The 144,179-nt window shown below is 41.7% G+C and overlaps 4 protein-coding genes and 2 non-coding genes across 8 annotated transcripts in view; 4 read left to right on the top strand and 2 right to left on the bottom strand.

Annotated features, from left to right (window-relative positions):
* Nucleotides 1-19,887: 19,887 nt before the first annotated feature.
* LOC128691772 (uncharacterized) lies at nucleotides 19,888-78,547 on the bottom strand. 3 transcript variants are annotated; one of them, XM_070100991.1, is made up of 41 exons: nucleotides 78,408-78,547; nucleotides 72,317-72,467; nucleotides 71,702-71,831; nucleotides 70,410-70,563; nucleotides 69,830-69,935; nucleotides 67,094-67,311; nucleotides 64,973-65,105; nucleotides 63,332-63,506; nucleotides 61,876-61,988; nucleotides 60,457-60,655; nucleotides 59,893-60,032; nucleotides 59,631-59,780; nucleotides 58,572-58,706; nucleotides 58,229-58,388; nucleotides 51,068-51,294; nucleotides 49,569-49,758; nucleotides 48,486-48,713; nucleotides 47,478-47,644; nucleotides 43,619-43,746; nucleotides 43,177-43,273; nucleotides 42,676-42,801; nucleotides 41,309-41,420; nucleotides 38,807-38,977; nucleotides 38,517-38,704; nucleotides 36,762-36,954; nucleotides 36,468-36,631; nucleotides 35,954-36,143; nucleotides 35,764-35,876; nucleotides 35,464-35,683; nucleotides 34,762-34,871; nucleotides 33,458-33,572; nucleotides 32,607-32,824; nucleotides 25,841-26,024; nucleotides 25,347-25,519; nucleotides 25,009-25,115; nucleotides 22,727-22,887; nucleotides 21,635-21,756; nucleotides 20,894-21,004; nucleotides 20,610-20,762; nucleotides 20,375-20,536; nucleotides 19,888-20,107 (listed from the first exon to the last, which is right to left on the bottom strand). In XM_070100991.1, exons 2-41 carry the CDS (start codon nucleotides 72,455-72,457, stop codon nucleotides 19,943-19,945), a joined length of 6,249 nt encoding a protein of 2,082 aa, XP_069957092.1. In that variant the 5' UTR covers nucleotides 72,458-72,467; nucleotides 78,408-78,547; the 3' UTR covers nucleotides 19,888-19,942. The 3 variants fall into 3 exon arrangements, with proteins under 3 accessions (XP_069957092.1, XP_069957094.1, XP_069957093.1); XM_070100993.1 differs by having other exon boundaries at nucleotides 21,635-21,741; nucleotides 78,408-78,546; XM_070100992.1 differs by lacking the exon at nucleotides 78,408-78,547 and adding an exon at nucleotides 75,450-75,468.
* A 23,153-nt stretch (nucleotides 78,548-101,700) lies between these two features.
* On the top strand, nucleotides 101,701-116,165 carry LOC128691844 (CLIP domain-containing serine protease B9-like). Its single transcript, XM_070100994.1, has 9 exons — nucleotides 101,701-101,773; nucleotides 102,601-102,738; nucleotides 103,678-103,771; nucleotides 109,514-110,021; nucleotides 111,068-111,207; nucleotides 111,992-112,146; nucleotides 112,966-113,067; nucleotides 115,358-115,506; nucleotides 115,670-116,165. Exons 1-9 carry the CDS (start codon nucleotides 101,704-101,706, stop codon nucleotides 115,832-115,834), a joined length of 1,521 nt encoding a protein of 506 aa, XP_069957095.1. The 5' UTR covers nucleotides 101,701-101,703; the 3' UTR covers nucleotides 115,835-116,165.
* Nucleotides 116,166-123,768: 7,603 nt separating this feature from the next.
* Nucleotides 123,769-144,179, top strand: part of LOC128691842 (uncharacterized) — a 31,318-nt gene continuing 10,907 nt past the window's right edge. The window contains exons 1-4 of the mRNA XM_070100995.1: nucleotides 123,769-123,881; nucleotides 133,424-133,494; nucleotides 143,218-143,339; nucleotides 143,893-143,993. Of these exons, the coding sequence (XP_069957096.1) occupies nucleotides 133,431-133,494; nucleotides 143,218-143,339; nucleotides 143,893-143,993 (287 nt within the window). The 5' untranslated portion in view covers nucleotides 123,769-123,881; nucleotides 133,424-133,430. The remainder of the gene's footprint in view (nucleotides 123,882-133,423; nucleotides 133,495-143,217; nucleotides 143,340-143,892; nucleotides 143,994-144,179) is intronic.
* On the top strand, nucleotides 134,902-136,280 carry LOC138854923 (uncharacterized). The gene has a single exon (XM_070100831.1). It carries the CDS (start codon nucleotides 134,931-134,933, stop codon nucleotides 136,116-136,118), a length of 1,188 nt encoding a protein of 395 aa, XP_069956932.1. The 5' UTR covers nucleotides 134,902-134,930; the 3' UTR covers nucleotides 136,119-136,280.
* LOC128691968 (U6 spliceosomal RNA) lies at nucleotides 138,691-138,797 on the top strand. The gene has a single exon (XR_008407515.1). It is a non-coding gene; the product is annotated as a U6 spliceosomal RNA (small nuclear RNA).
* On the bottom strand, nucleotides 139,540-139,646 carry LOC128691967 (U6 spliceosomal RNA). Its single transcript, XR_008407514.1, has one exon. It is a non-coding gene; the product is annotated as a U6 spliceosomal RNA (small nuclear RNA).

The following is a 144,179-nucleotide window of genomic DNA, read 5'->3' on the forward strand; positions in this document are numbered from 1 at the left end:
AATAGGGTCAGAGGTATGGGGTAGGTTTAAAAAATGTAGTGTTAGTGTTCAGAAGAAGTTTGTGGTTACAGGAGGGAAGAGGAGCGATTGGTGGAATAGTAGTAAGGAAGAAAAAGTTAGCATATGAGAAGTTTTTACAAAGTAGAAGTGATGCAAGGAGGGACGAGTATATGGAGAAAGAGAGGTTAAGAGTGGTGAAGCAATGTAAAAAGAGCAAATGAGAGTGGGTGAGATGTTATCAACAAATTTTGTTGAAAATAAGAAAGTTTTGGAGTGATTAACAAGTTAAGGAAGCCTAGAGAACAAATGGATTTGTCAGTTAAAAATAGGAGGAGAGCTAGAGGTATTGGGAAGATGGAGGGAATATTTTGAGGAATTGTTAAATGTTGATGAAGATAGGGAAGATGTGATTTTGTGTATAGGACAAGGAGGAATAAGATCTTGTAGAGTGAGGAAGAGCCAGTTGTGAGTGTGGGGGAAGTACATGGAGGCAGTAGGTAAGGCAGCTGGGATAAAAATAGGAATGTAGTTTTGTAGTGGTTGGTGCAATTTAATAAATGTATGGAAGAGGGTAAGGTACCTAGGGATTGGGAGAGAGCATGCATAGTTCCTTTGTATGAAGGCAAAGGGGACAAAAGAGTGCAAAAATTATAGGGGGATAAGTCTGTTGAGTATACCTGGTAAAGTGTATGGTAGAGTTATTATTGAAAGAATTAAGACTGAGAATAGGATAGATGAACAAGGAGGCTTTAGGAAAGGTAGGGGGTGTGTGGGCCAGGTGTTTACAGTGAAACATATAAGTGAACAGTATTTATATAAGGCTAAAGAGGTTTTTGTGGCATTTATGGATTTGGAAAAGGCGTATGACAGGGTGGATAGGGGGCAATGTTGCAGGTGTATGGTGTAGGAGGTAGGTTACTGAAAGCAGTGAAGAGTTTTTACGAAGATAGCGAGGCTCAAGTTAGAGTATGTAGGAAAGAAAGATTATTTCCCAGTAAAAGTAGGCCTTAGACAAGGATGTGTGATGTCACCATGGTTGTTTAATATATTTATAGAAGTAAATGCGAGGGTCTTGACAAGAGGCGTGGAGCTAAAAGATAAAGAATCGCACAAAGTGGGAGTTGTCACAGTTGCCGTTTGCTGATGACACTGTACATTTGGGAGATTCTGAAGAGAATTTGCAGAGATTGGTGGATGAATTTGGTAGGGTGTGCAAAAGAAAATTAAAAGTGAATACAGGAAAGTGAGGTTATGAGGATAAAAAGATTAGAGGGAGAGAGTATGGAGGAGGTGAATGTATTCAGATATTTGGGAGTGGACGTGTCAGCAGATGGGTCTATGAAAGACTAGGTGAATCATAGAATTGATGAGGGGAAAAGGGTGAGCGGTGCACTTAGGAGTCTGTGGAGATTAAGAGGGTTATGTATGAGAGTATAGTTTTACCAATGCTCTTATATGGGTGTGAAGCATGGGTGATGAATGTTGCAGCGAGAAGGGTGGAGGCAGTGGAGATGTCATGTCTGAGGGCAATGTGTGGTGTGAATATAATGCAGAGAATTCATAGTTTGGAAGTTAGGAGGAGGTGCGAGATTGCCAAAACTGTTGTCCAGAGGGCTGAGGAAGGGTTGTTGAGGTGGTTCGGACATGTGCAGAGAATGGAGCAAAGCAGAATGACTTCAAGAGTGTCAGTCTGTAGTGGAAGGAAGGCGGGGTAGGGGTCAGCCTAGGAAAGGTTGGACTTCCAGCTGGCATGCGTGAGCGTGTTTGATACTTGACGTGCTGTTGGAGTGTGAGCAAAGTAACATTTATGAAGGGATTCAGGGAAACCGGCAGGCCGGACTCGAGTCCTGGAGATGGGAAGTAGTGCGCCTGCACTCTGGAGGAGGGGTGTTAACATTGCAGTTTAAAAAAAACTGTAGTGTAAAGCACCCTTCTGGCAAGACAGTGATGGTGAAAGCTTTTCTTTTTTGGGCCACCCTGCCTTGGTGGGAATTGGCCAGTGTTAATAAAAAAAAAAAAATTTGAAAATATGTAAAAATCTTAGATCTACTTTTGGAGCACTACGCATTTGAATATAAATCTGTTTGGACAGTTTAAGGGTTAAGCAGAAGTGTGCGATTGCTCGCCGTGTCATCCATGACGCTAAACGCACTTGCTGGCGAGATTGTGTCCACCATCGCCTCTGCTTTCTCTACGAGTGCAGTCTGGAAAAAAGTGAGGAAATTGAGTGGTAAATACTCTCCTGACCCGGCTCCTGTTCTACGGGTCGCCGGTGTTGATGTACCATTATTATAATAAAAAAGAAGCGCTAAACCACAAGGGCTATACAGCGCTGCCTCTTCAAGGGGGGCTCCTTGGCGTGGTGAAGAGGCTCTTGGTCTGAGGAATTAGACCTATCGGTCTTCTTCCTCAGACCGAACCTAATTACCCCCCAATCTCCCCTCCCCTATCCCATCCTCCCCTTTTTCCTTTCCTCCTCCCCCTCCCCACCCCTCCCTTTTGCCCTTCCGGATTTCTCCCACAGGCGCGCTAGTTCCTAGGTGGAGGAAAGGTTACCGGGGTCCATCCCATTCCGTTGAGGTTCTTAGCGGTGGCGTAGTTTGCCGTGGAATCTGGATCGCCTGGGGATGTCCCGATCCCTCTCCGATATCCCGGAGTAGCTTTGGGTGTCTTTCGGGCGACGAGTGTATCTCTGGAAGCCACCTTTCAGATTCCGGGGGTGGTGGCCGAAGGAGGTATGCTTTGTGGCGGATATCCGGCCGCCCTCTCTTTTGTCCACCGAGGTAGCTCGGCAGATGTGAGGTTGCTATCCCGGATTGTTAGTTTACTAGCATGATGGGTAGGGTATGGCACGGGTTACATGCTGCATCTGCGCTACTTGCGGTGCTGAGGTCCTCTTGGGCGCGGAGGGAGATTTCTGGCCCTTTCATTCCTCCTAGGACCTATCCCTCCCCGGTCCCCCCTTTTTTTTTTCTTTTTTTTATTTTTATTTTCTTTTCTTCTTTCTTTTTTTTCTTAAAAACAAAAAGAAAGAAGTAACCTAACCATGGCAGCCCTAGTCCATGAACCTGGTACCCCCGGGCCCCTTCTTGATACCGCACCCAGTTCTGACCCCGCCTCGTCTTTGGACCACTCTTCAGACATTCCTCGTGCCTCTGTACCTATTGCCGGTGCTGTTTCCTCACCCGCTTCAGGTACTGAGGCCTCGACTGACTCCTTCGATTCATCGGACCTTCGCTCTCCTCTGACTATGCTTCCGGCCTCTACGGTGCGGCAATTTTCAAATCGCCGACCCGTTCCACGTCGGACCAATTCTGGTCCCACGCCTAAACGCCAACGACAATTACCTGCTGATGATACTTCTCCACCTTCTCGTTCTTCTCAGAAACGATCGACACGTCCTTCACTACCTTTCCACGCTCAGTTTCAGACTGAACAGTGGACTAAATTCTTCACTTTACGACCAACTTCCTCTACTGCCTATCTTTCTGACCATAGTATTGGCAAGGCACTCCTACGCCATGTTGGTAAAGATATTTCTTTTCATGCTCTTAAGAGCGGTACGCGCATCATTACCATACAGAATGCTACCCAGGCTCATGAGCTCTCTCGTCTTTCCCATATTGATACTGTTCCTGTCACTCTTGAAAAACATCATTCCCTCAATTCTTGTAGTGGTACCGTCATTCTGCCCCATACCATAGTTCAACGAAATTTCCAGACATGTGGCACTGACATTCTAGAACAGCTGGAACTCCAAGATCTCCCAATCCTCAAGGTAGACACTTACGTTCTTCCTGCCCGTGGGCGGAGACGATACCCTAGCAATGTGGCTCGTTTAACTTTTGACAGCCGAGAACTCCCATCCTCAGTTTATATAGCAGGACACCGGTTACAAGTTCGAAAGGTGATCCCTACACCACAACAGTGTAGAAATTGCTGGCGATTTGGCCATCCAGCGAAATATTGCAGATCTATCGCCGAATGCCCAGTCTGTGGTGCCGATGACCATTCTAATACGTCTTGCAATCGATCTCCCTCTTGCCTTAACTGTCATGAGGCTCACCCTTTGTACTCTCGCCGTTGTCAGGTCTATTTAAACGAGCGGGAAATCCGTTACCTCAGAAGGTCTCCCTTATGCCATGGCAGTTTCTCATCTCCGCCTCCAAGGGAGACTCCCACGTGTTTCTTATTCCCGTGTTTCAAAACGTCCCCCCACTTCTGGTATCCCATCTTCTACACCCACCTCTGTGGTTACCTCTCCCATAATCACTCCTGTATCTAATCCTTTTGCTGTCCTCGGCTCAGACGTCCCTACTTCAACGCCTCAGTCTAATCTCGCTTCTTCGAGTTCTCTCTCACAAGCCTCAGTATCGACGAGACCTCGTACGACACCTCCTCCCAATCGTCCCTCTACTTCTCAAAAGTCAAAAAAAGGTCCGGTAACACCTCCTACCCATCTTCCACCTCCTCATTTTACCCTCCCTGTCTCTGTCCCTAGTTCTTCCCCTCTCACTGGCTCAGTTACAAGTGCAGAGGTTCACCCTCCTCCTCGTAATGTACCTTCCTCCCCTGTTCCCTCCCAAGTTTCTTCCTCTTCTGCCACCTCCCAGGTTCCTGCCTCCTCTGTCCCCTGCCACGCTTCTCCAGTTCCCTCCACCCTTTCACCCCCCCCTACCTTGGTACAGTCCAATACAGTTCCAATCTTTACTCATCCTCCCCCTACCATTCCCAATATTGTCTCCCATACGACATCTCTGAATTCCGAAACACTTGAAGCAATCTCTGAATATATTGCAGAGACCAAACCATCAATGGACACTGATCCACCTTCCGCTCTTTCTCTCTCCTCTGCTCCATCTGCGCAACTCCTTTCTTCACAGCGCACCGTTCCTTCGCTGCTTGAACATTTTCCACTGCCTCCGCATGTGGACTTTTCTAACCCTTCTAGTCCGTAGGAACCCTTACCTGCGGATTTCAAGTATCTTTATCATTGCCAATCATGGCCTATTTACAGTGGAATATACACGGCCTCAGGGGTAATCGGGGTGAGCTTCAGATGTTACTCTCCCAGTTTGCCCCTGTTGGTGTTTGCTTACAGGAACCAAAATTACACTCTGCTGTTATTTCTCACATCTCAGGCTATAATTTATTGTATTCTTCAGATCCTTTTCCTGATGGGACCTTCAATGAAAGTGCCCTTCTTCTCCGCACTGATATTCCGTACCATCAGCTATTTGTTCATACTTCGCTGCATTACACAGCAGCCCGTATCCACTTACATAGGTGGTATAAGCTCTGTTCTTTATATCTCTCTCCTTCTCGGGCATTATCTATTCCGGATTTTGCCTTCCTTGTTTCGTCATTACCGCCACCGATTCTGTTACTTGGTGATTTTAATGCCCACCATTTCCTCTGGGGGGGGGGTCTCACTGTGATTCCCGTGGAATTCAGTTAGAGGCTTTTCTTGCCACCCACCCCCTCCATGTTTTAAATACAGGTACTCACACCCATTTTGATCCTCGGACTCATACTCTCTCTTGCATCGATCTCTCAATCTGCTCTTCCTCCGCCGCATTAGACTTCACTTGGTCTGTTCTCCCGGACTTACATGACAGTGATCATTTCCCAATCATTCTTACTTCCCCTTCATATTCGCCACCTCTTCGCACCCCACGCTGGCAATTTAATCGGGCAAATTGGAACCTTTACTCACACCTAACTGTTTTTAAAGAGGTTCCTTCTTCGTCCTCCATCGATGAGCTTTTACACCTCTTCTCGTCCTCCGTTTTCACCGCAGCTTCTCATTCTATACCCCAAACTTCGGGCAGGCATTCTCAGAAATGCGTGCCTTGGTGGTCTCCTGCTTGTGCTCGTGCAGTACGTTTGAAACGCGCTGCATGGGGCAGGTACCGGTACAATAGAACCACAGAGTGACTCCTTGATTTTAAACAGAAGCGTGCGATCGCTCGCCGTGTCATCCGTGACGCTAAATGCACTTGCTGGCGAGATTATGTCTCCACCATCACCTCTGCTTCCTCTATGAGTGCAGTCTGGAAAAAAGTACGAAAACTGAGTGGTAAATATTCTCCTGACCCGGCTCCTGTTCTGCGGGTTGCCGGTGTTGATATAGCAAACCCACTAGATGTTGCCAATGAAATTGGCAATCATCTGGTCCGTATTTCTCAGGGACTCCATCTATGCCCCTCATTTCTTTCCTCAAAGTCTGCCAGAGAGTTAGCACCCTTGGACTTTTCTTCTCTCAGAGAAGAACAGTATAATGTGCCTTTTACACTTCAAGAACTGGAGGCAACACTCTCAGCTTGTCGATCATCGGCAGCTGGGCCCGACGACATTCATATTCGTATGCTACAACATTTACATCAGTCAGCCCTTGCAGTCCTATTACGCCTTTACAATCTTATTTGGTCACAAGGAGTTCTTCCACAGCTGTGGAAATCCGCCATTGTTCTCCCTTTCCGCAAACCAGGCACTACGGGACATGAAACCTCCCACTATCGTCCCATTGCTCTTACCAGTGCAGTTTGCAAAGTAATGGAACGTCTAGTAAATAGACGTTTAGTGTGGTATTTAGAGACACACAACAGTCTCTCCACTCGTCAATATGGCTTTCGTAAGGGACGTTCTACAATAGACCCCTTACTGCGCTTGGATACGTATGTTCGTAATGCCTTTGCGAATAACCACTCGGTTATTGCCATATTTTTTGACCTTGAGAAGGCATATGACACAACTTGGAGGTATAATATTTTAGCCCAAGCCCACTCCTTAGGCCTTCGAGGCAATCTACCATCCTTCCTTAAGAACTTTTTAACTGACAGGCATTTCAGTTTTCGGGTTAATAATGTGCTCTCCCCGGACTTTATCCAAGCTGAAGGTGTCCCCCAGGGATGTGTTCTGAGCACAACACTTTTTCTCCTTGCTATTAATGATTTGGCCTCTAGTCTTCCATCAAATATTTGGTCATCACTATGTTGATGACTTCGCTATTGCCTGTGCAGGCGCTGACTGTCACCTCCTTACAGTTTCTCTCCAACATGCAGTCGACCGTGTTTCCAATTGGGCCACCACACATGGGTTTAAATTTTCCAGCACTAAAACCCACCAAATCACTTTCACTAGACGCTCTGTCATCTCCGATCATCCTTTGTACCTCTATGGCTCCCGTATCCCTGAACGTGATACAGTCAAGTTTCTGGGCCTCCTCTTTGATCGTAGGTTATCCTGGAAACCTCACATTACCTCTCTGAAGGCAACTTGTCACAGCCGGCTGAACCTTCTTAAAACCCTTGCTCATCTTTCGTGGGGAGCTGATCGTCGAACCCTCCTTCACCTACATTCCACCCTTATTTTATCGAAACTTGATTATGGTGACCAGATCTATTCAGCGGCATCTCCTGCTACTCTCTCTAGCCTTAACCCCATTCATCACCAAGGATTACGTTTATGCCTTGGTGCTTTTCGCTCTTCCCCTGTCGAAAGCCTCTATGCAGAAGCGAACGTTCCATCCTTATCCGATCGCCGTGATGCCCATTGCCTGCGCTACTATGTACGCTCTCATGATCTCCGCAATCCTTCCATTTATAGAATGGTCACTGATATTAGTAGACATTCTTTATTTGTTCGCCGCCCCTGCTTACTCCGTCCCTTCTCTCTTCGCCTTCATTCGCTCGTCTTCTCTTCAACTACCACCTTTCTATGTACATGTAGCATCTCACTTTTCCCTAGCCCCCTGGGAAGTTCCAGCTGTTCGAATCTGTTCTTTCTCCCTCCCTTGCTCGAAAGCCCAACTGTCTACGGTCGCTTCCCGCTCTCTTTTTCTTGACCACTTTCACTCTCATTCTCATGCCATTGCTGTGTACACAGATGGCTCTAAGTCTTCTGACGGCGTAGGATTCGCAGCAGTGTTTCCGGACAGCGTCGTACAAGGGCATTTACTATCTTCGGCTAGTATTTTTACTGCTGAATTATATGCCATCCTTACAGCACTTATCCGTATTGCATCTATGCCTGTGTCATCATTTGTGGTTGTCTCAGACTCCCTTAGTGCTTTACAGGCTATACAAAAATTTGATACACCTCACCCCTTAGTCCTCCGTATCCAACTTTGGCTACGCCGCATCTTTACCAAGCATAAAGATATTGTTTTTTGTTGGGTCCCTGGTCATGTTGACGTACAGGGCAATGAACAGGCAGACACTGCTGCGCGGTCAGCAGTACATGACCTACCAGTTTCTTATAGAGGTATTCCATGTACGGACTATTTTGCTGTAATATCTTCCCACCTTCACACCCGTTGGCAACAATGTTGGTCTACTATGCTCGGCAACAAACTTCAGTCTATTAAACCGAGTATAGGTTACTGGCCGTCTTCTTATCACCAGTGTCGAGGTTGGGAGACTACTCTCTCCCATCTTCGCATTGGCCATACTCGTCTTACTCATGGATATCTCATGGAGAGGCGTCTTGCTCCTCTCTGTGAGAATTGCCAAGCTCCATTATCAGTCAGCCACATTCTGTTGGACTGCCCGCTTTATAAACGAGCACGCAGAATTTACCTGTCGTCGTCTTCGCCCCGCTGCTCTCTCTTTACCTTCCCTTCTCGCTGATGGACCCACCTTTCATCCGGACTCTCTCATTGACTTTTTGACAACGACTGACTGACTTCACAAATTCTGATACTTTCAGCCCTTTCTACTTCAATCTCTTGCTACCCTCTACCCCCGTACTATCCCCTGCCCCGCTGTTTTCTGTAACCTGCTGATCATCCCCCCTCCCTTCTGCCATCCAATTCCCTTGCTTCCTTCCCTACCCTGCAGCGCTGTATAGCCCTTGTGGCTTAGCGCTTCTTTTTTTGATTATAATAATAATATACAGCGCTGCGGGGCAGGAAGGAAGCGAGGGTATCAGGTGGCAAAAGGGAGATGGATGAGGACAGCGGGGCAGTGGATGGTGAAAGGGCAGCAAGAGATTGAGGTAGAAAGGGCTGAGGGGAGTGCGAAAGGTATCATCAGAGTTTGTGGAGTAAATCAGTTGTTGTCAAGAAGGCAATGAGAGTCAGGATTAAAGGAGGGTCCATCAGCAAGAAGGGAAGGTAAAGAGAGAGTAGTAAAGCAGAGATGACGACGGAGGTAAATTCTGCGTGCTCGTTGATAGAGGGGGCAGACTAATCGATACTGGAACTTGACACTGCTCACAGAGAGGAACAGGGTGCCTCTCCATGAGATGCCCAGGAGTAAGACTAATGTGGCCAATGCGAAGGCGGGAGAGAGTAGTCTCCCAACCTCAGCACTGATGACAAGACAGCCAGTAACCTATGCTTGGTTTAATAGAATTCAGTTTGTTACCAACGGGTGTGAAGGTGGGTAGCTATTACAGCAAAATAGTCCAGAAATGGAACACCTCTATATGAAAATGGTAGGTCATGTACTGCTGTCCGCGCAGCAGTGTCTGCCTGTTCATTGCCCTGTACGTCAACATGACCAGGGACCCAACAAAAAACAATATCTTTATGCTTGGTAGAGACAGGGGGTGAGGTGTATCAAATTTCTGTAGAGCACTAAGGGAGTCCGAGACAACCACAAATGATGACACAGGCATAGATGCGATACGAATAAGTGCTGCTAGAATGACATACAATTCAGCAGTAAAAATGCTAGCCGAAGATAGTAAATGCCCTCGCACGATGCTGTCCAGAAACACTGCTGCGAATCCGACGCCGTCTGAAGACTTAGATCCATCTATGTACACTGCGATGGCATGAGAATGAGAGTGGGAGTGGTCAAGAAAAAGAGCGGGAAGCCACAGTAGGCAGTTGGGCTTTCGAGCAAGGGAGTGAGAAAGAACAGGCTGGAACTTCCCAGGGGGGTAAGGAAAAGTGAGATGCTACATGAACATATAAAGGTGGTAACTGAAGAGAAGACGAGTGAATGTAGGCGAAGAGAAAAGGGACGGAGCAAACGGGCGGCGAACAAATAAAGAATGTCTACTAATATCAGTGACCATTCTATAAATGGAAGGATTGCGGAGATCGTGAGAGCGTACATAGTAGCAATGGGCATCACAGCGATCAGACAAGGATGGAACATTCGCTTCTGCATAGAGGCTCTCAACAGGGAAAGAGCAAAAAGCACCAAGGCATAAATGTAATCCTTGGTGATGGATGGGGTTAAGGCTAGAGAGAGTAGCAGGAGAGGCCGCTGAATAGATTTGGTTACCATAATCGAGTTTCGATAAAATGAGGGCTGAATGTAGGCGAAGGAGTTCGACGATCTGCTCCCCATGAAAGATGAGCAAGGGTTTTAAGTAGGTTCAGCCAGCTGTGACAAGTTTCCTTCAGAGGTAATGTGAGGTTTCCAGGATAACCTACGGTCAAAGAGAAGGCCTAGAAACCTGACTACCAAGTTCAGGGATACAGGAGCCATAGAGATGATCGGAGATGACAGAGCGTCTAGTGAAAGTAATTTGGCGAGTTTTGGTACTGGAAAATTTAAACCCATGCGTGGTGGCCCAATTGGAAACACAGTCGACCGCATGCTGGAGAGAAACTAATGAGGTGACAGTCAGCGCTTGCACAAGCAATAGCGAAGTCATCTACATAGTGATGACCAAATATTGGATGGAAGAACAGAGGCCAAATCATTTATAGCAAGGAGAAAAAGTGTTGTGCTCAGAACACATCCCTGGGGAACACCTTCAGCTTGGATAAAGTCTGGGGAGAGCATATTAACCCGAACTTGGAAATGTGTCAGTTAAAAGGTTCTTAAGGAAGGATGGTAGATTGCCTCTGAGGCCTAAGGAGTGGGCTTGGGCCAAAATATTATACCTCCAAGTTGTGTCATATGCCCTCTCAAGGTCAAAAAATATGGCAATAACCGAGTGGCTATTCACAAAGGCATTACGAACATACGTATACAAGCATAGTAAGGGGTCTATGGTAGATCGGCCCTTACGTAAGCCATATTGACTAGTGGAGAGACTGTCGTGTGTCTCTAAATACCACATTAAATGTCGATTTACCAGATATTCCATCTCTTTGCAAACTGCACTAGTAAGAGCAATGGGACGATAGTGGGAGGTATGTCCCGTAGTACCCAGCTTGCGCAAAGGTAGATCAATGGCGGATTTCCACAGCTGGGGAAGAACTCTTTGTGACCAAATAAGATTGAAGAGGTGTAAGAGGACTACAAGGGCTGACTGATGTAAATGTTGTAACATCTGAATATGAATGTCATCAGGCCCAGCTGCCGATGATTGCCAAGCTGAGAGCGTTGCCTCCAGTTCCTGAAGTGTAAAAGGCACATTATACTGCTCTTCTCTGCGAGAAGAAAAGTTCAAGGGTACTAACTCTCTGGCAGGCTTTGAGGAAAGAAACGAGGGGCAGAGATGGAGCCCCCAGGAAATACGGACCAGACGAGTGCCAATTTCAATAGCAACATCAAAAGGGTTTGCTACATCAACACCGGTGACCCATAGAACAAGAGCCGGGTCAGGAGAGTATTTACCACTCAATTTCCTCACTTTTTTCCAGACTGCACTCACAGAGGAAGCAGAGGTGATGGTGGAAACAATCTCGCCAGCAAGTGTGTTTAGCGTCACGGACGACACGGTGAGCGATCGCACGCTTCTGCTTAAAATCAAGAAGTCTCTCATTGGTTCTATTGTACTGGTACCTGCCCCATGCAGCGCGTTTCAAATGTACTGCTCGAGCACAAGCAGGAGACCACCAAGGCACGCACTTCTTAGAATGTCTGCCTGAGGTTTGAGGTATAGAATGAGGAGCTGCGGTGAGAACCGACATTGAAAAGAGGTGTAGGAGTTCATCAATGGAGGGTGAAGAAGGAACCTCAATAAAAGCAGTGAGTTGCGAGTAAAGGTCCCAATTTGCTCAATCAAATTGCCAGTGAGGGCTACGGAAAGGTGGTGAATACGAAGGAGAAGTAAGAATGATTGGAAAATGATCGCTGTCATGCAAGTCTGGTAGAACAGACCAGGCGAAGTCTAGTGCAGTGGAGGGAGAGCAGACCGATAGATCGATGCAAGAGAGTATGAGTATGAGGATCAAAATGGGTGGGAGTACCCGTATTTAAAACATGGAGGGGGCGCGAAAAGCCTCCAACTGGATGCCACGTGAGTCACAATGAGACCCCCTCAGAGGAAATGGTGGGCATTAAAATCGCCAAGTAACAGAAGTGGTGGTGGTAAGGATGAAACAAAGGCAAAATCTGGGATAGAAAATGCTCGAGAAGGAGAGATATATAAAGAACATTGTAAACCACTTATTCAAGTGGATACGGGCTGCAGTGTAATGCAGTGAAGTATGGACAAATAGTCGACAGTACGGAATATCATTGCATAGAAGGGCACTTTCATTAAAGGTCCCATCTGAGAAAGGATCCGAAGAATACAATAAATTATAGCCCGAGATAGGTTGGAAAACAGCCGAGTGTAATTTTGGTTCTTGTAAGCAAGCAGCAACAGGGGAAAACCTGGAAAGCAACATCTGAAGCTCACCATGATTGGCAATAAAGAAAATATGGTACCAGGAATCCATAGGGAAGGGCACCTACAGACTAGAGGGGTTAGAAAAGTCAACATGAGGTGGCATCGGAAGACGTGAAGGAATGGAGCATTGCGAAGAATGGAGTTGTGGAGAGGGAAGAGAAGGAACAGGTGGAGGATCAGTGTCCATTGAAGGTTTAGTCTCTGCAATATATTCTGAAATGGCTTCAAGTGTTTCTGAATTCAAAGACATAAGGGGGAGAATAGTACCAAAGTAGAGGGGGGACGAAAGAGTGTAGGGGACTGGAGAAGTAGTGTGGGAGGGGAAAGAAGAGGCAGAAACCTGGGAGGCAGCAGAAGAGGGAGAAACTTGGGAGGGGACGGGGGTGGAAGCCATAGTACGAGGAGGGTGGTGAACCTCCACACTTGTAATAGAGCCAGAGAGAGGGGAAGAACTAGGCACAGACTGGAAAGGCAAAATGCAGAGGTAGAAGGGAAGGAGGGGGCCAAGATTTGAGCAACGGGGATTTTTTGGACTTCTAAGAAGTAGAGGGGCGATTGGTATAAGGTGTCATACGAGGTCTTGTCGATACTGGGGCTTGTGAGGAAGGACGCGAAGATGCGAGAGCAGACTGAGGTGTAGTAGGGACGTCAGAGCCCAGGACAGCAAAAGAATTAGATACCGGAGGGGTAACCACAGAGGAGGCTGCAGAAGATGGGACCCCAGAAGTGGGGGGACGTTTTGAAACACGAGAATAAACACTGGGTAGTCTCCCTTGGAGGCGGAGATGAGAAACTGCCATAGCATAAGGGAGACCTTCTGTCTCTGAGGCAACGAATTTCACGCTCATTTAAGTAGACCTGGCAACGGCGAGAGTATGAAGGGCAATCCTCATGACAATTAAGGCAAGAGGGAGGTCGACTGCAAGACATTAGAATGGTCGTCGGCACCACAGACTGGGCATTCGGCTATAGATCTGCAATGTTTCGCGGGGTGACCAAAAGGCCAGCAATTTCTACACTGTTGCGGTGTAGGGATCACCTTTCGAACTTGTAACCGATGTCCCGCGACAGAGGAAGAGTTCACAGCTGTCAAAAGTTAATTGAGCCACATTGCAAGGGTATCGTCTCCGCCCACGGGCAGGAAGGACGTAAGTGTCTACTTTGAGGATTGGGAGATCCTGGAGTTCCAGCTGTTCAACAATGTCATTGCCACATGTCTGGAAATTCTGTTGGACTATGGTATGGGGCAAAATGACAGTACCACTACAAGAATTGAGGGATTTTTTTCAATTGTGATAGTAGTATCGATATGCGAAAGGAGAGAAAGACTAGATTGGGTAGCATTCTGGACAGTGATGATGCACGTACCACTCTTAAGAGCATGAAATGAAATATCTCTACCAACATGGCGCAGGAGCACTTTGCCAATACTATGGTCTGAAAGATAGGCAGAAGTCTGTCTTAAAGTAAAGAATTTAGTCCATTGTGTGGTCCGAAACCGAGCGTGAAGAGGGAGTGCGTGATGTGTCGGTCTTTTCCAAGTAGAATGGGAAGGTAATGAAGTAACATCAGGAGATTGTTGTTGCCGTTTAGGAGTGGGACAGAGTTGGTCCGACGTGAAACGGGCTGGCGATTCGAAAATTGCCGTACCGTAGAGGGAGAGGCCAGAAGCATAGTCGAAGGAGAGCAGAGGTCAAACAAATCAAAGGAGTCAGTCAAAACCATGGTACCTGAAGCAGGCGAGGAAACATCACCAGCAAGAGGTACAGGGGCATCAGGAGTGTCCGAAGAGTGGTCAAAAAACGAGGCAGGGTCAGAATGGGGTGCGGTATCAAGAAGGGGCCCGGGGGTAGTAGGTTCATGGACTGGGTTCTCCATGGTTAGGTTATTACATTTATTTAAAAAAAAAAAAAAAAAAAAAAAAAAAAAATTAAAACGGGGACCGGGGAGGAATAGTTCCCAGGAGGAATGAAAGGGCCGAAAATCTCCCACCGCACCCAAGAGGACCTGGGATAGGGGGGTAATTAGGTTCGGTCTGAGGAAGGAGACAGACAGGTCTAATTCCAAGAGCCTCTTCACCACGCCAAGGAGCCCCCCCTTGAAGAGGCAGAAAAGAATAAGAGCAGCTAAAAGAGGCCAATATATCTGAAATGCATATGGAGTCACTGGTCAGAGAAATAGCAAACATCGAACTTAAGCTAAAGGAATCTCAGGAAGTACTAAAAGCCATAAATGAAATCGAAAGAAACCCAAAGTATTTCTTTTCTTATGCCAAGAACAACATCCAGTATTGGGCCCCTACTTAAACAAGATGGGTCCTACACAGATGACAGCAAGGAAATGAACGAGCTACTCAAGTCACAATATGACTCAGTTTTTAACAAGCCACTAACCAGACAGTCAAAGATCAAAATGAATTTTTTACGAGAGCCACAAAATTTGGTAAACACAAGCTTACCTGATGTTATCCTGATGCCAAATGACTTCAAACAGGCAATAAATGACATGCCCATGCATTCTGCCCCAGGGTCATACTCGTGGAACTCCATGTTCATCAGAACTGCAAGAAGCCCCTGTCACGAGCTTTTACCATCCTATGGAGAGGGAGCATGGACACGGGTCATCCCACAGTTACTAAAAACAACAGACATAGCCCCACTCCACAAAGGGGGGCAGTACAGCAATAGCAAAGAACTACAGACCGATAGCACTAACATCCCATATCATAAAAATCTTTGAAAGGGTCCTAGGAAGCAAGATTGCCACCCATCTAGATACCCATCAATTACACAACCCATGGCAACACGGGTTTAGAGCAAGTCGCTCCTGTCTGTTCCAACTACTGGATCACTATGACAAGGTCCTAGATGCACTAGAAGACAAAGAATGCAGATGTAATATATACAGACTTTGCAAAAGCCTTCAACAAGTGTGACCATGGAGTAATAGTGCACAAAATGCGTGATAAAGGAATAGGTAGATGGATCTATAATTTTCTCAAACAGAACACAAATAGTAGTCAACAGAGTAAAGTCTGAGGCTGCTACGGTGAAAAAATGTTCCACAAGGATGTCGCCCAAATCTGCACGACTGTCTTACACTGCAAGGCTCCAGGCGGACATCAACCAAATCTTTCAATGGGCTGCAGAAAACAATATGAAGTTAATTGATGAAAAATTTCAATTACTCCGATATGGTAAACATGGGGAAATTAAAACTTCATCAGAGTACAAAAATTCCGGCCACAAAATAGTGAAAAACCAACGTCAAAGACCTGGGAGTGGTCATGTCTGAGGATCTCGCCTTCAAGAACCATAACATTGTATCAGTTGCATCTGCTAGAAAAATGACAGGATGGATAATGAGAACCTTCAAAACTAGGGATGCCAAGCCCATGATGACACTTCAGGTTGCTTGTTCTATCTAGGCTGGAATATTGCTGCACACTAACAGCACCTTTGAAGGCAGGTGAAATTGCTGACCTAGAAAATGTACAGAGAACCTTCACGGCGCGCATAACAGATAAAACACCTCAATTATTGGGAGAGCTTGAAGTTCCTGAACCTGTACTCCATGGAACGCAGGCGGGAGATACACGATTATATACACCTGGAAAATCCTAGGACTAGTACCGAACTTGCACACGAAAATCTCACTATGAAAGCAAAAGACACTGCAACATCCCTCCAATGAAAAGTAGGGGTGTCACTAGCATGTTAAGAGAGAATACAATAAGTGTCAGGGGTCCCAAGACTGTTCAACTGCCTCCCAGCATACATAAGGGGGACTACCAATAGACCCCTGACTGTCTTCAAGCAGGCACTGGACAAGCGCCTAAAGTCGGTACCTGACCAGCCGGGCTGTGGCTCGTACGTTGGATTGCGTGCAGCCAGCAGTAACAGCCCAGTTGATCAGGCTGTGATCCACCAGGAGGCCTGGTCACAGACTGGGCTGTGGGGGCATTGACCCCAGGAACTCTCTCCAGGTATCCACTCATATGCCTTTTCTAGATCTATAAATGCAATGAAAACTTTCCTACCTTTATCTAAATACTGTTCACATAAATGCTTTAATGTAAACATGATCTACCCACTAGACCCTCCTCCCTAATCTGCAAACCTACTCTCTTACCTCTAATTCTTACAATAACAACCCTACTGTACACTTCCTCTTGTCCCTTCCCTTTATATAAAGGATCTATACATGCTCTGCCAATCCCGAAGTACCTTCCCCTCTAATACATTTATTAAAAATACCAACAACTCCAACACTATCCCCTGCTTTTAACATTTCTGTCATGATCCAGTCTGTTCCAGCTGCTTTACCCCCTCTTATTATATATAATGCCTCACACGCCTCCCCCACACTCACATCCTGCTCTTCTTCACTCCTAAAACATGAGATACCTCCCTGGCCAGTGCATGAAATTACCACCTCCCTTTCTTCGATATTTAAAACTTCCTCGAAATATTCCCAATACCTCCAGCTCCCCATCTACTAACTCCCCTACTGTTTTTAATAGAAATCAATCTGTTCCCTAGGATAACTTATTCCAAAAATTTATTATTGTCTGCAAAATTTCTTGACAGTGCCTCTCCCACTATCATGTCTCCTCTTGCACTCGCCACTTCACCTTTTTGTTTTACTCTCCATATACTCTACTCGGAACATTTCTATTTTGTAAAAACCTCTTGGAAGCTACCTCTTAACATACCCTTTACTTCATTTCACTAATCACTCCTTTCCTTCTGCACCCACCCTCCTATAGCCACATTCTAATACAGTGGACCCCCCGCATAACGATCACCTCCGAATGCGACCAATTATGTAAGTGTATTTATGTAAGTGCATTTGTACGTGCATGTTTGGGGGTCTGAAATGGACTAATCTACTTCACAATATTCCTTATGGGAACAAATTCGGTTAGTACTGGCACCTGAACATACTTCTGGAGTGAAAAAATATCGTTAACCGTGGGTCCACTGTATATAGAATTCTTTTGGGTGAATTGGTAGGCAAAGCTCTCACTGCACACACTGAAGGTCTGTGGTTACTGGTGTAGGTTACATCCTGGGCACAACTACCCAAAATGCTCTACATAAGGGGTTTTCTATATACAGGAGGGCCCCACTTATACGGCGGGTTAGGTTCCAGGCTACCGCCGTAAAGTGGAACACCCTTTTTTTCCACTTACAAATGCATACAAACACTAGATAAGTTTACACTAACATATTATGTTAGCAATAGAACCAGGCATCAAAAAACAATAAAAAAGTACAATACACACAGTGCACTCATTACTTACCTTAAAATATTTATAGTCTTAATCTAGGGTGAGACAAGTAGTATTTATTGTAAGAAATCAAGTGTGGTATGTATGGTGTCAGCCAGGCTACCCCACCCACACATACTATTCTATGATATTTAAGCATCCCAGAGCGATAAAATGTATATACAGTTCACTCATTACTTACCTTAAAATATAGGGCGAGATGAGTAGTATTGTAAAATATCAAGTGTGGTATATATGGTAGTCAGCCAGGCTACCATACCAGAGAGAAAGAATGAGTGCATGAGAGAGGACAGGCGCAGAGTTATGTAAACAAACCAGGCGAAGGTAAGTTTTGTAAACAGTGTACACGTCTGGTTTGTGTACAAGTTACATTGTGTACAGGTTGTCTACATTGATACGGTAGAATAAATAAAGAACACTCCCATTCTCGTGTAACATCATTGAGAAGAAATGATGCTCTGAGTGAAGGCAATGGAAGTAAGTCACTGACTTTTTTGGGTTATCCTAGGTTCTCTACACATGTTATGTATTTATGTTATGTATCGTGTTTATTATATAATTTTGAAAAAAAATATCACGGATGGATTAATGAAAATGTGTATATTAACGTAATATACAACATTTAATGATACACCAAGCTCAGACAGCGTAAACAAACTGAACAGGTTGTGGACGATCACTCGGTCAGGCGAAATAGACGGTATTAATACGTGTCCAGTTTTAGTTCATTCATGTACATTTGTAAGAGTTTGTGAAACTTCTACCTTATAATATTTTTATTATTATTATAATAATTAAATCACGAAACAAATACTCTTACACTGTGTACAAGTTAGTACAGAATTATAGCTATAAAGTGAAGGCATACGAAAGGAATATTTTTCTACAGTTATCCCTAGTAACAGGTGACGGGCTAGAGAAAACGTAATTCTTCCGACACTTCTACAAACTGTTTGGTAAACATCTCGTATATATTTATATAAATTTTTATACTGTGGGTGCATGTATCATGTTTGTGTGTTACATAATGTGTTTATGATATTTTTTTCAAAATTATGTAAGAGATTAAGGGAAATGTCTATATTAACGTAATATGCGACATTAATGCGCCCAAGAGATTATTATTATTGCATCAAGAGTAGAGAGACTCTTGGTGATTTTAATGTGTACCTACATGCCAGCACAGTGTGTAAGTTTATTTAGGTACAGGTGTACAATACAAATAAAATAACTTTAAAACACTTGAAATTTTGGAAAGTTTCCAGACATAATAAGGAGATGTGCTCAGGGAGAATGTAAACAAACTCGGTGGGCCGCTGTGACCGTATTAGAAAGACAGGTGGGGGGAGCCATATAGCGAGTTTTGGTCATAATTTGAAATGTCCGTATTAGCGGAACGCCGTAAAGCGGGGCCCTCCTGTAGTAGTGTCATGTCAGCTAGGCCTGTATACCATATACTTATAAGATAATTCAACACTTGCTGTCTCCCATCTAGAGTCATTCACACTGTCCTGCCAGAGGCACACATACAACATTTTAGATATAACTGAACAGCAAATATCCAAAACCCCTCCTTTAGAGTGGCGGCACTGTATTTCCCACCTACAGGACTACGTCAAACTTGACCCTTTCAGGGTTCAGACCCCCAATCTGAAGCTTGTCCACAGGGACAAGAATTTTCAAAATTTGTTTTTTTTCATGAAATGGTAGATTTTTTCTGAAAGTAATAAAACAAAGTACAAAATTTGATGAAAATTTGACAAAATTACGCTGCATTAGCAATATTTACACATCGGCAATTTTGCCCAGACTCCCGTTTTAGGCCATTTACATTCCAGTCAACCAAATACTTAGCCATCTCATTTTATCAACTGAGCACAAGAAATCTCTTGTATTTCAACTACAAAACAGTGATTGGAAATTGGTTATTTCACACAGTTCAAAGTATTCCAATTTCAAAATAGGGTTCAGAATAAACTATGCAGGCATTCCTTGTGCCCTGCAGTGTTGTATGATCCTTGTGGGTTTAGCATAATTATAATTTAGCTATTGGTAAATTAAGTAAGAAAAAATATTTTAAGTTTATTATGCTAGTACATTATTATAAAAACAGTGCCATTGAGGCTAATCTAGTAATCTGAATGGTTGAATACCCTGCACGTGTGCCCTCAGAACTACTATTCCTGGAGGAGACCGGATGGAAACAACAATGAAAGGACCACCAGGGATCTCCACAATGACAAGTGAATAGGCCGCCTTTATTTTGATTTCTTGGAACAGCTTAAAACCCTGCAAAGAAAAAATTAAATTTAGCTAATCTTATTTTGAACCCTAATGAAAAAAATGTCAATCGGCTATTTTAGGTGGTGAATGAGATGGAGGTGAACTAGATTTAAGGGGGATGGGGGGAGAACATTGAGGCATTTGCAGAAAAACATTATACATAGGTGGAAAAAATTTATTTAATATTGATGGCCAGATGTATAACCAATATACTGCATCATACCAACAGAAATTCATAAAAAAAAAATTCTAAAACTTAAAGATTGTGCTTACTTCCGGATGTAGATAAGCATAAACGTGCAGAGCTCCAAGTTCCGAGAGCAGCACCAAGTAATTAGTATGGTCTATGGTCAGAGAAGCTTGGTCCACAACGCTGCATGTTGGTAGGCACTCAAACTCTACAAAATTCTCCATGTCCTTGTCATATTTGAAGACCTGTTGATTTAGCGAAAATTATTAAAATGCCATGCTTATAATTGGGATTAACACAATTTTGTTTAATACATACCAATATGTTAGTAAATTTTCTGTTAGCTTCATGGAGTGGACAATCCTTGGTCTCCACTTGAGCAAGAGTAAAGAAGTCTTCTCCATGGAGTTGGGACTTCAGGAATATTCCAGAGCTTGCATGATCAGCCACATACTCTCCAGTCAGCCGGAACTGTTGGACCATTTAGCCATTTTATCACAAGTTAATATTCCAAAAATGTTCAACCATTTACCTTTTTTTTTTTTAGCAATAAGAACTGGTAATGCTGTAGCCAAGGAGTTTAATAAAGAAACTGAACATACCTTCTTCACAGCACTTTCCCACATATAAAGCTGAGATGGAACAGTGTATGGTTCAAAACTCTTCCTAATGTTCATTTTATTTATTATCAAGAGGAACCAGTTTCCATTTACCTGAAAACATTAATTTTAGGTATAAGTTCATCTATTTTACTAATTTGTGAACCTATTTTTATAAATATTTACAAGACTTTTTAGAATTAAGCTTTAATAGCATTTTTCCAGATTTACATTAGAGGTACAAACCAATTTACATTTAAAATATGAAAGCCTAGTCTAGCTGGTACACTACTGCACATTTTCACTTTCAATATCTTTTGCAGTCACAAAATTAAGCTTTTATGTAAATATTGCCAATATAAAAATGGTTACCAATACACTATACAATTCGGTTAAATCTAGTAATAAAGTAAAACTATTCAAGAACTTTACTGCACAAGTTTAAGTGTCATGATTAATTCTGTAAATTTTTAAAAATTACATCTCCTCAAGGAAGGTTCCTTGATGTTGGCGAGGGGCTCTTGATTTAGGGAATTGGATCTGTGCTCCAGTTCCCCGAATTAAGCCTGAATGCCTTCCACATCCCCCCCCAGGTGCTGTATAATCCTCCGGGTTTAGCGCTTCCCCCTTGATTATAATAATTTAAAAATTACAGGAAGAGCCTCATTTAAGTACCATAGATTTAAGCACAATATTTATAATAAAAGATTTTACATTTAATGTTATATTCACTATTTTACTTACAAGATTTAAATCTAATTTTGATGCACTGTAGTTTGTTTCCTTAGCCCATACAATGACTACTCTCTGCAGTGCCAAGTCGACAAGCAAGGTGTGGATGATATTTCTTTCTGCAATGTTAGAACCTGTGAAGATTAATAGAACTTACCCAACATTAAGTTCATTCAGGTACACGTGCAAATACAGTTACAGGAATTATCATACAAAGCAGCAGCACAAATTACATAGGATAACCTTAAAAAGTCAGTGACTATTTCCATGACTTATTTCCATTCATGGGATATGAAGGCAAACCTTCAAGGTCTGCAGCCTGTACATTTACCACAAATTTAATTAAAATTATATGAAAGTGAAATGTAACAAGTTGCTAAATCCTCTACTTTTCATTACATTAACCTTCAGCATTCTGAACAATCTATTATACCACAACACATTGTGGTATGGTATAATCCCAGTTTTAAGGTTACCCAAAATGTTTTGCGTAATACAGGGCTTCCTATAAAATTTATACAAATCATTCCCCTCAAGGAAGGTTCCTCGATGCTGGTGAGGGGCTCTTGATCTAGGGAATTGGATCTGCTCCAGTTCCCTGAATACTTTCCACATCCCACCCACAGGCGCTGTATAATCCTGTGGGTTTAGCGCTTCCTCCTTGGTTGTAAATATAGACCCCTCAAGGAAGGTTCCTTGATGTTGGTGAGGGGCTCTTGATTTAGGGAATTGGATCTGTGCTCCAGTTCCCCGAATTAAGCCTGAATGCCTTCCACATCCCCCCCCCCAGGCGCTGTATAATCCTCCGGGTTTAGAGCTTCCCCTTGATTATAATAATAATAATATAGTAAATATACAAATCTATCACTCAAATTTTATAATATACTGTACTCCACTTTATAGAAAGTCTTTATAAATACGTACAGGATTTAAACAATCTGAATGTATACATTATTTTTGCCTTCATCCTCACCGTAACAATTCAAATATTTTCAACTCTTTTGTCTAACTAGAACAAATGAAGTACAAATCAGATGGACAGTTAGTATCTTATTGTTTGACATTTAGGTTTTATCCTCCTGTTACAGAACTGGAAAATCTTACCGGCATCAAGTCCAGTTACCGTTACAATATAAGCAAGATTATCATCAACAAACATTCCTGCATCAATCACTACACCAAGATGCAAAGTTGTTGTAAACAGGGTCACTGAAGGGTCAGATGCACTGTCAACAGTCACAGTAGTTGGAATTTCTTCAGTGCACCTGCAAGTCAAAGAAACTAATTAGCAAGTTATTTATAAAGGACAAGTGCAAATAATGTGACATTTTGGCAATGTTTGCCCTAAAGGAGCTTGGTCAAGCTGGTAATGGTTTAAAGCTCCTTGAGAGTGAAATGGAAAAAAAAAAACATGGCAGCAGTACAATGTGATTATTGACAATGTTTTGCCCACACAGTGGGCTTTATCAAGTCAAACAGATCTACCTGCATGAAAGGTACACAAGTACAGTGGACCCTCACCTAACTATATTAATCCGTTCCCGAGAGCTCAACGTTAGGCAAAATTATCGTTAGCCGAATTAATTTTCCCCACAAGAAATAATGGAAATCAAATTAATCCGTTCCTGACACCCAAAAGTATGAAAAAAAAAATTTACCGCATGAAATATTAATTTTAATACACACAAACTGAAGAAGACATGTACAGTTACATGACACTTACCTTTATTGAAGATCTAGTGATGATTGATGGGATGGGAGGAGGAGAGTGTGTGGATGGTGTTAATGTTTAGAAGGGGAATCCCCTTCCATTAGGCTTGAGGTGTCAAGTCCTTTTCCGGGGTTACTTCCCTTCTTTTAATGCTACTAGGACCAGCTCGAGTCACTGGACCTCTGTCGCACAACACATCTGTCCATAGAGCTCTGTACCTCCCAATCCTTTAAGATTTGTCTAAAATGGGTCATAACATTGTCATTGTAATAATCACCAGCACAGCTTGCAATAACTGTGTGAGGGTGATTTTCATCCATAAAGGTTTGCAGTTCAACCCACTTTGCACACATTTCCTTAATCTTTGAAGTAGGCACAATGGATTCCACAACTGGCATAGGAGTCTCAGGGTTAGCCCCAAACCCTTCAAAATCTTTCTTAATTTCCAAACTAATTCTCACCCTTTTTATCACAGGGTTGGCACTAGAAGCTTTCTTGGGGCCCATAGCGACTTATTTTGCAGGTGCAATCACTAAAAATGCTGCGATATGAAATGTTCCAATTGTATGTTTGGATGCGACCGCTGTGGCTGGCTTGTAAACACTGGCACCCATGGGACAAGCGAGGCACGCTCAGGCCACACGTGGACGCGTCTCAAATGGAACGAATCGCATTGGGAGAGTTTTTTAGCGCCAGCCGAGGCAAAATTTGTGTTAAAATGTATTGCTAGGCGGATTTAACGCTATGCGATGCGTTCGTTAGGCGAGGGTCCACTGTATTTATAGGATGCAGTTAGGTGGAGAAGGCTGCCTAGGTTGAATCTGAACCTGCATGTGAATCTTCAGAGTAGTGTTATAGAGGTGAGGACCTTGGGTATTTTTAAAGAGATTGAATAAATATACAAGTAGACCTTCTGTATTGTTCCTCCATTATGTGGGATAACAGTTTATTGGCAAGGGGTTCAGCTATGTTATAGAAGCTGTTTTTTTGGTTGAAGTTTTGATACACTTATCTGTATATCCATGGGGAAGTGGAACAGAATTCTTCCTCCATAAGCCATGCATGTCGTAAGAGGAGCTGGGAGCAAGGAGCTAGTAACCCCTTCTCTTGTATATACGTATTACTAAATTCACAAGGAGAAACTACCGTTTTTCCTTTTGGGCCACCCCACTTTTTAAAGCTAGCGAAGGTCCTAGCCTCTATAACACTACTGAAGATTGTCACATGCAGGTTCAGATCCAACCTAGCCAGCATTCTCCACCTGATGCCCTCCTATAAATATTTGCATACCTTATTGCAGGTAGATCTGTTTGAGACTTCACAGAGCCCACTATGGCAAAATGTTAATAAAGGATCATATACCGCTTGTGTTTATTTTTCTATTGTGTATTTTATACCATTTATTTCCACCGAGAGTGAAATGTTGCATTAGCTGCACTGTCTAATCCTACTAAATAATACAGTAAAAAAGTTAAAATTATCATGCATAGTTACATTGTAAATTTTAATTTCCATGCCATACTATTTTTGGAATATCAAAGACGACTATTTGGTTATTGTACATCAAAATGAAAATTCAACTTTTAACAAGGGATTTTTATAAGACTTAACAAAAAGTCTAAATGACACTTCCATTTGCCTAGCCATTTTCAATACCTTAAAGATCTATTGTTACCTCCTATTTAGCATTATCTGGAGATTCAGGTCAGGGTGAGAGAGGATAAAGACAGCACCAGGCACTTCCGAAGTCAGGGTACTATCTATCGTACCACCAGAATTCACCTGCAATTCCGAGTCAAGGATAAATCCAATAGTAAAATTGATTACTTTTAACAACTTTGCCCCCCAGTTTAGTTACGTGCATTGAGCATCTTCCCTAGGAAAATAATTTGACAAATTAACCAAAACTAACAAACTTCGATAAAACTAATTCGCAATGCATTTTGCTAAGACAAGGATCTGGTAATTAATACAATGTCTTGCCTGTAACGCATTTTACTGTTAACAACACACCTGATAAAATGTGGTCTTTTGAGAGCAGCAGACACAGCGACCAGATGTACTCGTGATGCCAATGTAGTTGAAGGACTCCAGATTGTAGTAGTTTACACCAAACCATAAATGTCCAAATTGTTGCATCTCCTGGGAGCCCACTTTTTCTATATAGGCTAATTCAAATCTTTGTTCTAAAATGAAGAAAGACAGTAAGCAAAAAAAAAATTTAGATCAAAATGCAAATTTAGAGATTCCAGGAAAACTCGTGAGACAGACTTAAAACGAGGTTATCACTCGTGCAATCTCATCCATTTGAGGCCTTTTAATAAATATACTTGGTTGAACACTAAATAAAATGTTAATTGAATCTGAAAAAGTGTTGTGTACATCTGCCTCATGAAAATTGAGAAATTCAAGGGAAAACAGTTTAATGTAGGCAAATCTGATACCAATACACCTTTGAAAGGAAAAGGCAAGAAAATGGTTAAAATTTATAATGTCAAATTTCTTACCCTGAGTAAAGTTTGCTATCTTGATTTTAGCCAGGAGTTGGCGAAGTCTATCTATACGTTCAAACTGCTGATCAATTATCTTTTTCAATGGAGATACGTTGTAAGTCAGTGATGACAAGTCAAAGCCATTAACAGTGCCAAGCACAAAGATGGATTTTCTTGCTCTTACCACATGCTCAAAGGTCTGAAAACAGTCAAGCAGTAGTCACCATTAACTTGCTCAATCAGATAATTTTATTTCTGCATGATACGTTTGTAGAAAGGAGTATAACAATTGGGTGTACATACCAAAAGCCCTTTTATATGCATAGCATTTTGGGCAAATTTAAGACTAACTTAAGATTAACAAGGCAATAACAGTGCAGTAATTGTACTTATGGTCATTAGGTAAGTTACAAAGAAAAGAAAATTGATGCCTATATGGCTGTTTGGTAGAGAAAAATTAGTTTAATTAAACATACGGTGGATACAATGGAATGATTAACATCTGAGAGGATTACAAACATTGAGGGTAGGTATATATTGATTATAATTTTTTAACAAAGTTCATGATATTGAGCAAATGCAGTTTTTACATTATTTATGATGGGCAAGGATAGGTTAAGGAGAGAAGGCATTTTAGCTGTAGTTTTAAAAATGCTAGCCGAGTCAGTGGCTCTGGAGATTTCTGGCAGAGTCCCAGATTTGAGGGTCCTTTTATGTATATAGAGTTTTTGAAAAGATTTAGCCTGACGTGGAATGTCAGATTTTTGTGCCTAGTATTGTGTCCATGGGACCTATTACAACTTTAAGTGCTTCAGGTCGGGATTTATATTCAAATTGATAGTTTTGTAAATGTAGGTAGCACAGTGGTACGAGTGAATGTTTTGTATAGAGTAGGTTTAGAACTTCGAAAAGGTTGGTTTTGTGTGTGTGTGTGTGTGGGGGGGGGGGGGTTGTCCAGCTGTGGATTGTGTGATCATTCACACTGCAGTTTTTTGTTGGGTTATTATTGGCTTTAGGCGATTTATTTTGGAACCCCAGGCACAAATAGCATAGTTGAGATAGGGGTAGATCAGTGAATGGTACTGTGCAAGAGCTGTTTGTGGTACATAGTAACATCTGAGAGGATGCCAATGGTTTTAGATGCTTTTGTTATGGGTGTTGAATTTCAGTTTGTTAAGATGTACACCCAGGAATTTTCCCTTATGTTTAGCAATAATGTTAAGCATAATGTTTAGTTGGACCTCACTTGCTCTACTCCCAAACAATGTCAAGGTTTTATCTATGTTCATTGTAAGTTTATTAAGTCATCTAGGCTGTCAGAGGATCTCACCTTCAAGAACCATAACATTGTATCAATCACATCTGCTAGAAAAATGACAGGATGGATAATGAGAACCTTCAAAACTAGGGATGCCAAGCCCATGATGACACTTCAGGTCGCTTGTTCTATCTAGGCTGGAATATTGCTGCACACTAACAGCACCTTTCAAAGTAGGTGAAATTGCCGACCTAGAAAATGTACAGAGAACCTTCACAGCACGCATAACGGAGATAAAACATCTCAATTACTGGGAGCGCTTGAAGTTCCTGAACCTGTACTCCCTGGAATGCAGGCAGGAGACACACGATTGTATACACCTGGAAAATCCTAGAGGGACAAGTACCGAACTTGCACATGAAAGTCGCTCGCGACGAAAGCAAAACACTCGGCAGGCGATGCAACATCCCCCCAATGAAAAGCAGGGGTGTCACTAACATGTTAAGAGACATTACAGTAAGTGTCAGGAGCCCCAAGACTGTTCAATTGCCTCCCAGCATACATAAGGGGGATTACCAATAGACCCCTGGTTGTCTTCAAGCAGGCAATGGACAACCACCTAGAGTCGGTACCCGACTAGCCGGGCTGTGGCTTGTACGTTGGATTACGTGCAGCAGCAGTAACAGCCTGGTTGATTAGGCTCTGATCCACCAAGAGGCCTGGTCACAGACCGGGCCGCGGGGGCGTTGACCCCTGGTACTCTCTCCAGGTAAACTCCAGCTATTTTGGCTAGCTCTTTATTAACAGTAGTATTGAGCGAGGCTACATTAGGGTGGGAGATGACAGAAGTCATGTTGTCAACAAAGAATAGGCGTAAGTTGTGACACTAGGAAGGTCGTGTATAAAAGGAAAAAGAGGGGGCCAAGAATGCTTCCCTGTGGTACACCAGTGTCAAGGGGTATTGTTGAGGTTGTCTGATAGACTTATTGCCTTCTATTAGCATGACGTACGTGTGTGTGCATGTGTGTGCGCGTGCGTGTGCGTGCGTCCTCTTATACCATAAATGATCAAGCTTGAGTAGGATGCTGCAGTCCACCATCAAGCTTTTTTAAGGTTGATAGAGTCCAAGCAGGTATTAGTTTTTTTTTTTTTCCCCAAGAGCTGTGTAAATTAGGTCTAGCATTTTTATTGCATCATTTGTGCTTTTGTTTTTCCTGAAGCTAAACTGGCAGGGCTTGAGGTTGCTTTGTGATATTATGAAGGATTATAACCTTTCGTGCACAAGCTTCGAAGATTTTGGAAAGTAAAGGAAAGTTTGATATTGGCCTATACCTGTTTACATTTGTTTGGTCATCACCTTTGTGTATTGGTGCAATCCTTGCTATTTTGAATGATGCCAGGAAAGTGTTGGTTTCTAATGATTTGTTAAAGAGTAAGGCAATGATGGGCGAAAGGACTTGAGCCGCTTGTTTGTACAGTAGTGGTGGCACTTGGTTTTAAGTTAGTAATCATGGTTAGTAGGTAGTAGGTTGGTAGACAGCAACCACCCAGGGAAGTACTACCGTCCTGCCAGATGACTGTGAAACAAAAACCTGTAACTGTTTTGCATGATGGTAGGATTGCTGGTTTCTTTTTCTGTCTCATAAACACGCTAGATAACAGGGATATCTTGCTACTCCTACTTACACTTTGGTCACACTTCACAGACACGCACATGCATATATATATATATACATACATCTAGGTTTTTCTCCCCTTTTCTAAATAGCTCTTGTCCTTTTTATTTCTTCTATTGTCCATGGGGAAGTGGAAAAGAATCTTTCCTCCGTAAGCCATGCGTGTCGTATGAGGCGACTAAAATGCCGGGAGCAATGGGCTAGTAACCCCTTCTCCTGTATACATTTACTAAAAAAGAGAAGAAAAACTTTATAAAACTGGGTTGCTTAAATGTGCGTGGATGTAGTGCGGATGACAAGAAGCAGATGATTGCTGATGTTATGAATGAAAAGAAGTTGGATGTCCTGGCTCTAAGCGAAACAAAGCTGAAGGGGGTAGGAGAGTTTCAGTGGGGGGAAATAAATGGGATTAAATCTGGAGTATCTGAGAGAGTTAGAGCAAAGGAAGGGGTAGCAGTAATGTTAAATGATCAGTTATGGAAGGAGAAAAGAGAATATGAATGTGTAAATTCAAGAATTATGTGGATTAAAGTAAAGGTTGGATGCGAGAAGTGGGTCATAATAAGCGTGTATGCACCTGGAGAAGAGAGGAATGCAGAGGAGAGAGAGAGATTTTGGGAGATGTTAAGTGAATGTATAGGAGCCTTTGAACCAAGTGAGAGAGTAATTGTGGTAGGGGACCTGAATGCTAAAGTAGGAGAAACTTTTAGAGAGGGTGTGGTAGGTAAGTTTGGGGTGCCAGGTGTAAATGATAATGGGAGCCCTTTGATTGAACTTTGTGTAGAAAGGGGTTTAGTTATAGGTAATACATATTTTAAGAAAAAGAGGATAAATAAGTATACAAGATATGATGTAGGGCGAAATGACAGTAGTTTGTTGGATTATGTATTGGTAGATAAAAGACTGCTGAGTAGACTTCAGGATGTACATGTTTATAGAGGGGCCACAGATATATCAGATCACTTTCTAGTTGTAGCTACACTGAGAGTAAAAGGTAGATGGGATACAAGGAGAATAGAAGCATCAGGGAAGAGAGAGGTGAAGGTTTATAAACTAAAAGAGGAGGCAGTTAGGGTAAGATATAAACAGCTATTGGAGGATAGATGGGCAAATGAGAGCATAGGCAATGGGGTCGAAGAGGTATGGGGTAGGATTAAAAATGTAGTGTTGGAGTGTTCAGCAGAAGTTTGTGGTTACAGGAAAGTGGGTGCAGGAGGGAAGAGGAGCGATTGGTGGAATGATGATGTAAAGAGAGTAGTAAGGGAGAAAAAGTTAGCATATGAGAAGTTTTTACAAAGTAGAAGTGATGCAAGGAGGGAAGAGTATATGGAGAAAAAGAGAGAGGTTAAGAGTGGTGAAGCAATGTAAAAAGAGCAAATGAGAGAGTGGGTGAGATGTTATCAACAAATTTTGTTGAAAATAAGAAAAAGTTTTGGAGTGAGATTAACAAGTTAAGAAAGCCTAGAGAACAAATGGATTTGTCAGTTAAAAATAGGAGAGGAGAGTTATTAAATGGAGAGTTAGAGGTATTGGGAAGATGGAGGGAATATTTTGAAGAATTGTTAAATGTTGATGAAGATAGGGAAGCTGTGATTTCGTGTATAGGGCAAGGAGGAATAACATCTTGTAGGAGTGAGGAAGAGCCAGTTGTGAGTGTGGGGGAAGTTCGTGAGGCAGTAGGCAAAATGAAAGGGGGTAAGGCAGCCGGGATTGATGGGATAAAGATAGAAATGTTAAAAGCAGGTGGGGATATAGTTTTGGAGTGGTTGGTGCAATTATTTAATAAATGTATGGAAGAGGGTAAGGTACCTAGGGATTGGCAGAGAGCATGCATAGTTCCTTTGTATAAAGGCAAAGGGGATAAAAGAGAGTGCAAAAATTATAGGGGGATAAGTCTGTTGAGTGTACCTGGTAAAGTGTATGGTAGAGTTATAATTGAAAGAATTAAGAGTAAGACGGAGAATAGGATAGCAGATGAACAAGGAGGCTTTAGGAAAGGTAGGGGGTGTGTGGACCAGGTGTTTACAGTGAAACATATAAGTGAACAGTATTTAGATAAGGCTAAAGAGGTCTTTGTGGCATTTATGGATTTGGAAAAGGCGTATGACAGGGTGGATAGGGGGGCAATGTGGCAGATGTTGCAAGTGTATGGTGTAGGAGGTAGGTTACTGAAAGCAGTGAAGAGTTTTTACGAGGATAGTGAGGCTCAAGTTAGAGTATGTAGGAAAGAGGGAAATTTTTTCCCAGTAAAAGTAGGCCTTAGACAAGGATGTGTGATGTCACCGTGGTTGTTTAATATATTTATAGATGGGGTTGTAAGAGAAGTAAATGCGAGGGTCCTGGCAAGAGGCGTGGAGTTAAAAGATAAAGAATCACACAAAGTGGGAGTTGTCACAGCTGCTCTTTGCTGATGACACTGTGCTCTTGGGAGATTCTGAAGAGAAGTTGCAGAGATTGGTGGATGAATTTGGTAGGGTGTGCAAAAGAAGAAAATTAAAGGTGAATACAGGAAAGAGTAAGGTTATGAGGATAACAAAAAGATTAGGTGATGAAAGATTGAATATCAGATTGGAGGGAGAGAGTATGGAGGAGGTGAACGTATTCAGGTATTTGGGAGTGGACGTGTCAGCGGATGGGTCTATGAAAGATGAGGTGAATCATAGAATTGATGAGGGAAAAAGAGTGAGTGGTGCACTTAGGAGTCTGTGGAGACGAAGAACTTTGTCCTTGGAGGCAAAGAGGGGAATGTATGAGAGTATAGTTTTACCAACGCTCTTATATGGGTGTGAAGCGTGGGTGATGAATGTTGCAGCGAGGAGAAGGCTGGAGGCAGTGGAGATGTCATGTCTGAGGGCAATGTGTGGTGTGAATATAATGCAGAGAATTCGTAGTTTGGAAGTTAGGAGGAGGTGCGGGATTACCAAAACTGTTGTCCAGAGGGCTGAGGAAGGGTTGTTGAGGTGGTTCGGACATGTAGAGAGAATGGAGCGAAACAGAATGACTTCAAGAGTGTATCAGTCTGTAGTGGAAGGAAGGCGGGGTAGGGGTCGGCCTAGGAAAGGTTGGAGGGAGGGGGTAAAGGAGGTTTTGTGTGCGAGGGGCTTGGACTTCCAGGAGGCATGCATGAGCGTGTTTGATAGGAGTGAATGGAGACAAATGGTTTTTAATACTTGACGTGCTGTTGGAGTGTGAGCAAAGTAACATTTATGAAGGGATTCAGGGAAACCGGCAGGCCGGACTTGAGTCCTGGAGATGGGAAGTACAGTGCCTGCACTCTGAAGGAGGGGTGTTAATGTTGCAGTTTGGGAACTGTAGTGTGAAGCACCCTTCTGGCAAGACAGTGATGGAGTGAATGATGGTGAAAGTTTTTCTTTTTCGGGCCACCCTGCCTTGGTGGGAGTCGGCCAGTGTGATAATAAAAAAAATAATCATGGTTACCCCAGTGGGCTCTGTTGGTGTAAGATAAGAGGGATGTTGGGAAGTTTCCAGCTAGATAATCATTAGCTCGGGTATTGGTAACTGGAATTTTACTGGAGAGATATGATCCTATATTTGCAAAGTCTCATCTTGTTAGCTGTATCAATAGGCTGGAGTTTCAGTTCATTTGGTTTAGTTGGGACAGTATTGCTAGTTCTGTTCAGACTGTGGTGCCTAGGATCTGAGCATCTTCCAGGTCTTTTAAATCTCTCATTTCAGTGAATATTAGAAAAGTCGCTTCAACCGATTAATTTGGCAAGGACTGACGTATAGAGTTTGATAAATTCTTTAGTTATTAAGCCCCTTCTATACTGATTGCTAGCCATAGCTGTATATACCCTAAACATTTCTTAGTCATACAAATTCTTACCAAAACTCCAGTTATAATAGCATCATGGTCCTTCCTCACTATGCTTGAGTTAAGCTGCACAATGTCTAAGCCATTTAGCCGGGAAGTGTGTACATCCCCCTGAACACTAAGGGTACCAGTTATAATCTTGTGTCCAGATATCTCTTGCAGTATCATGCCATACTTTACCACCAGATCAGACACAAGGACATCATTGATCTGCTCCACTTCCAAATCGCCTAAAAGGAAATAGGGAAAGTGGTCATTGTTGAGCATTATGGAGTAACGCTCCAAACCCAATGTGCAACCGTTTCCTAAACTTCAAAGTTCATAACTTATTTTTGGCCTGGTAAAAGTCAAGCCACTGTAGTTATTTGTGATGTTTAATCTGTGTACTGTACTTCAAGTTACACCAGTGGACACCAGCTGGAAATCACTGCTACTTTAAGTATAAGAAATGGCAACAGATAATAATATTTGGGTGGCAAGACTGAATTAGCCACCTGGCTAATTTCACTAACAATATTATTGCTTGGTTAATTATCTTTAATAATTTAAACTTTAATCCTTTAAAAAGCAACATTTGTACATGGGTAATTACTGATAGAATTTTCTGGCCACAGCCTAGTCATAAATAAGAAATTAAAATATTTATAATTTAATATGGAGCAAGTTTTATTCTTAAATTTCCCATTTAATGGCAGCCAAGCTGGACACAGCTTTGGGCTAAGCTTAGTAGTCCCTGTGTTCTCAATTTATGCTACCTTGGAGGGACTTTGTACTATAATGTAGCTTAAACAGCCCCACAAGTATTCCTATCTACCCCTCACCCTATGCAATACTTGCCAAAATGAAAAATTTCTTTTACCTACCTTCCACTATAATCTCTTCAAATTGCCAAGACCCAAAGAGGGTCTGGTTTTCACCAAGTGTTACCCTATTGGAAAAAACTGAAGCCAGATCCACACCATCTATTAAGCCAGATACCTGTAATATTTACATATTAACAATTAGCATTTCATACATGTAGAATATTATCAACCCTTTCATTCCAGGTATGGTTAATACTAGCCAAACTGCAAGTACAAACAACCATGCCCAGTAAATTAAATTTTAGACCTAGTTTTAAAAAGGTTCACCCTAATACAGCTAAGCTATAGAAATTTTTCAAATGAATTTATGCAATTTTGACAATCATAATAACACTACTGCAAACAAACCACAGTATGGGCTGGGGGGTTAGAACTTGTGGCAAATAAGTTAAAACTCCAGGGCAGCAATTAAGCCACTGGGCCAGTTTGCTACAATAAGATTTGTCCAACTATGCAATTTTAAATTTACAAGATTGGGTCTATGATCCAATAAATTTTATTTTAATTACATTTTCATAAATAACCTTCATAAAGGTTAAACCAGCATGCAAGAATGGCAAGCAAAATGCTTAAGTTTATCAATGTCAAGTTCAAATTCATCGCCCCAAAAATTAGAAGTTAGAAAATGCACATTTGAAGTTTTAATTACATACAGATCTTGGGTACAACGAATGCTTTTTCCATCAGTGTATGCCTTCCTGGTTTGATAAAATATTACCTATAGAAATGTTTACACGATTTCAACAATTTCATTCCACACACGAAGTCAAGTTATGAATTATTTACAGAAAAGTATTCCATATGGTAGAAAGACCACTTTGATTACCCAAAGGTTAGTAATGAGAGAGATCTAAACGGTGCACTTCTTAATTTTGGTCTGTACATCCCCAGAATGCACGCTAGCAGCAGGTAGTTTTACACTACTGAACAGGACAGATACAAGGAAAAAACCCCACCTCCATCCATAAAAGCAAATCCATTTTTTTTTTTTTTTTTTTTTTTTTTTTTTTTTTTTTTAAGCTTCAGCTTGAAGTTATTACAATAGGAACAAATACACAAATATCCCACACACAGAGAAGCTTACAATGATGTTGCAATCCAACAACCATTTACAAGTCATTTACAGAGCAACTTAAATGATCCAAGTCTGACCAAGATGTTGGTTTCTCAACTATGTGTAGGTTGTGTGTATATTGCTCATCAGGGTATTGTGCCTATTTGTTCTTTAACAGGAACAAATATTACAGCTGGAAAAATCTTCAACTTGGTAAAACCAAGAAAAGGATAAAATTGCTGCAACTTACCATAAGGTTTCCCATGATGTTTATGGGGGCAGTAAATTTTACATTACCAACAATTACTCCTGTTGCTGAAATAGGCACCAAATCTTGCAAGTTTATCCCACCCAGGGAGCCTGCAATTGTGGTAATTTGTTATAAGGTGCAAACATCAGTATGCACTCCATATTTAGTCATTTCATTAAAATAAATCTTTTTACCAACATCTTGTACATTAGTCAAATTTAAAAACATCACATATGAGAAAACATGAGGTTTCCAAGCAATTTTAACACTAGTAAACTAGAGTGTAACCTAAAGCCAACCCTTGACCCTGACAGTGTACAAGGCTCCAGGCAATTTTCAAGACTTGAGGGAAAGGGGTGGGGGGAGGGGGGAGGTGGGGGAGGGAGGGGGGGGGTTGTGCCTTGTATGCAGGAAAATCATTTTTTCAACAAATCTGCCATATCCTACCAAGGCAGGTTGACCCAAAAGGGAAAAGGAAAGTTTCCTTTTAAATTTAGTAATGCATACAGTAGAAGGGGTTACTAGCCCCTCCCTCCCAGCATTTTAGTTGCCACTTCCCAATGCAAAATGCATGAAAATACAGTACCTTAAATAACTTAAGGAAATAGTCTTTTCTAAACTAGACATGTGCATCATCCAACAAACTAATCCATTACAAGAAAACTTGTCTAGAACGTAACTCCCCAGTAGTATTAACCTCACCAGAAATGAAGAGGTGCTCAGTGTTGAAACCACGGGTAAAGATTTTGCGACCAGCGATAAAGAAGGTTCCACCGGTGGCAAGGACTGCTCTTGCAGCAACATCAGGCACATTAATGCCATTAACCAACACCTGACTCCCACCAATACCAGACAGTGCTTCAGTCACTTGCAGAACACCTACAATTAGTGGCTTGGTGAAGTTCAAGTTGCACCTTATCACCTACAAAAAACCAAAAGGACAACATGAAGTTTACAGAAATTTAAAATAAATTTACAATTTTGTAGAAAAAAAAAACTTACCGTTTCAGTATTGTCAAGAAGTGACAACCTGAAGAGTTCCTCAATATCTATCCCATCAATGGTCCCAACATGAAGATTGCCAATTTCGACATCACGCAAAAATTCCACTTGACCTGTTGAAAAATTCAAATTTAAGGTTTAACCTAATATTTTTTTTATATTTAAAATAAAAATTCAGTTTAATGCTAACCAGTAATTTCCTGGTGTGAAGACTTCAAGACTAGGGTATCGAGGAAATGCACGATGTCTATATTCAGTGCACCGCCAAGGATTTCTCTACTGGCCGTCGCACTGCCTGCTACTAGTAGCATTCCAACCTCCACAGGCAACTGGAAACTCATGCTCCCATTCTCGTGTTTCCAAATAGCACGTTCATTGGCCTGTGAAAGAAGACTAATTTTGGTTTAAGCTTTTAAACTTTCACAATGGTTGAAGCAGACGAGCGAGGTATGCAGTTTAAGCATATACTGTACTAGGCTTTTAGATTAACTTTAATAATGGAAATGAGGGACTTTTTACCTTCTTTAAAGCTTAAATTTATAGTAACAAGCGTGTTTAGGCACAGATACACAAGTACAATTATCAGTGTAAATTACCGATGATAACCCAAAGTGTCATTTGCCAGAACCATCAACTACCTCTTTTTAACACTAGAAAATTCAGGTATTCATAAGTAATTTCACTAAACTGGATACTCAACACACCTTCAAAACATCACAATCATCTAAAATGCCTCTGGTACTATTAAGTCCACCAAGGAAGGTTACATTCTGTGTGAATGTTACAGTGCCACTCATGTAAGCATCAGCATCAGTCAGCACCAGATCACTCATAGCAATGCCATCTATGATACTGGCAGACACGTCAACTGAAATATTTAATTCTTTAAGTGCAAGGACTACACAGCTATAAAAAAAATTCCAGAGATGAGAGACTGAATTACAGGGTGTTAAAAATTATTACATTCCAAAAAACTTTAAACTAGATATTTCACTTGCCAGCACTTATGCTATTGCTGAAAGTATAATGGCCAAGGATCGTCTGATCTGTCGACTTGGTGAGGATACGAGCAACAAGGTCTGCAACACTGAGGCCATTTATTGTGGCAGGGTCAAAATTTTCCTTTATATCCAGTGGCTGGAGGAAAGTCTTAGTACCTTGAATAGCACCATCATAGTCATAGGTCACCACCTGGAAATAAGTCTTAATTAAAATTTTAAACTACTTTTGTTGAAAGATGCTAAATACCATCTGAATCCAGATATTTACACCCCCTTCCCCCAAAGAAACACTTAGCAATACTTACATACATAGAACCTAGGAAAAAGTCAATCAGGTTTAATAGAAGTTAAACTTTATATTCCCTAAAGGGGGAAAATTTGTATAAACATGGCAGAGAACATTCTCCAGCATAAAGTGGAATTATTGCTATTTAAGAAGGAAATTTCTAGTTTATTCTAACAACTACTCCAAGCTTTCTAAAGCTATTCAACTAATTCAGATTTCTTTTAAAAAACTTGCTAAAAAACGATACGTATCCTACCACTAATAATGAGCAGCACCATGAGCTAATACCTGCTGGTCAAATTTAAGAAAAAAAATTCAGTCAATTTTGTACAGGATTTATTATAAAGAACAAAAATGAGATTTCACACATTATGGAAAGCCTCGTTTCACATGGCTTTTCAGGTAAAAATTCTTTACTGGCCAAAATTAAGAACTGACAGATTTAACAATACTACTACAGAATATATACTGTACACGTATGAAGCACTATACAAAGGAGATTAATCCTAAGGACTGTAGGAATTTAAGCTTTGGAACTATTACAATAAACACAAAGGTACACTATCCACCTTAAGCACTGAATCATGTACTGTACTCTGGTACCTTTCTATGTTCAGTTTATGAAACTATGGAATCAAACTTGCCGTAACTGTTAGGAACTAAAAGTTATCTGCAGAACAGCAAAGAGATTTCCTTAAATTCCAATGTTTTATAATCACAAAGGTGCTAGACTTATGATTGGGTAATGTTCTGACAAGCCTATTGTAAGCTGAAAATGCCTGGGGTATACCTGGAGGGTGCATCAGGAGTCAACGCTACCGTGGCCCAGTCCATGACCAGGCCTTGCTGTTTATCAGGGCCTGGTCAACCAGGCTAAATAACTAGTCACTGAATAAGTCAACAATTACTGTAAACTAAATACCAGTACTGAAAAGTAAATAAATGAATACTCACTTGTGCTTTATAGTAATCTGTTTACATTAAAGTTTTATCACCGATGTCATCATTGCTTAGTTCATCTTAAGTTAATTTTAAGCCAGCCCGTAATGCTATGCATAGTATAAGTGGCTTTGGCATACTACTCTTTTCTGTATTTTTTGTACCTCTGTATGTGTGCACAAATTTTTAAATAAATAAATAAATAAATAAAACAAGTTAGACTTAACTTCATGCTGGGTAATTCAAGTTTCATCTCCAAAGTAATTGCTTTAGCACCATCGCAAATTCAAAATATTTTAAGTCAAATCATTGCAAGTCAAGGAGCACCTGTATACATCTAATAATCTAGTGTATGTTCTTAGTCCAATCTTAACTGCCCACTTCAAAAGTGGTTTCCAATACATTTTGGCCAGGTAATTTAGGAGAACAGTAAAAACCTTTTATACTCAAGTAAATTGCTTTACTTTTTTAAATGCTCTACGGTTTAAACTGAAGACAAAGGACGATAGTTCAGGTAAATAGCTTACATTTGTAAGGTGTGTAGTCCAATCTTTCAGGTTTACTAGACCAAGAGAAGGAGCCTGGTTGAAGTGAACATTCTTCACAGTTATGTGCCCAGTAACTACTTGTGTTACCGAGGAAGACTTCTTGAGGGACCTTTCAGCAAGGTCATTAAGGTTCACTCCATCCACAGTACCAGCATTTAAAGAATAAACTGGAGAGAGAAAAAAAAAAAAAGGATAGAGAATGTAAACTACCACCTTAAAGAATTAGCACATTTAAAATTAACATTACAATAGTTTACTCTAGTTCATACCATCAACAAAGCCTGTGAACTGAAGGTCTCCTTTAATCACAGCTTCCTGGCCAACCAGCACCAGTTGTGAGGCAGCTGATTCAACATCCAAATCATTGATTGTATTCACTATCAAATTGCCAGATAATGTGATGGTTGTTGCTACAACAGTATTATGGAACACAAGATGACCTGAAAATTGAGACAAATTTGTGCACCAATACTTTTAAATAAATTCTGTTAAAATATCAAATTAGTTTCAGGAAAACTGATACTGCCAAATCCTTATCCCACTACACTTAATATTATCAAATTACTATACATAGTATGATCATTATTAGCTAGCTATTTACAGAACTATTTTATTAAATTCAGACTTATTTGCTGCCATCAAATAATTTCCAGCTATCTTAATTTATCATTAACAATATTTGCATTATTCATTGGAGAAATATGTTTAAACTCCATTAGTTAAAAAAGGCTACCTTATCTAATTTGTTCAGTCAAGATAGGGGTTTAATATAACAAGAAAAGTTGCCAAAGTTGGTTATAATCTTACCAGCTGCTGGCAAGTCTTCCTGGCTAGACTGCATTGGTCATACTAGCAATAAGCATCTTAGAGGCTATGGTTGAAAAGCACACATTACTAGACACTTAAGAACTGCGAAACATGTACACTTTTTTTTTTTTTTTGAAGCATTTAAGAGAATAAAATACCCTTCATTGGTGATGCATACATGTAATTTTAACAATCCTGGGTCTGGAAGAAGCATACCAAGTTTTCTCGTACTAATTGCCATGTTCACTAAGTACAGGCATACCTCATTAACCCCTCGACTGTCGCAACCCCAAATCATGCGGTGTCTCCTGGCGTCGCAAAATTAAGAAAATTTCTTGTGAAATTATAGAGAATCCTTTCCCAATTGTAATGACACCACAAGAACAAAATTTGATGGAAAACCCGACGGAATTACGCTCTCACGAAGTTAGCGACCTCGGCGATACTTATGAATCGGCGATTTCACCCACTTTGAACCCTATTATCAGCTAATTCCATTGCTCCAGTCGACCGAACTCATAGCTATTTCTTTAGAACTCCATTTTTTTTTTCTTTCTATCGACCAAGTACAAGAAATTGCCCATTTACAGATTTCAACTACCCAATAATGTGGTCAGAAATTTGCAATTTGGCCAATTTCACAAAAATTAAAATGCATGACAATTTCAAAATAGGGTCCAGAATGAACAATGCAGACATTCCTGGCTCTAAAATAACTGTTCATCAGTCACATCTCCAGGCCCCTCTGATATTACTCTTGCTTTCTATTTTGAATTTTTATTCAACCAAAAAAGAGAAGATTTACCGTTATGCAGATTACTGCAATAGTGTAATTGTATAAACAATGTCAACCCATTCATGACTGCAGATTAGAATGGCTACTTTGACATTTATTGGAAAATGAAGTTTGTTTACTTTTGAACATCGGCAAAAATCAAACATTTCCCCTACTTTGAGCTCCATTTCAAGGTTCTTTTCATAGTAAAACCAATCAAAATCACCTCTATTTCTATATGTTTTCCATTCTATCAAATGAGACCAAGAAACTAGAATACAACCATAATTACTATACGAAAATAGACCAAAAAGTTGGCAATTAACAAAAAAAAAAATTCTCATTATGCACTGCAGGACTTTTTTTTATACGGTGCACACTGACCACACAGACCCATTCTCTCACATGTGGGCCTACCAGCATTCTTCTGCTCGATTTGAAGCCGCTAGAATTTACAAGTATATATATACATCAAAAACAGTGGCTCATGAGACGTATATATACGACCAAAACAGCCAAAGGGTTAACCTGGAAATATGGCACTTTTCAATTATGTATTTGTTTCATGGCTTGTCTTTCTTTTAAAATGGTTTGGCAATTTTTTTTATACTGTTGCATATTTTTAGGCCTAGTGCTATTGCACAAAGATTGTAAACAAGTTTTTAGGCTTTTATATGAATGGTGACAGTCTAGAACCTAACAGCGAGGTATGCCTGTAGATACCTTTTGTGTACTCAACATAACCCTGTGGCCTGGTGGCTAAAGCTCTCGCTTCACACGGCGCGGGTCCGGGTTCAATTCCCGGTGAGGGAAGAAACATTGGGAGTTTCTTTACACCAGTTGTCTATGTTCCCCATTAGTAAAATGGGTACCTAAATGTTAGTCGACTGGTGTGGGTTGCATCCTGGGACAAAACTGACCTAATTTGCCCGAAATACTCAGCATAACACATGACTATGGTAGTACGTATGTCATTTATGTCAGATAGGCCTGTATACCTTGTACATGTACTTTTAGAAATAGATATTATGTAAGGAAAGGAAGAGGAACAAAGGTCTACAGTCACCCTAAGCCACACTTTAGACACTTAACCCAGGATAAGCCAGCTGCTTAAAACCTGCCCCAAGGCAACCTAGTGGTATGAAAGGCAAGTCATGTATGTAGTGACCAAAAGTAATTTTAAGCTTACCAGTGTGAGGGATGGATCTATCCAGCCTCATCAGGTCAGAAGTTATATTCAGACTATTGAGAAGACCATGCATTACCAAATCACCAACAACCCTGATTCTGCCATCAAAAGTCTGCAAAATAAAAATTATTACCCTTCTATTCATGTACTGTATACACATTTTAAGGAAATTTAGGTTAAAAAAAACTGAAAAATTGGTAAAAGGAAATGCTTTAAGCAACAGTGGAATCTTGCAAAATGGCTTAGTTTACTGCCAACAATATCACATTGCATTTTTGACAACAGTTAATATAAACGATTAACAGTTCCTCAAGTTCTATGTTTTCCAACAGGCCTGACATTACATTATACTCTTAGCATCACATCGATACAAATCAACAATATCTCTTGGAGGCAGGGAAGATGTTACACTTAAGAGCAATATGTGCTTTGATTATCATGCAGAGAATTTGCAGCACAGAATTATGAAGTTGGGGGGGGGGGGGGGAGATCACAAAGGAGACTCAAGAGCAGAGATGGTGTTGTCGACACAGTTTGGATGTCCTGCAAGAATGGAGGGGAATATAAAGGAAGGGGGGGGGAAGGACTAGAGGAAGTAGAAGGGGCAAGGACCCAAAATGCACATGAATTTTATGTAAACTACACTATACGTATACTACACAAAGAAAAGGTTGCTAGGGCCATCCTAGGAATGGTTGGGGAGGGAGGGGTATACATGTCCCATAAATAGATTTTTCTCAAAGCCCTGATTATCACCTCTTTACAGAAATTATAGCATTAGAATTATTCATTGAAGCCATACTTAAAATTTTTGGTTATAGACATTCAAATTTTTTAACTTTTGATTCGTATGCAGCAAAGAGGAAGAGTCAATAGCAAGTCTTTAAAGCAATATTAGGAAAGTAATTTTTTATTCCTAAGCAGCATACAGAAGGCCACTTTACCTCATGGCACAGTTTATATGTTAAATATGAATACTGCAATATCTAATTCCACAATCCCAAAACTAAAATTAGTTTGTATTGCGATATAGAAGAGGATTCCCAAATACAGTGGACCCCCGGCTTACGATATTTCATTCCAGAAGTATGTTCAGGTGCCATTACTGAACGAATTTGTTACCATAAGGAATATTGTGAATTAGATTAGTCCATTTCAGACCCCCAAACACACATACAAACGCATTTACATAAATACACTTGCATAATTGGTCGCATTGGGAGCTGATCGTAAAGAGGGGGTCCACTGTATTTGCTACTGTACATGCTTCGTAAACCAAAAAATTACTTAGTGACAACTTGCATCACTAGGTGAAGATCACTTGCATATCCACAAAATTCTTAGGAATATGGGAAAGGGGAACTTACAATTGGCGATTCTACCGTGTGATCCCCATAGAGTTTAACAGCATTTCTGTCAAGTTCGGACACATCTATTCCATCCACAGTGTTGGACATTATCATTTCCAGGTCACCTTCAACATGAACTGGTCCCTGCAACAGTTCAGTAATGAAGTTATGCATTTTTTTTTACAAAATCAACATGTAGCTTAAGACTTGGGCAACACTTGGGTATCTAGTGTGGAGACTTCAACTAGTGGCTTTATTAATGCAACACAATACTGGAGATGATAGAAGCCAAATTTGTTTTGGGTTATTAGTCAATCTTGAAAATGAGGAGTTCAGTGCATCAGTCTTATCTGAACATCTTCCAAGGCCGAGGGACTACTAGTCTCTGCATCCTCTATTGCACTCTTAAAATCAAAAAAAGCTCCACAAAAATACTCAGTGTTGCACACAAGTTTTTCCACCTAACTTACGCTATTCAGAAAATTTTCCATTTGCATCCAAAAAAATAAAGCTACAAACCTTGAATGTGTAGATTCCAGTTATGTATTGTTGCCCTGATGCATGAAGGTAGTCTGATATTTGGTTCCCATTAATACTTCTGCCAGTCACTGGACCGCTGGGGAAGAAAACATTGACATTTAGGATAAGCTATATTGCAATTACAGCTACTGAATGATTTAGAAGCTTTAACTTTAACCCTTAAACTGTCCAAACAGATTTACGTTCACATGTATAGTGCTCCAAAAGTAGATCTACGCTTTTTTTTTTTACGCATTTTCAAATAAAAAAACGTAGATCAAATTTTTTTTTTTTTTTTTTTTACAAGTTTCAAATTTTGAAAGAAAAATGTTTTTTACATACTTTCAAATGTTGAAAAAACGTAGATCTACGTTTGGACAGTTGAAGGGTTAAACTAATATACTACAAGGATTAACAGCACTTGTCCCAAAATACTAGGTACCGGAATTCTGCTTGACGAATATTAGTGCCAACATAGATGGTCTGATCAGTCGAATATCTCCAGTACTGGTCTTCAATTCCATCCAGTGCTAGACCATTAATATTTGTGGCAAAGATGTCCCCTGAACACTGAAAATAGTCATTACACAGTCACTGAAGTACCAAGTACAGTAAGTACATCCCAATCACCTTTCACTATAAACATTACATACTCTAAATGATCAAAACTGCCTGTAATTATCTAAAAGCATTTCAAGTATTCCCACCAACAGCATGGATTTTCAGTATTTTAGTGGATAGAGGGTCAAAGATTTTAAGGAGGGCAAAGGGCCACGAGTGTGGCCCCTATATTAAGAGTACCAAGTGTAAGAATTAGCACCTTTAGACCTAAAGTTAGTTACCCTTTAAGAATGCTATAAAAAATGAGTTGGGATGGGAGGGACACATTCACCTACTGGTCAGTGAATTTACTATGCAATTGAGCTATGGGTATCAGGAGTTAAATGCTGGAATATTAAAGACGGCCATATATAAATGCTCCATTCCTAGGTCAGCAAACTTTTCCCCTCCCTTTCCTTAACTACCAATGGTTCAAGAAATCTGATTAATGAAAAAAATGACTGGCTCCATTTAGCCAGCAATCTTAAGAGTTCCCAGTAGTAGACAGCCACACCCCCTTCCCCCACACGATCAATGGCAGACATACATTTTTTGGGGGGCCCTGAAGATTGAACTTACGGGAGCCCCATTTACGGTCCGTGACCAGAACCCCGCAGCCTGGTTACAGACAGGGTCACAGGGGTGCTGAACCCCGAAACTCTCCAGATATACTCCAGGTATTTTGCAAATTAAATGCAGCTCTAAATCTACCTGTACTGACATTATATAATCTTAATTATTTCTTCAAATACACTACATGTACAAGGTATACAGGCCTAGCTGATATCAAAGACACTACTGTACATCTTGTGGTACACATTTCCCTCATTCTTTGGCAAACATTTACTTAAAGGTAGAACATACAAAGTCAATGGGAAACCACAAACAAACATTTTTAAACATTTCTCTTAATGGGTGTCTACAGACATTCCCAAGGAAACAAATATTCAATGAGCCTATTTTAAATTAAATCCATACAAGTAAAATTGACAATGTTTGATTTGATGAAGTACCAGTACCTAAATTTTTTATAGGGAGAGGAAATAAGATTTAAGAATGAATTCAGAATGACTAGCAAAATAACAGGGTTAGTTTTCAATAAATGTTTAGCAGTAAGTCGATGCTAAAGGGAAATTGGCCAGATTTTTTTTTTTTTTTTTTATGAAGGGGGGGTGTACATCATATGGCATTTGTGGAAATCAGATTTTCAGTGAACATTTGGCATGATTGAAATAGAAATAATAATTGGATACAGAATATCATTCAAGTCCCATCCCTTTACACTAAATCCAATGTTTAAGATCAATGAATATACAGAGGACCCCCATATTCGCAGGTGAAAGGTTACGAGAACCTGCCACGGATAGAAGCAAACCCTACATACAAGTCATGCATACCTATTATAAAATTTAACTGATAAATTAAGCACAATAAGTGGAGAATTATCACTTTCACTGATGGGGAAACTTCACTGCTTCTATTAGTCTATGAAGAACTTCCACTATCACTGCTTTTGTACTTTGATGCCATTATTGAGCAAAATTAAGGGTTATTTTTTTTTTTAAGGTCATGGTGAACTGCAGATATGGGGGTCCTAATGTAGAGAATAAAGATGAGAAATCAAGCGTTAAGTGACCAAGCATATAATTCAGAGGGCTGGTGAAGAGAGGGGGGGGGGGTGTAGAAAAGACGGAAAGGAAAAGACTGGTGTATAAATCTATGGTGGAAGGTAGAAGTTGGGGGGGGGGGGTGGGAAGGGACTGTTCCAGGAATGGTTGAAAGGAGGTATGAAGGTAGAGTTTTAGGGGCTTGAGTATCCAGCAGTCTTGGGCAAGATTGTTGGAGAGAAGTACAGAGAAGTGGGTTTTAATGAATGCACTGCTGGAGAGTGAGCAGGGTAACTTATGAAGGGATTAAAGTAAATCAGTTAGCCAGACTAGTCTGGAGTGGGGATACCACAGTCTGAGGGTAATTAACGGGTGTCTGCACACTTTTGGAAGTAACCGAGTGAATGTTTTATTCTTCGTTACCCTGTCTTGGCAGGAGATAAAAAATTATCCTTTCTCTAGGCACTAGCCAGTCACTGGGACCTCTTTCTCTTTCTTTCAACACACCGGCCGTATCCCACCGAGACGGGGTGGCCCAAAAGGGAAAACTAAAGTTTCTTGTACATTTAGTAATATATACAGAAGGGGTTACTAGCCTCTTGCTCCCAGCATTTTAGGTGCCTCTTACAACACGTATGGCTTATGGAGGAAGAGTTCTGTTCCACTTCCCAATGGAGGTAAGGAAATAAACAAGAACAAGAAAGACAATAGAAGAAAATCCAGAGGGGTGTGTATATATATGCTTGTACATGCATGTGTAGTGTGACTTAAGTGTAAGAAGTAGCAAGACGTACCTGAAATCTTGCAGGTTTAAAAAAAAAAAAAAAAAAAAAAAACACCCAGACACCAGCAATCCTACCATCGTGTAAAAATTACAGGCTTCCGTTTCACACTCTTGGCAGGACGGTAGTACCTCCCTGGGTGGTTGCCATCTACCAACCTACTACCTGAAGAATTGAGACACTTATGCAACACATGGGAATCTTTATTGAAGAAACATTTCACCACACAGTAGCTTAATCAGTCCAATACAAAGTAGAAATGGGTAAGGAGAGTAGAAGTTTGAGGTAATCAGTCCCTCAACTTGGAATCGATGTGTTCAGTCCATCACTTGTAGGAAGTGCAGCACAGGGCCAGAGAGGTGGCTTATATACTGTGGTGAGACGAGTTGAAGCAGGAGGCGGCGGGATCACAGTGGGACCTGCCACTAGCGTAAGTAGGTCGTCGTCTGTAGGTTGGGCAAGCGTTGAAGTTTTTGTACCAAGATCCCATGATGTTGCAGTGTCTGACAGATGTGATGAATGGTTTTGAAAACTGAAAAGTTGAAGAATTGAGACACTTATGCAACACATGGGAATCTTTATTGAAGAAACGTTTCGCCACACAGTGGCTTCATCAGTCCAATACAAAGTAGAAATGGGTACAAAAACTTTAACGCTTGCCCAACCTATGGACGACGACCTACTTACACTAGTGGCAGGTCCCACTGTGATCCAGCCTCCTGCTTCAACTCATCTCACCGCAGTATATAAGCCACCTCTCTGGCCCTGTGCTGCACTTCCTACAAGAGTGATGGACTGAACACATCGATTCCAAGTTGAGGGACTGATTACCTCAAACTTCTACTCTCCTTACCCATTTCTACTTTGTATTGGACTGATGAAGCCACTGTGGCAAAACGTTTCTTCAATAAAGATTCCCACGTGTTGCACAAGTGTCTCAATTCTTCAACTTGTCGGTTTTCAAAACCATTCATCACAACCTACTACCTAAATACTGGGACCTCTGTAATTAGAAAAATTAAATTCTGTACGTGATTATGTACGAGCAATGGCGAGTGTCGAATAATTAAAGATTTCTTCTTTTTGGGTCACCCTGCCTTGGTGGGAAACTGCTAAACACACAAAAAGAAAAAAAAAAAAAGTTATTCAATTTAAATTTTTTACATCTTTGTAAAAGTTGCATTAAATTTAAGGCATCCAATAATACAGTGTACTGGCAAGGTACAAAAGAAAATTACTAACATATCCACTACCAGCAACAATTTAGGAAAAGGGAATTGACAATTTTACACAAAATTGCTGTTATACTTACCAATAGTGGAGCATTTATGTGAACCTCTTCATCAATAGTTACGTTAACAAGGGTACTAACATCTGTATGAAGCAACGAAGGGTCTATACCATTTACTGTACCTCCCTCTTCCATCACTACACCGTCCAAGCTGGTAACCTTCACATCAGCCAGGAAAGTCACATCACCTGCAATTATAGTCTCCTGATTAGCATATTTCTGGTGGTACTCATTTTATTGTTCAATTAGCAACCCATTTTCATTCACCAGTTATATTCATTGTCACTTTACTAGTGTGGCAATAGTACAGCATCTATACTCTTACTTCACTAATGTGACAAAAACACCGAGTAAAGATAAAATTGCAATAAACCACTTAAAGTTTATTAGTAGCCATTTAGACTAGTACACTGAAACATTACATCTTCAAACTGCACGTTAATAAGGTATTCCAGCTACAGTATTTTTATAAGTATTTAACAGTAACTAGTTAGAGGGGAGGAAATTCGCCATTTGAAGAGACATCCCAAACTGTTGTATGTACACACCTGTGGCAAGATAGTGGTAGTCTGAAGGATGGTTATTTTTTTTTTTTTTTTTTTTTTTTTTTTTTTGATCACCCTACCTCTGTGGGAGATAGCCGGTTAAAAAAAAATTGGCTAACAATTTGGAGGAACAGTGAATGGAAGTGGAAAAAGCTGAGAATATTACAGTCCCTTTAAGGTTACCATTATGAAAAGGCAGTGAACCACAAAAAACACAGATTAAAGAATATAGTCTAAACAGGTTTATAAAATGGAGAAAAAAATAAAAATGGCAGTTTCAGACAAACCTTAAAACTTGAATTAAAGTCCAACAGTAGCCTTGCAGCATACGATGCTCCTGCACTTACTCCTAGCTACATTTTCCAATAAAGTTTTCATTTTGCAAAAGCATAAAAGAAATGTGTTAGTACAGAACTAAAGACCAGAAACACTGAAAGCAAACATCCAGACTAAGCTCTTTTAAAGATTAATTTAAAAAACTTACCACTAATAGTCTGTACAGAGTCCACTAGTACCACATCTTCACTCAGGTCCAGTCCATTTATATTATTACACCTGATAGCATCTGTTACTGCTGCATTAGTAAAGTAGTAATTTGCTGGTATTAGGTCAGGGGAATCGAGATCCAAAATGTAATCCCAGATAATGCCATTTACGTTGCTGGCCCAAAGATCTCCATTCACAGTCAAGCTGGACATATACATCACAGGACCTGGGGGGAAAAAATTTGTCGAGTCAAAATGAGATTTGGCACATCCGAGTACATCAAGCTCAGCTTCCCTCTCCTCAATGCACACAGTGGTGCAACAAACTAGAAAAACAAATGCTAATGTGTACAAGTACGTATACCTGTAAGTATGCAACGAGGTTGTCAGTCGGGGATTAATCTGAAGTGGTGCCATTAGAACTTTTTATAAACATGTCAACATACCTCATCCACCATGAGGCCTGGTCACAGACCGGGCCGCGGGGGCGTCGACCCCCGGAACTCTCTTCAGGCAATGCCTAGCCAATTTGTGTGCCATAACTAATTTATTGCATTTCCACGTTTAATGTATGGATCAAACCATACGAGCAAAGAGGGAGCGAGTAAGATTATAGTGTGATGTAGGGTAACAGTGTAGTGTGGTGTAGGTAACCATTAAAGGCTCCCTTCCCTCTTGGGATACCTAAATTCTTCAAAAATTTACCAATATTTTTTATACCCAATGTGCTAACACTATTCTTTAGCATGTCAAAAAGAAAACCCTCTGAACACTTAATGCCACTTTTACACTTCCTGCAGTGCAGGAGATGCAGGAAAGTTTACACCTGTGAACCCAGTGCATAGTGTAAATTGTTCATTGGAGTTTCAAATCTTTTAAAGGTTACACAGTAGATATGAAATCATACTTTAAATTTTAATACTCTAATGTAATTATAATTATGATCTGCTCCATTTAAAAATTTTGTAATGCTACTGTACCATGGAAAATTAAGTAATTTAAAGTGAAACCTTAATTCTTTTGATGATAAACTTCAGAGGATGCATCCACCTTACCTTAATATTTTTCTGTAGTCAACTAACCTTGCAAAGTAAAGTTGCCAGTAGTTTTAACAACTTGAGCATCTAGTTCTCTCAAATTGACACCATTGATTGTAAGTGCATCAACATTACCATCCACTTGTAAGGATGCTACAGTATACATCCCAGCAAGTGTCTGCTGTATTTCAACATCTGTGTACACTACCCTGCTGCTTAGGCTGGTCAAGTTAACCTGAAAAAAATATGTTAGGTAATTCATGCCTCACTCCATGGGGAAGTGGAGAACTCTCTTCCATAAGCCACGAGTGTCTTAACAGACTAAAATGCCAGGAGCAAGGGGGCTAGTAATCCCTTCTCCAGTATAAATTACTAAATTTAAAAACTTTTTGGGTCATCCTGCCTCTGTGGGAGATGGTTAAGAAAAAAAAATTATGCATTGGTATTAACTGTGATAAACAAGTAAAGCTGGGATGGGGGACTTTTAAACACCAGCCATATCCCAACAAGGCAGGGTGACCCAAAAAGTTTATCCTTTTAACTTAAGTGATCAATTATGCTGAATAATTCCTTCAACCTGTATTGGTCCTGTCCTTTTCTATCATTCATCCCTAATATATCACTAATTATAATAGAGTTGCTAAATACCTCCATTTTAAAAACCAAAGAGGCATGCCCTGCTTATACAGGTTAGGTTAGGTTCTGGGATACTGCTATAAAGTGAAAGCAGCCCCCCCCCCCATCCCCAACTTTCAAGAGCATATAAAAATCTGACATGTTTACACTATCATTAAGTGAGCAATAGAGCTAGGCCTAAAAGATACATGGACAGTACACACATTGCTTCCCTTAAAATATTTTTGTCTTAGCTTATTGGAAACAGTCTAAAGGAAGAATGGGTACAACTGAAAGCCCTTTGTATTAGTGAAGTGCTGTGAAGTGGGGCCCTCCTGTATTTTTAAATTTTTTTATCATAATTTATAGTTTTAAGGCTGCCAGAAATGCTTTGCATAATAAAGGGGCTTTCTATAGTTCGTGTGAATCGGCCTAGCTGTATAATGTACTACTCCCCAGATCACGTGGCCTGGTGGCTAAAGCTCTCGCTTCACACGGCGAGGGTCTGCGTTCGATTCCCAGTGTGGGTAGAAATACTGGGACTTTCTTTACACCGATTGGCTATGTTCACCCATCAGTAAAACGTGTACTGTACCTAGGAGTTCGTCGACTGGTGTGGGTCGCATCCTGGAACAATGACCAAATTTGCCCAAAATGCTATGCATAACGAGCGGCTTTCTATATAGTAGTACGTCACTTATGTCAGCTAAGGTCTGTATACCACGTACATGTACTTTTAGTAAATAAAGATGCGTGTATTTGTATTATGGAAATAGTTTCTTTGAAGGGTTACATAGTATTGAAGGACCGACAGGTAACTAAACTCAAAGGGGAAGGTATCCCAGTTGTTAGAGCGCCCACACTGACGAAGCATCTCCTAGTGTATGGAGTACTCGTTTTATTTACACTAAGGCAACAAGAATACTCACATCGTTCATAAAATCGGTATTCAGGTGTCCACGAATCACCACATCATCAAACCTCTTGTGATCATTGAAAGTTACAGTTGCTCCCTTGGTAACCATTGTTTTGACATCTATTCCATTTATGTACATTGAATTATTGCCTTCTCTAGGAGTAATGTCACCAGAGGTTATGGCAATGTACTTATGATCACCAGTCACAAACTGCTCACCGATACTCAACCGCATGTATTCTGCAAGTTGCAAAGTACAGGTGACTTAATGGAATAACTGACAATTTTTTTTATTAAATACCAAGGCTTAGTAAAAATAAAGTCTGGTCAATTATTATTATTATAATCAAAAAGAAGCGCTAAGCCACAAGGGCTATACAGCGCTGCAGGGTAGGGAAGGAAGCAAGGGAATTGGATGGCAGAAGGGAGGGGGGATGATCAGCAGGTTACAGAAAACAGCGGGGCAGGGGATAGTACGGGGGTAGAGGGTAGCAAGAGATACAAGTAGAAAGGGCTGAAAGTATCAGAATTTGTGAAGTCAGTCAGTTGTTGTCAAAAAGTCAATGAGAGAGTCCGGATGAAAGGTGGGTCCATCAGCGAGAAGGGAAGGTAAAGAGAGAGCAGCGGGGCGAAGACGACGACAGAGGTAAATTCTGCGTGCTCGTTGATAAAGTGGGCAGTCCAACAGAATGTGGCTGACTGATAATGGAGCTTGGCAATTCTCACAGAGAGGAGCAAGACGCCTCTCCATGAGATATCCATGAGTAAGACGAGTATGGCCAATGCGAAGACGGGAGAGAGTAGTCTCCCAACCTCGACACTGGTGATAAGAAGACGGCCAGTAACCTATACTCGGTTTAATAGACTGAAGTTTGTTGCCGAGCATAGTAGACCAACATTGTTGCCAACGGGTGTGAAGGTGGGAAGATATTACAGCAAAATAGTCCGTACATGGAATACCTCTATAAGAAACTGGTAGGTCATGTACTGCTGACCGCGCAGCAGTGTCTGCCTGTTCATTGCCCTGTACGTCAACATGACCAGGGACCCAACAAAAAACAATATCTTTATGCTTAGTAAAGATGCGGCGTAGCCAAAGTTGGATACGGAGGACTAAGGGGTGAGGCGTATCAAATTTTTGTATAGCCTGTAAAGCACTAAGGGAGTCTGAGACAACCACAAATGATGACACAGGCATAGATGCAATACGGATAAGTGCTGTAAGGATGGCATATAATTCAGCAGTAAAAATACTAGCTGAAGATAGTAAATGCCCTTGTACGACGCTGTCCGGAAACACTGCTGCGAATCCTACGCCATCAGAAGACTTAGAGCCATCTGTGTACACAGCAATGGCATGAGAATGAGAGTGAAAGTGGTCAAGAAAAAGAGAGCAGGAAGCGACCGTAGACAGTTGGGCTTTCGAGCAAGGGAGGGAGAAAGAACAGACTCGAACAGCTGGAACTTCCCAGGGGGGTAGGGAAAAGTGAGATGCTACATGTACATAGAAAGGTGGTAGTTGAAGAGAAGACAAGAGCGAATGAAGGCGAAGAGAGAAGGGACGGAGTAAGCAGGGGCGGCGAACAAATAAAGAATGTCTACTAATATCAGTGACCATTCTATAAATGGAAGGATTGCGGAGATCATGAGAGCGTACATAGTAGCGCAGGCAATGGGCATCACGGCGATCGGATAAGGATGGAACGTTCGCTTCTGCATAGAGGCTTTCGACAGGGGAAGAGCGAAAAGCACCAAGGCATAAACGTAATCCTTGGTGATGAATGGGGTAAAGGCTAGAGAGAGTAGCAGGAGATGCCGCTGAATAGATCTGGTCACCATAATCAAGTTTCGATAAAATAAGGGTGGAATGTAGGTGAAGGAGGGTTCGACGATCAGCTCCCCACGAAAGATGAGCAAGGGTTTTAAGAAGGTTCAGCCGGCTGTGACAAGTTGCCTTCAGAGAGGTAATGTGAGGTTTCCAGGATAACCTACGATCAAAGAGGAGGCCCAGAAACTTGACTATCACGTTCAGGGATACGTGAGCCATAGAGGTACAAAGGATGATCAGAGATGACAGAGCGTCTAGTGAAAGTGATTTGGTGGGTTTTAGTGCTGGAAAATTTAAACCCATGTGTGGTGGCCCAATTGGAAACACGGTCGACTGCATGCTGGAGAGAAACTGTAAGGAGGTGACAGTCAGCGCCTGCACAGGCAATAGCGAAGTCATCAACATAGAGTGATGACCAAATATTTGATGGAAGACTAGAGGCCAAATCATTAATAGCAAGGAGAAAAAGTGTTGTGCTCAGAACACATCCCTGGGGGACACCTTCAGCTTGGACAAAGTCCGGGGAGAGCACATTATTAACCCGAACACGGAAATGCCTGTCAGTTAAAAAGTTCTTAAGGAAGGATGGTAGATTGCCTCGAAGGCCTAAGGAGTGGGCTTGGGCTAAAATATTATACCTCCAAGTTGTGTCATATGCCTTCTCAAGGTCAAAAAATATGGCAATAACTGAGTGGTTATTCGCAAAGGCATTACGAACATACGTATCCAAGCGCAGTAAGGGGTCTATGGTAGAACGTCCCTTACGAAAGCCATATTGACGAGTGGAGAGACTGTTGTGTGTCTCTAAATACCACACTAAACGTCTATTTACTAGACGTTCCATTACTTTGCAAACTGCACTGGTAAGAGCAATGGGACGATAGTGGGAGGTTTCATGTCCCGTAGTGCCTGGTTTGCGGAAAGGGAGAACAATGGCGGATTTCCACAGCTGTGGAAGAACTCCTTGTGACCAAATAAGATTGTAAAGGCGTAATAGGACTGCAAGGGCTGACTGATGTAAATGTTGTAGCATACGAATATGAATGTCGTCGGGCCCAGCTGCCGATGATCGACAAGCTGAGAGTGTTGCCTCCAGTTCTTGAAGTGTAAAAGGCACATTATACTGTTCTTCTCTGAGAGAAGAAAAGTCCAAGGGTGCTAACTCTCTGGCAGACTTTGAGGAAAGAAATGAGGGGCTTAGATGGAGTCCCTGAGAAATACGGACCAGATGATTGCCAATTTCATTGGCAACATCTAGTGGGTTTGCTATATCAACACCGGCAACCCGCAGAACAGGAGCCGGGTCAGGAGAATATTTACCACTCAGTTTTCGTACTTTTTTCCAGACTGCACTCAGAGGAAGCAGAGGTGATGGTGGAGACAATCTCGCCAGCAAGTGCGTTTAGCGTCACGGATAACACGGCGAGCGATCGCACGCTTCTGTTTAAAATCAAGGAGTCGCTCTGTGGTTCTATTGTACCGGTACCTGCCCCATGCAGCGCGCTTCAAACGTACTGCACGAGCACAAGCAGGAGACCACCAAGGCACGCATTTCTGAGAATGCCTGCCCGAAGTTTGGGGTATAGAATGAGAAGCTGCGGTGAAAACGGAGGACGAGAAGAGGTGTAAAAGCTCATCGATGGAGGACGAAGAAGGAACCTCTTTAAAAACAGTCAGGTGTGAGTAAAGGTTCCAATTTGCCCGATTAAATTGCCAGCGTGGGGTGCGAAGAGGTGGCGAATATGAAGGGGAAGTAAGAATGATTGGGAAATGATCACTGTCATGTAAGTCCGGGAGAACAGACCAAGTAAAGTCCAATGCGGCGGAGGAAGAGCAAACTGAGAGATCGATGCAAGAGAGAGTATGAGTCCGAGGATCAAAATGGGTGTGAGTACCTGTATTTAAAACATGGAGGGGGTGGGTGGCAAGAAAAGCCTCTAACTGAATTCCACGGGAATCACAGTGAGACCCTCCCCAGAGGAAATGGTGGGCATTAAAATCACCAAGTAACAGAATCGGTGGCGGTAATGACGAAACAAGGAAGGCAAAATCCGGAATAGATAATGCCCGAGAAGGAGAGAGATATAAAGAACAGAGCGTATACCACCTATGTAAGTGGATACGGGCTGCTGTGTAATGCAGCGAAGTATGAATAAATAGCTGATGGTACGGAATATCAGTGCGGAGAAGAAGGGCACTTTCATTAAAGGTCCCATCAGGAAAAGGATCTGAAGAATACAATAAATTATAGCCTGAGATGTGAGAAATAACAGCAGAGTGTAATTTTGGTTCCTGTAAGCAAACACCAACAGGGGCAAACTGGGAGAGTAACATCTGAAGCTCACCCCGATTACCCCTGAGGCCGCGTATATTCCACTGTAAAAAGGCCATGATTGGCAATGATAAAGATACTTGAAATCCGCAGGTAAGGGTTTCTACGGACTAGAAGGGTTAGAAAAGTCCACATGCGGAGGCAGTGGAAAATGTTCAAGCAGCGAAGGAACGGTGCGCTGTGAAGAAAGGAGTTGCGCAGATGGAGCAGAGGAGAGAGAAAGAGCGGAAGGTGGATCAGTGTCCATTGATGGTTTGGTCTCTGCAATATATTCAGAGATTGCTTCAAGTGTTTCGGAATTCAGAGATGTCGTATGGGAGACAATATTGGGAATGGTAGGGGGAGGATGAGTAAAGATTGGAACTGTATTGGACTGTACCAAGGTAGGGGGGGGCGAAAGGGTGGAGGGAACTGGAGAAGCGTGGCAGGGGACAGAAGAGACAGGAACCTGGGAGGTGGCAGAAGAGGAAGAAACTTGGGAGGGAACAGGGGAGGAAGGTACATTACGAGGAGGAGGGTGAACCTCTGCACTTGTAACTGAGCCAGTGAGAGGGGAAGAACTAGGGACAGAGACAGGGAGGGTAAAATGAGGAGGTGGAAGATGGGTAGGAGGTGTTACCGGACCTTTTTTTGACTTTTGAGAAGTAGAGGGACGATTGGGAAGAGGTGTCGTACGAGGTCTCGTCGATACTGAGGCTTGTAAGAGAGAACTCGAAGAAGCGAGATTAGACTGAGGCGTTGAAGTAGGGACGTCTGAGCCGAGGACAGCAAAAGGATTAGATACAGGAGTGATTATGGGAGAGGTAACCACAGAGGTGGGTGTAGAAGATGGGATACCAGAAGTGGGGGGACGTTTTGAAACACGGGAATAAGAAACACGTGGGAGTCTCCCTTGGAGGCGGAGATGAGAAACTGCCATGGCATAAGGGAGACCTTCTGTCTCTTTGAGGTAACGGATTTCCCGCTCGTTTAAATAGACCTGACAACGGCGAGAGTACGAAGGGTGAGCCTCATGACAGTTAAGGCAAGAGGGAGATCGATTGCAAGACGTATTAGAATGGTCATCGGCACCACAGACTGGGCATTCGGCGATAGATCTGCAATATTTCGCTGGATGGCCAAATCGCCAGCAATTTCTACACTGTTGTGGTGTAGGGATCACCTTTCGAACTTGTAACCGATGTCCTGCTATATAAACGGAGGATGGGAGTTCTCGGCTGTCAAAAGTTAAACGAGCCACATTGCTAGGGTATCGTCTCCGCCCACGGGCAGGAAGAACGTAAGTGTCTACCTTGAGGATTGGGAGATCTTGGAGTTCCAGCTGTTCTAGAATGTCGGTGCCACATGTCTGGAAATTTTGTTGAACTATGGTATGGGGCAGAATAACGGTACCACTACAAGAATTGAGGGAATGATGTTTTTCAAGGGTGACAGGAACAGTATCTATATGGGAAAGACGAGAGAGCTCACGAGCCTGGGTAGCATTCTGTACGGTAATGATGCGCGTACCGCTCTTAAGAGCATGAAAAGAAATATCTTTACCAACATGGCGTAGGAGTGCCTTGCCAATACTATGGTCAGAAAGATAGGCAGTAGAGGAAGTTGGTCGTAAAGTGAAGAATTTAGTCCACTGTTCAGTCTGAAACTGAGCGTGGAAAGGTAGTGAAGGACGTGTCGATCGTTTCTGAGAAGAACGAGAAGGTGAAGGTGGAGAAGTATCATCAGCAGGTAATTGTCGTTGACGTTTAGGCGTGGGACCAGAGTTGGTCCGACGTGGAATGGGTCGGCGATTTGAAAATTGCCGCACCGTAGAGGGAGAGGCCGGAAGCATAGTCAGAGGAGAGCGAAGGTCTGATAAATCGAAGGAGTCAGTCGAGGCCTCAGTACCTGAAGCGGGTGAGGAAACAGCACCGGCAATAGGTACAGAGGCATGAGGAATGTCTGAAGAGTGGTCCAAAGACGAGGCGGGGTCAGAACGGGGTGCGGTATCAAGAAGGGGCCCGGGGGTACCAGGTTCATGGACTAGGGCTGCCATGGTTAGGTTACTTCTTTCTTTTTGTTTTTAAGAAAAAAAAAGAAAGAAAATAAAAATAAAAAAAAGAAAAAAAAAGGGGGGACCGGGGAGGGATAGTTCCTAGGAGGAATGAAAGGGCCAGAAATCTCCCTCCGCGCCCAAGAGGACTCGACACCGCTAGTAGCGCAGATGCAGCATGGAACTCGTGCCATACCCTACCCTTCATGCCAGTAAACCAGCAATCTGGGATAGCAACCTCACATCTGCCGAGCTACCTCGGTGGACAAAAGAGAGGGCGGCCGGATATCCGCCACAAAGCATACCTCCTTCAGCCACCACCCCCGGAATCCGAAAGGTGGCTTCCAGAGATACACCCGTCGCCCAAAAGACACCCAAAGCTACTCCGGGATACCGGAGAGGGATCGGGACATCCCTAGGCAATCCAGATTCCACGGCAAACTACGCCACCGCCAAGAAACCTCAACGGAATGGGATGGACCCCGGTGTCCTTTCCCCTACCTAGGAACTAGCGCACCTGTGGGAGAAATCACGAAGGCTAAAAAGAGGAAGGGCAAAAGGGAGGGGTGAGGAGGAGGAGGAGGAATGGAAAAAGGGGAGGATGGGGAGGATGGGATAGGGGAGGGGAGAATGGGGGGTAATTAGGTTCGGTCTGAGGAGGAAGACCGACAGGGCTAATTCCTCAGACCAAGAGCCTCTTCACCACGCCAAGGAGCCCCCCTTCAAGAGGAAGTCTGGTCAAGGTTTCCCAAAAAGCTGTACTTAACTATGGGCTTTCAACATGCACTCAAGTATCACCTATTTCTGTATAAACATGTTGAAATAAACTTATTTTGCTTGTCACCCATGACTCAGAATAAGCAAATTAGTTATTTTACACTAACTTTTAGCAACTAAAATTTTTTTTAGCAACAGACTAATCTTTTAGAGATGAGGGGGGGCCATAAGAAAATTATATAATTTTATGCACAATGCTACACACCATCTGTACGAATGCCATTAATAGTGCCAGCATAACCATCACCGCGAGTAACAAAGGAGTCTGTCATTAACGAAGACATGACAAAGCTGAAGTCTATTGTCTGGTCGATGCCATTTACCAAGAACACCTCATCAAAGTCTGTCAGTGAGATACCATTAACCTGCAAAGAAGGAAAGTTTAAAGGTCTATTTGCTAATTTTTAGCAACCAGTTAGTGCTATTTATAGGGCATTGACAAACTACTTTTCTTTAAAGGAACAATAGTTGCTCATTAGAAATTTAAAAAAAAAAAAAAAAAAAAAAAAAAAAACTTGATGCTTTAATATCAATACCAGGTTCCTCACCTTCCAAATCTGTAGCATATCTATTGTCATAGTGTCACTGGTTAGAGTGGAACCTGTGATGGGGCCAACAATAGTCTGATCACCAGAGTGATACAAAACCTTCTCTGTATCTGTAGCCATTTCTTGTACTGACGACTGTTGAAAAAAAAAATTGAAACTTCAAATACAGACTTTCTTCACTCGGTGATGTACTCTTCACAGACAACTGGCTCTGACCAGTATGCATACCTAAATGTAAATTTGAGCAGATTTCTTCTATTCTGCTTATTACAATTTACTGTACAGTACACTGCTGTATAAACATTTAAAAATATACCAGAAGTGTTATATGGCACAAAGGTGCCATTAAAACTATCAAATATGGTAGACAAACCCACTACCATTATAGTATGCTCCTCACTTAGCAATGAATTTGTTTACCAATGTGGCCTTAGGAACTGAACTTGGTCATTAAGTGAAGAGAGGCTATGTACTTAAAACTAGACATTTGCAATAGTTAGTGCACGAACTATTTTAAATCTGAATTTAACAATGGTATGCAGTACCAACAAGTTTATAAGTAACGTGCAACAGGGCAGGGCGAGACATACGGCAAATCTCCTTACACCTGTTGCTACTGTTCACCTAGCAGTAAATAGGTACCTGGGTGTTAGTAGACTGCTGTGGGTTGCATCCTAGCCAGTGGTCAATGCTACAACATGCGAGAGGCTAACTCCTTCAAATGACCCAATTGCTCTCCGTGAAAACCAGTGAAGTTAACCGAGAAATTGGTACCAATGAACAGTGTCACAAGGCACAAACAAAACTGTCGCAAGGCAATGAAGATGCCAAATGGCACCACGTGAAGGTCAAGTTAAGTATCTTTATTCAGAATGTTATTCCTACACAGACTTTCAGTCTACTGAAGCCTACTGTTCAGGAAAATGTTTTGGAATGACAATACCTAACTGTTATAGACATGTTACTTATGAACTTGTCAGTATTGTACACCACTGTCACATTCAGATTTAAAATAGTTTGTATACTAATATATAGTACATTACAAAATCAGAGGCCTACCTCCAAATTTTTTATTTTTGACAATAGTTGTACCAAAGTTCCACGAATGGGAACAATATTGCCTGTTGGCTTTATGTTAACTTTGTCGTGGAATACTGTAGTGCCTATCACATTGAGTCCCTTGCTGAAGGTCACAAAGCCAGACCAAGTCTGAAATAGGCAAGAAATAAATCTTTTTTTTTTAACCGAAATGGAAACCATAAACTTATTTTTAAAGAATTCATGCACAGCTACACAATCATGAAAGTTAAAATTTACCAACCTGTGCACCACCAAGTGTCATTAAAGAACCAATAGCAGTCAGGTTAGCAAGTAGAGTGACATCAGTGTGTCTGCTTTCCAAGAGTTCATCTGCTTCGTCCAAACAGTGCAAGAGGTCATCAGTAGTAGTTTCAGATTCCGCTAAGAAAAAATAACTATTCAGAACAGGTCTAATAGCCAGGACATCTGATACACCTAGAGCACCATAACTTTAAAATTGTCCCTTTGTACAGTTACCATTTTTCCTCATTTTAAATATAATAGTTATCCATTAAGAAAAAAAAAATCAGTCTGAAGTATTGCATACTTTTAAAATTATACTGTTTATTTAGCTACCTCTTTTGTACACAAAAGAACTAACAATCTGTATTACTTTAGGAGTCTAAGCATAAAGATTAGTTTACCTGAAATGCACCGAATGCCAGCGGCTCTTTGGGCCTAAAAATATTTTATTACATGTAAAGTATACTATCTGTATACTTCAGAAAAGAAATAAAGTATTTACATCAGAATGTACATTTAGAAGTCTTAATTGTAAATAAAATTAGAATTTACTGAATCTTACCAAGGTCCACATGCTGGAAGGCGAGGATCCTGGATTGCAGTTTAAAACTTCTATCTATACCAACACAGATGTAAGATATTATATAGTCACTCTCCAGCTGCATTCCTTGCATGTCTTTAATTGCAGTGCAGTTTGTGTCAGTGAAAAATGTTGGGAAGTAATGACCAGTCATGTCATCTGTGTAGAAGGTAATCTTGCCCTGTTAAGATTATACATAATGCACATTACTGAAAAACAATGCTCAGTTGCAATATTTGACCTCAACTCTCCTAGTTTACACAGCTATACAATACTAAGCTTTTCCTAAATTCAAGGAACAAGTCCTCATTTATTCATCTACTTTCAATGCACTAACTATATCCCACCGAGGCAGTGTGGCCCAAAATGAAAAACTTAAGTTTCTCCTTTTAAATTTAGTAATTCACAGAAGGGGTTACTAGCTCCCTTGCTCCCAGTATTTTAGCCACCTCTTATGACAGGCATGGCTTATGGAGGAAGAATTCTATTCCAATTCCCTGTGGAGATGAGAGGAAATGAACCAGAACTAGTAAGAAAATAGAAAACTCAGGGGGGGGGGGGGGTGTATACATATGCCTGTGCAATAAGATCACAGTAAACAGGTGATTTCAGAATATGCAAAACAACCACTGTGAAAGAATAGAGAAATTCCAAGTGCTTTCGTGACTACTTACATTTTACTACTTACATTTTACATTTACTTAGAATTTTAAAATTTATTATTTGTCCAATGTATTATTAAATTCTTCCCAAATTCTATTAATTATAAATTTATATATATATATAAAAAAAAAAAACAGCAATCCTACCATCATGTAACAATTACAGGCTTCTGTTTTATACTCGCTTGGCAGGACACTAGTACCTCCCTGGGCAATTGGTCTATCAACCTACTACCTACTTTTTATTCATTTTTACCTATTCTGAATGCTGGGAGCACAATTTTTTTTTATTTTATCAAGGAATTTTGCAGGTTACATTAAAAAGAAATGTTATATTTAAAAGAGGATAAAGTATTACTAATATTGGATCAAGCAAATTAGTCAAATGACTTGAGTGGGAGGAATGAGTTATTAAAAACAGTTGAAATTAAGATCACTAGTTTCAAGGTACATCCCTTGAAGGGCTGGGTAGTAAGTAAATCTTCGTAGGTTATTATTTAGCAGTGACTAACTTCCTGATTTTCATCACAGTGATACCCTTGTACTGTTTCCTAGATGCTGGTGAGGGGTTCCTGGTCTAAGAAATTACCAAACTTTCCATTCCTTTCAAACCCAATTTCCTCACAAATGCGATATGCCTGCTACAGGTTTAGTACTCCCCCACCAGCAATAATAATCAAGAGCATAAAGCAATGTTTTCTCCAATACTTAAAAAAAAAATCAATGTGGATCAACATACCCCTTGGGCAATAAATATCAAATTTTCCAGGTTATCAAATGTCAGGACACCAACTGAACAGCAAGCACCAAAGCCTTTGAACTTCATTCTCTGCCACTCCCTCAGCTGGCGATCTGCAACGTTGAAACTTGTGTAAGGCAGTGTTTACTACGACAAACGTTCTTTACTTTGACAGTTCCTGCTTTAACATTGGCCCTCTCCCACCAAAGCAGGGTGAAGTTTCTTAATTTTACGTTCAAAAATTCATATGGGAGTTACTAGCCCCCTTTGCTTCTGGAAAATACTGTACCATCCAAAATCAATTTAAAAAAAAAAAAAAAAAAAAAAAAAAAAAAAAAAAAAAAAAACAAGTAGAGCTCATGCTAAGACTAGCATCGGATTTTTAACTAAAAATTACCCTTGTCACTAGGTCATTAATGTTAGAATTTACATTACAATTTCAGTATTACATTAAGAAAAGTCTTTGCACGAGGACACTCGAGAGCCTACTTCCAAACTTTGTTATCCAAGCACAGTACATTGTGATACTGAAATGCAAAACAGAATTGCCTTCCCCCATACCATAATGAAAAACTATTCCCAAAGGCCTGAATACTCAAACTACAAGATGTCAAAAATAGTGCCAGGACAAGTGAAAGTTTAGGGGAAACTATCACTACCTCTGCAGTTCAATTAGGCCAGCAAGTTGCTAACAGTGATAACATTTTTGTTCCAGACTATGGAACAATTTCTCCAGGCTGAGGGACTGATCATTTCAAAACAGTCTTCAAAGGTGATGGACTGATTACACCATCTTCACTTCTCTACAGCTCCTGCCAACTTTTCTGTACTCTACTGAAGACGCCTACTGTGTAGGCGTAATGTTTCAGAACAAAGATGCCTAACTGTTGCATGCGTCTTACCAGCTCCAGGATGGCTTGTCTAAAATTAAGAACAAGGCCTAGCAAAACTAGATGGAGCACCAGAAACTAGCAGCTTTTGGGTAGTAGCAGGTAAGGAACTGGCAGAAACACTAGATGTGGCCACCAGAGTTTACTAGTGGTCAGTGTTACCAGCAGGTCAATACCACTAAAGTAGGGATCAAACCACCAACACTACAATTAGTGGGAGCACCGAGAATTTCTTCCATAATTTCCATCTTAAGCCAAATATTTAATACACAAAAATCCCTACAACCTAAGCTGCCAAAGGGAAATAGGTGCTGAAGCTTGTCTGAAATTCTCTGCATAACCATGGGCTTTCTGCATGCAGTCTAGTGTAACCCATTTGTGTATAAACATGTTAAAACAGACCTACTTTTCTGACCAGTCACTAATCAAGCCACTGCAGTAAAAACCCAGAATTGCCAGAAGTCTGAAAATTTTTTATTATAGCAAGTTTAAGAACTAATTTAGCCAAGAATTAAGCTTTGGCCAAATATTATAAAGATTATCTAGTGTAAATTAAACTGACTCACTTGACCATCTATATATCTTAGGAACAGAACTGCCACTGATGGTCAGGATATAATTCTTTTCATCATGTTTGTCAATAAAGTGATGAACCTTCATGGCATCACCGTCAGGAAGTGCTTGAACCAAGCTTATAAAGTCCATCTCTGTGTCCAGCTGATACACTTCAAATCCTGCCTCCTGGAGAAAATTTCATTTCAATTAATTTTACAGCTTGGTTAAGTACTTAGAATTTAAATTAAAATTTTGGAGTTTTAAAGTTGCTGAATTTTGGAGGGTTTAATCCTATGATAGCTATACTTTTGAATCAGTGCCTAAATAAACTTGGCAAATCAATGAACGAATATAATTTCATTTAGTCAAGCTAGTCTATACTAACATAATATAGTGATGAATTCAACACTTGTGCAACACTTGTGCAACACTTTGGCATCTTCCTTCTGGAAACTGCATTGTGAGTGTTTTGCCAACCAGTGGCTTACTCGGTAGGAAAAGTTCCTTCAATAACTATTCCCAAAGCATTACACGAGCATCTTAATTCATCATCCTGTCTGTTCTCAACCATTTATCTAGTCTTAATATAGTATACTTGTTAAAGCAACACAGCATCAACAAATAAAATATTCTATTCTCTTTTATTCATTATCAACTTAAATTTATACAGTGGAACCTCAAAAATCGAACTGCTCCCAACAACAAATTATTTAAGTGTATTTTTGTAAGTAATTTTATAAGTATTTTTAAGGTCTGAAATGGACTAATCTAATTTACATTATTCCTGATGGGAATAAATTCATTCGGTAAAGGCACTTGAGCAGACTTCTGGACCGAAGAAAGTTAGATATTTGAGGTTCCACTGTATGTTGTTATTTCCTTATTAATCTTAAGTTTGCCCAAAATGCTCTGCATATACAGGGGATTTCAGCATGTACATCCAAATGTCACTCCTTTGTATAACCACTATTATGCCAAAATAAGAAAGAATTATGGAGGCTGGTAGTCACCAAGCCAAATTAAAAAAATTTACTTTAGCATTTTAATACAAGTGGATATGACTTGCCATATTACCGAATATTCATAGGGAAGAGCTGAATATTAGAGATCATGCAGTATTCGGGAAACTGAAAGCAATCAGATTTGATCCAAGGAATATGAAGTCAGCCCCCCATTTTCTTTGATCTGGGATCTTTTACCATCATGGCATTTCCCTTTAAAAGCATCTTACCATGTAACATTCTTATTGAAATTTATATGCAAATTTAGAAGATTGTGAATTTAAGGCACTTGATTAATGTGTGGCCCCCCTGCCCCCCTACGAGATGGTATAAATAGGGGTTTGATCAGAATCATCCTTCTATAATAAAAACTAAATAAGCTAGGAAATGCACAAGCTATTAGTTCTTGACATTATAAAAAGTATGGCCTAGAGCAACAAGAATGAATTTTACCGACATGAGTGTATAGTGTCAACTTCACATTTATAAGGCTAGTTCCAGTCTGAAAAAGTTAATTTTTTCTAACACATACCAATTAAATTACCCCATTCATTTTATGCAAGCAGTGAAAGCTAGTAAATGTTACCAATATTCCCTCAATCTTAATTTACACTAAAATAGTTTAAACTCAAGAATAGAATTTTTACGTACAGGAGACTCCAAGCCAAACACCAAGTAATAAGAGGTTTCACCATGTTTGAAACCAGTGATGTCTTGGACACCCCGCACCCTGAACTTGATGTCATCACGACGGTCAAAGTAGTTGTCTATCAAGACATACAACCTGAAGAGAGCTTTCATTTAATACTAGTGGAAAAAAAAAAGGCACTAGGTTAAATCTACCTAATGCAAAATAATGCATCACATGAAGGTTTAAATTCTCCTCAGGAAAGAATGTGCCATACTGGACTACTTTCAAAACATTGCAGCTTAGTATCCACTGCAAGTATGGTGTAGTTTTAAGTGTGCATTTTCAAAGTGTGTGGTGAATAAGGGTGCCTATTCTTCAGGCCCTAACACATTGGCAGTTTCTCACAGACAGGGTGATCCAAAGAAATAAACTTCATCATTCACTCAGTCACTGTCTTGTAGAGGCATGCCTACACTACAAGATGAACACCACTCCTTCCTTCATAGTGCAGGCACTGTACTTCCCAGCTCTAGGACAAGTCTGGCTAACTGGTTTATCAAGATATGATTTTGTTTGGAATTTTTAACCCCGGAGGGTTAGCCACCCAGGATAACCCAAAAAAAGTCAGTGCATCATTGAGGATTGTCCATTTCCATTGGGGTCTTCAATCTTGCCCCCAGGATCCAACCCACACCAGTAACACCCACGTATGTACCAGCTAGGTGAACAGGACAACAGGCATAGGGAAACTCATCCAACCTCTCCACCCTGCCAGGAATCGAACCCGGGCCCTCAGCATGTGAAGCGAGAGCTTTGCCAGCCAGCCAGCCAGGCCTCCCATCCCCCCCCACCCCAGCTTCCCTAATTCCCTTCATAAGTGTTACTTTGCTCACTCCAACTGCACATCAAATCAAAAACCACCGTCTCCACTCTCTTATACCCAACATGCTTGCTAAAAGTCCAGGTTCAGGAGATCCAATTAACACTAATACCACACGTGTCTTAAAAGAGGTAACCAACATGCTGGAAACGAGGTTAGTAACCCCTCCTGTATACATTACTAAATGTAAAAAGAAACTTTTGGGCCACCCTGCCTCAGTGGGATACGGCCAGTTTGAAATACATACATAAATATGCAGTGGATCCTCGGTTATCGGCCGTAATCCATTCCAGAAGGTCTGCCTAAATAACCAAAAACCAAAATATTTCCCATAAGAATTAACAGGAATATAATTAATCCATTCCAGACACCCAAAAATGCGTTTTTGGGTGCATTTTGTGTATGCAAAATAGTTGGTGTATGGAAGACAAGGAGGGGTTACCTCCTGTCTTTTACTGCCACTAGGACCAGCTTGAGAGGCACTGCACCCCTGGGGAGCGGGCGCACGCACACGCATGCACACGTGTACACACCACTGTCCACTCCCTGCCTGCCTTGAATGCTATTATGTTTCTCACTTTTTACCAAAGCAACTTTACTAGGCACTTTCTTTAGGCTCATGGTTGCTTATTTCACAGTTGCCCTCAATCAATAACCACAAAAAACAATGGATTATAGTGAAATGTTTGGATGAATGCATGGAGGCTTCCTCCCTCACCCAGAGACACAGCCAGACTGATTCACGAATGCGGCGGATGGATGCGTCCAATACAGCTGATAACAGAATTTCGGCCAAAAAAGCGGGCAAAAACCGAATTGGCCGATATCTGGAATGGCCGATAACCAAGGGTCCACTGTATATACAGTCTATACTCTGAAGGAGGGGCACTACTGTAGCAGTTTTATAACTAGTGTAAGTCCACTTCTGGCAAGAGTGATGGAGTGAAGGACTAATTTTTTCTTTTTCAAGCCACCTTGGTGGGAGATGGCCAATGTGTTAATAAAATAAAAAAAAATATATACGAGGATAGGGACAAAGTATACCTAGCAACCAAGTTTTACAAGTTACCAAACCTATTAAGGTCTGTATAAATAAAATATTTGTACTGTAATTTTAGACTTTACAGCTTAAAAAATTTAAGTTTGGGCAGAATGTTTAACAAGAATTTGCAAGTTTTGGCTAAAGCCAGAATTCTAATTTAAAAGTAAATATTTCTAGAGAATGCCTCAAAGCCTTGAAAATTCAAAAACCTATTCTTACCCGGCTTCAATATTAGGCGAAACGCTGGCTCGTTCACCTATAACCAGGTAAACTTTGCCACTGGCCTCAAACATATGTACTGCACTCAGCATCCCCAGGATGGTTATCTCCTGAGTGACAAGCCAGCGTCCAGTCTTCAAACTAGTGCACACTATAGTAACTACACTGCTTGAGGCAGAACCAAAGGCCATCCATAACAAATCTAGATGTACTGCAGCCTAAAAGCAAAAATATTGAGAAATTAGTAGTCAGTCCATGCTTAAGATTTTAAGTATGAATTTGCACAAGTGTAAAACTAACTAACCTCCTGATATTTTATTAGTTTTAGTGAAAAGTTGAGTGCCCTCTTTCCCCACCAAATTCTCCAGTGTATTAATTTCTAATCTACCATGATTAATTTGTTGGGGATTAAAACAATTTTACTAAAACCTAGTGACCTAGTCAATGAAAAGCTCCACAATGTCTATATAGGAAGGGCGTAGAATTATCAAAAAGAAGCTCTAAACGCACTAGGATTATTAGTGCTGGAAGGGTTTAGGAGTACCAATCTGCTTAAAAGGAAAGGGTAGGGGGCTCTGACTAAACTTTTTCAGGGGAGGGGGGGGGGGAATGACAGCCAAGGAGGACCAAGCTTCAACCCCCATAATACAGTCACCATCTAGTCATCCCAGTAATGAAACCTTACTATTCAGTTATCCTTGTAGGTTAAGTATACATAATTTACTACATTAGAAGGAACGAAACCTGCACCATAAAGTATTTTAATACATTCCTATATAATTACTTTTAAAACGGTTTAGAAAGACCAATCCTGCCATCACAAGATTCTCAGATTTGCCATAAAAATAGCAGTTTGACTAACAAATGAAAAGGGCACCTAAAGGGGTGGCTATCTGGTTGGAAGGAGGAGCTAATTTTGTTTAAGCAATGTTATTACTATTTTTTATCTGGGGTTGAAGCCATTCAGGCTTTCCTTCCCCCCCCCCCTCTCCTTGGTGCCACCCTTAAGCAAATGCTAGCACAAAGTTTATATAGATCGCACACATTCAAAACTACCAAATTTGTCATACAGAACCACATCTATAAGGAGATAGGCTAAAGCACTTTTCTGAAAAACCTCAAATTAGTTTGCAAGTTCTTAGGCACTGTCCTAGACTGGAGACCTGGAGAGAGTTCCGGGGGTCAACGCCCCCGCGGCCCGGTCTGTGACCAGGCCTCCTGGTGGATCAGAGCCTGATCAACCAGGCTGTTGCTGCTGGCTGCACGCAAACCAACATACGAGCCACAGCCCGGCTGATCAGGAACTGACTTTAGGTGCTTGTCCAGTGCCAGCTTGAAGACTGCCAGGGGTCTGTTGGTAATCCCCCTTATGTGTGCTGGGAGGCAGTTGAACAGTCTCGAGCCCCTGACACTTATTGTATGGTCTCTTAACGTGCTAGTGACACCCCTGCTTTTCATTGGGGGGATGGTGCATCGTCTGCCAAGTCTTTTGCTTTCATAGCGAGTGATTTTCGTGTGCAAGTTCGGTACTAGTCCCTCTAGGATTTTCCAGGTGTGTATAATCATGTATCTCTCCCTCCTGCGTTCCAGGGAATACAGGTTTAGGAACCTCAAGCGCTCCCAGTAATTGAGGTGTTTTATCTCCGTTATGCGCGCCGTGAAAGTTCTCTGTACATTTTCTAGGTCGGCAATTTCACCTGCCTTGAAAGGTGCTGTTAGTGTGCAGCAATATTCCAGCCTAGATAGAACAAGTGACCTGAAGAGTGTCATCATGGGCTTGGCCTCCCTAGTTTTGAAGGTTCTCATTATCCATCCTGTCATTTTTCTAGCAGATGAGATTGATACAATGTTATGGTCCTTGAAGGTGAGATCCTCCGACATGATCACTCCCAGGTCTTTGACGTTGGTGTTTCGCTCTATTTTGTGGCCAGAATTTGTTTTGTACTCTGATGAAGATTTAATTTCCTCATGTTTACCATATCTGAGTAATTGAAATTTCTCATCGTTGAACTTCATATTGTTTTCTGCAGCCCATTGAAAGATTTGGTTGATGCCCGCCTGGAGCCTTGCAGTGTCTGCAATGGAAGACACTCGTGCAGATTCGGGTGTCATCTGCAAAGGAAGACACGGTGCTGTGGCTGACATCCTTGTCTATGTCGGATATGAGGATGAGGAACAAGATGGGAGTGAGTACTGTGCCTTGTGGAACAGAGCTTTTCACCGTAGCTGCCTCGGACTTTACTCTGTTGACTACTCTGTTCTGTTAGTGAGGAAATTATAGATCCATCGACCGACTTTTCCTGTTATTCCTTTAGCACGCATTTTGTGCGCTATTACGCCGTGGTCACACTTGTCGAAGGCTTTTGCAAAGTCTGTATATATTACATCTGCATTCTTTTTGTCTTCTAGTGCATTTAGGACCTTGTCGTAGTGATCCAATAGTTGAGACAGACAGGAGCGACCTGTTCTAAACCCATGTTGCCCTGGGTTGTGTAACTGATGGGTTTCTAGATGGGTGGTGATCTTGCTTCTTAGGACCCTTCCAAAGATTTATGATATGGGATGTTAGTGCTATTGGTCTGTAGTTCTTTGCTGTTGCTTTACTGCCCCCTTTGTGGAGTGGGGCTATGTGTTGTTTTTAGTAACTGTGGGACGACCCCCGTGTCCATGCTCCCTCTCCATAGGATGGAAAAGGCTCGTAACAACCTTCTACGAACATCAAAGAATAAAACTTACTACAATTTTATCAATGTTGTCATAGCTGTGACCAAGCTGGAATCTTGCAAAGCTCTTTAGTTTGTAGTCTGGCTGGGTCAGCTCCAAGATAGACTGCCATCCATCCCTGTCGAGAAAATTTCAACATTAAATTTTATCCCAGGTGTAATGTGCCGTTTAACCTATGAAATTCTTTAGCATCTGCCATGACCCAAAATTAATTCCTTTGATGAGAGAGCAAGTTCAATCAGTTTGAACAATATATGAAAATTCTTTAGAGGCAAAGTTATGGCTGGATGACTTCCTACTCATTTATAGTCATTCAGATTTTCCCAAAATGCCTTGCCTTGCTGGCAACCCATATGAAAAAAAAACACTAATACAAATCCTATGCAAATAGGAATCTAGGCTCCTATCACCATTATCAATAGGCATTTACAGTCAAGATATGAAGATATAAATTACCAGCACTGAGTTAACACCAGTTAGACATAAGTTGCATTACCTCAAAAAGACATTGCTTAGAAAATATTCTGCAAGTTTCATAGGGAAATAGTACAGTTTCCCCCAACTCCATCAGAGACCATAAAAAACTACTTACCATTTATTACTCAAAACCCAGAAATATTGTTCATGAGCTTTTAGGAAGTGATGTCCACTAACACCCTCCAGGGATGAAGCATTAAATTCATTGGGGTCGTAGAAGTTGAAGGAATATAACAGAGCATTGGTAACCTCCATTGAAGTGTAGAGGTCTGAAAAATGAATCTGTATTAGCGATCAATATTAATATTTATGTAGCTGAATTACCTTGAGTGTGTTTGGGGGGGGGGCCAATGCCCCCAGTCTGGTTCGTGACCATGCCTCACTGTGGCTCAAGGCCTGATCAATCAGGCTGTTACTGCTAGCAATACAACATGAACCACAGCCTGGCCATTTGTAGAATTTACAGAGCACTTTGACCATGTAGGTTACCCAGTGCTTATGCCAATGTAGCTAATAAACCACACAAAAATACATATTGAAACACTCGCACAAATGTTATACCAAGCTACAATAACCAGCATCAATTAAAAGCCTTGAGAGGACAGCTTACACTTCCTTTCAACACAAGCCAGTCACCAGCACATGGGGGTCTCCCTGAACTAAAAATATAACCCTGTCAAACAAATTTTGTGATGGTTTTAGGCAAAAAATTCTCAGTTATGATAGTGAAGCTTGCAAAGTTAGGTGTATTTCCATCCACAAATGACAAGGTAGTTTGAACATTAAGCACCAATAGTATAAGAAAGTCCTCAATGACACTGACTGGCAATTTATGACCAGATGTTTGGCAAGGTGGGGGAGGAACAAGGACAAGTAAGGATGGAATACAAGGATGGGGGGGGGGGGGAGAGTGGTTAGTAAATTTAAGTGACCTTCCTTTTTTAAAATGCAATGACTTTCTTGGGTTATCTTGGCTGGCCATCCCCCGGGTTAAAAATCCCAAATTTTATCTAGTATTGGGGAAGGAAAGCTGGAGGGGGTGGGTGGAGGGCAGAGAAAATGCACTGTGGCCATGGAGTTACGTACTGGCACAATTACGTACCATGAAGTAAAAACGGAAGGTGAAAAGGTTTGGTTTGCCCATTAAATTAGTTTATTTGAAAGGGAGGGTAGGTTTAGTCCATAAAATGAAGACTTGCCAGAGTAAATGAACTTTGAAGGGTGCTCTGAAATTCTGAAATTTCTCTAGTATACCACTTTTTAATCAAAGTCTTAACTCAGTTTTAGGCTAACTAAAATTTTAGCAATGTACTGGAATAATAAAAGGTAAAATCTTAAAAATGCTGCACAAGTTGGACAGCTTATTAACCGTTCCTGGAAATAAAAAATTCACATGCTGCTCCATACCTCTCTTGAACTTGCGAGTTTTTGCAGTAAAGGCTTTTTCAAAGTACAAGTCTGCTAGATCTTCAAGGGTCTTCATGAAGTCATCAAGATCAGCTAGAGTATTAAATTCACGATCAGATACAGCATCCATCTATGGTGGGAAAAGTTAGAAATTTAGAATTACAGTTACTTTGCCATTTTAACTTTTAAGTTTGTAGAAAAAGATTTTACAAGGACTATAGTGGAGAAGAGTCACTGACTTGAGTTATCCTATGTAATCTACACGTTACTATTATGGGAGAGCGCTAAACCCATAGGATTATACAGTGCATGTGGGGGGGGAAAGGTATTCAGGCTTAATTCAGGGAACTGGAGCACAGATCCAATTCCCTAGATCAAGAGCCTCTCACCAGCAGCATGGAACCTCCCTTGAGGGGTACACACATTATGATAATTTATGTGACTGTACCTGAACCTAAATAAACTAAGGCAACAAGTTTTAATAAAAATGTCCTGGGTCTAGCATAAAATTTTTTTTTTTTTTTTTTTCTCTCTCTCTCCAAGCTATAAATATCCATGCATTCACTAAAGGGACCCCATTTTTATTCAAGCCACTCATAATGAACATTAACTCACCAGGTCTTGTATGGAGGGTAACTCAGACATGGCCATGTGCCAGTCTGCATCAGTGATTGATGTCTCAGTCAGTGAGACTGTATACAGCAAAAAAAGCCCCAGAATGGTGACTATGCCTTCCCAGCCTTTTATCCTGCCCATCTTGCCACTGCTGTACAAAAAAGGGAACAAAGTATGAAAAGAACAGACATCTTAATAGCAAGTTAGGGGTACATAACGCTTATTAACTAGAACCCATAATACAGGTTAATGACACCCAGGGACTAGCTGGGAGGGATTATTAAAATGGACCTCAATGGAAGTCACTAACTTTTTTTTTGGGTTATAAGTTTCTCTACACATGTCCAAATAATAATAAATATACTGCTGTGTATGATAATCTATAACTATTTGTATATACCTGAAAAAATTTACTTGCCATTACACAATTTCAAAATTTACCACTGCCCACAGGATGGGCAAGAGGTGAATAAAGATATTAAACTAAACGACAAATTAATCCACCGAGTGCAAGAGCAATAACTTGGGTACTATTTTAAGTACGGTGGGCAAGGAGGCCGCTTATGAATGCATGGCGTACAAGACTGGGTGAAGGGGTACCACAAAGACTAGCAATTATTTATGCTAAAAGTGGGGAGAGGGTTAAGATTCTAATGCCATACGGGTCATACAGCACCTGTGGTAACAGGAGTTCGTTTAACATCTTTATTATGCACCCCGTAACCATCCTGTGGACTGTAGTCAAAAGATTAGAGGTATATAATGTGTCCAGGGACTGGACTGCAGACAAAGGGGAATGGGGAGAGTTAATTTTGATCCTGGGAACGGGAGCTCTCTGGATTAAAGCCTTTCACCAACAAGCACCTTCCAACATCCCCAAACTGCAAGAGATTATATTTCCAAAGCACCAAACCCATGGGAATCATACATGGTGAATGGGAATTCATTATGTTGTAGCCATGTCATGGGAAAAGTAAGGAAAGTTAATTTGATCAAGGAACATCCCTGGAAGATCCCCTAGGTATCAAGGAACCTCCCCAAAAAAAGAACCTAAAGCACTGAGGAACCTCCTTGATGGGTTAACCCCCCTACAGCATCAGGAGTCTCTAGGAACTAACCCCCTTGCAGCAACAAAACTCCCCAAGGGCAAAACCCCAGCAGCATTAAGGAACCACCCTGAGGAACCTTTTGTGGGGTATTAAGGAACCCTTCCAGCATAAAGGAAATCTTCCTGAGGAGCTAAACCCTCCTCCTTGCAACCCCTGCAGCATCAGGGAACCACTTGGTGGTTCCCTGATGCCGCAGGGTCGAGGAACTTCCTACTGGCTAAGCCTCCCCTTTCTCACCGGCATCAAAGGAACTTACTCAAGGACATCCCTCGGTAATTATGGAATCCCGGTCTCTGTTGGACACTACCAATACCGATTCCTATGGATGTCTATTAGGGTGGCTTTATCATGAACCTTTTCTACATTGTGCAATTTAGGAAAACCTAATGATATCCTACGAAACAACCAGATTAGAATTTCTGGTAGTTCAGGACTACTCTTGAAGCAGTTTGTAACCTGTACAGGTTTACTCCACCAGCAGTAGATTTAGAGCTGGCGCACCTTTCAGTCGATTAGTCAGGTTCGCTCTACAAGTTTACACCATTTGATGCAGGACGATATGGGGGCTGGAGTAACGTGTTTAATACTATTTATTATTTATTTAATGTCTTTGCAAATACACAATGTACTACACATGAGATTTTATATTTACAATAATGGGTTGCAATGCAAAGAGCCTATTATGCCTAGGCATTATGGGCCAACTTAACATTATTGGCTTACAGACTACGTAACACTAAGAATTAAGTCATAGTTGTACAGCAGAATATTAATTATATCAGTTGTACAGTAGATTATTAATTGTAAGTGAATCTAATTTCCACAAGACAAAAGATATATTCATATATTCAAAAACTACTTTTTGTGAAAATGATTAAATTATATTCCAGTCAACAATGGATACAAGGTTCAAAGTGATTGTTGAAATTATGATGTGGGAGTACCTAGGGTGATTAAGTAGCTTTTAAGAAGAGAAACTGATTTTCAGACCTGGTTACTTTAGCATCTTCTGGTAATGAGTTCCACATTTTGGGGCCCTTTATGTGCATAAAGTTTTTTTTACACAGTGTGATATGGACACGAGGTATATCAAAGAGATCTGTGTCTTGTGTTGTGGTCATGTGTCCTGTTTAGGTTGGCGAGGAAAAGTTCGAGTGGAGGGTTTATCTTTGCGTGTATTGTTCTGTGTATGTAGTAGGCACATAAGTATGGATGTTCTTAATGGTGAGCAGATTCAGACTTTCGAAAATTGGTGGAGTATGCTGGCAGGAGTGGGAATTTTTTATTCTGATTGCTGCCTTTTGCTGGGTTATTAGAGTCTTCGGTAATTGAATATTGTTGATTTCCATGCACAAATTCCATAGGCGAGATAAGGGTAAACGAGTGAATGGTACAGTGCCAGGAGAGCTGATTTATATCAAGTCTTCCAGTTTTTGACACAAAATTTGCAGCATTATCAGACAACTATGTCTGGTAGCCCAAAATTACAAGGAAAGGATTTCCTTGAAACAGTCACTACATTAAGTTCCTACTGTATACAAATAGTGAAAAGCCTATCTTTATACACTCTTCCCTACACACAAACACACCCCTTGTGGACCAAAATCATATTACCCTCACAGACTGTCAAAGAAATCAATTACAATAGGAAAGTCATAAGATTACATGTCACTTTACCAGTAACTTGTCCCTGGACACCATTATGTACCTCTAATCTTTTGACTATTGCCCAAAAGGATAGGTATGGGGGTGCATAACAGTTAAACTAACAGGATTAAACAAGCTATCAGCATCTATATACAAACCTCTAAATATATATTTATCCTTGTAAACTTCCATTAGCACTCAAAAAAAAGTTTAGCGCTCGGTTTGATTGCACAATGGATTTTATCAAATGAAAAGCTCAAGGTGCCTAAAAATGCAAATGTGATTTTTCCATTATGGATGAAAAAAAAAAAACGATACCTACAATGTTCAAACTCTTGGCTCTTTGAATTTATAGATACAAATATAAAAACACTTACACTTCATCTACAACTGGTGAAGTATGTCAGTTGCAGGTAGGAAAAATTATTCACATGCTGCAGAATTAATTGGCAAAGTCACGCTGATGCACACCAACTTGCACAGATCTATGGAAACAAGTCTCCTAGTTTTTTCTGGGTTAGTCTAGGTAATTTCAATTGTACCTGTGTGTACCCGTGACAAACTTACTGAAGCATCATGGTAAGGTATGTGCAGCACTAGCAAATTCAAGTCAGTTGACAGTATGACCCAGTTTCTTTTTCCTCTCAAGCCAGTGGAAGGCTTCAGTCAGATGACCAAAAGCTCCAGCAATGGATTATCCTATGACTAGGACCTGCGTCAGGAAACACCTAGTTTCCTGACAAACCTAAACTCTATACTACGTACTTTATACCTGGGTGTTGGGGGGGGGGGTTTCAACGCCCATGGCCCTAATCCACCTCGTGGTGGATTAGGGCCTGATCAACCAGGCTGTTACTGCTGGCCGCACTCTTACAGACAAGAACCACAGCCCGGCTGGTCAGGTACCAACTTTAGATGTCCATCCAGTGCCTCGAAGGCGGGGGTCTATTATGTATGCTGGGAGACAGTTGAACATTCTTGGGCCCCTGACAATTGTGTTCTCTGTATTCATAGAGCCCCTACTTTTTATAGGGGGAGAAGGATGTTGCATTGGTTGCAAATCTGATAGCATAGTTAAATGCCATCTCCAGAAGACAGTTTCTCCAGAAACTAATTATCACGAGGATTCATTATTGATGAACCCTTCAGCATGCCACACGAGTGGTTCGAGAATCTCGAGTTTAATTCTTTGACAGGAAAGCAAGACATGAGCGTACAAATAAGAAGTCTCTCTCCTGCTCAGCAGACGGAGGATCAAATCTCCAACACCTCTTGCGCTGAATGACCCATATGGGTTAATCGCTCAACAAAGTAAATGTGCAGAATTCACGAGTAGTCATTATCTGACGGAGTTCATGGTTGATCAAGCCCTGATCCACCATGAGGCCTGGTCACGGACCGGGCTGCAGGGGCGTTGACCCCCATACTCTCTCCAGGTAAACTTCAGGTAAATCAAGTGGCTTACGTAAATTACATGACAAGAGCCGTCACACTTCATGGACATCAATGCCAGCCGCTTCACACACATGAACAGTCTTGCCCAATAAGCTGACAAATTTTTCACAGCAGAAGCCAGCAGCTAGAGTCAAGGGAGACTGAAGGTAGCCAGAACATTAAATTCCATTGAGGGGAGGGGGAACGCTAATCCCGAATGGGTAGTAAAGCGCCTGGGAGAATGGAAGGCCTTTCAAATTATTCAAGGAATTGGAGTAGAGGTCCAAAAAGTGGTGGCCAGACAGTGACTTACAGTTCATTCTGATCACGATCGACATTAATGAGACTGTATAAAGCTATTATTTTTTTTGTTACCCTATGTGCAAATGACCCCTCAAGGGAGGTTCCTTGACTGTTGAGGGGCTCTATCTAGGGAATTGGATCTGTGCTCCAGTTCCCTGAATACCTTCCATTCCTCCACCCCCCAACAGACGCTGTATAATCCCTACGAGTTTAGCGCTCCATGATTATGTACATATGGACCCTTCCTGGTGTTTAGTAGGCTTCCGGAAATTGTTGGTATGCTAAATTTGATATCAAAATGCTGCTTGTGCTAGGTTAGGCAAGATTTGTCAGAAAACACAAGTGTTTCCTGACGCTGATGACCCACAGCAGGCGGGAGAGATACATGATTACATACACCTGGAAAATCCTAGAGGGACTAGTACCGAACTTGCACACGAAAATCACTCGCTACGAAAGCAAAAGACTTGGCAGACGATGCACCATCCCCCCAATGAAAAGCAGGGGTGTCACTAGCACGTTAAGAGACCATACAATAAGTGTCAGGGGCCCGAGACTGTTCAACTGCCTCCCAGCATACGTAAGGGGGATTACCAACAGACCCCTGGCAGTCTTCAAGCTGGCACTGGACAAGCACCTAAAGTCGGTATCTGACCAGCCGGGCTGTGGCTCGTACGTTGGTTTGCGTGCAGCCAGCAGTAACAGCCTGGTTGATCAGACTGATCCACCAGGCGGCCTGGTCACAGACCGGGCCGCGGGGGCGTTGACCCCCGGAACACTCAGGTAAACTCTAGGTAAACAGCTGGAGCTTTCGGTCATCTGACCGAGGCCTTCCACTGGCTTACCCCTCCACCCCTTACAAAAAAAAGTATAATTATAACCATTTAATCTTAAAGTTTGTGCTGAGAGGACTACTTCGTGCCTGATTGCTAAGCACCCACAGTATGTGAAAGAGTATGCATTATCAAAAATAAGTGCGAAACCGAATGATAATGCAGGTTATGGAGTTATGTTGCGAAGACGTTTTAGTCGACTAAGCACTATTAATTCACACACGAGACATAGGCATCTATGGGGGTTTGAGAGAGGTCCTAACGAGAAAAGTGATGTAATCATGCGAATAGCCACCCGAGTAAGGTTAGGACAGTTAGGTCCTGAGAAATTAGATACAAATGTATGCAATACCGAGCAATGATGTATAAGTTAGGACAGTTAGGCGATTGCACTGTGAGAATAAGAGTAATGTTGCTAGAATTATCAACAATTGTTAAGTAAAAGAACACATGCTCAACTAATGTTCTCCTGTGGCAAAGTTTCGCTCTCCTGAAGAGCGAAACGTGGCCCCCATAAAATGTCTTAATAGTTGAACGAGCATCTTTTTACCTAACAATAAGTCAGTAGATCTCGACAGTGTTGCTCCGTTAAAGTTCTTACATGAACATCTAATACAAGCAGAGACAAGTTGAATAACTAATGATTATCATCACCAGAGAGGCTTATTGGGGCCTGGAGGAAATTAATGGGGGGCTGAAGCCCCCCTTGGCACCACCAAACCCAACATACCACCACATTAACACTCAAAAACCGGCCCAACATACCTCCTCAGACAGGGAGAAGCTCCAGACTGACCACTTGACTGACACTACACCAGAAATAAGTCTAGTTATGCCTACCACCCTTGACACGCCATCACAACTGCCTGTACTTGTCATCGGTTCTTAAATAGCTAGTTCATGCTTAACGTGCTAAGAACAATAAGATAAATGTCAATAATTGTCGTAGTAGATAATTCAAGGCTATATACACAGAGGTGTATGTCTCTCAGTGTATATACACTTAGAGTTTAGGAGGTTAGAGTGTTTTTGACAAGTGGTGTACAGGTGACATTGCAGCCTCAATGACCCTTGTATTGTTCGCATCGCTATTGTGCCGTGCGGACAGGCTGCGCAGTGGCTCCTGATACAACGGGTTTACTGCGCAGTTTTCCTGTTTTGTGCATACAACATGGCGGATCGCATTGGACGCCGGGTGAGCACTGTTTGCGTGGAATTGGTGCGTGGCACGCTTACAGGAACAACCATGCACGTGTTACTGCATGCCATCATCAGTGAGGTATATGGAATACCGACCGAAGAATTATATGGAGTAGCAGTCAATGGTGTGTCGAGAATTTTCATCAAGTTTAAAGACGCAGGATTCTATACAAGCATAGTCAACAAATATCAAGAGAAGAGGCTGGCAGTGAACACTATGGTGGAAGTCTGCTTACATGATGTGTCCAGCTATGTGACGTGGGTGAAAGTACGAAACGTGCCTTTTGAGGCGACGGAGCATGATGTGACGGCGGTGTTTAGCAGCTATGGGAAAATCCACTCAGCAGTGATGGGGGTGTGGCAAAATGGACCTTATGAGGGGCTACCTGAAGGATCATTTACGCTGAAAATGACGTTGAGGCAGTCAATTCCATCATACGCATTTATGGAGGTCTTCCGAACGCAGGTCTACGTGTACTACTCAGGGCAGCGGAAGACTTGCAGATTATGTGGTTCTTTTGAACATATGGCGGCCCAATGCTATAAAAAAGCTGGACGGAGGGAACAGGAACCAGTGATCTTACATCAGAGGAATGCTCTGGAGGTGTCGGAGGAAGGAGTAAGGCCAAACAAGATTCCTTGCCGATGGAGTGACGAAGTGGACAGGGCTGAGGCGACTATGGAAGAAAGTGTAACACTATCAGTTGATAAGGGACAGACGACATCGACGTCTGATGAGGAGGGTACGGGCCAACAGGATGGCTTGCTGGAGGAAGTACTTAGTTCCTTTTTGCATGACGTTGAAGAGGGACAGGTGGATGAAGGGTGTAACCTGGTGCAGGCAACTGTGCAGCAAGATCAGGAGGTTAGGAATACTGTGTGCACTAATGTTAATGTGCACAACGTTGTGGCAGAGGTCCATAGGGCAGAAAAGACAGGTGACGAGGTGTGTGGGGAGGGGAGTTCTCGTAAGAGAACTGCAGGAACGTCTGAGATGGACGATGTTCTTACTCCAGGACAAAGAACAGGAGTAAAATCTTGGAGAAAGGATGTATGTCATAAGGGGAAAGAGGGAAGGGGTAATGTAGGGTTTAATGGTTCTAGGGATAATGAAGGGATAGGGGGGGGTAAATAAGCAAGCTGTCAAGAAAGATGCCATACAGCAGGACGGTATAGGAGGGTGTGTGCTAAGAAGAAAGGGTAAACCACCACTTTTAAAATAATTCACGATAGTAACTGTAAATGTAAATGGATTGAAGAATGAAGTGAAACGAGTATGGATGGAATGGTTTTTGAGGAGATATAATGTGGATGTATGCTTTATACAAGAACATAATTATAAGATAGGCTGTGCTTTGGCATTAAAGGGTTATAAATTGTATGTAAGTGGGTCTGTTAGGTTAAAAGGGGGAGTGGCAGTGGATGTGAAGGAAAATAGTCCCTTACGTATTATAAAGTGGGAAGAAGGGGGGGGGGAGGGTAGTGAGGGTGGATGGTGAGTGGGGAGCATCTAGAGTATGTTTCATTGGGGTTTATATGCCAGCAGAGAATATAATCAAAGTAAAAGAGGATTTTGTGAGAGACGTTTTAGTGTATTTTTTAAGGGGTTTACCTCTAGTAACTGTAATTGGGGGGGACTGGAACTGTTATAAGGGGGGGGGACGTGGAGCCAAGGGGGGCGGGTTGTGTATTACGGTCGTTACGCAATGTTTTACAGGATGCAGGGGTGAGGGACGTGGAGGGGAGTGGGGCTTGGAGAGTGGATTACACTTTTGTTAGGAGAAATTATTCAGCGAGGTTAGATAGGGTTTATATAACGGAGGCAGTTAGGGTAGGAGGGGTAAAAACAGTGGACGTAGGGTTTTCGGATCATAGGGCAGTTTTGGTAGAACTGGATTGGGAGGGAGTGGTAAAGGTATATTCAAGTTTCTGGAAGTTAAATGCGAGGTTGGTGAGGAGTGAGGTGGTGAACGCAGAGTTTAGAGACTGGTGGGGACAATTGTGGAGGGCAAGGGATGGGGTAGGGAGTATTTTGGATTGGTGGGAAAATAGGGCTAAACCTGGTATCGCGGGGTTTTATAAATATAAAGGAGGGGAGGAGGCGAGGTGGAGGTACGGTTTACAGAATTATTTGGAACAGCAGCTCAATGAGTGTTACGCAAGAGATGAGGAGAAGTCTTTTGAAGAAATATCAGGGCTAAGAGGGAGACTAAGGGACATGCATAATGAAAGATTTGATGAATTTTTTTTTTTATATTTTATTTATAACATACAATACATTAACAAAAGCATACAATATGAGAGCATCGACAGACAATATAAAATTCATCAATTTCTATACACTGCAATATGCAGTAATATGTCATGCAGCTGGTAGGTGAATACTGCCATATACATAATTCATAACTACAAAATATAACTATTAAAGTAATACAAAATAAAGAATCCTCTGACTCCTTCCCAACTGCTAATTTCAATATCCACACACAATAATTACATACCGCAAAAATGCAAGCAGTATAACCCCCCCCCCCCCCTATTTACCCCAGCTCACCAAAATGTACAGCATTTCACCGTTGTTTATGTAACTTATAAACTAACCATACTAAATTAAACTTAAGAACATATTAAATTGAAAACAATAACAACTCTACAGTAGTGAAAACGCCAGCTGCTGTCCTAATATTATTTATATATACATATGTATATATATACATTAGAAACTGACTTAGTTTACAATGGGAGTCAAATCCTTACTTTATTGCTGTCCCATGCAGCATTCTCAGACTTCTACTTTTATACGCTACTACGATAGCCTTCAGCAGAAGGCATTAATTAACAATATTAAATAACTATTAAGAATGCATGAACTCAGCACTCCCATGCACACCCCAATTACACACAATCATTCTCTTGCACTTGTCACTCACCCACGCACATGCACACCAAACCAACATCTTTCGTTTGGCAAGCCCGTTTGGTACCCCCCCCCCCCCGTTTTTTTATCTAATGCTTTACACAACAATCTAAACCCACTTCCCCCCCCCCTCACAACTCTAGCAACTCCCCAACAGTTATGGACCTGTAACCCCTCCCATCTCCTCCCATAAATTCCCCGATTCCTATTCATTGTCCTACAAAAAATCCTCGCTAAAACTCGTTTCCTCGTCTCCCCATTATCCACCCCTCTCATTCCCCACGATATGTACACGAAATCCACCACGATATAAGCTACTCCCCGTGCCACATTCTCCCCCACCCCCCCTATATCAAGACTCAGCGCTCTCAACACTGACACCCCAGTTCCTCCTAATTTGATGAATTAAGGGTAAGGGCAGGTATGGATGCCGTGCTATGGGGAGATAAACCGTCGGGTAGTGTGTTAAGAAGTTTTCGCATTAGACAACAGGAGTCCACTATAATACTTTTAGAGGTTAGTGACGATTTGGAAGGTTATACTAAGGGGCAAATGTTGGTGACAACTGAGGGGATAAGTAATTATGCGGACTATTGGTTTAAAAGGAAATGGGAAAAAGGTAATTTGGAGATAGTTAGTTAATAAAGAAAGAGGAGGGGTGAAGGTCTTGGGGAAAGGTGGGGAGGACAGAGGGGGATTGGAGGGAATAATAAGTATGGAAGAAGTGAAAGAGGCAGTGTTCAATTTAAGTAAGGGAAAAGCACCGGGAATTGATGGGCTTTCCAATGATTTTTACAGAGTGCATTGGGAAACCATAAATGTTTGTTTGGTTCAGATATTGAATTGTATGCTGAAGGAAGGGAAATTGGGAACGTCACAGAGGACGGGTGTGGTCGTGCTTGTAAAGAAAAAAAGCGAGGGGAGAACACTGAGCACGTACAGGGCCATATCTTTAATGTGTACGGATTATAAGATTTTTGCGAAGATTTTAGGGAACAGGATGAAGAAGGTAATAGGTGGTATGGTGCACAAGGGTCAGTTGGGAATTCCGGGTCGTAGTATGAGGGATGGACATAGTCGTATTAGGGAATTTTTGCAGGGTTGTAAGGGAGGTGGAATTTTGGGCATTGATTGGGAGAATGCTTATGACGGTGTGAATAGAGAGTACATGGTTGACACTTTAAGGCTTATGGGTTTTGGGGAGGGAATAGTAAAATGGGTGAAGACCTTGTATGCAGAAGCTACGATTCAGGTGCAAATTAATGGTAGGTTGGGTAGCGTGTTGAAAATGGAGAAAGGTTTGAGACAAGGGTGTCCTATGTCTCAAATTCTGTTTGCATGTATGCAACACCCGTTTTATGGAATGGTTGAGGAAGCAACAACGTTACAGGAGGAGGGGTCGGGGATCACAGAGGTAGTTGGTTATGTAGATGACACAACAATACTGATCAATGATGTCGAAGGTTTGCGAAAGGTGGAGAGAGTAATGAGGTTTTTTGGAGAGGCGTCAGGCATGCGTGTCAACAGGGCTAAATCGAAATTATTAGAGATAGGAGATTGGGTGGGGGGTAGAATGGGGGTGGAGTTTGGATGGGATGTGACTGAACAGCTGAAAATTTGTGGGATTATCTATATGGCAGATGAGCAAGAGGCTAGACGGAGGAATTCAGAATTGGTGGGAGAGAAAGTTGTACAACGGATTAGGAACCTAAGAGCGAAGGATGTTACTCTAATGCAAAAGGCAATAATAATAAATTCATTGGTTTATAGTAAAGTGTGGAACGTGGCAGTGGTGTATCCTTTACGGGAACAGGAGATAAAGGAGATACAGAGAAGGGTGCTTCGTTATATATGGGGTTTTGGACGAGCATGGCTAAGTAAAGAGGTGGTTATGACGAATGTGCGCCGAGGGGGAGTAGGGCTTTTGATGCTAGGGCAGAGGGTCAAGGCAATGTATGTTAAACAAAAGTACGTAAGGGAGGGGGGGGGGGTAAAAGGGGTGAGGGTTGGGAGGGTAATGAGGGATGTACGACGTTGGGGGGGAGGAAAGGACTTGATGGAATGTGAGAATATGCTAAGGGTTATGTTAGTAATAGGTGAGGTAAACAAGCTCAAGGTGGGAAGGTTAGTAGAGATGAGTAGGAAACCAGAAGTGATGCAAGGGGTGGCGGTATACCCTTTGTATGATTGGGGTACGATTTGGCATGTTTTCCAGAAACTTAGATTAATGCCTAGGGTAAGGGAGTTAGTTTATAGGTTTGTAATGGGGATTTTAGCGTCAAAGCAGGCTTTGTGTGTGATGGGTTTGGTAAAGGAAGCGAAATGCGAACATTGTGAGGAATCGGAAACAGCTTTTCATGCCGTATATTTTTGTAGGGAGTTGGGGCAAGTACGGGTGTGGCTGGCTAGAGTCTTCAAGTTAATGGGTGGGGGCAATGTAGAGATCCTGCGTGCCCTAACTTTAGAGGTAAGGGGGGTGTCTGAGGTTGTAAAGAGAGCCATTCTGTACATTGTGACAGATTTCTTGTTTTATTCCTGGGGCTTGAAGGAAAAAGGCGGGGGGATTAGGGTAAGGGCTATTGCGGCAGGAATTTATCGCACGGTATGCAGAAATAAACTCATTTATGGTAACAGGTGGACAACTGCGTTCCCGGAGGCATATAGAAATATAACGGTAAGGGGACTCAGTAATTTGGCTACTTAAGTACTAAGGGACCATTTTCCTTTTCTAGAGCGAGTTATGACCATAATGAAGGATATGTAAATGTGGTAGGATTGTCATGATAGTTGTATGGGAGGGATGACATGTTAGATGTGGTGTAATTGTAGAGTTTTCTTGTGTGTGAATGTTTTAGTTTAACCATGTGTTGAAAGACAAGAGGTCATTGATGAACATAGTTTTAATAAGTTAAATGATCTTTGTCAGTGAGACAACTACAAGAAGGAACACTCAAAGCATTGTTAACACACTGATAATAATGGGCTATGTAACATGAGTGTGTATCTTTGTTATTTTAATAGTGTGTTTAGTTTCTCTGTGGTAAGGTGTGGAAATGGCTATTTTGTCACCTTTATTATATTGTAATTTTTGAGCTGTTTAGTATTATGTCTTTGTGTATAAAGTTTAATATACAATACTAATGAGTGTGCAACGAATTGGATTATATGAGAATGTCTTTGTATATAAAGTTTCATATATGTAAATAAGTGTGACATTCTTAGGATAATATTACCTTTTGTGTTATAAGATACTGGCTGGATTTTATGGATATAATAAACCCACCTGTATGTTCAGGTGTGGGCTGTTTTTAGTTACATGTATGTTGTGTGTGCTGGTTGGGCACTTTGGAGGGGGAATTAAGCATTTACAGTTGAACGTGTTTTTCTTATGTATAAGTTTAGTGCTGGGATAAGGAATGTGAAGTTGTTTGTTTTTATTATTTAATGGATTATGTTTCTTTGTTTATGTAACCTAAATATAGCACAAATGTATGATGTGTATTGTGTTTTTTAAATAAAAAAAAAAAAAAAAAAAAAAAAAAAAAAGACCCTTGTGTAGTCAAAAGGCTTTAAACCCCATCAACCAACCAACCAGTGAATAATTCTTTAAATACTTAGCTCCAGCTCCTGTCCCAACCATCTTGCTTATGGGGGATTTCAACCTAAGGCAGCGCTGTATAGTCCTTGTGGCTTAGCGCTTCTTTTTGATTATAATAATCAACCTAAGGCACCTAAAAATGGAGGAATGTAGCAAATAATGCTGTAGTATAGTGGCGTCGTAAGGGAGGGGGGCGGGGCGCCCCGGGTGACACCATTTAGGGGGTGACACCATAGAGCCTCTAAAGGTCACACTAATGCCCAAAATAGTGCTACAGCAACATAAGAGAAGAATCTTTCGTTACTATATAGCCTCGTATATGATTACACAGTACAAATAGGCCTATATAGGTAAAATTATTGATTTGATGTGATAGATGATTTTGCAGGATTGAAAGTAAGGAAATGTAAGATCAGATTCACTGAGATGTTACCTGTACTCAAGGTCAAATGTAAGATCAGATTCACTGAGATGTTACCTGCACTCAAGGTCAAATGTAAGATCAGATTCACTGAGATGTTACCTGTACTCAAGGTCAAATGTAAGATCAGATTCACTGAGATGTTACCTGCACTCAAGGTCAAATGTAAGATCAGATTCACTGAGATGTTACCTGTACTCAAGGTCAAATGTAAGATCAGATTCACTGAGATGTTACCTGTACTCAAGGTCAAATGTAAGATCAGATTCACTGAGATGTTACCTGTACTCAAGGTCAAATGTAAGATCAGATTCACTGAGATGTTACCTGTACTCAAGGTCAAATGTAAGATCAGATTCACTGAGATGTTACCTGTACTCAAGGTCAAATGTAAGATCAGATTCACTGAGATGTTACCTGTACTCAAGGTCAAACGTAAGATCAGATTCACTGAGATGTTACCTGTACTCAAGGTCAAATGTAAGATCAGATTCACTGAGATGTTACCTGTACTCAAGGTCAAATGTAAGATCAGATTCACTGAGATGTTACCTGTACTCAAGGTCAAATGTAAGATCAGATTCACTGAGATGTTACCTGTACTCAAGGTCAAATGTAAGATCAGATTCACTGAGATGTTACCTGTACTCAAGGTCAGATCAGAACTAGTGTTTCTCTGATATTGCAATGTTTTTCTTTATTTTTCAAGGTTTTTTTTTTTTTTTCATTGTCGAAGATGAATAAATGTAGGATCCGTTGCTGTACTCAAAGTGGTATTTGAGTTTATGTATCCTCAATAATAATAATAATAATAATAATAATAATAATAATAATAATAATATCTTTACTACCAGTACATGTACAAGGTATACAGGTCTAGCTGACATCAGTGACATACTACTATATAGAAAGCCACTTGTTATGCTCAGTATGTCGGGCAAATTAGGTCAGTGTCCCCAGGATGCGACCCACACCAGTCCACTAACACCCAGGATGCGACCCACACCAGTCCACTAACACCCAGGATGTGACCCACACCAGTCCACTAACACCCAGGATGCGACCCACACCAGTCCACTAACACCCAGGATGCCACCCACACCAGTCCACTAACACCCAGGATGCGACCCACACCAGTCCACTAACACCCAGGATGCGACCCACACCAGTCCACTAACACCCAGGATGCGACCCACACCAGTCCACTAACACCCAGGATGCGACCCACACCAGTTCACTAACACCCAGGATGCGACCCACACCAGTCCACTAACACCCAGGATGCCACCCACACCAGTCCTCTAACACCCAGGTACCCATTTTACTGATGGGGAACATAGACAACAGGTGGAAAGAAACACGTCCAATGTTTCTACTCTGGCTGGGAATCGAACCCAGACCCTCGCCGTATTACTACGATTATATATTTTATCATTAATAACGTTGAGAAGTATTCTCCTGTTCGGTTTATGGCATTTAAACGTTCCCTTGGACTTCATGGGTGTGGCACCAAAGATGCCGCCCTGGGGGACACCAACCCTAGCAGCGGCACTACTGTAGCAGAGATAACCTCAGGAGGCTGCTCAGATGAATACTCACACACACACACACACACACACACACACACACACACACACACACACACACACACACACACACACACACACACACACACACACACACACACACACACACACCAGCTTTTAAATCTCTGCACCAAATTCACCGTAAACCAGCAAATAATAGAGCCTACAAGAGTGAGGTCTGTGTACCTAGCAGTGAGTACCAAGGTGTTAGCCGACTGGTGTGGGTCGCATCATGGGAGAGAGAGGATTAAGGGACTAATGGATATAAGAGAAGCTGGTGATATTATGACATTATTTAGGATTATCCTGGGTTGCTAACCCTCCGAGTTTTAGTTAACATTTCTTCTTCCTAATCACCACTTGTTACTACCCTTCAAGGACTCGTAGCCTAAGAACCCGGAGTTACCTTTTTCTTGCTCGGATCAAACCTGATTACCTCCCATTCCCCCAGGCGCTGTATGTATCCGACGGGTTTAGTTCTCCACAAATATAGCAATAGTACAAATCTGAGTTAGTCTAGGGCAGCCCGGGATTTCCCGTTCATAATAGACCCCGTGGGAAGTCCCTTCTCCTGCAGCACCTCCAGTATCGTCTCTACGTTTTGTATCATATAAACTCATTTCGGGCTCTGTTGAACAAAAAAATATGGACCGGATGTCTTCAATTTTTTGTTCATTTATTTTTTATGTAGTTTATTGATTAGTACTGTGGAAAATTCTGAATTTAGAAAAAATCAGAATTTTCAAAATTCAGAATTTTCCACAAGTACTATAATGAGGGAAGAATTACTTACGTATCAATGTTTAGTACAGAAATCTCTGAAATCTCTGGCCATTTTTTTTCAGGTTGATGAGGCTTTTTTTTGGGGCAGCTAATGTGTTTATAAAAGATTACTATCAATCCACAGATTTGTAAATTACTTAGCTGCCTTTTTACTCATATGAATAGGAATGTATATATATATATATATATATATAATTTTTATCACACTGGCCGATTCCCACCAAGGCAGGGTGGCCCGAAAAAGAAAAACTTTCACCATCATTCACTCCATCACTGTCTTGCCAGAAGGGTGCTTTACACTACAGTTTTTAAACTGCAACATTAACACCCCTCCTTCAGAGTGCAGGCACTGTACTTCCCATCTCCAGGACTCAAGTCCGGCTTGCCGGTTTCCCTGGACCCCTTCATAAATGTTACTCTGCTCACACTCCAACAGCACGTCAAGTATTAAAAACCATTTGACTCCATTCACTCCTATCAAACACGCTCACACATGCCTGCTGGAAGTCCAAGCCCCTCGCACACAAAACCTCCTTTACCCCCTCCCTCCAACCTTTCCTAGGCCGGCCCCTACCCCGCCTTCCTTCCACTACAGACTGATACACTCTTGAAGTCACTCTGTTTCGCTCCATTCTCTCTACATGTCCGAACCACCTCAACAACCCTTCCTCAGCCCTCTGGACAACAGTTTTGGTAATCCCGCACCTCCTCCTAACTTCCAAACTACGAATTCTCTGCATTATATTCACACTACACATTGCCCTCAGACATGACATCTCCACTGCCTCCAGCCTTCTCCTCGCTGCAACATTCATCACCCATGCTTCACACCCTCCAAGGACAAAGTTCTTTGTCTCCACAGACCCCTAAGTGCACCACTCACCCTTTTCCCCTCATCAATTCTATGATTCACCTCATCTTTCATAGACCCATCCGCTGACACGTCCACTCCCAAATATCTGAATACATTCACCTCCTCCATACTCTCTCCCTCCAATCTGATATCCAATCTTTCATCACCTAATCTTTTTGTTATCCTCATAACCTTACTCTTTCCTGTATTCACTTTTAATTTTCTTCTTTTGCACACCCTACCAAATTCATCCACCAATCTCTGCAACTTCTCTTCAGAATCTCCCAAGAGCACAGTGTCATCAGCAAAGAGCAACTGTGACAACTCCCACTTTATGTGTGATTCTTTATCTTTTAACTCCACGTCTCTTGCCAAGACCCTCGCATTTACTTCTCTTACAACCCCATCTATAAATATATTAAACAACCACGGTGACATCACACATCCTTGTCTAAGGCCTACTTTTACTGGGAAATAATTTCCCTCTTTCCTACATACTCTAACTTGAGCCTCACTATCCTCATAAAAACTCTTCACTGCTTTCAGTAACCTACCTCCTACACCATACACCTGCAACATCTGCCACATTGCCCCCCTATCCACCCTGTCATACGCCTTTTCCAAATCCATAAATGCCACAAAGACCTCTTTAGCCTTATCTAAATACTGTTCACTTATATGTTTCGCTGTAAACACCTGGTCCACACCCCCCCTACCTTTCCTAAAGCCTCCTTGTTCATCTGCTATCATATTCTCCATCTTACTCTTAATTCTTTCAATAATAACTCTACCATACACTTTACCAGGTATACTCAGCAGACTTATCCCCCTATAATTTTTGCACTCTTTTTTGTCCCCTTTGCCTTTATACAAAGGAACTATGCATGCTTTCTGCCAATCCCTAGGTACCTTACCCTCATATATATATATATATATATATATATATATATATATATATATATATATATATATATATATATATATATATATATATATATATATATATATATATATATATGTTATGTCTAGATTAATATTATTATTACGTTCCTAGAGAAGCGCTAAAACTGTAGGGGTTAGAGCCCTTGGAGAACGGAAGGCCTTCAGACTCGAGTCAAGGAATTGGAGAACAAGTCCGATTCCTCGTATCAAGACCCCCATCATGTGACCAATAACAATGACCCTCACGAGGTTCTGCCCAGAGGATTGGTAAGGTGGGGAAGGAAGAATGATGGGAAAGAATGGAAATATGGGAAAGGGTTGGGATGGTGGAGGAAGAGGGAAGGTAAGTGGCCTGTCCACTTTGGGTAAGTTGTGCAGGTGTATTGCAGGTGTCCATGTCGATGTGTGAGGATTACTGAAATCAGCGGTGAGCAGCTGACGAGACGAGTATGGTTGTACTGCAGGAGGTAGGCAGGAGACGGCAGGAAGGGCCGAGATGGCAGCTAAATTAGGGTCACGAGGGTGACATGTTTGGAAAACTAGCAAGCGTGAATTAATCAGGTCAAGGTAGGCTGTGCCGTTCACTAAGTAATTTTAGAGATTACATAAGTCACAATGAATATGGAAGATAGTTGTGAAAGATTGTGAGTAAAGACCCGAAACTATACAGATTCAGCATGCCCTTGAGAACTGGTTCAGTGGTCACACACTAGGCAACATACCCTCATTTTCCTACGTTTAATTCAATACGTTGTCCCATACCTCTCTCAACGCTTTTAATAATTTAAGAACATAAGAATGGAGTAGGCCTAAGAATATAAAAAATGCAGTATGCCTACTGATTCATGCCACAGCGTCTCATTTTAGGATAAGCTAATTAGCTGACACAGGGCTAGGTAGGATAAATAAGCTTATAAAAGAACATATTTAACCACAAACAAGAACGAAAATAGGCTGCACCATGGCACACGGTTATGGTAGGAAAATTTCTCAGTTCACTCGATATACTAACAGAACAGTGAACTGTAGATATGCAGATATAAACCCATATGTACACCTGTTAACCCTTTTGTGGCCTAGTTCCTAGACCTTTTGTGTATCCATATGCTCTTGCGCTACCCTCCACAGGATGGATATGGGGTGCACAATAAACTAGCCACTTCGGTGGCAAAATCTAAATCTAATCTTGCGGTAAAGTCTCACAATAGACTGCTCCAGGACACACAAACATACTGTCAAAATCTTCCAGTTCAACACTTCCTGTCCTGTGGTGAAACTCTCTCACAGTCTGACCTTGGCTACTCCATACCAACAGTTGGACTTCATCCACTAACATTGCTGGCAATACTGAAGGAAACTTACGTTTGCAGAGCTTAAATTGACACAATATTTCAATAGTCAAGGTCTTTATCAAGTCATAGAGTGTATATTGCATGTATATGTATAATGCACGCACATGCAAGTCGCACGCATATGTATAATGATAGGAGAAAAAGAGGTGAGGTGAGTGAAATGTTGGAGTGTGATTAATCATGGGTGTGAGGAGTACTACATGGAGGTATACTGTGGAGTACTGCAAGAGGTACACTGTATTGTAGGAGGCACACTGGAGTACTACAGGAGGTACATGGAGTACTACAGGAGGTACACTGGAGTACTACAGGAGGTACACTAGAGTACTACAGGAGACACACTGGAGTACTACAGGAGGCACATGGAGTACTACAGGAGGCACACTGGAGTACTACAGGAGGTAAAAGGACCCCAATGGAAATAAGTCACTCTGACTTTTTTGGGTTATCCTAGGTTCTCTACACATATGCTGCTATGTATGATAATTCTATGTAACTGTATTTGTGTATACCTGAATAAATTTACTTACTTACTTACTTACACTGGAGTACTATAGGAGGTATTCTCTGGAGTACTACAGAAATTACACTCTGGAGTATCGCAGGAGGTACACTATAGAATACTACAGGAGGTACACTGTAGAATACTACAAGAGGTACACTGTAGAATACTACAGGAGGTACCATGTAGAATACTACAGGAGGTACACTAGAGTACTGCAGTACTCCACAGAGTACCTCCTGCAATACTCCACACAGACCCATGATTAATCATACGCCAGCGATTTCACTGCAGAAAACTGGAAAAGTCGTGGTAAGCTTCTCACCAACGTGCGGATTATCTGTGTATTCTGCCTCTTTATATAGTAACTTACTCAAGGAAGAGTTGGGCACTACCTAAGCCTACTGGTCTATCCCGTAAAAGAAATATAATTTATAAAAAGTTATATTTTTAGCGTTTCCACGCCACTTACAGAGTAACAGTCTGTTCGTCAAATAACTCTTTAAACATCTGTTATATTAATAAAAATAGGTTTTAGACCCTATTTATAAAGAACAGATGCTTTGCTATGATACAGTGGCTATTTCTAACTGTATGTACCATTACTGATAATGACTGGAACACTAAAACACCTATAAAACCTTGTTATATGTTTGTTAGGTGGCAGTGGTGGTTGGTGGTTTATTAGTCAGGAAACAGGAAAAGTTTCAGAACGGGTTTTAGTCAGAAAATAACCCATAACTGCCTAAGCATCCGCTAACTTACCCCAGCTAGTAATTTACATCCTTTAAAAAGAAAAAAGAAAGAGGGTTACCACCTAGTAGTGTATCCTGAAATGATGTTCTCAGAGGCATACCCTCAAGGGAGGTTCCTTGACACTGGTGAGGGGCTCTTGATCTTGGAAACTGGATCTGTGTTCCGGTTCCTTGAATATATTCCATGCTCCCCCACAAGCGCTGTATAATCATACGGGTTTAACGCTTCCCTGTGATAATAATAATAATAATAATAATAATAATAATAATAATAATCCTCAGAGGTACCAAACCTTCCTAGATTTTTGCTCTGACTCGTTTGGAAATCCCTCACCTCCACTACCCCTTCCTTGCACATTATCTTCCTGACTCTATTATACTGACAATTATTTTTCTTTTCAACTTGACTAGCTGCCCATAATCATCTCCCACATTCAGATGATCACAAAATCACCCCAGTGAAACCTATCGGTGTGTACAAGCGCTGTATGATATATAATGTGTAGTTTTAAAAGGATTTAGAAATATCATGGTCGGCATCCGAGGGTTAAGTCAGCCAGACTCCGTTAACACATCAGTTGACTCTAAGACACAGGTGAGATATAGTGTAGTCTCTCCTTCCACACTTTTTAACCCTTTTTTTGTTATTTGTGTCCTCTGGGTCCTTGATGGTTGTGAGGGGGCTCTTGATCCTGGGATTAAATGTGATTTATCTTTCCTTGGCTCGACCTTAGTTGCCTTCCATTCTTTCTCAGTTGCTGTGTAGCCCCGCGGGTTTGGCGCTCACCCCTGGAAAATAGTAATGGGAAATTCTGGCATTATATTTCTAATCTCTCGCTAATTCCAAGTTCACATTGAGAAAGTTTTACGAAAGTTTGAAAGCCAAATGATATATGCCAGTGTTAATACGAAGTGTTTTTTTCCGGTTCAGTGTTTAATGAATATATTTTTTTTCGTGTTCAGTGCAGCGAATATTTTTAAAAGTGTTTACCATAAAAATTCTCGAAAATCTGACCTATTTAGTGATTCATATTCCGAATTTCCAGTTGAATACATTGATGACCCATTACAAATAAATCATTTCGGATGTGAAGATTATGTAGTGACAACCGAAAAAAAATAATGGTGCACCATGTCTATTTAAAACTATTTATTTCATTAACCCCCCCTAAGGGGGGTCTTAGCCCATGAAACTGATTTTTTGGATCAAACCTGATTTCCTTCCATTCCCATAGCGCTGTGTGACCCTTACGGATTTAGCGTTTACCAGTAATATACAAATGATAATGCTAGTAGGGATTACATTGATGTCCTTGGGAATTTATATGCATAACCCCCTCAAGGAAGGTTCCTTGATGTTGGTGAGGGGCTCTTGATTTAGGGAATTGGATCTGTGCTCCAGTTCCCCGAATTAAGCCTGAATGCCTTCCACATCCCCCCCCCCTGGGCGCTGTATAATCCTCCGGGTTTAGCGCTTCCCCCTTGATTATAATAATAATAATACATGCATAACCTGTTAGACAAGTAATGCAAGAATTTCATACTTTTCACTCGACAACTGCAGCTCAGTATGACCCTTGTGGGTTTAGCGTTTAGTTTGGATTATAATTGACTGACAACTATTCCAAGCTATGGTAGAAAAACGTTGGTTTTGCTGTGAAGTCTGTAATTACGATGTTTTGCTCATGACGACTTAATCTAGTGTCGACAAGTCACGGGCGAAACCTTGCAATAAAGATGCGACTGAAATTACAAGGTCAATAATTGACGCCATTGTTTATCCAGGAACATGTATGAGACTGAAGGAATTTTTGCAAAATACTAATTATATCCTAATCTCGTAAGCCAAGCCATCATTACAAACTCAAACTTAGTACAGATAGTTAGGTACCTTTATTCTGGAACGTTTCGCATGCACAGTAGACTTCTTCAGTCGAGTACAGAGGCGGCAACAGAAGCAGTAAATATGTCAAGTCTGTGTAATCAGTACCTGCAAGATGTAGTTTTGAGGTGGTCAGTCCCTCTGCAAGATGTTTTGAGGTGGTCAGTCCCTCTGAAAGATGTTGTTTTGAGGTGGCCAGTCCCTCTGAAAGATGTTGTTTTGAGGTGGTCAGTCCCTCTGAAAGATGTTGTTTTGAGGTGGTCAGTCCCTCTGAAAGATGTTGTTTTGAGGTGCTCAGTCCCTCTGAAAGATGTTGTTTTGAGGTGGTCAGTCCCTCTGAAAGATGTTGTTTTGAGGTGGTCAGTCCCTCTGGACGATGTTGTTTTGAGGTGGTCAGTCCCTCTGCAAGATGTTTTGAGGTGGTCAGTCCCTCTGCAAGATGTTTTGAGGTGGTCAGTCCCTCTGAAAGATGTTGTTTTGAGGTGGTCAGTCCCTCTGAAAGATGTTGTTTTGAGGTGCTTAGTCCCTCTGAAAGATGTTGTTTTGAGGTGGTCAGTCCCTCTGAAAGATGTTGTTTTGAGGTGGTCAGTCCCTCTGGACGATGTTGTTTTGAGGTGGTCAGTCCCTCTGCAAGATGTAGTTTTGAGGTGGTCAGTCCCTCTGAAAGATGTTGTTTTGAGGTGGTCAGTCCCTCTGGACGATGTTGTTTTGAGGTGGTCAGTCCCTCTGAAAGATGTTGTTTTGAGGTGGTCAGTCCCTCTGGACGATGTAGTTTTGAGGTGGTCAGTCCCTCTGCAAGATGTAGTTTTGAGGTGGTCAGTCCCTCTGAAAGATGTTGTTTTGAGGTGGTCAGTCCCTCTGGACGATGTTGTTTTGAGGTGGTCAGTCCCTCTGCAAGATGTAGTTTTGAGGTGGTCAGTCCCTCTGAAAGATGTTGTTTTGAGGTGGTCAGTCCCTCTGGACGATGTTGTTTTGAGGTGGTCAGTCCCTCTGCAAGATGTAGTTTTGAGGTGGTCAGTCCCTCTGGACGATGTTGTTTTGAGGTGGTCAGTCCCTCTGAAAGATGTTGTTTTGAGGTGGTCAGTCCCTCTGAAAGATGTTGTTTTGAGGTGGTCAGTCCCTCTGCAAGATGTAGTTTTGAGGTGGTCAGTCCCTCTGCAAGATGTAGTTTTGAGGTGGTCAGTCCCTCTGCAAGATGTAGTTTTGAGGTGGTCAGTCCCTCTGCAAGATGTAGTTTTGAGGTGGTCAGTCCCTCTGCAAGATGTAGTTTTGAGGTGGTCAGTCCCTCTGCAAGATGTAGTTTTGAGGTGGTCAGTCCCTCTGCAAGATGTAGTTTTGAGGTGGTCAGTCCCTCTGCAAGATGTAGTTTTGAGGTGGTCAGTCCCTCTGCAAGATGTAGTTTTGAGGTGGTCAGTCCCTCTGGACGATGTTGTTTTGAGGTGGTCAGTCCCTCTGAAAGATGTTGTTTTGAGGTGGTCAGTCCCTCTGAAAGATGTTGTTTTGAGGTGGTCAGTCCCTCTGCAAGATGTAGTTTTGAGGTGGTCAGTCCCTCTGCAAGATGTAGTTTTGAGGTGGTCAGTCCCTCTGCAAGATGTAGTTTTGAGGTGGTCAGTCCCTCTGCAAGATGTAGTTTTGAGGTGGTCAGTCCCTCTGCAAGATGTAGTTTTGAGGTGGTCAGTCCCTCTGCAAGATGTAGTTTTGAGGTGGTCAGTCCCTCTGAAAGATGTTGTTTTGAGGTGGTCAGTCCCTCTGAAAGATGTTGTTTTGAGGTGGTCAGTCCCTCTGAAAGATGTTGTTTTGAGGTGGCCAGTCCCTCTGAAAGATGTTGTTTTGAGGTGGTCAGTCCCTCTGAAAGATGTTGTTTTGAGGTGCTTAGTCCCTCTGAAAGATGTTGTTTTGAGGTGGTCAGTCCCTCTGAAAGATGTTGTTTTGAGGTGGTCAGTCCCTCTGAAAGATGTTGTTTTGAGGTGCTTAGTCCCTCTGAAAGATGTTGTTTTGAGGTGCTTAGTCCCTCTGAAAGATGTTGTTTTGAGGTGGCCAGTCCCTCTGAAAGATGTTGTTTTGAGGTGGTCAGTCCCTCTGAAAGATGTTGTTTTGAGGTGCTTAGTCCCTCTGAAAGATGTTGTTTTGAGGTGCTTAGTCCCTCTGAAAGATGTTGTTTTGAGGTGGTCAGTCCCTCTGAAAGATGTTGTTTTGAGGTGGTCAGTCCCTCTGAAAGATGTTGTTTTGAGGTGCTTAGTCCCTCTGAAAGATGTTGTTTTGAGGTGGTCAGTCCCTCTGAAAGATGTTGTTTTGAGGTGGTCAGTCCCTCTGGACGATGTTGTTTTGAGGTGGTCAGTCCCTCTGAAAGATGTTGTTTTGAGGTGGCCAGTCCCTCTGAAAGATGTTGTTTTGAGGTGGCCAGTCCCTCTGAAAGATGTTGTTTTGAGGTGGTCAGTCCCTCTGAAAGATGTTGTTTTGAGGTGCTTAGTCCCTCTGAAAGATGTTGTTTTGAGGTGGTCAGCCCCTCTGAAAGATGTTGTTTTGAGGTGGCCAGTCCCTCTGAAAGATGTTGTTTTGAGGTGGTCAGTCCCTCTGAAAGATGTTGTTTTGAGGTGGTCAGTCCCTCTGCAAGATGTAGTTTTGAGGTGGTCAGTCCCTCTGAAAGATGTTGTTTTGAGGTGCTTAGTCCCTCTGAAAGATGTTGTTTTGAGGTGGTCAGTCCCTCTGCAAGATGTAGTTTTGAGGTGGTCAGTCCCTCTGAAAGATGTTGTTTTGAGGTGCTTAGTCCCTCTGAAAGATGTTGTTTTGAGGTGGTCAGCCCCTCTGAAAGATGTTGTTTTGAGGTGGCCAGTCCCTCTGAAAGATGTTGTTTTGAGGTGGTCAGTCCCTCTGAAAGATGTTGTTTTGAGGTGGTCAGCCCCTCTGAAAGATGTTGTTTTGAGGTGGTCAGTCCCTCTGAAAGATGTTGTTTTGAGGTGGCCAGTCCCTCTGAAAGATGTTGTTTTGAGGTGGTCAGCCCCTCTGAAAGATGTTGTTTTGAGGTGGCCAGTCCCTCTGAAAGATGTTGTTTTGAGGTGGTCAGTCCCTCTGAAAGATGTTGTTTTGAGGTGCTTAGTCCCTCTGAAAGATGTTGTTTTGAGGTGGTCAGTCCCTCTGAAAGATGTTGTTTTGAGGTGGTCAGTCCCTCTGGACGATGTTGTTTTGAGGTGGTCAGTCCCTCTGCAAGATGTTTTGAGGTGGTCAGTCCCTCTGCAAGATGTTTTGAGGTGGTCAGTCCCTCTGAAAGATGTTGTTTTGAGGTGGTCAGTCCCTCTGCAAGATGTTTTGAGGTGGTCAGTCCCTCTGCAAGATGTTTTGAGGTGGTCAGTCCCTCTGAAAGATGTTGTTTTGAGGTGGTCAGTCCCTCTGGACGATGTTGTTTTGAGGTGGTCAGTCCCTCTGCAAGATGTTTTGAGGTGGTCAGTCCCTCTGCAAGATGTTTTGAGGTGGTCAGTCCCTCTGAAAGATGTTGTTTTGAGGTGGTCAGTCCCTCTGAAAGATGTTGTTTTGAGGTGGTCAGTCCCTCTGGACGATGTTGTTTTGAGGTGGTCAGTCCCTCTGCAAGATGTTTTGAGGTGGTCAGTCCCTCTGCAAGATGTTTTGAGGTGGTCAGTCCCTCTGGAAGATGTTGTTTTGAGGTGGTCAGTCCCTCTGGACGATGTTGTTTTGAGGTGGTCAGTCCCTCTGAAAGATGTTTTGAGGTGGTCAGTCCCTCTGCAAGATGTTTTGAGGTGGTCAGTCCCTCTGGACGATGTTGTTTTGAGGTGGTCAGTCCCTCTGCAAGATGTTTTGAGGTGGTCAGTCCCTCTGGACGATGTTGTTTTGAGGTGGTCAGTCCCTCTGCAAGATGTTTTGAGGTGGTCAGTCCCTCTGGACGATGTTGTTTTGAGGTGGTCAGTCCCTCTGGACGATGTTGTTTTGAGGTGGTCAGTCCCTCTGGACGATGTTGTTTTGAGGTGGTCAGTCCCTCTGGACGATGTTGTTTTGAGGTGGTCAGTCCCTCTGGACGATGTTGTTTTGAGGTGGTCAGTCCCTCTGGACGATGTTGTTTTGAGGTGGTCAGTCCCTCTGAAAGATGTTGTTTTGAGGTGGTCAGTCCTTCTGGACGATGTTGTTTTGAGGTGGTCAGTCCCTCAGCCTGGAGAAGAGTTTTACCACATAGTCTAGAACACAATACTTGTCAGTATTGTATATCATTATCATATTCACAAATAATACAGAACAACAACAACTAAACTAATGTTAAGGAGTTTGGTTGGCTAAAGGGGTTTAAAGACTATCGACTAAACTAGGGTTATTAAGGCTGCATGGTAATCTTTTCACCACCAATGGACAATATTTTAATGGCAGATATAGGCATAGTGGCATTAAAGTTAACTAAGATTATATAAACTGAGATGTGTATCCCTTTGCGTGTACATGTCTTGATCCTCTCGGTATACATATAAGAAAATATATGCAAACTTTGTTGAGAAAATATATGTGAAATGGAAAATTCAGTGTGTTTTACAAGGGAAGATATTTCAAATGGTACAAAATTAAATAACAAATATCTAAAATGAAAAACACTGAAACAACCAAAGAGGAAGTAAAGAAATTGATTATTGATACTAACAACAACAATAATAAAAATGGAGCTGACGGGATACAATGGGTTATAATTTTGGCCAATAGGTAACTCTTCTAGTATACCACTTTTAAAAAAAAATAGGGATATAGTCCTACTAATTAATTAACCTGTTCTAAACTTGCTAGGCAACACCTCCGCTGTGCTCTAAATTGTGTCTATCAGAGCTTGAGGCTGGTAATTCTGGGCTTTCCTAGTTCTAGCTGTGATGGTAGATAATATATGTTCTTATTTGGGCTTTTGATACATAATTTTTTTGCAGTGGTCTTGATGGCACACATGACAATTACAGGCCCATAAAAATGTACATTACTGTATACAGATTTAATCCGGAATAGCCCAGTAAAGTCACTGTGACAGTTCCATTGGGGTCTCTTATGAGGTAATTCCAATACATTTAAGCAGGAAACTGCTTTATCTCACGACGTTTCACTCACAGTGGGGCGTTATCAAGTGCTTGATAAATCCCCACTATGAGTGAAACGTATCACAGAATGGGTGAGGCTCGAATCCATGGCAAGTGAGTCATGTGTTAAACGTAATATAAAGAGTTTTTTCCCCCTGTTTAACTCTAGCCTCGATGTTTATGCTACTGTTAATGTTAAGTTGATTCAGGTACAGGTACACATAAACACAGTTACATACATAGTATTACATACACATAGCAGCATATGTGTAGATTACCTAGAATGACCCAAAAAAGACTTATTTCATGTACGGAGTCCAGTCCCTGGACCCATTATGTACCTCTGTAATCTTTTGACTACCGCCCACAGGATGGGTATGGGGTGCATAATAAACATATTAAACTAAACCTAGCTCCGGATAAGAACACGTACACACCATCCTCTCCGGGTAAGAACACATACACACCATCCTTTCCGGGTAAGAACACGTACACACCATCTCTGGGTAAGAACACGTACACACCATCCTCTCCGGGTAAGAACACATACACACCATCCTTTCCGGGTAAGAACACGTACACACCATCTCTGGATAAGAACACGTACACACCATCCTCTCCGGGTAAGAACACATACACACCATCCTTTCCGGGTAAGAACACGTACACACCATCTCTGGGTAAGAACACGTACACACCATCCTCTCCGGGTAAGAACACATACACACCATCCTTTCCGGGTAAGAACACGTACACACCATCTCTGGGTAAGAACACGTACACACCCTCCTCTGGTCGTCCTAGCTCCAGGACTTGAGAACCACCAACTGTGTTTGTTCGTGCTAGTACTTCCTGTTTTTATCTGTGTTTTGTCTTTGGTGTTTTTAAGCATATTTGCTTGTATCTGTTATTGCCAGGAGCCCTGAGTTTGGAAATACTGAGGCTGAAAACGCTAAAGAAAGACCATGTTGGCTGAGAAGAGACATAATGACCACGTACGTAACAATCGTCAGTAAATAAGACAAACGCCTCCTGAGGCGGGTCCGTTATACGATTAGATTTTGCCACCGAAGTGGCTAGTTTATTGTGCACCCCATATCCATCCTGTGGACGGTAGCGCGAGAGCATATGGATACACAAAAGGCCTAGGAACTAGGCCCCAAAGGGTTAACAGGAATACATATGGATTTATATCTACATATCTATAGTTCACTTATCTGTTACAAGCAAATTTAGGAAATTTGCTTAGTATATCTGGTATCTTATTTTCATTAATAAGATATCTTGACATGTCACATAGGTTATTATATTGTCTGTCTCTGTATTCCTCAATAAGTGGACAATTAAGCACATAGTGTTCAAGAGAGTGACCATATGCCTGATCTCATAATTTACATTTATACGATGACCCGCTGGTGGAGATTTTGGTTCTGGAAAAAAACCCGGCTGGGACATGTACCTGCGAATCATTCAAGTTCAATGAGATTTTAGATACTAGGTTTTTAGCTGGCTTGCTATTCCAACCCTTAAAAAAAAATTATATTAAATATGTATGTGGTGGCGTAGCTATGGCGAGGGAGTAGCATGAAGCTAGTGGTGTCTATTCCCACACATTAGTGATTATCTAATACACGTAGTTATAATTATAACTATAATCTTTCAAGGGGGTGGACCAGTAAGCCAGTAGAAGGCCTCGGTCAGATGACCAAAAGCTCCAGTTTTGGGTTATCATACGACTAAGACCTGCGTCAGGAAACACTTGTCCCGTTTTTTGACAAATCCTACCTCACCCAACCTAACACGGGTGATGTATGGAGCACCTGATTGCCGGTACCAACAAATAACAGAAATATTAACAGGAAGCAACAATAACCTTGTGCAAGGCGAATAACAGACTTCATGTGAATCGACATATTCTAGTCGTGAATCAGAATAATGTCTGATTATTATTATTACACTTAAGGCTGAAGAGCAAAGCCCGTAGGGGCCATACAGCGACTGGGGTAATGAGAAACAATCAGGTTTGATTCAGGGAAAGGAAAGATAGCTTAAATTCTTTGAATCAAGGACCCTTCACCGACATCAAGGTGCCTGAGAAATAAGTGTTTTTAGCCTACGAATAAATAAAGCTTAACGAGAAATGCTTATTTTTAAGTCAGAGCTTATTTTGATATCAATGTTTATTCTAAAATCAATTGTTTTTTTCTGCAGGAACAATGGTGGTGGCGTTAGGCATGGGAATGCTGCTGCTCCTGGTCCATTCATGGCATACAATATCAGGACAAAGTATTATTATAATTGTTATTTCGTTATTATTATTGCTGTTATTATTGTTGGGATAAAGTGAGATACTTTATTGCAGCAAAACTACTACAGATGACTATAATTTAATCTCGAGTGCTTTCGTGGTCTCTTGATCACATTCTCAAGGAACAGCATTCATAATTCCTTAAGAATGTTGTTAAGGGATCACGAAAGCGCTTGGAATTTGGGTACCACCGATTAGTTAAATTGCATGGCATTGGAATATCTGGAATCCGTATTTTTTAGATGAATTTAGTCATGGGAAAGCGCTGAGTCCATAGGGGTCATACAGCGCCTGGGAAATGAAAAGTACATAAACTGGTTTGACCCAAGGAAAATATGGATTGCTCCAATTCTGGTCAGAAAATAATGCATTCTGAATCAAAACAATATGCATGTTTTAGTTTTGTATTGAAACATTAACACTTCAGGGAAACTCACATGCATAAAGAAATACAATGTGAGGAGAGACTATGTTTCTGTCTCACTTTGCGCTCTTCAGATCTGAGGCTTACTTAACAGACTGAAGATCGAGCCTTCACCAGTTCTTGCACCGACAGACCTACACGAGTTTAGCGCTAATAATAATAATTCAACAAACAGAAATCCAAATATAGTCCTTTTTTTTACGTTATATTTATGTTTTCGTGTGGATCATCGTTATATGATAACCCGCAGCTGGTGCTTTCAGTCATCTGACCGAGGCTTTCCACTGGCATACCCCTCCACCCCTTTAAAAACTATGATCACAACCATTTATGTATGTAACATATGTTCAGAAGTGATTTTAACCTACATTCCATTTACAGGTAATGTGTCGCATTCGCCCAAGACTGAGGACTTGGTGTTGTTCGACTTATTGGGTGGAAAGGATACCATCTCTCTTAGAGTAGGTGTCCGTACCAGCACCACGCCCAGTGTCTGCTTCCTGCCTCGTGATACTGCAGGTATGCAGGATATATACAGAGAGATGTATGTATTTCAGGGATTAAAATGATCTCTCAGTGGATATGCATAAAAACTACTCCGAATAAATATGTGTACATAGGCCAAGTAATACACACCTCTCCCTGTTTATATCTAAGCTATCATTACATTGATGGTGTACAGTACCGACCAGCTTATAAGATACTTGTGGAACACCTGTTAAATTTATTTATGTAGTCATAGATATATTGGAGAACATGGAAGAACCGGAGTGATAATTTTGAGGTGCCCAGTCTCTCAGCTTCGATTAAAGGTCATTCTCGTAAGGACCCCAGTGGAAATAAGTCACTTTGTCGAACTTTTTTTGGGGTTATCCCAGGTTCTCTACACATATGCTGTTATGTATGATAACCTTTGTAACTGTATTTGTGTATACCTGAATGAATTTACCAGCCTTAATAACACTGAGACTAAGGGAACTCTACTTCTTAAAATTGCCACCACTTCTTACACTATCCGGTATAATTAATCTCGGTATTGGATTGAAAAAGTCACTGGTTGGCGGAACGTCTTTATAAATAAAGATATCCAAGTGCTGATCATATACACCTTTTGGTGTGTACACTATATACATCTCTTGGTGTGTATAGTGTACACTAAACGACACACCCTTAGGTGTATATAACTGTTTATGTACACGAGTAATGCACTCCACGGTTTATATACTTTGAGTAAGACATCTCTTGATGCATATACCCTATAAAGAAAAAAATGAGAGGCAATTATATACTGTAAGAACTATATATCTCAGGGGAAAATATGACCAAGTTCCCTGACGCAGGTGTTAATTAAGTCATGTGACCGAGGGTCTTCCACTGGCTTGCTGATGTGTCATGCAAAATAATTTGATATCATTTCCAAAGTTGCTTTTAATATATTGTACGATGTTTATTCTACAGGGTCGTGTAAGCTTCTGAGTCAATGTCCGATGTATCAACATTTAGTAGCGGACATCAAAGGCAACCTTGAGTTTTTCAGGTCTCGTATCTGTAGGTAAGTTTGTTCAAATTACGTTTATTCAATGAATGGTGTTTACAGAGGTCGTGCCTCAGCTCTTGGTCCTGCCTCTTAAACTGCAATCGACTAGGCTTCTTGGGCCCTAAAATGCCTTGTCTGTATGGATTTTGCGTCGAGTACTTCCGGCTCATTCCTCTTGCGTGCCACTCTGAGGATGTAGAAGTAGCTTATTCCATCCCTGTTACTGATGGCTAGGATGAGAGAGACGACTCTTAGGATGGTGTCTTGAGTGCTGATTGCTAGAATGGTCTGTCTTGAGCCGAGAGGTCGTGGCTAGGATGATCCGTCTTGGGAGGTGTAGGAGCTTGTCTTGAGAAATGAGGGCTAGAACGATTTGTTGTGAGAGACGGTGAGTAGTTCCCCAGATGCTTGCCCAAGGTCACAACCCCCACTCTGCCGTAGCTACCGTAAACTGACACGTATCCCCGCTCTGTGATGTAGATATCTTCATAAAACATCCAGTTCTCTTGTACATGGCATAGAGCATTCTGGGAGATGATAATTCCCAAGTAATAATAACTATAACTCTGCTCAAACTAAAACTTGGAAGTTGTGGTAGTTGCAGAAACCTCAATGGAATACTTGACAATACGTATTCTTATTGCCCTACTGAAGTCTCCTAGCTCAGACTGACACATTTTAACGCTACGTATATAACTCATCCTATGTGATTTAATATAACAGGGGAAACGGCTAATTTTTTCCACTATCAGTACATCCACACTTACTACTGTGCAATCTACATCTACAGGACCTTAAACTCCAATATCAACCTTGACCTAAAACGCTTTCTTGATAGTTGTGACAGAACCCACAGGCATAACACCAGACACAAACATCTCTACGACATTCCCCGTGTCCGACTAAACCTTTACAAAAATTCAATGTATGTCAAAGGCCCTAAAATCTGGAACACCCTACCTGAGAACTCTAGAACTGCAGACACATTCATCACCTTCAAAACTACCATTAGAAAACATCTTATCTCCCTGATACACCCTGTCAACTAAATACACGAATACCACCTGGTGGTTCACACTTACACTCACTCACCCATTTGACCATAAACAGAAATATTAATCTCAATCTTAAAATAATGAATCCTATGATACTCCAATACTGAAACTATGTACTGTGCCAAAACAAAAGCATTCACATTGCTAAACTCACAAACTAGTATTTAGTCACTTAGACATAATACCAACTTACCTCATAATTTGTAATATTTAAAAATAAAGAATTAAACTAAGTCTGCCCGAAATGCCTAGCCATGCTAGGTGTTCTAGTGGTACACTCTGTAATCATTATTTAACTACATGTAAACCACACAACAACCAAATTCTGTAAATTCAACATTGTAATCTTTATAGAGAATAAACTTTGAATTGAATTGAATTGAATTGAATAAAAAATTAGGTAGCAGCACATTGCCAGAGTATTATATTCTGCGAACTAAAAAAACTCCATGGCCCACTCCCTCACCACGTATCCCACACACCTTGTATGGCCAGTTGATTCAATATTGAGTCCAGGATGTTTGTGTGGTGCCCAGGACATTGTGTAAAATAAGTTGAGCAGGTTGGCATGCTAATTGGATTTAGCTTGTCACTTCTTCCCTACTGGTCAAGGATGCTGTAATTCCTAAAATAGGGATTAAAGTAGACTCATTGTATATATACTCAGAAATTACTATATACCTCTCGGTGTATGAAAAAGGATATATACCCCAAGAGGTGTATGCGTTACTCAGTGTATGTGTAGTACACAGGGAGTTTGTTCCACTCACCTACAACTCTTAAATTTGTCTAGTTTGAATCTGTTGCTTCGTGTCCTGTCTACTTTGAATCTGTTGCTTCGTGTCCTGTCTAGTTTGAATCTGTTGCTTCGTGTCCTGTCTACTTTGAATCTGTTGCTTCGTGTCCTGTCTACTTTGAATCTGTTGCTTCGTGTCCTGTCTAGTTCGAATCTGTTGCTTCGTGTCCTGTCTACTTTGAATCTGTTGCTTCGTGTCCTGTCTAGTTCGAATCTGTTGCTTCGTGTCCTGTCTACTTTGAATCTGTTGCTTCGTGTCCTGTCTAGTTTGAATCTGTTGCTTCGTGTCCTGTCTACTTTGAATCTGTTGCTTCGTGTCCTGTCTACTTTGAATCTGTTACTTCGTGTCCTGTCTACTTTGAATCTGTTGCTTCGTGTCCTGTCTACTTTGAATCTGTTGCTTCGTGTCCTGTCTACTTTGAATCTGTTGTTTCGTGTCCTGTCTAGATTGAATCTGCTGCTTCGTGTCCTGTCTATTTTGAATCTGTTGCTTCGTGTTCTGTCTACTTTGAATCTGTTGCCTCATGTCCTGTCTAGTTTGAATCTGTTGCTTCGTGTCCTGTCTACTTTGAATCTGTTGCTTCATGTCCTGTCTACTTTGAATCTGTTGCTTCGTGTCCTGTCTACTTTGAATCTGTTGCTTCGTGTCCTGTCTAGTTTGAATCTGTTGCTTCGTGTCCTGTCGACTTTGAATCTGTTGCTTCGTGTCCTGTCTAGTTCGAATCTGTTGCTTCGTGTCCTGTCTACTTTGAATCTGTTGCTTCGTGTCCTGTCTACTTTGAATCTGTTGCTTCGTGTCCTGTCTACTTTGAAACTGTTGCTTCGTGTCCTGTTTAGTTTGAATCTGTTACTTCGTGTCCTGTGTACTTTGAATCTGTTGCTTCGTGTCCTGCCTACTTTGAATCTGTTGCTTCGTGTCCTGCCTACTTTGAATCTGTTGCTTCGTGTCCTGCCTACTTTGAATCTGTTGCTTCGTGTCCTGTCTACTTTGAATCTGTTGCTTCGTGTCCTGTCTACTTTGAATCTGTTGCTTCGTGTCCTGTCTAGTTTGAATCTGTTGCTTCGTGTCCTGTCTACTTTGAATCTGTTGCTTCGTGTCCTGCCTAGTTTGAATCTGTTGCTTCGTGTCCTGCCTACTTTGAATCTGTTGCTTCGTGTCCTGTCTAGTTTGAATCTGTTGCTTCGTGTCCTGCCTAGTTTGAATCAGTTGCTTCGTGTCCTACCTACTTTGAATCTGTTGCTTCGTGTCTTGTCTACTTTGAATCTGTTGCTTCGTGTCCTGCCTACTTTGAATCTGTTGCTTCGTGTCCTGTCTACCTTGAATCTGTTGCTTCGTGTCCTGTCTACTTTGAATCTGTTGCTTCGTGTCCTGTCTACTTTGAATCTGTTGCTTCGTGTTCTGTCTAGATTGAATCTGTTGCTTCGTGTCCTGTCTACTTTGAATCTGTTGCTTCGTGTCCTGTCTAGTTTGAATCTGTTGCTTCGTGTCCTGTCTACTTTGAATCTGTTGCTTCGTGTCCTGCCTAGTTTGAATCTGTTGCTTCGTGTCCTGTCTACTTTGAATCTGTTGCTTCGTGTCCTGCCTACTTTGAATCTGTTGCTTCGTGTCCTGCCTACTTTGAATCTGTTGCTTCGTGTCCTGCCTACTTTGAATCTGTTGCTTCGTGTCCTGTCTACTTTGAATCTGTTGCTTCGTGTCCTGTCTACTTTGAATCTGTTGCTTCGTGTCCTGTCTACTTTGAATCTGTTGCTTCGTGTCCTGTCTACTTTGAATCTGTTGCTTCGTGTCCTGCCTAGTTTGAATCTGTTGCTTCGTGTCCTGCCTACTTTGAATCTGTTGCTTCGTGTCCTGTCTAGTTTGAATCTGTTGCTTCGTGTCCTGCCTAGTTTGAATCAGTTGCTTCGTGTCCTACCTACTTTGAATCTGTTGCTTCGTGTCTTGTCTACTTTGAATCTGTTTCTTCGTGTCCTGCCTACTTTGAATCTGTTGCTTCGTGTCCTGTCTACCTTGAATCTGTTGCTTCGTGTCCTGTCTACTTTGAATCTGTTGCTTCGTGTCCTGTCTACTTTGAATCTGTTGCTTCGTGTTCTGTCTAGATTGAATCTGTTGCTTCGTGTCCTGTCTACTTTGAATCTGTTGCTTCGTGTCCTGTCTAGTTTGAATCTGTTGCTTCGTGTCCTGTCTACTTTGAATCTGTTGCTTCGTGTCCTGTCTACTTTGAATCTGTTGCTTCGTGTCCTGCCTACTTTGAATCTGTTGCTTCGTGTCCTGCCTACTTTGAATCTGTTGCTTCGTGTCCTGCATACTTTGAATCTGTTGTTTCGTGCCCTGTCTAGTTTGAATCTGTTGCTTTGTGTCCTGCCTAGTTTGAATCTGTTGCTTCGTGTCCTGCCTACTTTGAATCTGTTGCTTCGTGTCCTGTCTAGACTGAATCTGTTGCTTCGTGTCCTGTCTAGACTGAATCTGTTGCTTCGTGTCCTGTCTAGACTGAATCTGTTGCTTCGTGTCCTGCCTAATTTGAATTTGTTGCTTCGTGTCCTGCCTACTTTGAATCTGTTGCTTCGTGTCCTGCCTAGTTTGAATCTGTTGCTTCGTGTCCTGTCTAGTTCGAATCTGTTGCTACGTGTCCTGTCTACTTTGAAACTGTTGCTCCGTGTCCTGTCTAGTTTGAATCTGTTGCTTCGTGTCCTGTCTACTTTGAATCTGTTGCTTCGTGTCCTATCTAGTTTGAATCTGTTGCTTCGTGTCCTGTCTACTTTGAATCTGTTGTTTCGTGTCCTGTCTACTTTGAATCTGTTGCTTCGTGTCCTGTCTACTTTGAATCTGTTGCTTCGTGTTCTGTCTACTTTGAATCTGTTGCTTCGTGTCCTGTCTAGTTTGAATCTGTTGCTTCATGTCCTGTCTAGTTTGAATCTGTTGTTTCGTGTCCTGTCTACTTTGAATCTGTTGCTTCGTGTCCTGTCTAGTTTGAATCTGTTGCTTCGTGTCCTGTCTAGTTTGAATCTGTTGCTTCATGTCCTGTCTAGTTTGAATCTGTTGCTTCGTGTCCTGTCTACTTTGAATCTGTTGCTTCGTGTCCTGTCTAGTTTGAATCTGTTGCTTCGTGTCCTGTCTACTTTGAATCTGTTGCTTCGTGTCCTGTCTACTTTGAATCTGTTGCTTCGTGTCCTGTCTACTTTGAATCTGTTGCTTCGTGTCCTGTCTAGTTTGAATCTGTTGCTTCGTGTCCTGCCTACTTTGAATCTGTTGCTTCGTGTCCTGTCTACTTTGAATCTGTTGCTTCGTGTTCTGTCTACTTTGAATCTGTTGCTTCGTGTTCTGTCTAAGTTAGATAAGTTCAATACATTATTTACATCTTCTTCATTTGCTCCCGTCTTCCTTACATTCAGCAAAAGCTAAGTCTACCCAGATAATTCTTTTAAACTTTTGAAGAAAATCGTAAAAGCAAGAGTTCTGAAGATTTCTTTACCGTAATTAACTCTAATACACATATTAATCATTTAAAATGTATAGAAATAACTTGCCAAACAAGTGTTCGGCCCAGGAGAAACCGGCCTAAAAATCAGCACACAAGTGCGGTGTTTCCCGTAATTTTAAGTGACGTTTGTTTCACGACTCACGAGTCAGGCATAAAAATAATTCTCAGACTTGTGAGATGTGACTCAGTTAACTTTCACACTATGATATAATGGCAAATCCTTATGGAGACAACTTTTCACTTGGAGACCAAGCTTTTTCAAGTCTGTGATAGAATTAAGAAAGCTTGATCCTCAAGCGACACTTTTTTTTTTCAATAAAGGTCCCCATTGTGCTATACTGTTTTTATCATGACTCACGAAAACGTAATAACACGATTGAAAACAAATCAACTTGTCGATTTTACAAGCTCTTTCCCATTTTTCCAGAATGACAGCAGAGAACGTTTTTCTTTGCTGTCCACTGACTCCCTCCAGCCCACAAACAGGGATGGGAACGGTTCTTCGACCTTCAAATATTCGGCCTCAAGCTGGTGAGAGCTTGCAACCACACTCAACTCCAAGACCCAGTGCACACAGGCAAGAAACTGGTACCTTAGCTACTCAACATTTCCCGAGTGAGTCAACTGGAGCCTCGGTTCAACGGCCTCCAGTCCACACACTACAGCCTAGCATTACCATTCCGGTAGTACGGCCACCATCTTCCTTTCCTGTACCAGACATCTCGAGTAGTTCAATTCAACATTCACCACTGTTGCCTTCACTGATCGTAGGTGGTGCAGAACCCGACCGTAGGATTTCTGCGGATGCTGGAGAACCAGCCGTTGGCGGCCAAGCTCCTGACGGACAGCAGGGACCTGGTCAAACACCTGGCACGGACATAATTCCTCCAGAGAGTGAATGTGGCTCCGTAGCTGTCGTTCCTACTTCAACAAATGTAAGCACGAAACTATTTGCTATGGTTGAAGGGGAATCAAAGACCAAGGTAACCCATGTTTAATTTTTCTTCAGCCGATGCCGTAACAATAGATCCCTCAAACGGAAGTATAAATGATACAAGCAAGATGATGCATAGGATTGAAGCTACTCGTTCAGTCCTGTAGGATAAGTTACTTGTCATTCCTGTAGGATAAGTTACTCTACAATCCTGTAGGATAAGTTACTTTTCATTCTTGTAGGATAAGTTACTCTTCAATCCTGTGGGATGTTACTCTTCAGTCCTGTAGGATAAGTTACTCTTTAATCCTGTAGGATAAGGTACTCTTCAGTCCTGTAAGATAAGCCACTCTTCATTCCTGTAGGATGTTACTCTTCAGTCCTATAGGATAAGTTCCTCGTCAGTCCTATGCTATAAAATTTAAGTTACTCTTCAGTCCTGCGCTATAAGATTAATTAACCGCTATCACGTCTCAGTACCCAACATTATTTAATCTATAACTTGTTTTCCCTTTTAGAAGTGGGTCTTGATATTGGTGAAGGGCTCATAATCCAAGGTATTGAAGCTTCCTACATTTCCTTCCTGATTATAACCCCCCCCCCTGATTTTTCAGGGGTTGTGTCCCCACTACCTCTTTAATATTTACCCCATAATTCTTTTATTCATGGGGAAGCGCTAAACCTGTCTCGGTGTCATATAACACCTGGGAGAATGGGAGGTTTATCAGATTCGATCCGAGGAAGGTGAAGCTAATCAATTTCTTGGATCAAAAGCGCGTCGACATTAAGGCATCTCCCCCTTTAAAGGTCACAGGGCCGACAGGCCTAAAAACATTAAAATTACTATTATTATCATCATGGAAGAGTACTGAACCCGTAGGGTTCATATAGCTGGAAAGTGGGAGGTAATGAGGTAGAATATAGCAGAAAAGGAAGGTAAGTTTCATCAAGAACCCTTAAGCAGCGTCAAAGCACCTACTTTGAAGGGTTAAATGTACTGTAAACTGAGTAACATTAACCCACTTCTTCCCCTTCCCCTCCCAACAGCCTGCAGCATGGCCATGGATTGCAAGTCTGGGACGAAAAGTAGGCTCCCAGTTTGATTCCGTATGTGGCGGGGCTTTGATAACCCGGAGACACGTGTTGGCTGCTGCTCACTGCATTCTTGATCCCAGATCCTCTGTACCGTGAGTGTATCCACATGTTATAGGTGTATGGTCGAGCCCAGACTACCTGTACCGCGAGTCTCCTGTCAGAATCGATGTACCGTGAGTATATACTTCCTAGAATTGTACCTTGAGGATGTACGTCCTAGAATCGTGGTAGAATGAGTATATATGCCCGAATCCCTGTACCGTGAGTATGTACTTGCCCAAATCTCTATACAGTAATTATATCTACTTGTTGGTAAAAAGATACATGCAGCAAAAGGAGACCTTTATTAGTACGAATATTGAATTAGGTAGGACCGAGGACACTTTTCAGAGGGGTTCCTTATTGAAAGTCGTTAAAGTACTTAATAAATACATATCAATGTGGATATGCATGAATCTTTTCACCATTTGTCGGCTACGCCACTATCTACAAGTTCCAGTTGTGAATATGATAATTGTATACAATACCGACAAGTTGGTAAATAAGACACTGCAGCAGTATCCGAAACGCTTCGCCTACACAGTAGGCTTCATAACTATGTCTTCGAGGGTGATGGACTGATTACATCGTCATTACATCTCTACTGGTTCTGTTTCCTCTATTTGACTGAGGAAGCCTACCGTGTAGGCGAAACGTTGGTCTACTGCAGGCCAAACTCATGTTCACTCATGTACCAGTCGAAAGTTCTCATTTTCACACATCTCCTTTATTCCACCACTTTTGCTCTCTGTATATAAGAATCCTACAGTATAAATAATATAACTACAATTGTTATATCATGTTAACTAGTCTCTCAAACATTAAATATTTGTCCAGGACACACATCCGGCTCGGAGCTTACAACAGGTCCAACGACACAGAGGCTCCCAGAGACTTCACGATCGCTCAGTACGTCGATGCTGGTTTCAACAACACAACTTTTGAGAATGACCTTGCCATCATCACCCTATCTGAGGATGTAACGTTTACTGGTAAGCAAATCTATAATTGTTCCAAACCATACCACGGGCAGGGTTAGAACCCGCGATCAGAGTCATACAACTCCAGACCGACGCGTTAGCCACTGGGCCAGCTACCCACGATAAAATTCGTCCAACTAGGTCATTACGATTTCGTGAGTCATAATTGTTCCCCCCTCATGTTATAGGGGCAGACATGACTCACGAAATCGTAATAAGGTGATTGCAAACAAATCACGGAACGGGTGAGGATTGAACCTATTACACGTACTTCTCATAGGTTCAATCCCTACCCGTTCCTTGGTTAGATGCAGACAAGGTGTGACTAATGTTTTGAGTGAAAAGTCCAAAACCACGTCATGGGAGCAGAAGTAAAAGGTTGAAATATAGAGAAAACTTATTACTCTTTTTTTCTATATTCATATTAATATGCACTTCTTATTGATAAATGTTCAGGATACTAACATTTCAGCATTATTTTGTGATTTTAAACAATTCCCTGATGAGCTGTTAACAAAGTACTTACGAAGTAACTCCATATAACTCGTACTAATGTCTATTAATTTACTATGGAAATCCCATAGGTATCAGACGAAGTATAATATTCTGACAAGATTGTCACTTGTGCAATATTACAAATTTTCACGAGGATGTCCTCCTCTTACCAAGAGTTTTATCAATACAATTAATTGATAAATAGATCGATAAATCCCCTAATTAAAGTTTCCTGATGTTGCAAATATGTCAGTGTAATAATTATCATTTTTCTCTGAAAACAGAACAGTAATTCTGCATTCACTTCCCCGTTTTCACTACTTTAATAACTTACAGAGCACATCAAGCCTGTTTGTCTGCCATTAAGGTTCGAATACGATGGATTCCGTTACCAGGATTTGGACCTAGTAGGCTTGGGACCAGTCATCACAACAGGAGGTAATTATCATTAATACAATTATTATTATAATGGTAGAATGACCCACAATATATTATGCTTGAGTGATACTTCTAGTAAGATTATAAATACATATATTAATTGCTAATTTTGTAATTTTTATTGATAATTTTTATAGGCTACCTTATACTAAGATATGTTCTGACTAGTGAATTTTATTTGAAAATAAGGTATCAGCTGTGAGTTTTATTAATATTATAATGTTAATATTATGAAGAGTAAATAAATTATAGAATCATCTATAGTTTTTCATTGTTCTTCGGTGTTATGTGATCTAGAATTATTATTATTAGGATGACATTCACGGGGAAACGATAAACTAATGGTTACCATGTATAGGAGTGTAGATGGTTCATTACCTTTGTAACCTGCCATGATTGTGACCAGATCTACCTGGAGTTCATTACCTTTGTAACCTGCCATGATTGTGACCAGATCTACCTGGAGTTCATTACCTTTGTAACCTGCCATGATTGTGACCAGATCTACCTGGAGTTCATTACCTTTGTAACCTGCCATGATTGTGACCAGATCTACCTGGAGTTCATTACCTTTGTAACTTGTCATGATTGTGACCAGATCTACCTGGAGTTCATTACCTTTGTAACTTGCAATGATTGTGACCAGATCTACCTGGAGTTCATTACCTTTGTAACTTGCCTTGATTGTGACCAGATCTACCTGGAGTTCATTACCTTTGTAACCTGCCATGATTGTGACCAGATCTACCTGGAGTTCATTACCTTTGTAACTTGTCATGATTGTGACCAGATCTACCTGGAGTTCATTACCTTTGTAACTTGCAATGATTGTGACCAGATCTACCTGGAGTTCATTACCTTTGTAACTTGTCATGATTGTGACCAGATCTACCTGGAGTTCATTACCTTTGTAACTTGTCATGATTGTGACCAGATCTACCTGGAGTTCATTACCTTTGTAACTTGCCTTGATTGTGACCAGATCTACCTGGAGTTCATTACCTTTGTAACTTGCCTTGATTGTGACCAGATCTACCTGGAGTTCATTACCTTTGTAACCTGCCATGATTGTGACCAGATCTACCTGGAGTTCATTATCTTTGTAACATGTCATGATTGTGACCAGATCTACCTGGAGTTCATTACCTTTGTAACTTGTCATGATTGTGACCAGATCTACCTGGAGTTCATTACCTTTGTAACTTGCCATGATTGTGACCAGATCTACCTGGAATTCATTACCTTTGTAACTTGCCATGATTGTGACCAGATCTACCTGGAGTTCATTACCTTTGTAACTTGCCATGATTGTGACCAGATCTACCTGAAGTTCATTACCTTTGTAACTTGCTATGATTGTGACCAGATCTAGCTGGAATTCATTACCTTTGTAACCTGTCATGATTGTGACCAGATCTACCTGGAGTTCATTACCTTTGTAACTTGCCATGATTGTGACCAGATCTACATGGAGTTCATTACCTATGTAACCTCTCATGATTGTGACCAGATCTACATGGAGTTCATTACCTTTGTAACTTGCCATGATTGTGACCAGATCTACCTGGAGTTCATTACCTTTGTAACCTGTCATTACTGTGACCAGATCTACATGGAGCTCATTACCTTTGTAACCTGTCATTACTGTGACCAGATCTACCTGGAGTTCATTACCTTTGTAACCTGTCATTACTGTGACCAGATCTACCTGGAGTTCATTACCTTTGTAACCTGTCATTACTGTGACCAGATCTACCTGGAGTTCATTACCTTTGTAACCTGTCATTACTGTGACCAGATCTACCTGGAGTTCATTACCTTTGTAACCTGTCATTACTGTGACCAGATCTACATGGAGCTCATTACATTTATAACTTTTCATGATTGTGACCAGATCTACCTGTAGTTCATCGCCTTTGTAACTAGTTCAGCTATCATAACACTGAGGCCCTGTCCCTGGACCCATTATGTACCTCTGTAATCTTTTGACTACCGCCCACACCATGGGTATGAGGTGCATAATAAACATATTAAACTAAATATGAACTCGTGCAAATGAGTAAGCCTACTATTATAGTACACTTAATTGAATGTGTTCATGTGGTTCCAAGCTGTTAGAATCATAGAAGTGGAAGAATGGAACGTAGTCAAATTCGATCCAAGGAAGAGGGTAACTCCAATTCCTTGAATCAAAAACATTTACCCGACATCTGGGAGCCCCCTTGTAGACTCCTAATTTTCTGTGTATACATTCCTGAAGATTAAATATTTATTTTTCATTTATTTTTAGAGGGAAGACTTCGGCAAATAACACAGCAGAATATCAAACTTCCCATAGTTGGTCTTGATACCTGCCGCAGGACCTACAAGACTTTCAGGTCTCTGGTGTTTAGTCACAAACACATATGTGCTGCTGGAGGCACCAGAGATTCCTGTGTGGTTAGTAATTTCCAGGAGTCTTGACTTATATTTCAGTCTGCTAGACAGTACGTTGCTTGAAACAGAACTGTATATAATAGTACTGCAATTTTTTTTTCAATTCCTGACTTTTTTGAAACACTGAATATACGAAAAATTAAGATTTGTCTTTGTTTTATTCCAGACTGACAAAGGAGCTCCAGTATTTTTTCATGATGAAGATACCACACAGAAGTTCTTCGTGGTGGCTTTAGTATCATATGGTTATGGATGTTCACAGCCAGATAAGCCAGGAATGTTCACTCGTGTAGGGGCTTACTTGGAATGGATAAGTCAGAATATTAAATGATGTCTCCGTCTGCAGCATAAGATGAGAAATAGACATGAGTGTCGCTACATGTAGGCTTTGTTGACGACGTTTCGCCCAAGCAGGAGCTTTACGTCACAAAGGTACTGCGTGGGCGAAACGTTAGTAAAGGTTATATCTAACCACATTTCCTTTCCTTGGATTGAGTCCACCTCCCATTCCCAAGGCACTTAATGGCCCCTACGGGTTCAAGCGCTCCCGTATATATTATAAATTGTAAATGCATTTATGTGTATTTCTCATTTACTCATTTTAAACCATTCCCAACCATTCGCAGGGATTTTATATTTTAAAAATAAATTTTAAATGTAAATCTTGTTTAAATATTTTGTTTTTAGTCTTTTAATTGATCCCAGACGCTCAGTCCAAGAATATTTTAATGTCTTCAAGGATTTAAGTAAACTCAAGTGTATATATATCGAGATATATATCTTGGTATATATATCTAAAGTAATTTTTGTTTTGGAAATATAAACACAAATGCAGTATAATGTGATCCTTTATTGACTACGTTTCGCCCACACAGTGGGCTTTTTCAAGTCACAAACAGAACTACCTGGGGTGTTGTTAAAGATTCGCCGGTATTTTCCCGGCCCGGGCCCTTCCAAGTGGTGGCCCGGCACTGGCTCCCTGTCTAGGGAGTGTCTGAGACCTAAGTCTCCCATGGGAGGAGGCACAAGTACCCCCCTCATCTTGTAAGGTACAAACTCGGGCTCTGGCACCAACCATGCCCTAGAAGGGCAATGCATGGTGTCGATCGTGCTAGCGCTGTGCTCTCCTGTGTGGAGTGTCGTGTGTTGGTGTTCATTTTCATTCATGTTGATTCGCAGGTCCTTCTGGCCCAGGTCTTCTCCAGATGGTGACCCGGCAGTGGCCCCCCCTCGTGGGGGGTGACGATAATCATCTTTCTTCTTTCTTGGCCCTCCGGTTGGAGGATGTCGTCTTCTTCTATCTTGCGCTGACTCCCCCAAAGAGAAGCGCAGTCGGGCAGAGGCAGCAGTTACAGGGTTGATTGGAGCCACACCCCAGCTTTAGCGGACAGCAAAGTGCTGGGTGAATGGTCATGGATAGTCGTGCTAGACGAGGGTACCGTCTTCAAGGTCCCTATTCTGAAGCATCCTGAATTTCCTCTTTGAGGTGTACTTGACTTCCACAAGGTGTTGGGTGTTGGCAGTGAGTAGTCTGGTCATGTCTGCAGTGGTGTATGTAGCAGTTTGGTCATAGGTATACTTGACTGTTCCGTCCTGGAGGTGATGATGGATTTCTGAAGACAGCATTGTGTTCTTATACTCCTTGGTTGTGTAGAAGTATACACCCTTCAGATATCGGACCCGTTGTGGTGCAGCAGTGTCAGTGACAGTGGCACCGTGAGGTGCATCCGCAGTGTCTTGTGTTTTTGCTTTCTTGGCTGGTGGCTGAACTGGTGAAGGCGAGATTTCCGACTGGTCAGTTGCTCTAGCAGTGGATGAAAGCGGTAGTGGACTCTCATTGGTGGGTTTTGCCGACGTCTCTGAGGTCTCTGATTGGTCCATCTCTGTGTCTAGTGGAGGTTGTGACAGCGGTGGAGCAGCGGTGATGCTGGTAATATTTGTAGTAGATTTTAGGATCTCAGTGGAAGGTGGTGATGCAGGGAATGTGAGGCCAGGCATATTATTTAGTTTGAAAAGTTCATTGATGGTGGTGTTGAAGGAACCAGGCTCAGCTGCATTCTGTACATGAGCATACATAATGCAACAAAGAATCTTGGTGGAGTCGGCAGTAGGTGCTGGCAGGGAAGTGGTGGGAGCAGCTTGCGTGGCATGTAGTATCTTGGTAGTGTCTGCTTGAAGCTTGGCGATAGCAGAATATGTGGTTGCTTGTGGGTTGGGTTTCTTTTGTTGTTGTTGTTTCTTGAGTATGTCTCTTCTGGTAGGGCACCTGGCAGCAAGAGTATGGTGGTCATTCTTGCAGTTCAAGCATTTAGGTGGTGAAGCAGTAGTGCAATTCTTGAAGTCATGACCCTCACGGCCACAGGTGGAGCAGAACTTCTTGTCCTTGGTAGGACAATCATTTGTGGTGTGTAAGTATGAGTAACAATTATAGCACTGTGAGATATGTTGGAATTTCTCTGCTTCGATGAAGGCTGGGTTGATGTGGAAGTAGTGAATAGCCAGGCCCTCAGCGAGAGCTCTGGCTGCCATGTTGACGTCACTGAAGGTGACCTTCAGCATGGATGAAGCATTGGGTATTTTAGTAATGAAGTCCACCTTGGCCCAAGGGTTCTTTGCTTCGATAGATGACTTGATTTCTTCAGTGGCCTGTACAGTGATAAGGTTGTCGAGTCGCTTGAGGAACACAGTTCTCCTGGCCCTCAGTGCTGGGGAAGCCAAGACAAGAAATCCCTGGTCTCGTAGAGTGGTAGTAGCAGTGGTGGTAAGTAGTTTCTCAGCCTCTGTGTCGTCTGTACAGACGACAACAAAGGCCTCTTTGAGCGATAAAATCGCATTACATTTGACTTGCAGCCTGCCACTAACGACAGCTGCAAGTGCTAGTTTGGACGACTCATTGGTTGAGCCACTCGCTGGTTTGATCTTTACTCTGTTAGAGTAATGCATCGTGAGTAAGCAGTGTGGAGTGGAAGGAACGCGAGTATTTATAGTCCGGTTCAGAATGCTGAGGTCAGGTGAAGAATGGTATTTTATACCATTTATTTCCAATTTTTGTTTTAATATTCGTCAGTCGAGTCCTGACACGGGTAATCTAGCGACGACCCGTAATCTTAACTGGTAGGTTAGGTAAGGTATGTCAGGAAATAGGACAAGTGTTTCCTGACGTGGGTCTCAATCATATGACCCGCCACTTCTGGTCATCTGACCGAAGTTTTCCATATGATGACCCACCACTTCTGGTCATCTGACCGAAGTTTTCCATATGATGACCCACCACTTCTGGTCATCTGACCGAAGCCTTCCACTAGCTTTCCGATCCGATCTAAACCGACTGTTATTATATTATTCATCAGAGACAGGACAAGTGTTTTCTGACACGGGTCTTACTCATATAAATGACCGAGGGTCTGAAACTCATGCAGGTTGCATTGAAAATTGGGTTGGGCAAATGTTTTGTTAGTGGGGTGGATTGTAAAGGACCTGCCTAGTATGGGCCAACAGGCCTGCTGCAGTGTTCCTCCTTTCTTCCCCTCAAGGAAGGTTCCTTGATGTTTGTGAGGGGCTCTTGATTTAGGGAATTGGATCTGTGCTCCAGTTCCCCGAATTAAGCCTGAATGCCTTCCACATCCCCCCCCCAGGCGCTGTATAATCCTCCGGGTTTAGCGCTTCCCCTTGATTATAATTATAATAAATCCTCCTTTCTTATGTCCACAATACATACACGAAGATAACTAGACCTTAAGTATAATCAGCATTCTTGTAAAGTGATAGATAAGATCCTAGGGATTTGGATGTTAGACCATAGGTAATGCTATCATCACAAAGCGACAGCTTAATTAAAGTCAGGTAATCATTTCCTAGCCATCTTAACAGTTTTGTGGATCTGATTAGCTTGTGCTACTGGGTCAGTTGCCGTGTTCCTTCCTTAAGTGAATGTGACCTGACCTGACTAGGTTGGGTGCATTGGCTTAAGCCGGTAGGAGACTTGGACTTGCCTCGCATGGGCCAGTAGGCCTGCTGCAGTGTTCCTTCTTTCTTATGTTCTTATAGCAAAATAATGAAAAGCAGAAGGAATACGCACCCACCTATAATGGGTGGGTATGGGACAAGGGATACGCTCCCACCTATAATGGGTGGGTATGGGACAAGGGATACGCTCCCACCTATAATGGGTGGGGGGGGAGACGAGATACCCCCCTTCAGTGGATGGATGTGGGATTAGAGATATACACAAACCTATAGTTGATGGGTGTGGGGGAAGGGATACACATCCACCTACAATGAATGGGTGTGGGAGAAGGGATAAACACCCACCTACAATGGATGGGTGTGGGAGAAGGGATACACATCCACCTACAATGGATGGGTGTGGGAGAAGGGATACACACCCACCTACAATGGATGGGTGTGGGAGAAGGGATACACACCCACCTACAATGGATGGGTGTGGGAGAAGGGATACACATCCACCTACAATGAATGGGTGTGGGAGAAGGGATAAACACCCACCTACAATGGATGGGTGTGGGAGAATGGATACACATCCACCTACAATGGATGGGTGTGGGAGAAGGGATACACACCCACCTACAATGGATGGGTGTGGGAGAAGGGATACACACCCACCTACAATGGATGGGTGTGGGAGAAGGGATACACACCCACCTACAATGGATGGGTGTGGGAGAAGGGATACACATCCACCTACAATGGATGGGTGTGGGAGAAGGGATACACACCCACCTACAATGGATGGGTGTGGGAGAAGGGATACACACCCACCTACAATGGATGGGTGTGGGAGAAGGGATACACACCCACCTACAATGGATGGGTGTGGGAGAAGGGATACACACCCACCTACATTGGATGGGTGTGGAGGGATACACCCGCCTACAACGGGCGGATGTGTAACAAGGCATACACATCGCCTATAAGAGGAGGGTGTAAAGGGATACAACAGGAGAGAACTGAATTTTTTTTTTTTTGGTAACGCACACTGCATGTAATATAATTAAATATTTGATGTAAAGAACAGACATCTACCGCTTCCCAACACCAACACTGCAACACACCAAACACACTCTCCAACACAAACACTTAACACACCAAACACACTCTCCAACACAAACACTTCAATACACCAAACACTCTCCAACACAAACACTTAACACACCAAACACACTCTCCAACACAAACACTTCAACACACCAAACACTCTCCAACACAAACACTGCAACACACCAAACACACTCTCCAACACAAACACTTAACACACCAAACACACTCTCCAACACAAACACTTCAACACACCAAACACACTCTCCAACACAAACACTTAACACACCAAACACACTCTCCAACACAAACACTTCAACACACCAAACACTCTCCAACACAAACACTTCAACACACCAAACACTCTCCAACACAAACACTACACACCAAACACTCTCCAACACAAACACTTCTACACACCAAACACTCTCCAACACAAACACTTCTACACACCAAACACTCTCCAACACAAACACTTCTACACACCAAACACTCTCCAACACAAACACTTCTACACACCAAACACTCTCCAACACAAACACTTCAACACACCAAACACACTCTCCAACACAAACACTTCAACACACCAAACACTCTCCAACACAAACACTTCTACACACCAAACACTCTCCAACACAAACACTTCTACACACCAAACACTCTCCAACACAAACACTTCTACACACCAAACACTCTCCAACACAAACACTTCTACACACCAAACACTCTCCAACACAAACACTTCTACACACCAAACACTCTCCAACACAAACACTTCTACACACCAAACACTCTCCAACACAAACACTTCTACACACCAAACACTCTCCAACACAACACTTCAACACACCAAACACTCTCCAACACAACACTTCTACACACCAAACACTCTCCAACACAAACACTTCAACACACCAAACACACTCTCCAACACATACACTTCAACACACCAAACACTCTCCAACACAAACACTTCTACACACCAAATACTCTCCAACACAAACACTTCAACACACCAAACACACTCCAACACAAACACTTCAACACACCAAACACACTCTCCAACACAAACACTTCAACACACCAAACACTCTCCAACACAAACACTTCAACACACCAAACACACTCTCCAACACAAGCACTTCAACACACCAAACACTCTCCAACACAAACACTTCAACACACCAAACACACTCTCCAACACAAACACTTCAACACACCAAACACACTCTCCAACACAAACACTTCAACACACCAAACACTCTCCAACACAAACACTTCAACACACCAAACACACTCTCCAACACAAACACTTCAACACACCAAACACACTCTCCAACACAAACACTTCAACACACCAAACACTCTCCAACACAAACACTTCAACACACCAAACACACTCTCCAACACAAACACTTCAACACACCAAACGCACTCTCCAACACAAACACTTTAACACACCAAACACACTCTCCAACACAAACACTTCAACACACCAAACACTCTCCAACACAAACACTTCTACACACCAAACACTCTCCAACACAAACACTTCTACACACCAAACACTCTCCAACACAAACACTTCTACACACCAAACACTCTCCAACACAAACACTTCAACACACCAAACACACTCTCCAACACAACACTTCAACACACCAAACACTCTCCAACACAAACACTTCAACACACCAAACGCACTCTCCAACACATACACTTCAACACACCAAACACTCTCCAACACAAACACTTCTACACACCAAACACTCTCCAACACAAACACTTCAACACACCAAACACACTCCAACACAACACTTCTACACACCAAACACTCTCCAACACATACACTTCAACACACCAAACACTCTCCAACACAAACACTTCTACACACCAAACACTCTCCAACACAAACACTTCAACACACCAAACACACTCCAACACAAACACTTTAACACACCAAACACACTTTCCAACACAAACACTTCAACACACCAAACACACTCTCCAACACAAACACTTCAACACACCAAACACTCTCCAACACAAACACTTCAACACACCAAACACTCTCCAACACAAACACTTCAACACACCAAACACTCTCCAACACAAACACTTCAACACACCAAACACACTCTCCAACACAAACACTTCAACACACCAAACACACTCTCCAACACAAACACTTCAACACACCAAACACACTCTCCAACACAAACACTTCAACACACCAAACACTCTCCAACACAAACATCTAGCTCCAGTATACACTAATAATACCTTACAGAGATATCTTGCCAAATATTGTTCCATCTTCCTACGATAACATGATATTATCTGCTGTGTAATCACTGGACCGACCTTAGGGTCACCCTGGAGGTGTTACCTAGGCAGTTGTTGTGGGCGTGGGGAAGTGTGGGTGTGGATAAGTGTGGGTGTGGATAAGCGTGGGTGTGGATAAGTGGGTGTGGATAAGTGTGGGTGTGAATCAGTGGGTGCGGATAAGTGTGGGTATGGATAAGTGGGTGTGGATAAGTGGGTGTGGGTAAGTGTGGGTGTGGATAAGTGTGGGTGTGAATCAGTGGGTGCGGATAAGTGTGGGTGTGGATAAGTGTGGGTGTGAATAAGTGGGTGTGGATAAGTGTGGGTGTGGATAAGTGTGGGTGTGGATAAGTGGGTGTGGATAAGTGGGTGTGGGTAAGTGTGGGTGTGGATAAGTGTGGGTGTGGATAAGTGGGTGTGGATAAGTGTGGGTGTGGATAAGTGTGGGTGTGGATAAGTGGGTGTGGATAAGTGGGTGTGGGTAAGTGTGGGTGTGGATAAGTGTGGGTGTGGATAAGTGGGTGTGGATAAGTGTGGGTGTGGATAAGTGTGGGTGTGGATAAGTGGGTGTGGGTGTGCATAAGTGGGTGTGGATAAGTGTGGGTGTGGATAAGTGTGGGCGTGGATAAGGGTGTGGATAAGTGTGGCTGTGGATAAGTGGGTGTGAATAAGTGGGTGTGGATAAATGTGGGTGTGAGCAGATAAGAGTTTCAGCTGGGGTATTCTTTGAGGGAGGTGGAGAAGGGTGGGTCATTTGGTCAATGTTGACTTACGCTGTTGTGGAAGAGAGGAGGGGGGGGGATGGAGGTAGTGGGTGTGGAGGTGCTGGTGGTTGCAGACAATTGTGGTAGTGTGGGAGGAGGTAGTAATGGGATAGGAGGGGGGGGGGAAACATGGGTGGGGACTAAGAAATAACAAGACTGTGAGAGGACTTTACCATCAGTGAGTTATAGTAGGTGGTGGTGACCAGGTCTCTACACTTAAGACAACTCGACCAGGTGAGTGAAGACAGAAGGTGCATTGATCCCCACAATATAAGGGTAGAAGGTGTATTAATCTCATCAATGTGAAGGTAATAAGGTCATTGATAGCATCGATGTGAAGGTAGAAGATAGATTACAAATTTGATTTCGTGTATCAGAAATCTTTCATAGGAAGATAGGCTGAGAGCATTTCTGAATTTTCGCTCTGGAAAGACGTAAAATTAGGAGAGATATGAATAAATTGGGCAAATAGAAAACAGGAATAAATAAAGAGGATGTGAAAAACGTATCCTGATACCATCAATATGGTTGAAAGACGTCCAAATCTTGCGATCGTGGTTACTGCAAATGATGTTTGTCTCCAATATACGTACTTGTATCCTTTCATCCTGTGTGTGTCATATTTTAGGATACCGTATCATGTAGTGATCCTTTTGTTTTGTTAATGGTGTGTGAAAACCCAAGCTCGGGTATACCAGTGGATGCTTGACCTGAGATGGGTCAACTTACTAAAACCAGGTATACCAGTGGATGCTAAACCTGAGTTGGATCAACTTACTAAAACCAGGTATACCAGTGGATGCTAAATCTGAGTTGGATCAACTTACTAAAACCAGGTATACCAGTGGATGCTAAACCTGAGTTGGATCAACTTACTAAAACCAGGTATACCAGTGGATGCTAAACCTAAGTTGGATCAACTTACTAAAACCAGGTATACCAGTGGATGCTAAACCTGAGTTGGATCAACTTACTAAAACCAGGTATACCAGTGGATGCTAAACCTGAGTTGGATCAACTTACTAAAACCAGGTATACCAGTGGATGCTAAACCTAAGTTGGATCAACTTACTAAAACCAGGTATTACCTGGAGTTTACCTGGAGAGAGTTCCGGGGGTCAACGCCCCCGCGGCCCGGTCTGAGACCAGGCCTCCTTTTTTTTATTTTTTTTTTATTTTTTTTTTTATTTTTTTTAAATTTGGTCACTCAAAACTTTATTGAAATTACTGTCAAGAGGCAAAACAAATAGTGTGGCATAAACCAGGAGTATGAATAAGGGGACAGACAGAGCTTTTGTCATGTCCTGCTGCAATCATAAGCTAGGAGCTTTGCTAGCTCAGAATTGAACTAAGTATACCAGTGGATGCTAAACCTGAGCTGGATCAACTTACTAAAACCAGGTATACCAGTGGATGCTAAACCTGAGTTGGATCAACTTACTAAAACCAGTGTCACGAGGCACTTGCCTACTATGTTATGTACCCCTTTGGAATGACAAATTTTGGCAAAATATTCCATTAATGCATAAATACAAATCGAAAACGCGTAGTATATTTGGACAAATTTGATTAATAGGTTTAAATCCTACCTACTACTCGAGGATCCCTAAAACTGCATGTAACCTTTAAACCATCAGCCAAGGTTTCTTTAAGATCTAAAATATGGATTTAAAGTATCCTCGGGATAATAGTGCTCCATTTTTATTTTTGAACTAGGCTTGTAATATAATTTTATTACCAAAATTAGATTCTACTGCATTGTGCTGCTCTGTCATTCACATTATATTTTACAAGGTCACACAAGATGCTTAACATAGAAAAAAACTTTAATTATATTCTTTCCTGCGCTTACAATGTTTAATAAAAAAATAGCAAATTCCTTAAGTTAAAAAAAATAATCTAATTAAGCCCATTGACTGTGGCCTAAGTTTTCTAGACTTCAAAACACCGACTCATTACTTATCTTAGTTTACGTCCATTCTATTAGCTAGCAGTAATTCACGACTCATCAGTGTAAAGTAATTGTAACTACGCAGAGTATGTACAGTGAGAGGTGTACATCACTGTGTACATACTGTGAGAGTTGATTATAATCCCTATTTTAGGGATTAAAGTATTCTTTGAGGGTGGTGAACAGGTGACATGCAACCTTAATGATCCTCCTGGCTTAACACTTTTTCCAGTGCTATGAACTCCGTCCAGTGGATTTACAAAGCCATCCTCAGAGATGGCAATTCTTAAGTGATAGTAACTCCATCTGTGCCAGAAGTAAACCTATAGAAGCTGCTCTTGTTATTGAAACTGTAATGAAATACTTGACTATATCCTCCCCTCAAGGGAGGTTCCTTGATGCTAGTGAGAGGCTCTTGATCTAGGGAATTGGATCTGTGCTCCAGTTCCCTGAATCGAGTCTGAATACCTTCCATTCCCCCCCCCCACATGCGCTGTATAATCCTACGGGTTTACCGCCCTCCCATGATTATAATAATTATTGACTATATCCTCATTTTTCGATTGAAGTCCTACCTGGAGTTCATTACCTTTGTAACTAGTTCAACTATCATAACTTTGGGGCCCAGTCCCTGGACCCATTATGTACATCTGTAATCCTTTGACTATCGCCCGCAGGATAGGTATGGGGTGCATAAAATAGTTATTAAACTAACTAACTTTTGAAGTCTCCCAGCTGAGATTGACTCATTTTAACACTATGAGCCCCGTCCTTTGTGATGGAATATAACAGGGAAACAGATTTCTGTTCAAACTGTGTAACTATCATATATTGTAGAATAGGGTAGCAGTGCACTGCTGATGTATCCAGTTTTGCTAAATAAACAAAGCTTCATCCTTCTATGCTAGCCCGTCTCTTCTTCCATCCACACCATGAGTCAATACTGCGCCCAGATGACCATTACCGGTCCAAACACCCCATCCTAAGACCAGCGCTGCATGCTAACCTGTCCACACCCCCACTATGCAAGCCAACATTACACCCACTGTGCACTACACCCACCCACATTACACCCACTATGCATTACACACACCCACACTACACCCACATACCTACAATGCTCTACCCACACACTACACCCACTCCCAAAAGACATTACACCCACCTACAATGCACTACACTCACCCACCCTTTCTTAAATGCACTGCACACCCATACTACACCCACACACCCATGACTGATCCACTTCCTGTCCTTAAGATCATTGCTGATCCATTTCCATTTCGGAAATACCATTCTTCGTACATTTCTGATTCGCGAGCATCATTCTTGATTAATTTCTGGGAAAGCACCGATTTGGTAAGAGTTGTGGATGAATGGAACAAACTCCCAGGTAGATTCATTGAGGTGAGAACTTTGGGTAACTTTAAATATAGTTTGGACGGATGAATGAGTTGGTGTGGGTGGGTGGAGTTGAACCTGCCTAGCATGGGACAGTAGGCCCGTGCTAAGCAGGTTATATATTACCTAGGGTAGACATTATCTAGGCAGGTATACATTACCGACAAGTGGATGTGTAAGACGTGCAACTGTTGGGTATCTTTCTTCTCGAAACTTTTCGCCTGCTCGGCAGGCTTTTTTAATCGAATAGAGATAAATACTGAAGACAGCAGAAACAGTGGATAGATAAAGATGACGTGATCACTTCGTTAGTCCTGAAGTATTTATGAGGTTGTCAGTCCATCAGCCTCAAGGTGTTCAGAGTGAAGCGGTAGCATGAGGATGGTGTTTTTTACTGTGGCAAGAAACAAGTTTATGAATTTGGAGATAGTATCATATAAGGCGGGGCCCACTAGTATAAGTAAGAATATTTGAATTGAGGAACACTGCATCAGGCTTACTGATCCATATCTAAATTCATCACCTATATTCTTTACCCGGGATAAAAGTCCCCATTCTTATTCTTCAACTTCGATCAAGAAGTTGAAGAGTCTGAGGGAATGACCTCCTCTCCACTACTTCTGCTGTCTACAGTATTTGCTACATCTGTATTCGACTGAAAAAGTCTGCAGAACAGGCTTGTGTTACTAGCCAACTGTGTTGTTCCTTCATTAAGTGTGTGTGTTAGTTAGTTACCATTTTGTCCTAGGCACATGTCCATTAGACACTAGGCCTGTTTCATGTATGTGTATGTGTGTGTGCGTGCGTGTGTGTGTGTGCGTGTGTGTGTGTGTGTGTGTGTGTGTGTGTGTGTGTGTGTGTGTGTGTGTGTGTGTGTGTGTGTGTGTGTGTATAAATGAGAGAAGATAGTCATAGGATGAGGGAAGGAGAGAAGAAGGGTAGGGAGGGCAGTGGGCAGCAGGCCCGGCAAGGTGAGAGACTAAGAGACAGAGGGGTAAGTGACCAGCTAGCCAGGTTCAGTAACAAGCCCTGACAATCAACCTGGTTAACCTTCTAGGTTGAGACGAACTCGCTTTTTCTCACAATCCTCCCACATGTGTACTCTCCTGTTTCTTGAGTAAGACATGTGCAGTAGTTGGGTATCTCTTGTTGAAACGTTTCGCCTACACAGTAGTCTTCAGTCAAATACAGAGGCAGCAGGTGTAGTAGTGAGATAATAATACAATCAGTTCATCAACCTTGAAGAAATAGTATTTTCAGCATAAACTATTTGTTTATGAAGGAGTCAAGCCATTGCTCCCGGCCTGGTATCTTAACTACGAGTAATCTACTGATGACTGGTCTCCATAGTTCAGTCATATTTACTTTTCAAACGATACACAGACTAGGCTACTACCGCCATTTTTTTTATTCGATCCAGTATTTTTGGGAGTGACAAAAGTATTTCCTCACGTTCCTGTTGCTCATTTTACGGACACGAGTGATGGTATATGATATGTAAATGCAGAATAAGTTACAATACCGTGACTGAAACAGTTCACTAGCCCCAAATAAAACCAGACTGGTTTATCTGGGGCTAGTGAACTGTTTACATCACATTAGTGATGTTAAACCATTTAGTGATGTGAACCATTTACATCACATTAATACTGGTTTAACCATGTGATGTAAATGGTATAGAAAACCAACAAGTTGAAATCTTTATTGTGGAAACGTTTCACTAACAAGTGGCTTCCTCAGTCCGGTACAAAGATGAATGGTGGAAGATGAGAGGGAGTGTTACGTAGTCAGTCCCCCCAGTCTTCAGCCTATGTGTTCAGACCATCAGTCTTGAGAAGCGTACAGCATATGGTAGGCAGGTATTATGTTTGTCAGGAAACAGAAGTGTTTCCTGACGCGGCTCTTAAGTTACATGATGACCCATAGCTGGAGCTTTTGGTTATCTGACCAAGGCCTTCCGCTGGCTTACCGGTCCACCTCTTTAAAAAATCAAGGTTATGATTATAACCATTCAGGTTATAATAAGTTCTGTGTTGCTATGTTACAGCATATGCCCGAAGTGGCTTATATACTGTAGACCAGTACTGCAAAACCAGTACCACAGTCTTCTCAGGCTGATGCTAGAAAGCTCCCAAAACTTTTATCTAGATTTTGGATGGCTCACAGTGGGCACAAGCCACACTACTAAGTCAGACTGAGTGGACTTTGTTTAGCATTTTTTTTTCAAGACCACCTTGTCTTCTTTCTTATAATCCTCTACACCTGGCAAAGTATTTTCTTTTATGAAATACGATATAGCTGGAAGGCACGATGCTAGGTTCATTAGTGGCACCAGTTTGTGAGCCCTCAAATATCTGATAACAAGTTCAGAATACAGCAATAGGCTACATACAATCTAGCTGCTCCAGGCTCAAAGTAGAAAAGATGGCTGCAGCTAAGAGCCAGGGTGGCTGGCACCAGAGAGATATCATCCACCTCTCAGCTGTGAGTATGCTTCACTCTGGAGACTTCCTTGTAATAGTTCCGATCTCTACAACTGGCGCATGTCTCGACCAGCAGTGATTCTGTGTTCTGCTGTTCCTACTCACACTGATATATAAGTGTGCTTACAACGTGGTGATAGTGACTAATGTGGTCTGCAAGGTCTGAACTGTGTATTTCAAAAACAATGATATCAAGAAAAGCCTTGCCACAGGCCAGTACTTGTGTGAGTGAGATTCGATCCCTTTTGCTTTGCAGCCCAGAAAATCCTCCGAGTCACTCCTCGATGAGATTATATCACTGGAGTTTACCTGGAGAGAGTTCCGGGGATCAACGCCCCCGCGGCCCGGTCTGTGATCAGGCCTCCTGGTGGATCAAAGCCTGATCAACCAGGCTGTTACTGCTGGCTACACGCAAACCAACGTACGAGCCACAGCCCGGCTGGTCAGGTGCTTGTCCAGTGCCAGCTTGAAGACTGCCAGGGGTCTATTGGTAATCCCCCTTATGTGTGCTGGGAGGCAGTTGAACAGTCTCGGGCCCCTGACACTTGTTGTATGGTCTCTTAACGTGCTAGTGACACCCCTGCTTTTCACTGGGGGCATGTTGCATCGTCTGCCAAGTCTCTTGCTTTCATAGTGAGTGATTTTCCTGTGCAAGTTTGGTACTAGTCCCTCTAGGATTTTCCAGGTGTATATAATCATGTATCTCTCCCGCCTGCGTTCCAGGGAATACAGGTTGAGGAACCTCAAGCGCTCCCAGTAATTGAGGTGTTTTATCTCCGTTATGCGCGCCGTGAAAGTTCTCTGTACATTTTCTAGGTCAGCAATTTCACCTGCCTTGAAAGGTGCTGTTAGTGTGCAGCAATATTCCAGCCTCCACTGGTAAGATAATAGACAGTTGATGTGGGACTAGACATCTGCAGCTACTCTGGCTAGAACTTACATTCTAAAGGGTTGAACAACACTGATGCTGCAGATCATGGGGTAGTAAACCATAGAGACTTAACTCACGAAATCGTAATAACACGATTGTAAACTAATCACGAATGACTAGCTGGCATAAAAGAAATAAGGAATTTGAATTTTGATTGGTAAACGCACTGACCTGTGAGTTTTAGAACTCACTTGTGCTGGGTTCAAGCCCCACCCAGTCCATTATTTATACGGACTTGACCACCAGTACCACTTTCGCCCAGTATCAGAGCTCCTTTACCCTTAGGGTAGAGTTACAAGTATCTTCAAAGAACCTAGTTCCAGATTAATCAAAACTTCTGTAGATTAAATACCTGCCACCTTCCTCTTCTAGCATGTGGGTATGCAACTCATCCTCATAACTCCCACAAGCATCTATGTTGATTTCTCATATACGTTCAGCCTCTCACTAACTGGGCCGCGGGGGCGTTGATCCCCGGAATACCCTCCAGGTAGTTACATTATCCCCACTACCCAATTCATCCCACTTGGTCTTTTCTGTACTCAGTTCCGTCACATATTGTTGTCAGCAAGTTTCTCGGTTAGGTTAGGTTAGGCTGTCTTCTATCCATAAAAAAAAATAACCAATTATAACATACAGTAGTAAAATTTCAATATAGGATAAAGATAATAGAAAGTTTGCAGCATTAACAGAAAACTGGCATCCCATGAGCGAGGTAGACATAGTTATGTCACATTTTCACTGTTAAAAGTTCCTTCATCAGTCACCCATTTGATTGGGTTTTACGATAGTGATGGTGATCCAGAGATGGAAGGCCTATGTTTCTTTACAGGAGGAAATGATGGTTCACGGGAAAAAAAAAACATTTAATATATGCTTATATACACTACTTTTAAGGCAGATTAGATTTTAGATTTTGCCACCGAAGTGGCTAGTTTATTGTGCACCCCATATCCATCCTGTGGAGGGTAGCGCAAGAGCATATGGATACACAAAAGGCCTAGGAACTAGGCCCCAAAAGGGTTATCAGGTGTACATCTGGGTTTATTAAGAATTATATATCATAATTATGGTGGTACCCTGGGTATCCTAAACACAATTACCCGGACAAAGGAGACAACACAACTAACAGAAGGCGACATAGGATGAGTCGGGGAATCGTGTAGTCAAGAGCAATTATGTATTCCCAGCGGGCAACCCTGGCTGAGGCTCACCATTGGTGGGTTGGTGGGCACAAGGCTTCTACCAAGGCCACTGTGAATCCTTGTTGTGAGGGGCAGGGCAGGCCAGCATGAGTAATGGAACATGGGGTGAAGGGGGTGAGTATTGGGAAAACAACTGTTAAGAATGTGACATTAGGAAAAACGATTAGATGGTGGTTATGTTTATAAATGGGTGATTTTTCGTTTTATTTTATTTTTGCAAAATTATATATATCGACAATGTGCTGCTACCAGATTCTATATGGCAGGTAAAAAAAAAAAAAAAAAAAGGTACACAGTAGGAACACCGTCAGTGTATTACTACGCTGTTCTGTATGATAGTTACATGGTGGGAACGCCAGTAGTTTGCTGCTACGCTGTTCAGTGATAGTTGCAAAGTGGGAACACCAGCAGTGTGCTCCTACGCTGTTCTATATGATAGTTACACAGTGGGAACACCAGCAGTGTGCTCCTACGCTGTTCTATATGATAGTTACACAGTGGAAACACCGGCAGTGTGCTCCTACTCAGTTCTATGATAGTTACATAGTGGGAACACCAGCAGTGTGCTCCTACGCTGTTCTATATGATAGTTACACAGTGGAAACACCAGCAGTGTGCTCCTACTCAGTTCTATGATAGTTACATAGTGGGAACACCAGCAGTGTGCTCCTACGCTGTTCTATATGATAGTTACACAGTGGAAACACCAGCAGTGTGCTCCTACTCAGTTCTATGATAGTTACATAGTGGGAACACCAGCAGTGTGCTCCTACGCTGTTCTGTATGATAGTTAAAAAGTGGGAACACCAGCAGTGTGCTCCTACTCAGTTCTATGATAGTTACACAGTGGGAACACCAGCATTGTGCTCCTACTCAGTTCTATGATAGCTACACAGTGGAAACACCAGCAATGTGCTCCTACGCAGTTCTATGATAGTTACACAGTGGAAACACCAACAGTTGTTCTAAATTATAATTACATAATAGGAACAAAATCTAGCTGTTTTCCTGTCATATCCCATCACACACAATGGATGATGTACATAGTGTTGAAATGTGTCAGCCTAAGCTGGGAGACTTCAGTAGGGCCATGAGGATTTCAGTGTCAAGTGTTCCATTAAAAGTTCATCAGCTATGGCAGCTTAAAAGATTTCCTTTCAGTAGAACTGGAGTTACTATTACTTGAGAATTAGAACGGAGTTAATGTATTTCTGTTGTCAAAAATATTGATCAAGAACCTCCACGATAATAATAATAATAATAATAATAATAATAATAATAATAATAATAATAATAATAATAATAATGGTAATAATAATAATATTGATATAGCACGAATTATAACTATACTGTTGACTTGAGAAATAATTTACGTTGAATCGATGTTATTATTGATTATTGTGACATTTTTTTTAATTATTGGTCAACACTTTTCCTGGCCAAAGATATCACACTGATTTTAGGGTAAGTTTGAGGTGCTGGTCCCGGATATATTATCGGTTTTGATTGACTCTAGTTTTTGATAAATGTGGTATCTCACTGAAAAACATAGATGTGAATGATATATTGATCAGGAGCAGCTAAGATATATATGTTGAGAGTAGATATGCAGACTAGAGCCATTTTGAAAAGCCTACTCACATTTTTGAATCCAGCAACCCCAAAAATACCCTAAATACCTTCAAATATCTTTGACAACGATTTTTTTGGATTGACTAGTGACATATCGAAGTGCTAAACCCATATGTCATATAACACTTAGTATATATTTTAAAGAGATGCAAAGTTTTAAGCGGATTCAACAGTTTCAGAATGTGTGTTGTGCTGATGCTTCTGGTTGGGGCCCTGCTGGCCCATGGCCATCCCACAGACCACAGTAAGTATCACTGATTCCTTTATACATTGGGAATGACTTTTATGTATGTGGAGCAGTAATTTTTTACCTTTTTCTAGGTGTGTCACACTTGGCAAACTCTTTGAGTAGTCACGAAAGCGCTTGGAACTTCTCTATTCTTTCACAGTGTTTTTTTTTGCATATTCTGAAATCACCTGTTTACTGTGATCTTATTGCATATATATATATATATATATATATATATATATATATATATATATATATATATATATATATATATATATATATATATATATATATATATATATATATATATATATATATATATATATATATATATATATATATATATATATATATATATATTATATATATTTATATATATTTATATATATGAGGTTGGGTTAGGTAAGGTTTGTCAGGAAACAAGACGGGTGTTTCCTGACGTGGGTCTTAGTGATGTGATGACCCGCAGCTGGAGTTTTTGGTCATCTGACCGAGGCCTTCCACTGGCTTACCCCTCCATCTCTTTAAAATTTCTGGTTTATATGTTGTGAATGAGTGGAATAAACCCAGGTGGTGTTCCTGAGGCGAGAACTTTGGGCAGCTGTTGACCAGGTACACGAGTAGGCGTGGTTGAGTTAGACCTGCCTAGTTAGCATGAAGGATGTCAGAAAATGACTACAATTCCTCTGAAACGTCGAAATATGCAATAATAACATATATTTTTATGGACTTTTCATGTGATTTAAAAAAAATTGAAATATATAAAAATATAGAAAAATGTGCTAAAATGCAATCTGCAAATAATTTTACCAGGAAATTTAGTTGTTTTTACAATGTTTTTGAGGATATATAAATGTCATGGGCATACACATATAATACAATATATAGATTTAACCTAGATATAATTGTATATGCAAGTGAATTGTATATCTACAACATGTAAATAGGAGTCTGGAAAAAAAAATATTATTATTAATAATATCACGGCTGGGTGGCAGGAATGCCGTTAAGCAGGTAATATACTAACCTGGTCTTTACCTCAGAAGGAGGCAGACACTCGCCAGCCACCACTCACCAACCAGTTCATTCTCGGGCACTTTTCTTAAGAGAGTTGTACATAAACTGGATTAAAGCTATTAATAGCTGACCTGTGCAGCGGCGCCATCAGCAGTCGTGTCCGTGGCGCCAGCAACGACGCAGATCTTGGCGCTCTCTCCTGACGCTGAGCCGAATGATCCATACGGGCACAGCGCCTCTATATATAACTTATTTCAATTCATTATACGTATTGTATAAGTTCAAAGCCTATAGCATATATAATACACTCGTAACGCAGGATGTCGAAGATATTACCCGTGTTGTGCCTGTGTATCCTAGTGGTTGGGGTCCCACTAGGGGGTCCACCGGACTTACCTTGTCCTGCAGTGAAATATCCTGATGGTTCCAGGGCTATGATGGTCCTGGGCGGACGAGTCGCAGCTATAAATTGCGGGCCAGTGATGAAGGTAGTGTTGTGTGTGTCTGGAAAATGGTCATCGGCGGCTCCCTGTGCCAAAAAGGCGACCAGAGGCCAAATGGACGCACGTAGAGAGGCGGTAAGAGACACATGGAAGCAGCTAGTTCCAGGAGAGACGTGGAATCCGGTACAAGCAGCGATAGTTGCAGAGATAGGCATAGATAAAGAGATAGGAAGAAAGGCTGGACTAGCTGCAGAGAGAGACAGAGAGGCAGGAATAGTTGCAGAGAGAAGTAGGGAGGGAGGGAAAGGTACAGTGATAGGCAAAAAGCTAGTGATAGATGAAGAGATAGAAAGAGAAGCGGGGATAGATACAGAGATAGTAAAAGAGACAGGTATAGTTGCAGAGATAGAAAGAGATGCAGAGATAGTTACAGAGAGAGGAAAAGAGACAGGCATAGCTGCAGAGACAGGAAGAGAGTTGAATATGGTTATAGAAAAGGGAAGAGATGAAGGCATAATCTTAGAGAAGGGGAGAAAGACAGGGATAGTTACAGGCACAGGAAAACGAGCAGGGATAGTCGCAGAAATAGGAAGAGAGGCAGGGATAAAGGGAGAGATAAGAAAAGAAGCGGAAATAGTTGCAGATACAGGGAGCAATGCGGGGATAGACCGAGAGACAGAGAAAATTATATGGGTAAGTGCAGAAACAGGGCGACAGAAGCGCTCTCCCAACACGGGGAAATACGAGGAGTTAAGAAGGCGAGTTAAAGTCCAACGGAAACTCCGTCAGGGATTAATTTCGACCAGCATAGACGACAGTACCCCATCTGTGGTCCGCGTGCAGGCAGGAGGTGACGTCTTTCTGCTGTGTCGTGTCCAGAACCTCGGCGCCCACTCCGTCACCTGGTCCAGACTCCACAACAGTCAAGTCATTGCCATAGACACCTCCATCCTCGTCAACGACCCACGTTTCTCCACAAGCTTTGAAGAACAGACGGAGACCTGGTTCTTGAGAGTGACGGGTGTTAGGAGATCGGACGCTGGGTCGTATGAGTGCCAGGTCAGCACACGACCCCCGCTGAAGAAAGTGGTGAGGCTACGGGTAATTCCCCGCGGCCAGCCTCTGGAAGATGATGATTATCAAGGTAATCTAATACTGATACTGGTGAAGGGTTATTAATCCAAGAAGACAGCGGTACTGGTACTCTTCCAAGCATCAAACTTAAGTACCTGCTATTCCCCAGGTGCTATAAGACCCCAGCGGATTTACTGCTTCCCCTTGGCTAGATAACAACAATAATAATTATGTAGTCAGATATTTTGCTATAAGCCTTAGTTTTTTAGATTTAAGACCTACAAGTTAAATGAAGGAAGGCCGTTAAAACAGCTGTCTTCTCTAATCAAATCTGATTAGTAGTATACGTAATGGGTCATTAGTAAGTATATTTAGGTACAGGTACACATAAGTACGTAGTTTAACGTGTAAATTACCTAGGATAACCCAAAAAAGTCAAAGTGACTTATTTCCATTGGGGCCCTTGACTTATTTCCATTGGGGCCCTTGACTTATTTCCATTAAGGCCCGAGTCAGGAAGCCCTCGGTCTGTTTCCCAACAAATAAAATAATACAACGTGACATAAGTATAAATATCCTAGCCTTTATTTATATTATGGAAGCCTAGAGTGTGTACATGAGATAAGATAAGATAAGAGAAGCTGATCCATCATTGTAAGTTTATTCATGTATACACAAATACACTTACATAGATTATCATACATAGCAGCATGTGTGTATAGAACCTGGGATAACTCAAACAAGTCAAAGTGACTTATTTCCATTGGTCTTTTATGCATTTCCATTGGGGTCCTTATTATTTCACTAAGAACCTCGTCAGACGAACCAAGCATCCTCAACACCTCCCTTCAAACCCAAAAATTCAGACCAACTCACTTATTATAATCATAGTAGCACTAAACCTGTAGGGGGTCATAGAAGGTAATAAGAGTTGATCTAAGAGAAGGGTAATTTTAGGCATAAGTAGCAACGTATATTATTTATTTTTAAAACATTCATGATAATGATTTAAATTAATATAAACGTAGATCAAATATCGAATGGAAAAAGGCATATAATTAAACTTTCCCACGCAACACAATTTTCTTCTCAGTAAAAAATGCAACAGAATATATTCCAGTTTTCTTTGATGCTTCTTATGTAAAGAAAACTGTACTTTTTGTAGGGTAATCTTACTTAAACTGGAGAGTGTCCCTTCATTAAATACATTACATAAATACATTACATAATTTTAAATGTTTATAGTTGTATTACTTACTAACATATGTGTTAATTACCTAGAATAGCCCATAAAGCTAAACTAAGTAAATTATTGCCATTAGAGTCCCTGTATTACTTGTTTGTGTGTGATACACCATTCAAAATTAAAAATTATCATATTCATGAGGAGCGGTAAATCTGTAAGGATCATACAGCGCCTGGGGGAATGAAAGGTGATCGTGTTTGATTAAACTTAAGAGGGTGGACTCAAGTTTCTTGGCTCAAGAGCCCTACACCCGCATCAAGATGTACAACTACAAAACCACCTTCCTTGATTTTTATTGTTTTTTCCCCTTGATCTTTTTAAGCAAGTTCATTCTCTAACCTTGTAAAGTGTTACAGAGATCAAGGTAGTGTAACCAATTTTGGTATAAAAAAAATAGGCGAGGAAATAAAAGCAACGCGAATCAATAATGATCCTAATGTAAATAAAACTGTGGCTTGACTGGTTCTTCCTAAGTTAAATCTACATAATAAGTTTATGTAGGTATAATAAACAGATGGTTATAACTAGAACCAATATTTTTAAAGGGGTGGAGGGGTAAGCCAGCGGAAGGCCTCGGTCAGATGATCAAAAGCTCCAATGGCGGGTCATTATCCAAGACCTGCATCAGGGAACACCTTTCCTGTTTCCTGACAAATACCTAACCTATTCAGGTATAGGTACACATAAATACACATACATAAATTGTCATACATAACAACATATGTCTAGGTTGCCTAGGATATCCCCCCTCCCCCGCCCCCCCAAAAAATCAGACTTATTTCCATCATGTTTTTTTATGTGGTGATGAAGCTTCCTCAACCTATACCCAGATTAAACCATACCACGGGTGGGGATAGAACTCGCGATCAGAGAGTCTAAAAACTCCAGACTGACCGCGGGTTCTATCCCCACCCGTGGTATGGTTTGTTTGCAATCGTGTCATTACGATTTCGTGAGTCATATACCCAGATTACTAATGCTCTCTTCTTGCAAGAACTCTGTACAGAATAATAAGTAAGTATATTTAGGTCCAGGTCTACATAAGCACAATTATCATACATAGGTTAAATTTATATAATGTACTTTTAATAAACCCATAATATCTGCCTAACTTTTTTGGGTTATCCCAGGATCTCTACACATATGCTGCTATGTATAACTGTATTTGTATATACCTGAATAAACTTATTGTTATTTGTTATTTATTTATAAATAAGTCACTCTGTCTGACTTTTTTGGGTTATCCCAGGTTCTCTACACATATGCTGCTATGTATGATAATTCTATGTAACTGTATTTGTGTATACCTGAATAAACTTACTTACTTACTTATAAACTTATTCAAAACCACTGTAAAATTATAGACATATTATCTCTCCAAAAACCTAATAAGAAAGGTATCACCTCACGGGTAATATTCCATACAACAGTGTACTTGCTTCGGCAGTACATATACTAAAATTGGAACGATACAGAGAAGATTAGCATGGCCCCTGCGCAAGGATGACACGCAAAATCGTGAAGCGTTCCACATTTTTCACCGTAAACATTACATTGACCATATTGTGTAAGTAACATGATATAGATGTGTGCAGATATGTGGTTAAAATAATTATTGGTGGAGGAATGTGTGCGCCGCGCATCTGGGTGGACAGGTCTGTTATCACCACCATGTCTGGGTTCGAGTCTCGGGAAGGGAAGACTTCATATTTTTTTTATTTTTCTTTTAATATAGAAAGATATAGACAGCCAATGAAACCAATACTTTTTACTAAATAATATTTTAACAATAGGATAATAGATTTTTAGTTTTTACCATAAGATGGACAGAGGCAACAGAGTTAACAGAATTACTGTAACTTAGTTTATGTTAAAGTCTACTTTATTTTCTACATAAAACCGAATTATTTATCATTATGTATGAGTGTCTAAATAACAATTTATTGAAAATTGTCCATAAGCCTGACCACACTGCACTTAGGCAGGACTCAGGGCATACTAGAGGTGAAAATTATAGACTTCAATTTTTAATTTATTTGTCATGTTCTTTGCTATTTTTTTTTATTTTCCTACATCTTAAAGTTAAGCTTAACGTGTCTATCATCTTAAAAAAATAAAGAAAAAGAAAAAAAATTCTTACCAACATAGCCTCGAACCATCGTTCTCCGGTACGAGCGCTGTCAACCAGTCATATTCACAATACAAAATCACTTCACTAAGTAATCACACATGTTTACATATTATAAACACAAGTAACACCATGAACTAATGTTTACGGTGAAAAATGTGGAACGCTTCACGATTTTGCGTGTCATCCTTGCGCAGGGGCCATGCTAATCTTCTCTGTATCGTTCCAATTTTAGTATATGTACTGCCGAAGCAAGTACACTGATATATGGAATATTACCCGTGAGGTGATACCTATCTTGTAACTACTTTAATTTCTGACGTTAATGTAGATGTATACATACGTATAGTTATTATATATAGTGTTAATTACCTAGGATAATCCACAAAAGTTAAAGTGACTTATTTCTATTGGGATCGTTGATGTTTGTTGTTGTGAGAGTAGATTTAGCGATGTGGCTGTATGACCCATAGTCGAGGTAGTGACACCACAGCAGTCCTGTGGGTGGTAGTCAACCTTCACTCATCCTGTGGGAAGTAGTTACACCACAGCAGTCCTGTGGGTGGTAGTCAACCTTCACTCATCCTGTGGGAAGTAGTTACACCACAGCAGTCCTGTGGGTGGTAGTCAACCTTCACTCATCCTGTGGGAAGTAGTTACACCACAGCAGTCCTGTGGGTGGTAGTCAACCTTCACTCATCCTGTGGGAAGTAGTTACACCACAGCAGTCCTGTGGGTGGTAGTCAACCTTCACTCATCCTGTGGGAAGTAGTGACACCACAGCAGTCCTGTGGGTGGTAGTCAACCTTCACTCATCCTGTGGGAAGTAGTTACACCACAGCAGTCCTGTGGGTGGTAGTCAACCTTCACCCATCCTGTGGGAAGTAGTTACACCACAGCAGTCCTGTGGGTGGTAGTCAACCTTCACCCATCCTGTGGGAAGTAGTGACACCACAGCAGTCCTGTGGGTGGTAGTCAACCTTCACTCATCCTGTGGGAAGTAGTGACACCACAGCAGTCCTGTGGGTGGTAGTCAACCTTCACTCATCCTGTGGGAAGTAGTTACACCACAGCAGTCCTGTGGGTGGTAGTCAACCTTCACTCATCCTGTGGGAAGTAGTGACACCACAGCAGTCCTGTGGGTGGTAGTCAACCTTCACTCATCCTGTGGGAAGTAGTTACACCACAGCAGTCCTGTGGGTGGTAGTCAACCTTCACCCATCCTGTGGGAAGTAGTTACACCACAGCAGTCCTGTGGGTGGTAGTCAACCTTCACCCATCCTGTGGGAAGTAGTGACACCACAGCAGTCCTGTGGGTGGTAGTCAACCTTCACTCATCCTGTGGGAAGTAGTGACACCACAGCAGTCCTGTGGGTGGTAGTCAACCTTCACTCATCCTGTGGGAAGTAGTTACACCACAGCAGTCCTGTGGGTGGTAGTCAACCTTCACTCATCCTGTGGGAAGTAGTGACACCACAACAGTCCTGTGGGTGGTAGTCAACCTTCACTCATCCTGTGGGAAGTAGTGACACCACAGCAGTCCTGTGGGTGGTAGTCAACCTTCACTCATCCTGTGGGAAGTAGTTACACCACAGCAGTCCTGTGGGTGGTAGTCAACCTCCACTCATCCTGTGGGAAGTAGTGACACCACAACAGTCCTGTGGGTGGTAGTCAACCTTCACTCATCCTGTGGGAAGTAGTGACACCACAGCAGTCCTGTGGGTGGTAGTCAACCTTCACTCATCCTGTGGGAAGTAGTTACACCACAGCAGTCCTGTGGGTGGTAGTCAACCTTCACCCATCCTGTGGGAAGTAGTTACACCACAGCAGTCCTGTGGGTGGTAGTCAACCTTCACCCATCCTGTGGGAAGTAGTGACACCACAGCAGTCCTGTGGGTGGTAGTCAACCTTCACTCATCCTGTGGGAAGTAGTGACACCACAGCAGTCCTGTGGGTGGTAGTCAACCTTCACTCATCCTGTGGGAAGTAGTTACACCACAGCAGTCCTGTGGATGGTAGTCAACCTTCACTCATCCTGTGGGAAGTAGTGACACCACAACAGTCCTGTGGGTGGTAGTCAACCTTCACTCATCCTGTGGGAAGTAGTGACACCACAGCAGTCCTGTGGGTGGTAGTCAACCTTCACTCATCCTGTGGGAAGTAGTTACACCACAGCAGTCCTGTGGGTGGTAGTCAACCTTCACTCATCCTGTGGGAAGTAGTGACACCACAACAGTCCTGTGGGTGGTAGTCAACCTTCACTCATCCTGTGGGAAGTAGTGACACCACAGCAGTCCTGTGGGTGGTAGTCAACCTTCACTCATCCTGTGGGAAGTAGTTACACCACAGCAGTCCTGTGGGTGGTAGTCAACCTTCACTCATCCTGTGGGAAGTAGTGACACCACAACAGTCCTGTGGGTGGTATTCAACCTTCACTCATCCTGTGGGAAGTAGTTACACCACAGCAGTCCTGTGGGTGGTAGTCAACCTTCACTCATCCTGTGGGAAGTAGTTACACCACAGCAGTCCTGTGGGTGGTAGTCAACCTTCACCCATCCTGTGGGAAGTAGTCAAACCACAGAAGTCCTGTGGGTGGTAGTCAACCTTCACCCATCCTATGGGAAGTAGTCAAACCACAGAAGTCCTGTGGGTGGTAGTCAACCTTCACCCATCCTGTGGGAAGTAGTCAAACCACAGCAGTCCTGTGGGTGGTAGTCAACCTTCACTCATCTTGTGGGATGTAGTCACACCACAACAGTCCTGTGGGTGGTAATCACACCACAGCAGTCCTGTGGGTGGTAGTCAACCTTCACCCATCCTGTGGGTGCAACAGGTTGTTGCTAAGACTTCATTTGATCATTATCACTGACTTCTTCAAACCTTGCATGTTTTCCTGCTGACCACCCCTCAAGGGAGGCTCCTTGACGCTGGTGAGGGGCTCTTGATCTTTGGAATTGGATCTGTGCTCCAGTTTCCTGAATTAAGTCTGAATGCCTTCCATCCCCCCCTCCCACAGGCGCTGTATGATCCCTACGGGTTTAGAACTACCTGCTGACCTGTGGTAGGTACCACTGAGTTCAAATTGATCTCCTGACGTGTTGACGCGATTAGGTGCTACACCAATGCAAATGTTCTGAGGGTCGAAGCGAGTGCCCCTTCCTCAACGTCCCCCAAGCAAAAAGATAATTAAAGACAGCCAAGAGGAATTCTGCAGCATGTGGTGCCTTGACAGCTGGGAGGATAGCTTTGTTTTCTCGTGAGGCATTGTACAACAACGGTTGGGAGATTTTCTTCACAATGGGCTGGCCCAATGAGACTGTCTGTGCCTTTAGGGAAGAGAGTCATCTCTAGTTTAAGGATTCAAGTATCGTTGACTGGTGGTGTATTAGTAGCATGAATCCTTAAAGAACCTTATGTACTTGATAGACTTTAAATCTAATAAACTAACCAGCCAAGGAATTTAATATAAATACATGCTAGAGCTCCGGACTGGTATCATTATGTTAATGGCAAATGTTTAACAGGTGGGTCTCTATTGTCAACTCTATACGACTGAAGAAGCCTGTGGAGAGGGCGAAGAGTTTCAACAATAAAGATACTTAACTGTTGCACACATTTCTTATTCAAGTACCGGACTAGGTTTGAGGGACGCTTAGTGACTACACAGTATTCGATAAGGAGGTACTTGTACTTCCTCCCATGGGAGACTTAAGTCTCGAGACACTCCCCAGATAGGGAGCCAAGGCCGGGTCACCACTACTTGGAAAAGACCCGGGCCGGGAGAATACCGGCGAATAAAAAAAAAATACAATCTTGTTTTGGCTTTCCAGGTGGTAATGGATTGGAGTTCGTATTGAGGAACATCTCGGCGCTGTGGGAGGAAGTTAACGACCTGCGCCAGGAAGTTAATCATCACCTACACGATGGACACAGCGAACTCTCACATGACCAGGTAAAAACCACATTGTACTAAAGCTAAAGGGAGTGGGTTGGTCTGGTTAACTGGGTTTAGAACTTAGGAACTAAGCGAGGGTCATTAACATGTTGTCATTTAGATAAAAGACGGGTCCTGTTTCCTGTTTTCCGAGAAAGAATACTATCACCAGAACCAGAATTTATTAAGCAATAGGCTTCTTGTGTGTAGGTTAAATGTTGCATCCATAAAGATACCCAACTGTTGCACATGTGTCTTAATTTCAACTTATCGATATTTCATACCAGTTTCAACAAGGCACATGTTATTTAACCAGCCATACTTAATCAATATTTTAGAGGTTAAAGTATTCTTATCTAGTGGTGTAAAGGTTACGTGCAGCCTTAATGACTCCACTTCAGTCGATAAGTTTAAACCTCAAACCAACCAACCTTCATACATATTTTGAGTGACCAAGCTCCTGGGTCAAAAACACATCCAATAAACATGTCCCAATGATTTAATTTTGTGTCTTTCTCCACTACTAACGGATTAGAAGTATATGATTCATGTCAATAATGGTGCTTTGCAGATTATGGAAGAGACTGCAATCTTGCAACACGAGCATCACGTTCATCATCTGAATCATCCTCACGAGGGACACAATGATCACCATAATAATGAAATGCTTCAGTAAGTACATGTCATGTCTGATTTCGTTGTTATAATAACTGGCAAGATCATATATTAAAGACAGCAGAAGTGACTAGGTAAAGAGGATATATCAGTCTATTAACCTTGTAGAAATAATTGGAGGTTGTCAGTCCATCAACCTTGTAGAAATAGTTGGAGGTTGTCAGTCTCAGCTTGGAGAACAGT

The sequence above is a fragment of the Cherax quadricarinatus genome, chromosome 75 (genome assembly GCF_038502225.1).
Source record: "Cherax quadricarinatus isolate ZL_2023a chromosome 75, ASM3850222v1, whole genome shotgun sequence".
Lineage (NCBI taxonomy): Eukaryota > Metazoa > Arthropoda > Malacostraca > Decapoda > Parastacidae > Cherax > Cherax quadricarinatus.

Excerpts from the sequence above, each read along its gene's own strand:
- LOC128691772 (XM_070100991.1), bottom strand. The coding sequence starts at position 72,457 with ATGGGCAGGATAAAAGGCTGGGAAGGCATAGTCACCATTCTGGGGCTT. Across the intron at positions 59,781-59,892 it reads TGACACTTGGTGGTGCACAG|ACTTGGTCTGGCTTTGTGAC; the intron begins GTTGGTAAATTT and ends TGCCTATTTCAG. Across the intron at positions 33,573-34,761 it reads ACATCATGGGAAACCTTATG|GTATCTGGCTTAATAGATGG; the intron begins GTAAGTTGCAGC and ends TAAATATTACAG.
- LOC128691844 (XM_070100994.1), top strand. The coding sequence starts at position 101,704 with ATGGTGGTGGCGTTAGGCATGGGAATGCTGCTGCTCCTGGTCCATTCA. Across the intron at positions 110,022-111,067 it reads TCGTTCCTACTTCAACAAAT|CCTGCAGCATGGCCATGGAT; the intron begins GTAAGCACGAAA and ends CCCTCCCAACAG. Across the intron at positions 113,068-115,357 it reads ACCAGTCATCACAACAGGAG|AGGGAAGACTTCGGCAAATA; the intron begins GTAATTATCATT and ends ATTTATTTTTAG.
- LOC138854923 (XM_070100831.1), top strand. The coding sequence starts at position 134,931 with ATGATGGTCCTGGGCGGACGAGTCGCAGCTATAAATTGCGGGCCAGTG.